We start from the raw sequence: 144179 nt of genomic DNA on the forward strand, positions 1-144179 counted from the left end.
GTCCTGAGAGCACCAACTCGGGCAGGAAAATGATATTTTGTATGATGTTGGATTTATGACCTATATGGGCAAAGATTTGTAACATCACAAAACTGACTGGAAGTTGTAGAAACTTGGCTGGATTCTGAACAGCAAAGCCCAGGCAGGTGATTTTGGGCCAGACCGCCAAAGGGAAAACTGATCCACCTGTGTGCGGTTCAAAACAGGACAGGTGGCAACCATATTCGTGGTTTTAACTGGTTCTGCCTAGATCAAGCGGTTAATGACAATCTATATAAAGGCAAGCACTGCTGCACATTTTGCACTCCCCTAAGGGCTCTTACAGACGAGCGTTTGAAGCTGTGCTCCCCTGCATTCTGGTTTCATGCGTTCAGCCGCAGGGGAGCGCAGGAGTAGACGCATTCAGTTTTTTTCAATGGGGCTGTACTCAGGTGAATGTAGGTGTTGAACGCAGTAAAAATGCAGCATTTTGCGTCTAAACCTGCGTTCAGCGCCTACATGCGCCTGTGTGAGTACAGCCCATTGAAAAAAACTGAATGCATCTACTCCTGCGCTCCCCTGCGGTTGAACGCATTAAAACGGAACGCAGGGGAGCACAGCTTCAAACGCTCGTCTTTAAGATTTACACCCCATGAGTTATATTTGCAGTAAATGTTATACATTAGTGAATAAGATTTAAGACATTAGAGACTGAAGCAGCCGTATTATCTGTAAGCACTTGATGTATTTCACAGTCTAGAGCACTAAATGTCCTTCCCTCAGTACAGCACTCTCAGCACTGATTTCTATATATAGCACATTCTATTAGCAAGACCTGAGCTAACAATACTTTCTCGGCTCTGCCTCGTGTCATTTTACACATTTTATTTTATGCACAAGGAAATTATGGCTATTTGCAGTAAATGTATTCTTCTAATGAGTCAGCCTCTCACCATTCCAATGAAATGGAAATTGTAGCTGGACTATTATTTGCCGCATAATAAATAGAACACATGACTATTTTAGGCATCAGAAGGAAACTACCATGTACCTTTCCGACACAGCCATAAATCATATAGCACAATTTTCTGACTGATTGATATTCTCTTTTCTTTAGGATGAATTGGTTTTATTTACAATGGTTTTCTCCCCCTTATTTTATATTTGTGTCTTTAAAGCAGCCTTAAGTTACATTTTAAGTCAAGTCATTACTAAGGGATAAAAGCCTCCTCCCTACATGCCAGCAAGCATAAAATCTGGGTTTCCTTTCAACCTCTGCTATTCACCATGTTAACTAACAACACAAAGCACAAGTACATCAAAGTGAGCACACAAAATATTAAAGCTACCCCTTGTGCAACAATCCTCCACCCTGCCTACCTACCTATGTACATACTTACCTACCTACATTATAGATTTGAAAGGTTACCCCAACAGTAGGGTTGCCACCTCACCCATTTAAAACTGAACACATGTGGAATTCACAGCCTGCATGGGTAATTAGCAATTCATTTAGATGCAGGATGCATGGCTGCACATAAGGGCTCTTACACATGGCCGTTTTTGCCTGTGCTCCCCTGCTTTGCGCTTTCTTCCGTTCAGCCGTAGGGGAGTGCATTTATGCGCTGAACGCAAGTGAAACGCAACATGCTGCATCCCAACTTGCGTTTGATACTTAAATGTATCTGTGTGAGTACAGCCCCCTTCAAAATAATTGAGTTAACGGAAGAAAGTGCAACGCAGGGGAGCACAGTCAAAAATGGCCGTGTGTAAGAGCCCTAAATCAGTTCAGTGTACAGCATGTATTTAAATGAATTGCTAATTAGCCGTGCAGGCTGTGGATTCCATATGTGTTCGGTTTTAAAGGGGTGAGGTGGCAACCCTACCCAACAGTTATCATCCTACTAAAGCAATATGAGACATCTTGCAATGGTCTAACATTTTTAAATTATAGTTCAATCTTTTTCTTTATGCTTTTAAATCTCAGAAAGGGGGAGTATGATTTTTTAGTTGCTATCATTAAGTTTACTTTCACTTACAACAGGGCTGTCCAACTGGATGCCCATGGGTCCCAGTCAGGGCCGGAACTAGGGGTAGGCAGAGTAGGCACGTGCCTAGGGCGCAAAGCTGAGGGGGCACCAGGCACGTACCTGCTCTGTCGCCTACCCCGTGTCCGGTCCCGTCTCTCCTCGACTGGCACTGGCATCTTCCGCATAAATGCGTTTCTGCGCATGCGCGCACACATTTCGCGCATGCGCACTGGAGCGCACTTTTGCGCATGCGCAGTAGAGCGCGCACAGAGCCGGCACCTTGGCCCGCCAGGCTGCCTAGGGCGCCTGGCCGGGTTGGCCCGGCTCTGGTCCAAGTTTACTCAGAGGCAGACTGCACCTGCTAGTTTCCTATAGATAATAAGGATAAAATAAATTACACATGGAAAACATGTAAAAAATGTACTATAGATGCAAGAGAATTTACCCATGAACCTACATACAGTCTTCTTGCTGTTATCTTATATTACTTTACATATTACTAGATCATTTTGGCTTCATTTTATTACACTGTAATCAGACATAAGGATAACGGGCAGACTTGTGCAGCGCTAGAAAACTGCTTAAAGCTTCCAACTGCAGTTGCAGGAACAAAGCCCATATGCACCTGCCAGCAATAGAGGACTGAGGAAATGTTTTATTAAGGCTCTTACACATAAGTGTTTCTGGCTTTGTTCCCCTGAGGTCAGTTTTAATGCGATTGACCGCAAGGGAGCGTAGCATAAACCTGTTCTATTCTTTTCAATGAGCCCATACTCACACAGGCACTTGTAAGCACAGAATGCAGGTGGATCACAACTTGCAATATATTGCCGTAAGAATATAACCCTGGGGTTGTCAGACTGCTGCTTCCTGCATGCTTTAACTTTTATTAAAGTATTCTGTGATTGTAGTAAAGCAACACCCACAGTGTAACGTGTGGTTGAGCAGTGCAGTGCAGCAGAGTTTATTGACCCTTTAATGTTTGTGTCTCTGCTACACATGCTCTATTTTTCATAAACTTTGGACACCTGCATTTACCCTGTGAACAAAGAAATCATCTACTAACTCCAGTGATTCTAACTAGTTTATCATTTAAACTTAAATACATTCTCCAAAAATGCTGCTTATAAAGAAAGGGGGGAAATCATAGTTTGCCCTGATTCAAACTCACAGCTCAGGCTATTTATGTTTTCCCCTTAGCACTATGCCAACTGGCTTTTGGGCAACATGCTCTCCATATGCCCATTTAACTTTTATCTGCTGACTAATGTGAGCATGTTTGTGTCCTGGACACCAGTGTGTGGGTGGCATGGAACCTGAATGCAATGTAATCAAGGTGCAGTGAATTCAGCCAATGAATTACGTAGCACAAAGCCCTGCTTAAAGGAATTGTTCAGTGTAAAAATAAAATCTGGGTAAATAGATAGGCTGTGCAAAATAAAAAATGTTTCTAATATAGTTAGTTAGCCAAAAATGTAATGTATAAAGGCTGGAGTGAGTGGATGTATAACAAGTCAGTCAGAGCACTACTTTTCAGCTCTCTTGGTTTACACTGACTGGTTACCCTGGTTACCAGGCAGTAACCAATCAGAGACTTGAGGGGGGGCCACATGGGTCAATTCTTTTGCTCTTGAATCTGAGCTGAATGCTGAGGATCAATTACAAACTCACTGAACAGAAATGTACCATGTGGCCCCCCTTCAAGTCGCTGACTAACTCAGAGTTATAGAGCTGAAAAGCAGGAAGTTGGATACTGGCTGTTTTATTTGACATCTGTTCACTCCAGCCTTTATACATTACATTTTTGGCTAACTAACTATATTAGAAACATTTTTTATTTTGCACAGCCTATCTATTTACACAGTTTTTATTTCCACACTGAACTATTCCTTTAAGCTATTCCAGTCAAGGGCACACATACTACTTCCTTTTCATTACTTATTATTATTGTTATTTACTGTATGTAGTGTCATTCTCTCCTGCAGTGCTTTACAGAGTAAGGGAATTCAAATACAAAGCATATACAGACAAACATAATAGAATAGATGCAGTTGCATTCTCATATTGTCTGGATACAGCAGGGAAAGGTCCTGCTTATGAGAGCTTGCAATCAAAAGAATACAGTGGGGGGGGGTTGGACTTTGGTGCTTTATGATAATGGGAAAGTGAACAGTCATCTAGTTTAGATAACAGGAAGATGGTATTGTTTTAAAGAACTATATATGTTAGTCTGCAAAAATGTGTCTGTGCACACATAATTTGTCTATCCATTCTGGTTGGACTGGGACTGATTAAGGGTAGAACTCCATGGGCGATATCGGCGCAAATAGCTGGCGTAAAGTCGGATGCAACGGAAATAAGGTAAGCAACAGGAACGTCTGCATCCGAAAGTCGTGTCGCGTCATTTCCATCTCTTACCTTATGGTGCACTCAAAAAAACAAGATCACTGCCTGGGTGCTGGTTAAAACATAGATAAATATCCAATACAACCAAAACCAACTCACAGAAAAAAAAGTATTTTTATTTACTTCAAATTTTCAGCTTCCTCAGGAAGTGCATATACACACATAATAACCCTTAATATAGCCCAAAGAGGCGCAAAATGCAAACTGGTGATGTTATTGAGAGGTGTGCATATCATAAGTGACATATGCTACATCATTAGATCAACGTCCTACGTGAAAAAGTGTCTACAATCTGAGAGAATGACGCCTCTCATATATATATATATATATTTTTTTTTAATTTTTAATTTTTTTTTAATTTTTTTTTTTTTAAAGGCCAGTTAACCACAGGAAATATCATGTAGGATCTACTATAGTGTTTCTTTTTTTTACCATGAACAATTTGCTCAGCTTTGCTGCACCCTAGTGGTACATAATAAATTTACTTTGCTATATCTATTTCTAAGAAACCAACCCTGCACTTTTACTGGCTAACGATAAAGAAATGTTGCAACTTTTGGAGAGCTATGGTCTGTTCTTCAGCTTGACAAAATGAAACGGAAAGTACTTGAAGCACACAAACACACAATTGTACAGTCAAGGGAGCTATATACAGTATTAAACTTTCTAATAAATGAAGTTCTATTAAATTAGCAAACCAGCATTGTTGAACTGTTCAGCTGCTATATTCTGCTTAGAAACAATCTTGTCCTGTCACTGTCTCATCCTGTCAATCAGCTTCTCACCATATACAGTAGCAGCTCTCCCTCCCAGATAGATGTTCAACAAAATCATAATCCCTGGCATGTTGTGACCAGGAGTGTTTCTGCCATGAAGCAAGGTGAGCACCTTCCCTCAGGCGGCAGCTCCCCAGAAGTTACCAGGGTTGGCAAAAAGCCACTCCTGGTAACTTCAAAAGCCGGATTTCTGGTTATGAAACCGGACCCCCGTCAGCGATCTTAGTGTAATCCTGATGGACAGGGGGGGGGGCAGCATTGCGAATGCCGCCTCAGGGGCGTTACACCCTGAAACATGCCTGGTTGTGACAATAATGAATTATAATAATACATTTTAGATATTCTTATATTCCTTCACTCCATCTACAATCAGTGTAGACAACTTTTCTCTATACAATATTACATGGCTGTACCCATCTTCTTAACCATTACTTTTGAATACTTGACAATCTGCACTATAGTATGGCATATAATACTGGAACTTTCAATAACCGACACAGTTTCCCCAAAATGTCCCAGATGTACAAGTATGAAAACTGCTGGATTCCATACCAAGATTGTGACTGAAACCCTGCAGTGCCGAATATATATATAGACAGAGCATAACAGATCTCAGTTTAGATAATCTTGGTCACATTTAATGAAATATGTGAAAAGGCATCCAGATATAGTCTCTCTTTTTCACAGTAGTTAAAGTGTAAAGCACTGTATAAACAAACCCCCCCCCCCTGCCCCTAGCTGCAGCCTTTCTTAAGCTTTGAAAGATGGAGCAGTTCATTGTACAGTGGATTGGTAAATCTTCCTTGTACAAATCAGGAGGTAGAATGCCTTAACTTGATAATATTTTATGGCATTGCTGGGGTTTGTAATTCAGCATGTAGTTCAGTGTGGGTATTAAGTGTAATAGTGTTTAGATCAACTTTGACCTTCAGGCTGAATGTACACAGGTCTGTGTAAATGGAAAGGGAAAGGCTGAATAAAAGCTAATTAGATATAATGTCATTGTGCCCCACCAGGGTCGGACTGGGGGTCCTGGGCCCATCAGGGCTGCTGTCCAGGGCCTCCCCTGCTGCGCAGGTGATGCAGCATGTGCACTATATTTTGCCGCGGCCGCTGGCAAAAGGGAGATAGCGGCAGAGAGAATTTTGCAAATCTGGGTGCGGATCTGGGCCCACAAGAGCTGGGGGCCCAGCAAGGTTTTTTTCCGGTGTCCCGCTGGTCCAGTCTGAACTTGTGCCCAACTGATACACATGAATGTTAATTACATTAATTAATTAATTAGTGATGACATTTTTGGCATCTCATCTAAAAGTATAAAGAGCCTTGGAAAATTTCACAAAATTTCACTGAATGCTTTAGAGTCACTGGACATGTAAAATTACATTGTGGTTACTTTGCTTTAGGTGTGCAATAACATCTACATATGCCCACCTTGTTAGAGGAGCTCCTTTTTACTATACTACAACTGTTCTTCATAAAAAAAAAAGACTTCCATGTTGCCAATTTCTTCCAAACATGGTGGCAGCTTCTCTGGCAATATTGTTCATTCTAGATCTTGTCTAAATCAGGTGCAACAGAAATTCTAGTGTGGATTCACAAAAATGTTGCTGGTGGTGAAACTACGAATTTCGCATCAAAATTGTGCTGGGTGAAAAAGGTTTGTTCCTAAATACAATATAAGCTCAATGGCTAAATGTTTGTTGACACCTGCCTGTTCAACATCTCCTTCCCAAACTAAGGTTATTAATATGAATTCAATACTCCTGTGGCTGCTTTAACAGCCTCCACTCTTCTGGGAAGGCTTTGCTTCCACAAGAGCATTATTGATTTGGCTGGGCACTGATCAGGCCTGGCTCACAGTCAGGGTTCCCATTCATCCTGCAGGTTAAGTGTTTAGTGGAGTTGAGGTCAGGGCCAATCCAGTCTAAACCAACCCAAAGTAAGAAGCATGAATGAGCACTTATGTTGTTCCAAACATTTTCTACGCTTTATAAACTCTTCATGCCCCCAGCTCAGTAAACTGAACAGCAAATGAAGTACCACAGGCTGGTGCATTTGTTGAAGAAGAGGAGCACTGACCCAGGGTAGGAACTTAGTGACTACAATCAATGAGGTTGGGGGGCATGGAGTTGACTAGCAACTTGGCACCCCAGTGATTCCAACTGTCCTTCTCCTTCAAGGTTTGCTTTCAATAGAACCAGGGACTCTAAAACTGGCTCAATTTCAGGTCGGGTTTTTTCACCTTGCTCTGGGTCATCTTGAAGCTAGACAGCATTCAAAAAGTTGAAATACATAATCATTGAATAACTTTTCTATATTAAGTATTATGCAACGAAAGGGTCAGTATACACTGCTGATCATCAAGAGTACAAATTAGAAGGACAAAAAAATCCTATACTATGAAAAACAGTCAATTACAAATTGTGTCGGCAAAGCAATGTATTCATCACCCTAAAAATAATTTTATAATGAATATCCTTTTAAAGTAATCTAAAGGGTAAGCCCCCTATAATAGTTAGAATCTTAAAGAATGCCCTATTCTTAGCAACTTTCAGTTGATCTTAATTTTTTTTCCCGTATATAGTTTTTGAACTATCGGCTATTTTCTTCTGCCTTTTTCCAGCTTTCAAAAAGTTTTTTCTGAAAAAGCTTGAAAATTTACCAAACTCAAATGGGCTTAATCTGAGTCTCACAAGGTCAATTAAAAAATTTGGAAAAACTCAATTTGAAAAAAGAAAAAATGCATATATTTTCTCTAGGACTTTTACATGAATATGCCAGATTTTAAATGTCATTTTTTTTCATTAGGGGATTTTAGCTCAAAAAACTATACAAATTCAAACTGCCCCTGGGTGCAAAATAGATGAATCAAGATTAATCCAGGCTTATGATTTTATTGTTACACTGGTACAAGCATGTACATTATCCATTCCTAATAATGATGTGAATTCTGTATATTGCATAACCATGCAGGAGACACGGTACAGTATTTATCTCCCAACCAATTCCCAGTTACATCTGAGGGGCCCCTTCTATTCTTTTTTTGGTTCCACTTCATTTTGAATCTGCCTTTACAATTCTAAACATTAAAGTCCCACAATTTCAACTGCAGGGGGCGCTGTGTAGCAGGAGATGCACCAAACCTTAGAAATGTGTTGTACAATCTAAAACCCAAAATTCTTTGGTATTTAAAATGAAGCAATGTCTGTAAAATGAAATACATGCCTCTCATTGTCATACAGCAGTATCTGAGATATAGAATAACAAGGAAGCCTTGTCATCCCCAATTCAGGATTTAATTATCCTATGGGACTGCCTATAATCAGCAAAATGGGGGCAAACTTTATTACAACAAATACAAATTTCTTGTTAATTGTAACCATATACAAGGTTAAAAAACTTAAAGTTATAGTTCTTATAAAGACTCACATAACTTTGCTGAATATGATTTATTTGTACCAAAGTATATGCATTTCCATATACATGTATAGCCATTATTTACTGTATGGTGATAGACTGAATTTTTTTAATTTCCTGCCAGATTATCATATTATATTTTTGCTTTTAACCTTATTATAAGTGTCCATTCCATGTTGAAGAGACAAACTACAGATAAAAAAAAACAATGGAATTGGGCTTTATTTTGTCTGTTGGCGGCAATGCTGTATTGATTGTTTAGAAGATCTAACCAAACATGTGGCTCCAGATTCATTAACCCCTCAATATCCTGAGGAGTGTTGTGATCAATATCACCATTAATGATGCATGTCGGATACCGCCATTACTTCCTGAAGTAACTCTGCAGCGCATATGTTTCCCCAGAGACTCGTCACATGTTAGTAGCTGGGAAAGCATTGACCTAACAGGAACATTAACACCAAAAGAATGAAAGTGTTTTACAGTAATGAAAATTGAATGTACTGTTGCTCTGCACAGGCAAAGCTGTGTGTTTGCTTCAGGAGCACTACTATAGTTTATAGAAATAAACTGCTGTGTAGCCATGGGGGCAGCCATTCAAAGGAGAAAAGGATCAGGTTACACAGCAGATTGCACATAAGCTATGTAGAATGCAATGGTGTTCTACAGAGCCTGTTATCTGCTAGTTAAAGAGATCCTGTCATCTGAAAACATTTTTTTTTCAAAACGCATCAGTTAATAGTGCTACTCCAGCAGAATTCTGCACTGAAATCCATTTCTCAAAAGAGCAAACAGATTTTTTTATATTCAGTTTTGAAATCTGACATGGGGCTAGACATTTTGTCAATTTCCCAGCTGACCCAGTCATGTGACTTGTGCCTGTACTTTAGGAGAGAAATGCTTTCTGGCAGGCTGCTGTTTTTCCTTCTCAATGTAACTGAATGACTATGAAGATTTTCATTCATCCAGGTCATGGTATATCTAGTATAGGTAAATCTAAAAACAACTGGACTTGCTGAGTAATCAATGAAGACGTTTCACTACTCATCCGAGCAGCTTCTTCAGTTCAACTGACTGGAGTGGGAAGTTCTCAGCATATAAACTCTTCCACTTATCCAATCACAATGGCATTTTTAATTTTGAAATCTGACATGGGGCTAGACATATTGTCAATTTCCCAGCTGCCCCAAGTCATGTGACTTGTGCTCTGATAAACTCCAATCACTCTTTAGGGCTAGGCCACACAGGAAGATTTCAGGGAGATTGGTCGCCTGGCGACTAATCGCCACGTCTAATCTCCCTGAATGGCTTGCTAGTATCTTGCACCCGCTAGCACTAAAGTCACCTGCGCCTATTCACACGCGGTGATACGTTTTTCAAAGTCGCTCGAAACGAAAAATCTGTTTGCTCTTTTGAGAAATGGATTTCAGTGCAGAATTCTGCTGGAGTAGCACTATTATCTGATTCATTTTGAAAAATAAAAATTCCCATGACAGTATCCCTTTAACCTTTATTTTTTGTTGTTACTGTTCCTTTGCAAAGAATATAGGGATCATGTACTACAGGTATGGGACCTGTTATCCAGAATGCTTGGGACATGGGTTTTTTTGGATAAGGGATCTTTCTGTAATTTGGATCTACTGAAGTCTACTAAAAATCATGTACACATTAAATAAACACAATAGGCTGGGTTTACTTCCAATAAAGATTGATTGTATCTTAGTTTGGATCAAGTACAAGGTATTGTTTTATTATAACAGAGAAAAAGGAAATCAATTTTAATAATTTGGATTATTTGGATAAAATGGAGTCTATGAGGGACAACCTTTTTCAAATTCAGAGTTTTGAGGATAACGTGTTTCTGGATAATGGATCCTATACCTGTACAGACTAGGGAGAAGAAGCGTAGAGCACTTTAGGGTGCAACAGCACATGCCTTAGGGGCCGATTCACTATGGGTCGAATATCGAGGGTTAATTATGCCTCGATATTCGACTAGGAATTGAAATCCTTCGACTTTGAATATCGAAGTCGAAGGATTTAGCGAAAATAGTTCGATCGAACGATCGAAGGATTATTTCTTCGATAGAACGATTAAATCCTTCGAATCGAACGATTCAAAGGATTTAAATCCAACGATCGAAGGAATATCCTTCGATCAAAAAAAGTTAGCCAAGCCGATGGGGACCTTCCCCATAGGTTAACATTGACTTCCATAGCTTTTAGATGGCGAACTAGGGGGTCGAAGTATTTTTTAAAGAGACAGTACTTCGACTATCGAATGGTCGAATAGTCAAACAATTTTTAGTTCGAATCCTTCGATTCATAGTCGTAGTCGAAGGTCGAAGTAGCCCATTCGATGGTCGAAGTAGCCCAAAAAAACCTTCGAAAATCGAAGTTTTTTAACTTCGAATCCTTCACTCGAAGTTAGTGAATCGGCCCCTGGCCAGTGTTCATTCAACAAGCACTTTTCCTCCAGTCTGGCTGAAGTCTGTACCTTGAGCTGGATGAAAAAAATCTGGCAGGAGGTGCAGACCACAGCCTTAGGGAGGAACTCCATGGTGCGGCTCGAGCCGACGCGTCGTCTTGCGCCAAAATGCATGCGACGTGTCGGATGTCCTAAAGATGCAGGAAGTGAAGGAGAAATCGCAAGTAAGAACTACATTTATCCGACTGTTGGATGAAAACGCAGAACCCTGATGCAAGCTGCTCCCTCCACCATACGTTAGGGGGTGGGGGGTACCTATGTGCTTGCCCACCCTTCTTAAATACAGCACTGCCAAACACAGACAGCTTTGTATTGAAGGGGGCGAGTGCTGGTCTAATGATTTCTTTTGGAGCTCAAAAAATGGGTTATTGCATCTGTTTTTGCACTTTCTATACTATGACCTCTTATATCATTTTCTATTATTTTTAAAACCCTTACATATATACAGTTTACCTTAATAGCCCATCTGAAAAAAGGCATCAGAATTGGTGTTATGGAGAGGATGGAATTAGGTTGAAAGAAGTGCTTTAAAGATCACATAGCATTTGCATACTGTATGTCTTTGTCCCAAAATGAGACTGGTGTTACCGCAGAGGAGATATACTGAGGCTCTATTCTAGATTGACCTTCTCTATCGTCTATTAGCTTTATTATGCATGATAACTAGTAGTTATTATTTGCCTGTATAAATGTGGCAGTCTCATAAATAAGCCCATCTACTGAGTCACTGAACTGTAGCCGTCCTCCCAGGTTTTAACATTTAAAGTCAAGCACTGACATATTTTATTGCTTCTTGAATTGAAAGGTTTTATTCCAGCCAAAATAATATACAACTAAAAAGGTACCATTATTGTTTCATAGCATTTTTATAAAAAATGTCAGGCCTGCCAAAAATTTGAAAGAATAAAAGACATAAAATGTGCCCAAGGTTACAAGAATTGAAGTAGTAATGAATATAAGAAATCAGAGAAGGGAAGACAATTCACATTTATATGGCTGATCCACAGGCAGGACACAGTACATCATCCTGCTGAGTAAGGAATTTCTCTCCAACGAGTGATTTGGAGCATTTCGCGCAGGTGAAACAATCGTGGTGCCACTGACGGTCCTCAAAAGAGATGTACTTGGCTCCACCTTGCCCTAAACAGAAATAGATGTGCTGGTTACTTTAGTAGACAAACAGGATACATCTATTAAATGAGAACTAAACACAAAAAATAGGGATACACCGAATTCAGGATTTAGTTCTGAATTTGGCCAGGATTCTTCCTTTTTTAGCAGGATTCAGCCTGGTCAAAACAGAATCCATTAAAACCATGTGATTTTTCGTTATACGATTTGAAGTTGTGACTTCTTTTTTCACTCGTGTGGCTCTTTATAGTCTTTCCTGCCCTTTTTGCATAGGTCAGTTAGGGCTAATATTCCGCCAAATGCTTAGAAATACTATATTTTATATACTGAACATACTGCACCAGCCTGAAAGGTCAGCATCTTAATAACAATAATGATCCAGGCCTCCAAAGTTGTGCACATAAGCTACCGTTTTGGATTTTGTTAGGAGTGTCAGTGACACTGCACATGCTCAGTGTGCCCTGGGCCACCGATGGGAAGCTAATCTTGGGGGTCTTTGCAAATCATCAAACAGAAATTACATTTGCCTGTCATAGAACCTGCTGCTACAGGGATAACAAAATGCCTAGGGTGGCGTCAGACCAAAATACGACATTGTATATATACTGTATATTATATATTTTGCATATACTGTACAGTATATTGTATGTTGATCCCTTTGCAGAAAAGATGATGGGGAGCTACTCAACCTCTTTAACAAAAAAAGTTGATATTGTGCTTATTATAAAACTAAACCTCGTTTACTATCCAAGTACAGTAATTTGGATTAACAGTTTCTATTGGTGGTAGAGATTAGTAAATATAGAAGCACGTTGCAATTTTGTAATCATGCCAAACAATTAGCAAAATATTTCCTGCTATAACTAACTTGTTGCTTCAGATACCGCAAATTTTTTTAAGATTTGATTTATTTGCAATGCAAATGCAGCAATTATCAATTCACTGGTTTTTAAGGGATTTGCTTGATTTGAATATGCATTTGTATGAATTAGTTTCCTTATATTTGCTTTTACTTGCTCTGCAAGAGAATATGCTAGACACATCTTCAAAGGGATTTCTGCTTCCCATCATTCTCTGTTGTCTTAGCTCTCACTACAGAGGCTTATATAGAATCTGGGACTGTTTTAAGTTTTCTTGACCATATCCATAAACCACTTTCAGCTGTGTGTCATTTCAAAGTTTGTCTGGAAGTATGAAATATGAGTAGAATACTAGCTCCCAGTATACCCAACAACTTTTAAGTGAAGCAACACTATGCTGGATGATTACTTAAAGGGATTCTGTCATGATTTTTATGGTGTCGTTTTTATTTCTAAATGACACTGTTTACACTGCAAATAATTCACTCTACAAATAAAATGTCATTCCTGAACCAACAAGTGTATTTTTTTTAGTTGTAATATTGTGTAGGCAGCCATCTCAGGTAATTTTGCCTGCTCATGTGTTTTCATTCAGGCTCTTGTTTCTCCTACTCAATGTAACTGAATGTGTCCGAGTGGGACCTGGATTTTTACTGTTAAGTAATATATCTACTAAGGAGCTGTTATCTTGTTTTAGGGAGCTGCTATCTGGTTACCTTCCCATTGCTTTGCTGATGGACTGCTGGGGGGGAAGGGGAGGGGGGTGATATCACTCCAACTTGCAGTACAGCATTAAACAGTGACTGAAGTTTATCAGAGCACAAGTCACATGACTGGGGGCAGATGGGAAACTGACTCTGTCTAGCCCGATGTCAGATTTCAAAATTAAGTTTACATTTGTTTTTTTGCTCTTTTAAAAAACGGATTTAAGGTCAATCAACACTGCTAATAAACCATGTTTACTTAATTGCTACTGGACTACAAATCACATCATATTTTCCATAATATCAACACTTAAAAGGGAACTAAACCCAACTGTTAAGCTCTCCTACTGTGACCAACAATTCTCTATGGAAGTTTATGCAAAACAATTCACCAGAGAATTCTACTGACCAAAACCTCAATCATAGATGCAAGAGAATTCACCTGAGAGAATGTGGACTGTCTGCACTATGTCAGGCATCTTGCTGTTATATATTATATAGAGATTAGTATGTTAATTTTGTCATTATTATATTACAAAGTAATAAGACATGGAATAAACTGAAAACTTCAGTTCAGTGCTAGGAAAATGTACTTAAAGCTTCCAACTATAATTGCCATGGGCCCTGGAGAGCTGGGAAAAAGTTTTATTGTTCAGTATTGCTTTAAAAATATAACCCTGATGTCACTGGACATTTTTTCCCAGACATTTGAGGGGCATGCCACATTTGTTTTTGGGTGGGCTCATGTCTAGGGCATAAGAGGATCTTTTCCTTGGACATGCTTCCTTGGACATGTGTTATAATAAGTGGCCACTTCAAGCATTTGCACCAACATCTCTTTTAATGACGTCTATACTACTTATATATTCAAATTGACCTAAGCGTGAGAGTTGTTTCGCTAGGCAGAAATGAACGCTATTGAAAATTCATTATAAAAAGGCTCGCACTGCAGAAGTAACGCTAGTGAAAATTAGCTGAGATGCAATGCATTTTAGTGAATTAGCATAGTGGTAACTAATTTGTGCCTGGTGAAGTGGCGCGAAGTGTGGCGAAGTGGTCGCTGGTGAAAATTTGCCCTTTAGCAATTTGCCCCTAAAAGTTAACATAAAGGTGAGCCACCCCTTTAAATATAAACAGAGCAGACTCTTACTAAAGGATCTGTTAGATCAAATTGATCAGTTGCAATAATCCAGGCCTGATAATATTTTAGAGAATATTGGCAGTTATAGTGCAAGAATGTAGAACAACACTCTTATAGTGTAATGTACAATCTAAGTGAAATTGGTCAAAGTAGGGTTCTGGTTCACTTACCAGTAATAGGCTTTGCACAAGCTGCACATTTTTTAGCATACAGATTGTCGAAGCAGTCCACACAATATGGAGAGTCATCTTTAGAAGTCGATTTCTCTCCAACCAGATTTTTCTCGCAGCTCGTGCATACAAAGCACTCTCTGTGCCACTGTTGCTCTTGGAAAGAAATCCCACCTTTGGTGATTGCCTAAGTTAAAACAAAAATGTTTTATTTGCAACACTGAATTTTAGTTCATGACTACAATTTCTGTGCCGTACAGAGAGAGTTGCAATGATTTAAGTGTCTCTTTGAATACATGCAATAAAATAGGATCATGTACTTTTAAATCTCCGTCTTTCTCATCGCTGTTGAAAGAATTGTAAATTATTTTGAATCCTGTACTTCAAAGAACAGCTGCTCTTTTAGTTTGTATTGATGAATAGAGCCTTAGAATAGAAACTTACATAGTGTGTTTAAAATGGTCAGCTGTACTACCCTGGTGACTTCACAACAGCTCATAGTAATCTAAAATGTGACAAAAAAATCAATCTTCTCGCTCAACCTTGAGAATTTGTTAAAGTATGCTGGGATGTGTTGTCCAGTCACAGCCAAGTAAGGTGTCGGTGAACACTGCAGTGCAGCAGGGTTTAGATTCCCGTAGTAGGACAAAGATTCACACTATATTAAAGGATTAGAATTAAAATATATTTTTATGTCTTTATACCTTTCTACAAGACTTGCACTGGTTAGCAAATTGTTTTTCATAACATGGCATGCAATATATCTTGGACTCCTTGGGAACAAATGGCTTATTTCCTACTGGCTCTCTACAACTTTGGCAAACAAAACAGGTTTCATGCCAGTTACTTCCATTATACTCCATTTTCCGTGATCCTACAAAGGAGAAAGAGAATGTATTTGAGTACTAAACAGACAAAAAACTACTCCTATTGCATATCAGTGAATTATAGTCATTGTAAGTCACACATACCACTTTGCATATACTGTATTAAGCTAATAGTAAAACCTTAGACTACTTTAGAGCTTCATGTTTATTTTATATGCCTACAACAGAAAATGTCAAACATTATTTCTATTTTAATACAAAATTAAGTATCTATCCTTAACGGAGACATAGGATAAGTAAAAAAAACATTAATATTGTGGGCAATAATGAATAATATATAGTGCTCATTTTACTTTGGGCTAAACATTAATACAGGTATGGGACCTGTTATCCAGAATGCTCAGGACCTCACGTTTTCTGGATAATGGATCTATCTGTAATTTGGATCTATACACCTTAAGTCTACTAGAAAATCAGGTATACATTAAATAAAACCAATAGACTGGTTTGGCTTCCAATAAGGATTAAATATATCTTAGATTGGATGAAGTACAAGGTACTGTTTTATTATTACTAAGAAAAAGGAAATTATTTTTAAAAATTTGGTTTATTAGTATATAATGGAGTCTATGGGAACGGCCTTTCCATAATTCGGCACTTTCTAGATAATGGGTTTCCAGATAACGGCTATTGTTCTTTAAAGGGGTTGTTCACCTTTGAGATAACTTTTAATGTGATGTACAGAGTGATATTCTGAGACAATTTGCAATTTGTATTTATTTTTTATTATTTGTGGTTTTTGAGCTATTTAGCTTTTTATTCAGCAGCTCTTCAATTTGCATATTAACTAATCTGGTAACTAGGATCCAAATTACCCTAGCAACCACGCATTGATTTAAATAAAAAAAAAGACGACTATGAATAGGAGAGGGCATGAATAAAAGGATCAGTAATAACAAGTAACAATAACAATACATTTGTAGCTTTACAGAGCATTTGTTTTGTAGAAGGGAGTCAGCAACGCCCATTTGAAAGCTGCAAAGAGTAAGGAGAATAAGGCAAATAACTATAAAACTATAAATAATAAATAATGAAATTGAAAAGTTGCTTAGAATTGGCCCTTCTATAACATATTAAAAGTTACCTGAAACCACCCCTTTAAAAATTACCCCTTTAGTGGAGCTCCCTATAGATCTTTGTCTATGTTTCAAATGAGGGGTAGGCGTGTCCTAATGGTGCCTGCCAGAAGCATAGTAGGAAGGGGACAGCCAATCTAAGCCCTGTAGACAGGATTCAGTTCCCTATCAAGTCAACCTAGCTGCTGATTGGTTCCTATCCTACAATGAAGTGTGCGGAGTGCCTGGGAAAGAAGGCAGCAGGAAGTGGAACAGATGGGCAGGATTATGAGGGTTTTGAGTGATACATTCTTGTTTTTCATACAATAATTAATATTTAATTTAATATTTAACAATATTACAAAGAAAGAGAAAAAGAAAGAGAAAGAATTTTCTATAGAGACAAGGGCACATCAAGAAACACATACTTCAGAAAGTGAAGAATCCGTGGTTACAAAGACTGCATTTTCAGAACAATTCATAAGCATGAATTCATTCATACAGATTTAAAACTAACATTTATGCCTTCAACAGGATTCATTCAATATAAAATAATAATGCCAGTATGAGATTCATCTGCATCTGCAATATTTTCAAACCACAGCTCATAAGGTTACAAATATTTATTAAATAGATACGTTTAGTTAAATGGAATAATTTATAAATATACCGTATTTTACTATTTCTCTTTGTACCTGATTTATGTAACAATAAATGCCAAGATAAAAAAAAAATTAATTTGAACATACAGTGATAGTCTTTGTAAAACACGATATACATCAGCCCTGCGTGAGGAAAATAATGAGGTGAATTAATTCAATTAATTCAAACAAAACTCTAATTTGTACATCTGCTTGGGAAAAAAATAGCAAGTCATTACTACATAGCCTCCCATTAAAAAAATTGATTATATATTAATTATAATTCAATGTGACTAACGAAAATCCCTAATTTAGCAAATTAATTAACTCTTACCAGGCATTATGGTAGCTCTGCAGCCAAAACACTTTGAGGAGTATTCAGTAGAGTAACACTCAATGCACAGTAAGAGCTCATCTTTGGCAGCAAAGGGTTTCTCCACCAGGGAATGGTCACACTTGTCGCACCTGAAACATGTTTCATGCCAATGGCTGTCTTTATATGCAAGGTCCTTCAAAGAAAACATGTAATTTGTCTTTAATCACAAATATTAACTGTTCCATGACTTTGTAATATTTCTCTAAAAGTTAAAAAACACCAAGAAATTGTGATAAAACAGTTACAGATAAGTATAATGCTAAAGGTATATTTTCTCTGCGTTATGCAATTTACTACACACTAACCTTATTGGGCATGGGGGTTGATACCCATATAAATTATCCAAATTGTAGTCTAAATTAATTCTCAGTATAGTGTAACATATGGTTATATGCACTCCAGACTAGAGTGGACTTTTACAGAGAAAGTGCTTGCTTGTGTGATCTAAAAAAAATGCACATAGTATGGGGCAGCCTAGTAATCTTTCAGTAAGTCTTAAGCTGTAACTAGTAGTCCACACTCCATTAGGCTACCCGTTGGGGTATCAGCTATTCTCATTTTAAAAACAATGGCTTGCGAAATGGGTCTTCATTTAACACAGTCTAATTTGTTTCAGGATAATGGAACGAGGTTATATAATCTTAAGCAATGTAAAGCTCAGTGTACACATATGACATTTAGGGGGTTATTTGTCAAAGGTCCAATTTCAAATTTATGCAAATCTTTTTATACTCTAATAAATTCGAATGTACTCACAACTCGAATTGGAAGTTATTTATGAAAAAAACTCGAACGTCTAATATTCAATCTTATAGTCCCTGACCTGAAAATTCTAATAAAAATTCTAATCGAATTTTCTTCCGAAAAAAACTCGAATGTCCGGAAGGCAATAACAAATTCAAATGGTTCAACAGACCTCTGCCATTGACTTAAATAAACTCGACAGGTTTTAGGTGGCGAATATTCAAATTAGAACTGTTTCCAAGGTTGAGGTGTGTTAAATCTCTCATTCGAATTTCAAGTTGGTGCTTTTAAATTCGAATTTTGTGAGTTTTGACACAAACAAATTCGAAAAATTAAAATCAAATTGGAATTTACCATTCGAACCTTAATAAATCTGCCCCTTGGTGAGGTCATGATTAGGACACCATTTAAATGATCAGATTTAGTAGCCTTTCCAAACCCATCAGTAGAGGACCAAATCAGTTGGCAAATAGAACCCTTGTCCTACAACTCGCCCTGGCCAGATATCAGTCAGGTAGGATGTTGGTTTGGCCCCATGTAGGCCAATAAACTGTCAATCCAGTTCTGGTGAGACAAGAAATTATATTGGTCTGTGTAGCAGTGTAACAGGAGTAGATACTGATTTGCTAAAAGTACTTTAGTAAAAGTAGGCACCACCTTTCTAAAGTTTATTGCATGGCTCTTTAGTATGACAAAGAGTAAATACTAAATGAAAACAGTGAAAAATATCATGGATAGCAAACCTGTAGTTGAGACACAGGCACAATGCAAAATTGATTTATTTTAACTGGTTTTGAGTTATTCATCCTGGATCTTCAAGTAAAGGTCCATAAAGAAATCAGAAATTGAAACACGGTCTATTTTGTGATGTGACATTTACCTTAGAATTACATTCAATAATCTTTTTGCATCGTTCACAGGGGTTTGCAAAAAGACTGTCGAAGCATTTAACACAATATGGACTGTCATCCTTTATAGTATATTTCTTTCCGTACAAGGTCTCTTTGCAGTGGAAGCAGTCAAATATTTCGTTTTCCATATTAGAAGCTCAACTGAAAAAAAAAACATATTGGTTATTAAGCAAATTAACTTATTCTCTCCACACAGTAAGAATAAAGTATTCAGTCGTCCCTTTTACCATTCTAATTTGCATGGGTAAACACAAGACTGACTTAATACTGACTCTCTGTAGGCTATAATGGAAGTCATAATTGCACAAATGGTGGCCCAACCATTGAATAGAAAAGGTGTTCAAAATTTGCAGGCCTGGGGTTGTGACTTACCCTGAAGTCTCAGCAATCATAGATTTTCTTTTAGGGATATTGGTAAATAGTTGGCGGTTCATTGCATGTCCTTTCATTGGAACAAAGAGGTAAAAAAAGACACATGTCCATTGCATTTAGCCTCGCCCCCAACAGCTACTTGATTTAGAGCAAGGCAAAAAAGCATCTCCAATTTATCTCAAGGGAAAAAATGTCCTCCTCACTCCCAAGAGGGCAATCAAACCAGTCCCTGGATCAACATTGTACTAGAGTTAACTGTGGTAAATTTCTCACTTTCCAAAAAAGGCATCCAACCCATTTTTGAAACTATCTGTGTCCATCACTACAACAATCGGAGATAGAATTCCATATCTTCACAGTCCTCATTACAAAATAACCCTTTCTGCATCTCAAATGGGGGCAGGGTGCCCAAGGGGGGATCCTGAGGCCGCAGCCCCAGAGGGCCCCATGCCCCCCAGTCCAACCCTATTTTTAAATAACAACCATTTTTGTTCTGTGTTTTAGTTGAAAATCTCCTGCATCTACCTCCATACTGAAGTAATGTTTTAGGGTGCTAAAGGTTGTTTTCCTGAAATTTGTTCATGTTGATTGTTTTTTCAATCAATGTCTGGGTAATTAAAATCCCCTATATACTGTATATGACTTGCCCTAATCTTGCAACCCTTTCTATTTCCAACATGAGCTGCTCCTCTTTCTCTTCACTTACACAAGCAGGTATGTAGCATTCTCCTACCATTTATTTGCTTTTAGTCTTTTAAACTTCAACCCATGATGCTTCTGTCCTCTCATTCTCCTCCACAACATCTTTCTTAATACTGGGTTTCAAATCATGCTCAACATACAGGCATCCCCCGATGCCTTTACCATTTTCATTATCCCTTTCAAAACAAGGCATAGTCCTTTTACATTTACTGCATTGTCATGTGACTCAGTCATCTATGCTTCCAATGACACCATACAGAAAAACCTCAATTTTACATCCCCTGATTTTCCTCCATTTTATAATGCATTTCAGTTGGTGCCATTCCCTGATTTTAAATTTTGTTTTACACCAACATTTTGTCCTGATGTTTCCAAAAATGGATGCATGTCTCTGTGAATGTTATTATTAATGATATTAAGTGGTTTAAAATACTAACCAGATGACACAGGATTGGACTGGGCTGGTGGGAAACCAGGTGATTACACACACTTGGGGGTGCATAACTTTTGGCAAAATCTCCTCTAATCTTCTAGCCTTCCTTTCCCCCAAACATCTGAACTATCATTATTAAGGTACAGCCCATCCCTAGCAAAGAGCCTGTAGATCAGTGGTCCCCGACCAGTAACTCGTGAGCAACATGTTGCTCTCCAACCCCTTGGATGTTGCTCTCAGTGGCCTCAAAGCAGGAGTTTATTTTTGAATTCCAGGCTTGGAGGCAAGTTTTGGTTGCATAAAAACCAGATGTACTGCCAAACAGATACTCAATGTAGGTTGAATATCCACATAGGGGTTACCAAATGACCAATCACAACACTTATTTGGCATCCCAAGCACATTTTTTCATGCAAGTGTTGCTCCCCAACTCCTTTTACTTCTGAATGTTGCTCACAGCTTCAAAAGGTTGGGGATCCTTGCTGTAGATGATGATTTACCCACAGTTGTAAAACGCAAGTCACACCGGAGTTCCATGACCTTCTTTTAGATACAGTTCATGGAACTCCTTTACAACAAGAACACCAATGATGTGATATGTCCATTTTTGCTGGATTAATCATAATGCATTAATAAGCATGTATATCCTCATTCATAATAACTGGCAAGTAGATTTTCAATATTTGAGATGATTTATCTTACAACTGAGAAATGAAAGTCAAATAAAACTCCTGTTCATCAGATGAATGATTTATACATACCCAGCCTAAATGATTTATTTTGACTTCAGGAGCATTTATTTCTCTTTCCTGATGGATTTCTACATTATTAACACTATGCTATTTTGTTGCCATTTTTTGTCCAGGTAACATATCCCTCAAATTGTGGATCTGATCCAAGTAAAATCTGCAGATACTTTGATTTTCACTAATTATTCACAAATGTTTCCCATACAATTATCTGCTAGAGTAAATCTCTTCAAAATCTCCCGAAAAAATACCTTTTTCCTGATCCATTAGAATCTCAAAGCATTTTCAAGTAATTACATGGGAGGCCAGCACATAAAAGGCCAGATTCAATTCACTGAAAAAAGCTTATCTGAATTCAATTCCAGATTTTCCCATAGTGCCAGATGCAATTCAGTGAGAAAAACGTATCATGCTGTTTATCACAGGAAAACTCTATTGAAGTTTAGACCTAGAGCTGGATTAGCAGAAAACAAACAAAACCAACTCAAACAAATAAACAATGAAAAGTAGTAGTGCTTGCTAAATCATACTATTTCTACTCTAAAAATGTCTCGGTCTTGTATAATGCCATGTGTCCTATACAGGACAGAAGAAAAGAGTATCACAATAATAAAAATAATACAATAACTGAGTAGATTTAAGGCTGCTCCCTAAAATTACTATATAAATATTATTTGGATCCAATATTTAAAGATCTCTCAGTACCAAATGACAAAAATAAACAATACTTTATACACTCAGGACTAAATATTTGAAACTTAAATGATATTTCCAGAGATTAATAAAAATAAGAGGTGATGTATCTGCAGGAAGCACACTATCATCACTGTTAATAAAAATTAGCCTCAAGCACAAAGCATTTGGCAAATTCTCACAATAAATTGGTTGGGTCACAAACAGTAAAGGTAATCACACAATAATTGACCTGACACCTATCCTTCTGTTTGGCTAGTGCGCTAGTCAGTTCTCAGGGATGACCAAATACCATTGCTACATTTACTTGGCTTGTTGGCATGAATGACCAGATTAAACAGGAATTGTGAAAAAGTTGTGTGTTTTCTCCCTTTCTCACCATCTCATCTTCCTTCCACCCACTGAGAAGGTGTGCCAGCAGATTATATTGTATTTTTTAAGAGATGCTCCAGTCTGCACCAAGCAGTGGATCTTTTTAGTTGGCACAAGGGGCAGGCTGCAGCTAGAACAGGGCAAGAAGTGTTGCAAATTAGCACTACAGTGCCAGTCTTGCATCCTTTAGTGCTCCTGCACTTATCTGGGCCTGAATAAATTACTCCTAGGGGGTTATTTATCAAAATCTGAATTTTTCAGATTTTTTTAAATAAAAAGTCAGAACAAACTAGAATTCATGATTTGACCTTATTTATTAATAAAAAAAAGCAAAATTTAATTAGATCAGGGTAAAACTACATAATAATTGAGCAAAAAACAGAATCGTACAATTTTTTTGAAAGTTTTTCCCGCTAAATTTTTTCCGAATTTTCCCAAAATGCCCAAGTTTTTCAGATATTTGCCTGAAAAGCCTGAAAAATTCAGATTTTTGGCCTAATTCCAGTGTAGACCACAGAAACTTCCAAATAGGATCGGGACCTCTACCATTGACATATACAACCTCGGCAGGTCTGAGATGGTGGATTTTCAGACTTTTTGCAGTATCGGACTTTAATAAACCCTGAAAAATTTGAGTTTTGCACAAAACCTGACCAGACTTTACTAATCAACTGTCCCAAAAATCTTGCCACTCAGTAGATTAGTTAAAAGGACTGAAACCCCAAGGCACCAGGACAGAGTGGAGGCAAAATGGGGCACAAGACTGAAAAGGAGGTACTGGTGTGACAACCTTAAAATGTTTAGCTGTTCATTTTAATTATATAATACCACAATCTCACAGGAGCAGGTCAGACCTATAACTGTGCTGTCCGTTCTGTTTTATGTCAATAAATAAATCAATCTGGGTTGCCCTCAAGTGGGATTACTAACTAATTACTCATTTTGCTTCTCTGCTACATCTTGGCAAATGAGGAATTGTTTAAATCGTGATTGAGTTGTCTTCTCTGCCAGGAATGTCTACATCTCAGAACTGTTATTTGCAGAACCCATGATATTACTACAGTCCCCTAGAGGGAGGCCTGAATTAGCTGACAGGAAGCAGGACAGTACAGTGTTAGAGGACAGTTAGTGTCACCAGGGATGTAACTACAGAGGAAGCAGACCCTGCGGCTGCAGGGGGCCCAAGAGATACAGATACAGATAATATGCAATTTCTTTTTTTGTATTAATATGCAATTTCATTAAATATTTGTTAAACAGGACAACCTCTAGATATTTTGGGGGCCCTAAAATTAATTTGCTATGGGGCCTAGCCTAGTAACATCTAGTTACGCCACTGAGTGTCACACACGTTCTTCCAAAACCCAGAACAAGGGCCAAGGTTCCTGGCATGGCTCGTGTGTCTGCCTATAATAGCTGCCTTTCGCTTCGGTAGGAGTCTTCCGTTAGTCAAATGCTGCTAGGTCTTAAAATGAAAGAACCAGGGCAAAGGTTCTGGACAGGCAAGAGAACCAGAGAGTACAACGGGATGAAACAGAGAGTAGTCAAAGGACAGGCCAAGGTCAATAACCAAGACAGCAGCGAGAAACCAAATCAATATGCAAAAAAGTAGTCAAGATCACATGTTAATTTTGACCAATTAAATGTTTGCATTCTTAGAGGCTGATAACTGTGTGGGGTTACATATAGAACTGAAAGTTAATACTATATTTGCTGGTATTACTGCACAGATTGTACAATCAGCAATCGCTTCATAGATAGTTCAGATAGTTTCATCGATTTGATGATGTTACCCATGCATAGTATTTGCAACATTCACTCATAATTTTCACTTAATAGGTGAACTAGTCCAAAGGGCTAAATAAATGATCATAGTGGTAGATTACTCTAGGAATATCCTCTTCCTGAGCCTAACCACTTCAAACCATTTGCTGACTGGGATGACACCACACTAACCTTCCTGATCTGCTCACTGGAGCCTCTGGCTGTTTTACTAAATACTGATACTTTCTCTCATTCCTGAGTGCACTATAACAGATATGTCATCACATTAACTCCTCTTACTTAGGTTTACCTCCACCTCAGGCTCTCCAGCAATGGCCACCCCCCCCCCCAGCTTGTGTGGTCCAACAAGACCAAGTATATGGTAACTTCAGTATTTAAATAGTAAGGACAGCTAATACCCCTGGCCAACTACAGAATTCACAGGGAACTCTAACATGGAAAGGGAACCAGTTACCCCTTCCAACTTTGAAGCCTCAAGTAAAATAAACATAAATAAAGTAAGTTTACTGCACAGATCACAGTACAGGTATGGGACCTGTTATCCAAAATGTTGGGGCCTGGCGTGTTCTGGATAACAGCTCTTTCCATTATTTGTATCTTCATCATTTAGGTCTTACCCTGAAGACACACTATAAAGTTAGTACAGGTATGGGACCTGTTATCCAGAATGCTCGGGACCTGGGGTTTTCCAAATAATGGATCTTTCTGTAGTTTGGATCTTCATACCTTAAGTCTACTAGAAAATCATATAAACATTAAATAAACCAAATAGGCTTCCAATATCGATTAATTATATCTTAATTTGGATTAATTATAAAGTACTGTTTCACTATTGAAAAGAAAGGAAATCATTTTTAAAAATTTAGATTATATGGATAAAATGGAGTCAATGGGAGACAGACTTTCCGTAATTTGGAACTTTCTGGACAACGGGTTTCCGGAAAACCTCTACTCCTATTTGGGCAGGTTTCTCTGTAACAATAGTACACTGCAGTTAGCTCTTATGGGAGACCAACAGAGAAGATTATTTATTTCAGTTTTAAGGTTATTAAAACATCCTTCATGCCATCCATTGCTCTTTGATGAGTTTTGCCCAGCTCATCTGAAGTGATGAATTTTTCGTAGAAGACGACGGCTACGCAGCTAACCCCTCTGGGATGGCAAGAAGAACTTGCTTAATATGAGTTTCTGAAAAAGTCAATTACATTTAATGTCCTACAGCAACTGAGTTCAATGAGTTTTACCAAATGAAATCTGATGTGATGGATTCTTGAATTAACTGAGGAATTTTCAAATATAAATGCAAAGCTTATTTGCTGAACAGAAGGAAGCAAACATAGAGCTAATGCTTTATAAACAATAAAAAAAATCCAAAATGGTAAGACATTGGTATAAAGAAAGGGACTTGTATACTTATTATGATAACAAGTTTAGTAAATCCGACCTATTGCATTTCATATCTACTCATATCTACTGTATGTGTATATATACAGTTTATGCACTGTATATGTGCTTGCCACAAATTAGAAAACTGTAAAACAAAACAAAGATGTGATGGGTCATTTACAACAGGAAGTAAAAGTGTGGATGCACATGTTGGGAGGATTGCTGCAAGATATTTAATGTACCTCCACATTTTGCATTCTCTTCTGATGATTTTGCATAAGTGTGCCTACTGAATCTAGGAAAGCCTGGAGCTCTCTCTAATCTGAATGGTATCCTTCAGTGACCTGTATCAATAGGTGCACCACATTTGTTTGCTATAGCCACACTCCATAAATTCTATTATCCCTGCAAAATGTTCCCCACAAATTGCACCTGAAATGGGAACACATGCATATGCAACTGTATTCATTTTGATGCATAACGCAAGTTCTGTATACAGTGCCTGATCAGAAAATACCCCTTCTGATGTGTTGCTATGGGTAAATAATAAATAAATGTATGTTATTAGCTTATTTCAGGACTGCCTATAAAGGAATGTTTTTTGTCCTGGATCTATCTCTTTGGGGAATGTACATTGAAATCTAAAGGGGCAGAGAGCAGCATATTTTTAGTATATTCTTAGCGATCATTGTTGAAGAAGTTATTCCTTTCAGCAGATTCACAGAATGGATGAAACAGCAATGCACATTATGTTAGTACTCTAAAAATACATGGCAATAATATAATAATATAATAATAATAATACCTCTTTTCGTTTATGTGGAATCATTTCTACTTCTGAAGTAGTGACAATTTCTCTGCACGGTGAGTGAATGCACAGAGCAGCTACATCGCACATTTTGATTAGGTGGACAAATCAGTGATAGGGCCAAGCATTTTACTTGGTCTGCTTTTAATTCACATAATTTACATTTTTATACACAGACATAGTTGTGCATCTTAAATGCATAGGTTGATAGCTGTCATTTCTGCCCAGCAGCCTGCTGATATATGTGAAATATGTGCATTCAATCTTGGGTTCTTTATTTATTCTCTAAGTGAGGCAGTAATCTGCTTATTGGCCATGTTACCAAAATAAACAGTTGCAGGCAATACTTTTATCTAGCATGCGCCACAAATAGCTTGTGGGGGAAAAAAAGCATGCGGTACTGCTATCTAAAGCACAAATGAAATTCAGCTTCCATAGTAAAATTGCTTTTGAAGTGCTGGAAACTCATTTTACATTAGAGGATGCTTTTCAAATAGATTTTTTTCCAGCCGCACTTGGGGCAGAACTGCCTTCCCATATGCTTGACCATAGACATATTTAAAGTTTTGATAAATATTATCATTGTAGGTTTTAATATTTTTTTATGCTTCAGAATAAACAGAAAATATACAAGCAAATGCTTCTTATTGGAGGATTATTTTAATGCAGCAACTGCAAACTGGGGAAAAGTTTTATTGAGCAATATTTCTTCAAAATATTGCTTAAAAAAAGTTTCTGGCCTACATCTACCAGTATGGCTAAAATGGAACCTAACCCCAACCAAGCTGTACTACTGTGCCCCTTAGTTCTCTACAGAAGTTGAAGAAAAGTCAAATTACCCATGGAAAACAATTCACCCATGAGAATTCTACTGATCAAGAACTTAATTATAGATGCAAAAGAATTCACCAATGAGAATGCTCATTACCTGCACCATTTAATTCTTCTTGGAATGCTTGGAATTACATTTGTACAAAAAAGCTTCCAGGCTGTGGTTAATCAACACACCTTTTTTATACATGTTTTGTATAAAATGTCAATATACTGTTATTTTGCAGTCTACTCCATTATCTTGTGACGGATAACAATAAAATATGTCTCTAATATCCACAGTCACAGAAGGATTTGTAGTTTGAATCGTGTTCAGTTTATGGGTTAACTAAATGACAAAGTACTGTCAATAATTATGTGTGTAGTAATGCTATGCTTCCTACTAAGAGATCATTAAAATGCCCATCAATGCAATCAGCGACTCACATTTGCATATTTGCTTGTTATCAGATTTGTTAAAGACATCATAGATAACAATCTGATAACATGATTTAATGAACAGAAAATATCTATACATATACAGATATATTTTTCATATATACATTCCTCTGTTCTGTGCATTCTATGATACTATTATGTATGTCAATATACTGTTATTTTATATTCTATACTCTTTTACTTCTTTTTCCACCATATTCTCTCTTTATATATCTTTTTATATAAGGACAAATGGTTTTAAATATATTGCAATATCTAACCTCCTAAAGGACTTTAGGGGTAATGTTTCTTTAAATTTTTGGTTCTGTTTTTTTCCCCATTTTTCTGATTGGTTGTTTTGTGTTTATATGCTCACATCCTTGGGGGTGCGAAACGCGTAGGGTATATGGAGATGCTGATATATTTTTAACTTTTCTACAAATAAAAATGTATTTTGCCTTCCCTATGCTCCCTGTGTGTGCCATACTCTGCCTTCCTTATGCTCCCTGTGTGTGTGTCCTGCTCTGCCTGTCCTATGCTCCCTTTGTGCCATACTCTTCCTACCCTATGCTACCTGTGTGCATGCCATACTCTGCCTGCCCTACACTACCTGTGGGATGTGAGCCTGGTAGGGTTTATTCTGGGGGTTTGTTAGCATTTGGAAATTGTTATTAGGGGGCCCCTAAGGTGTTTAATTATGCACTGAGTGTTGCTGTGTTATCCACAGGGGAGGAGGAGGCATATTGATTTAAGGGTATGTTTTCATATGACTTAAATTTGCACATACTGTATAACCCCGGATTCTACATTTTCCCGCATTTTACATTTTTTTTTTGCAGTCCCGTTTGTATGTGCATTTGTATGGGGTCTATTCCCGTTATTTTCATCTCGGTTTCCCAGATTTTACATTGGTAAATGAGCCCTGTCCCTTGCCAAATTTTATTTGCAAAATACCTGTTATTTTCATTGTTCATACTTCCTTGTAAAGTTTCTAGTGCATGCAGCCACATGTGTGTCCTGGCACGCTCATGGGAGGTGCTGTGCTGGAGGAGCAGAAGCGACCGGGACACAAGAACACTACTAGGAACGGGAAGCAGCTGCTTGCTTGAAGAAGGAGGGGATGAGAGAGTTTTCCCGGGGTTTAGGTTTTTCTTCACGGTCCCTTGAAAGCTGTAAATTCGGGGTTCTACTGTATGAGTGATGAGTGATATCCCTGCAGTGAGCACCAACCTTTTTTTTCTTGGTGTTCTACCACCAATGTGGACATGGTCTTAAATGTTCTTGCGGTAACATGGGTGTGGTTTAAAAACAGGGAGTGGTCAATAGTGGTTTCCATTATCGTCCCTCCACCACGTAGACCAGAAAAATTCCAGCCCTCGGTACCACAGAATTTGGACAGTACTGGTATATACAATAGACACTATACATTACATTAACCTCAGACAAGGAAATATTAATGAAATTAGCAATCAAGCAACTCTTGTCTCACATCCTTAAGTGGGATGCCCAGTGCTTCATATTCTAGGCCATAGTAATACGCTTTACCTATGTACTTTTAAGACTCTGCTCACTAACATGTATCTCCCTGGTGCTACATGTTATCTTATATATATATATATATATATATATATATATATATATATATATATATATATATATATATATATATATATATATATATATATATATATATATATATATATATATATATCTTATATATATTAACATTCTAAGAGCACCACAAAGGGAGGATATGTCTGACAACTAAATTGCACTAGGAGCACACATTGCATGTCTCATTGCATTTCTCTTCATAGTGATCTTTTCACAATAACTTTAGTTAGTCTGTTAACATTAGTATAAATTATACAGAAAGAAAAGTAATAATTAGTCTAGCTGATTAAGAAGATTATTAAACTGAAAAAACTGCAAAAAGCCAAAATATAGGAGATTTCAAATTATTAATATAGGGTATCTTTAATAAATAGGGATTTTCCCAGGATAGAAGGGCCCATTATCAGCTGTCTACCCAACTGTAAAGCTGCCCTACTGTGTCTTCTAGTTCTTTATAGAAGCTGATGAAAAACAATTCACCATTCACCAATGAGTGTTCTACTGACCGAAAATGTACTTATAAATGCAGAGAATTCACCAATAAACATGTCAATTACATGCAGGCATCTTGCCGTTATCTTACATAGAGTGATCATTAATTATGTAATTTTGCCTTTATTACACTGTAATCAGACACGGGTATAGAGAAAAGACTTGTCCAGTGCTTAAAGCTTCCAGCTCCAATTTTAGGAACATAGAACATGGAGACAGATCAGGTGGGATTCTTATTGGAGGATTATTTTGAATTTAAATGCATTCACTTGCCCTGGAGAGCTGGGGAAAAGTTTTATTGAGAAATATTGCTTTAAGAATACAACCCTATACATACTTTGAAAATATGTTAGAACTACATTTATCTAACTGCTTAATGTAAAAAAATAGTTAACAATGTACAAAGACTAATTTTTCACTTCTACACTTCTACATTTTATTCAGACATCTGCTAAGTAAAACTATTAAAATCAAGAGTGCTCTGGTGTTCTCATCTAAATCACCCAGAGGAATACTGTCTGAATCGTTAGTCTCATAGATGCAAGATGTTCCTTCTCTGGAGGTCACTCTGAAGGTCTCCCAAGAGAGAGAACTATGCAGTGGAACCTTGTGATACAAAGCAGATGCTTTACTTATTTTCTGGCATTTGCTGTTAGAACACCTAATTTTGGGGTTATATAATTTCAAAGGAAAATGTGTTTAATTGTAAAGCAGGGGTGGTTATTTTTCTTAGGGATACTTTCAGAGTGAACAAATAATAGCTAACTCAATTTAAATAATACATACATTATTTAAATTGAGTTAGCTATTATTTGTTCACTCTGAAAGTATCCCTAAGAAAAATAACCACCCCTGCTTTACAATTAAACACATTTTCCTTTGAAATTATATAACCCCAAAATTAGGTGTTCTAACAGCAAATGCCAGAAAATAAGTAAAGCATCTGCTTTGTATCACAAGGGTTAAATATGTGTAGTTTGATAGCTTAAACCCAGTGGTTCCCAAACTATAGGGCTATCCCCCCTGGAGAAAGAACTTTGACTGGGGGCCACAGCTTGGACACCAATTAATCTGCACTAGGAGACTGGTGATGGTAAGGGTGCGCTAATACTATGCCAGTGCTATGGAAACACATTGACTGACATAATGTCAGTGAATCAAGGATGCTGCTTTAGATACAGAATTACAGTGTGTTATTTTATTTCCTGTATATTTACCTGTTTCATGGCTCTGTATCCTGAACTCTGCCTGCCTTGACCCACGCTGGACTAGCTGCTTTACCTATTTTCTACTGTTTGTAACTATATTAAGAGCAGACCCTGTCTTGTCCTGTTCCCCAGTATACATTTCCTCCTTAGTCCTCGTTAACCTGTCCTTGTTTCCACTGACCCTTAAAGTAAGATAAGGTTCTTTTGAAATATACTTTACTTCACTCATTAACTCCCTTTCTAAAAAACCAGCACAACTTTTCTCCACCTTTAACACTCCTTTCCCCTTCTCCACCCCCTCCGTGCACATCTGTCTCTGCTCAAGATATTGCTGAGCACTTCAAAAACAAAACTGACACTATCAGAAGGGACATTACACTACTCAACCCCCCCATGACTTCCACCACCCTCCCTCCACACTCCCCAGTCTCTCCTGTGCTCCTTCACCCCTGTCACTGATGAGGAAGTCTCAAAGCTTCTGGCCTCTTCTCACCTTACCACCTGCCCGCTTGATCCAATTCCCTCAAAACTTCTCTGCAATACCAATCCTTGTCTAATCAAAGCCATATATATATATATATATACATATATATATATAAAGACTTTCATTGGCAGAACTAATAATGATAAGAAAAACATTACTGTATTATCACAGTCACCCTAAAGAACTCTCTGTGAGCAGGGTGGGAAATCAGAAAAATAGGGGTAATTATACAGCTGATATAACGTTCTGTGCCAAACAGTTGTGTCCATTGCACAAATGCACAACTCATAGCCAGGTTCACACCATTTTTGTATCTGCCCAAGGAAAAGTTATCGGAGAAATACTGAACCTTTAAAATACATGTTAACTGCACTAAAATGACATTTACACTTCCCAACATTGAAATAATACTCCACCCTCATAAATATTACGATTCCATCTCCCCCTCTCCTCAAAATGCCATGATTCTCCTGTTCTATTTGCATTCAAATTTATCTAGTGTATGTAAAACAGCTGAAATCTTGAAATATTGGTGATGTGCCTCCTTGTGGGCACAATCAGGATTAGATCTCTACAGTCATCAGATTTTGTGAGTGAATGCTCAAAAAGGTATTTCAAAGTAAAGCCCACGCATTGCCAGTGCAGTAATCTGATCCAATAATGCCCACTGACCTGCAAATTGCAGGAACCAACAGGTTAACTGTATATTAAAGGGGTTGTTCACCTTTAAATTTACTTTAAGGGCCAGATTTATCAAGGGTCGAATTTCAAATTTAAAAAACTTTGAAATTCGAATTAAAAAAGACCAACCGAAATTTATTTAAATTAGATTTTGATGTGAGTTGGGTGGGTCAGTGGTAAGAAATTCAAGAACTTTCATTTAGAATGCTGGCACCAATTCAAGTATGAGTATTTGAGTTATATCTAATTGTTTCTTCCAGCTTCATCAGTCAATCTAAGTGCCAATTAGTATCACGAGGTGCCTAACATAATGGTTCACCTCACAAAATGCTCTAAGTTTTTGGTCTGTGTCGGCTGCAGAGGAAATGATCCTTCTACTGAACAATATGAACACGGTTCAATGTCATACAGTAATTTTGTTTTGACATTTGTACAAGTTTTCCTTTCATTTTGAATGTTAAAGGAGTGAAAAGGCCCAGTTGGAATATCAGATTATACCATGTCTATGTGCAATTATTGGTAGCTTGAGTTTCTTCAAAGATGACAAAACTTCTGATCTGACTTTAATATGGCAACTGTGCAACTAACAGGAAATATTGTAAACTATCAAAGTAATAAAAATGACAAGTGCAATACCAAACAGACCATATTTTGTTTCAAGAATCAGCAGAATCTTACTAAACTGATTAAAGTGTTTTAACTGACCATGAATCAAAATAATTGTGACTTTAAATATAAACACATTATGCCAACACCACAAAATATAATAAAATCTGATCTGACATTTCTTTGTTTCACAATTCTGTCAGCTTTTTCCCTAATCCTCTTAGAAGTCAACAGTTTGTAAGGTAAATATTAAAGGACTGCATTTGATGCTGTATTTTCAGCAACCTCTGCTCATTAGTGTTGCTTTTCCACCAACAGGTCGGTCAGCAGTACCTTGAAAGTCAGAGACGAGGACCGAAAGGTTTTTGTAGTCGTGAATGTCGCTACAGACTTGATATTATTTCCAGCTCTTTTGGCTTTGGACACAAACCAAGATGATTTTTTTTTTGGCAAAAACATGCACATTTCTTTAGTAAGTCAGTTCCATGTAAATTAGCATATTGCAGGCTGGGTTGAATTCCCATAAGAGAAGAAGCCAGCCTATTTTGTGGCTTCTGTTCACTCTGGAAAGTATGCAGCATAAAAAGCAATGCTAAGTCAGTCATTTATTCGCACCTCTTCAGCAGTGTGGTTCAGCAAATTCTTTAACACAGACCCCTTTTGTTTTTGACTCAGAACTCTTATAAATATATAGTTTTACTGATATTCCAGGGTGAGGTTTGCTAATAAATTCGGAAAAAAAACCACTAACTCTAGAGTTATGGGACCTGTTATCCAAATGCTCCGGACCTAGGGTTTTACGGATAACGAATGTTTATAATTTGGATCATCGTACCTTAAAAAAAAGATGTTCTCTAGATGGTCAAAAACCATCAGAGATTTACTTTCCCCAAGCCTTGTTCAAAGTAATGAATCCAAAAATGGCTCTTGGCTAACCATAGTGGGCATGTACAAATGTGGTGCCTCGAGATGCATTACATGTAACTATTTGAATACGACTCCAACTTTTCTTTTTCTTCCACATCAGGTAAAACTTATGACATAAAACAATACAATAATTGTAATTCTAAGAATGTCATATATCTTTTTACCTTTAAAAAATGTTTTCAGCAATATGTCGGCCAAACTAGCCGCACTAGAATTAGAGAACATTTACTTGGTATTAAAAATATAAACAGTACAACCACTGTAGCCAGACATTTACACACTGCTTAGACAGATGTTTAAACTTTTTTTGAGTAAATGGCATAGAAAAAGTTTCCTCACATATTAAAGGAGGAAAAACTATAGATCCACTTTTAAAACAGGAATCTAAATGGATTTTCTATCTGGGTACTAGACAACCATTAGGAATGAATCTTGATGATAAGGTTTCCTGTTTCGTATAATTATAATTGTTTATAACATTAAAGTTGCCACCTATACACTCTGTTATCTTGACTATGATTTATTTGTACAAAAATATTTCTCAAATGTGAAAACTTCTTTTAAAAATCTTTTAGAATTTGTACCTCTGTGTATAACCTTGGATAGTCTAACTTCATTTACATCGAATTCTGTGATTGGCTGTCCTAAACTTTCATTTGATTGGTTCAATTTCAGCCTATGATTAAGTGCCCACATGGTATGAAACGCGTAAGGCTTCATCATTTGAGATGTTTTTAGCTAGATAAAATATACTTTTTTGCATAAAGCATTGGAGTGAAGTCCGGTTTGTGCCAGTCCTACAATTAATATCTAATCTTCATACCTTAAGTCTACTAGAAAATCATGTAAACATTCCTGTAAATAAAGCCAATAATCTGGCTTTGCTTTCAATAAGGATTAATTATATCTTAGTTTAGATCAAGTACAATGTACGGTTTTATTATTACAGAGAAAAAGGAAATCATTTTTAAAAATTTGGATTATTTGATTATAATGGAAACATATCTCCTAATTCAATTCCAGATATTTCCACTGATTATATTTATGTTGTGTAGACACATTTTTGTTAATTGATATATATATATTTTAACCCAGTTAACTTTTATGGTATAGAAAACTCTAGACTAGAAGAATGGAATACTAGTAAAGCAACCCTGTCAGAGTTACCTCTCCCTTCTACATAAAGTACAATATTTTGAAGCACACTGTCCCCATAGACTTGAGAAAGTGTGAATCAGACTAATTTTATGGCAATATAATACAGATAAGCTAGATCTATGTTTCATAAATAAATATACTTTTTTATTATGATGAATGGTAAACAATTAAGCGATGCCTCTCTAATAATCTGCTAATCTGATAATGGCAATTCAGTGCTATAGCCTCTACACTCTCAGGAGTCTAGCAGAACTTTTTTTAGTTGAATCTCCCCTTAGATGTCAGATTTACCATGATTTAGCTGCAGATCTGGGATGTTGTTATGCATGAAATTTTAAATCACAGGAGAGCATAACAGCAAACAGTCTGGTATGTCATTAACCTGGTATCCAATGGCAAGGTGGGTGGTTAGTGAAATGTCTCATAAACCTATAACTAATCCAATTGTGGAATTAGAAACCTTGATTCTAACCATCATGCAGCTTTGAAATTAATAGACACACACAGTGCTGCACCCTTTTCTCAGCCTCTGAGTTGCCGTTTTTTGGACCCATGGTGCCAAAATGGCTGGGGTGATAACACCCACAAATACTTCTAGAAACTGTTTAGAGATGTTATAAAAAGAGCAGAATTATTATTATAATTATGCAAAGAGATATTACACATATATTTTATCCATTTATCTGAGACTTACCTTTCCAGACATTCACCCAGACATCTCCCGATCCTCTTCCTGTCTGTTGAATACCAGTTCTTACAGCTTGTGAAAAGGTGTGTATTAAGACAATTGCAGTACAAACATCCCCTCCTGTGTTCACTGGTGCAGAAAGGAGTATTTATCACAAGGTGTACATAGAGGTTGCCACAGTTCACGCGGAGGAATGCTATAGCTCTCTGTTCCTTGTATAGGATTTTTATGGCCATTTTTTTTTATCAAAATGGGTTAAAATAGAATTCAACATTTGATAAATATACCCCTTTAAAAAAACACCAGTTAATACAAAGCTCTGCAGTTCCCCTTCTGTCAAACTGGGACAAACTCTATTCTCACCCTTTGATAAATACACCTTTATAAAAGATATATAAATTACAAGAAGTAATCTGGAAGGAAACTGCAAATATGTGAATAGCAAAGTACTATTTCACCCATAAGATGAAAATCTGCAACAACAAGCATGATTTGTCTTTTTTTTTAGTCTCTTGCATGTGCAGCAATGCAGAAAAATATGTGGGCTGGCTGCTGCAAAATAAATAGAGTTAAGTGAACACCTTTCTTCTATTTAGGCACCAGGTGCACTTGCATAATGGCTGAGACAAGCAAAGGAAAATATAGGGGAATTCATCAATGAAAACAAAGGGAACCGTTGCCTTCTTGCATACTTGCAAAGTTTGTTCTTGCAGTTCCAAACATGTAAATTAAGAGCAAGAAGTGTGTTTGTATGAAACAGTAATATATAGAGAAGTCCTATTTCGTTTCTTGCAATATTGTTTCCAGCTAGTGATTGTCGAATTTGTCCCGTTTCGACTTGCCGGAAAATTCGTGAATTCCAATTCAAATTATTTTGACGCGCCTCAATTTCAACGCTCGTGCCAATTTTTATATGTGTGCCTATTTTGTCGAAATGCATTAAAGTCAATGGGGCAAATTAACTAAGCAGCGAAAATGCGATATCAACGACTTCGCCGCACTTCGCCAGGGCGACGCTAATTCACTAAAATCCGAAATTGCGCTCAGGGAGGCGAACGGTAGCGAATTTCGTCATGCAAAGCGAAGTTATGCTAGCTATGCCAAATTTGCATACAGCGCCAAGTTAAAGTACAATGGACGTATATGTTGCAGCAAATACATTACACTACACAAGCCTTCATAAAATAAAATAGAGTTGTTATTTTGCCCTATACATGTGCCCACTGTATAGTTTAGGTGCCATATGTTAGGAAATGTAGGGGGGAAGGAGGGTAAATTTACGATCTTTTTCAGCCTATCACCCTTAAAAAAGGAAAAAACACCAGCGTTTTTTGGGACTTAGAAAAAATTTAAACTGTTTTTGAAGCAAGCCCTATCTACTCTATTGCACTTCGCCTGGTCTGAGGTGGTGAAGACAAGTCTGGCGCAAGAGGTAACGTTCAGTAAAATGTGCAAGTTAGTGAATTAGCGTAGTTAAATTGACCCTTCGCCAAAGTGCAACTTCGCCTGGCGTAAGGGTGCGAAGTAGTGCTAGAGTAGGTCCACTTCGCTGGCGAATTTGCGCTAATGTTAGGCGCTTCGCGCTTTAGTGAATTTTCTCCCCAGTTTCGCGAATTTGCGCTTGGCAAATTTATTCGCCCATCACTATTTCTAGCTGAATAAGCACTAAGGCCATTTATGGGATCTATAATATAACATAGGAGATGGATGGGATTCAAATTCTAGAGTTGAACTAAAACTTGTTACCAAGCAGCCTGCAGGAATGTGCTATTTACCACCTCCAACAATGTTGTGTTGCCCAGTACAAGATGGTAACCATCTCCAGCTGTTCTGTAGTGAACAATGATTAATAAGGGTATTGCTTTACTAGGCCCCATATAAGCATTATGGAGACTTGGGGTATTGTGTACCGTATATTATGCCTTTTCTATTTATTAATACCAAGGACTATGCAGTAAAGTCATCAAAAACATAATGACAATAGTTAAATTATATCTCTAAAGGGGTTGTAAACACAATAAAAAAATGTGTCTAATAAAAGATATAATTCTAAACAATTGATCAAAATACACATTTTAAAAAATGTTTTTTGTAAATGTAATTGCATAAGTAAGCAGTATTGTTTTCTCTCTTCTCTTTTCTTTTCCTTTTTTCTTTTCCTCTTTTCACTGCTGGTTCTGTCTCTTGGTAAAATGTTAGTCAGCCTTATTATATTACTTCTTTACTGTAGCTTCTGCTACATTGTTTCAGAAATCAGAGCCACCACGGCAAAGAATAAAACCAAATACTGATTTTATTAGAAGTTATATTTACAAATAACTTTAAAAGCACTAAAAATTGTAATTAACGTTAACTGGAGAGTTTCCTAGAATTATAATTTCTTTCCTTAGGCAACATTGTATAGTGGGGTTTACATCTCCATTAGAATAGTTTAAACATTGCCTGTTGTGACTACTGCTGATATAATATTCCATCCCCCCAAAAGAATTGCTTCTTATAAACTGTAAGAAGTCAATAGCCCAGAGTGTTTAAAAAGCATAATGGGAATTCTAACACAAATCATTGGTAACAAAGGTGAAAAAAAATAAGCTGTGTTTTCAAATCTTGCAGATCCTTACCATAAAGTAACTGATCTATGATTAGTTCAGCCTCACGCAGCTTTATTGCCTCCCATTTTCTGCTGCCCTGAAGTACACAGCACAGCTCACCAACAGGAACACAGGATTTATATGTGCTGTTCTTTTTATGCGATGTGGATTAAAGTGATACTAAAGCTAGAATGATTTCCTGGCCACCTAGCACTACATTAGCATATTATAGTTTAATAACTAGATGCAGCAGAAAGAAGCAGGGACCAGAGGAAACATTTAAACTCAGAGAGGATTTTCTCTGGCTATTTTTTCTCTCTCTGGGCTATTTTTAGCTATAGCATGAAAAAACATACCAAAGTTTCCACATTTCCTGCTGTAAAGCAAATTTGAATTGTCTCGATGATTTAGTTAAAAAAATAACAAGGCCAAATTTAGTTCTGTCACATAATAAGCCCTACGACTTTTGAGAATTAATCTTTTGTTGCTTTTTGTTTCAAAGCCAACTTCAGATGTATAGAGCTGCTTTTAACTTTCTAAGCTTATGTTTGAATTCATAGTAATGTGACTGTTTCTGGGGATCAGTTTATATATCAGAATTCAACATATTTCATTAGTGTTTAAAGAAGAACTATATGTTCTGGAGGAAAGCTTAATTCGCGCATAACATATCCTAATACGTAATAGTAAATATTGTTCTTACCAATTAAAATAAATGGCGATGGTGTGTGTAATTTTACGCCATGTGAACATCAGGTTTCACACTGTTATTTTACATTGCGGAGAAATTCTGTATCAGAAGCGTCCAGCATCTCTGACCTGCATCAGAAATTGAGCATAAAGTTACACGGGGGGGGGGCATATTTATCAAAATCCACATCTTTCTGAGTAATGTAATTAAAAAAGTCAGACCAAACTAGAATCCACGATTGGAGCTTATTTATTATTAAAAAGTCAAAACATAATCGGATCAGGGACAAACCCAAAAAAAACTGAGTGAAAATCAGAATCATTCATTTTTTTTCAGAATTACTCGAGTTTTTTGGGCTTTTTTTCTGAAAAGCCAGAATTTTTTGGATTTTTGCCCAAAAAGTCTGACATAGTCAGACTTTTGGGCTATTTCCAGTGCAGACCACAGAAAGTTCTAAATAGGATCGCGACCTCTCCCAGACATATATAAAACCTTGGTAGGCCTGAGATGCTGGATTTTCGGTTTGGACTTTTTCCATCTAATATATTTTTCCATATAATAACTCTCGAAAATTTGAGATTTTTTTTCCCACTAAAATTCTAACTTTATATTACATAAAACTAGAATATTTTGAGTGTTTGTTATTCGGACTGTAATAAATAACCCTCTAAAACGTATGCAATTTGCGCAACTTTCACACAAACTGCCGTGACTTGCTTAGGATCTAAATGTAACCTGCATAGAATATATCTAACTTGCCTATCAAGCAAAGAAGCTTCAAGGAACAGTAACACCAGAAAAATTACCTTTTAAAGGGATAGGCAAACTCCACTGAGCTCCGATGAATTTAAAAAACGTATGATAAATTACACTGACCCCCCCAATAAATTGACTGAAATTTAATTAATTGTTTTTACTATTTATATAAACTACCACTAACTAATAATCGGGCCCCATAGAAAGTTCTTTGGGCACCATAGAAAGATCATTGGTCCCCCTGTGACTTATGCAAAAACTTACATTATTTAAAGAAACTTATGTAACATGGGTATCAAGCAACAGCAGACAGAGCAGTATGATTTGTAGGTTGTAAAATTTGGCCAAACTTCACTGCAAAATACACTGATTGTAAATTAGCACATTCATTAATGGAACTATTTATATGAACTACTTATTATAAAGTAACATCAGCTATTTATTGTGTCTCCTACATGAACATGCTAGCTGTGGAATGACTGGTTATTAGGCCCCTATAAATTCCACAGGGCCACCTATAGTTCCTGGGTCCCAGTAGTTGCAGACCCAGTTCTCCCCTGTAGTTTTACCCCTGTTTTTCAGTATAATGGGAGGGCTGGCAACACTTGTTTTAAGTTTTATAGGGGACCCTTAAACACATATGTTTTTTTTTAACTTGAGAAGGGGGCTGGCTGCCAATTTTGCACATTTATATGTGGGCTGCTATGATTTTTTTTTTGCCAGGGCTGCTTTTTACTCCCAGCCTGGCCCTGACCTCATGTCATATTGACCTTAGACAAGTGAACAAATCTTGAATCTTCAAATCTTGAAGGTTTCGGGGCCTCTTCTATGAACTCTGATCTTCAGTTCTTTCCATAGATATTCAATTGGATTCAAGTTGGTTGATTGACTGGCCTGTTCTAGCAGCTTTATTTTCTTTCTCTGAAACCAATTGATAGTTTCCTTGGCTGTATGTTTGGGATCATTGTCTTGCTGAAATGTCCACACTTGTTTCATCTTCAGCATTCTGGTAGATGGCAGCAGAATCTTAACAATGTCCAGGTACATTTCTCCATATATCCTTTCTTCAATTATATGCAGTCTGGCATTACCATTTGCTGAAACAGCCCCACACTATGATATTCCCACCTCCAAACTTCACTGTTAGTATGGTGTTTTTGGGGTGATGTGCAGTGCCATTTCTCCTCCAAACATGATGTGTGCAATTACATCCAAAGAGTTCAGTGAGCAGAATATATTCTCCCAAAATTTTGGCTTGTCCAAATGTTGTGCAGCAAACTTTAAACGAGTTTCAACATGCTTTTTATTTAGCAGTGGAGTCTTGTGTGGTGAGCGTGTATAGAGGCTATGTTAGTGAAGTGCATTACTTATTGTTTTCTTTGAATCAACTGTACCTGCTAATTCAAGGTCTTTCTGAAGCTCTCCGTGAGTGACCCTTGGCTCTTGGACAACTCTTCTGATTATTCTTTTGACTCCTCTGTGAGAAATATTGTGAGGAGCACTTGGTCGTGGCCGGTTTATGGTGAAATTATGTTCTTTCCACTTCCGGATTATGGCCCCAAACGTGCTCACTGGAACATTCAGAAGCTTAGAAATATGCCCGTTGCCAATACCATCAATATGTTTTGCAACAATAAAGTTGCAATGATCTTGAGAGAGCTCTTTGCTTTTACCCATCATGAGATGCTTCTTGTGTGACACCTGGATAAACTTCTATCAATTAGGACTAAACCACCTGATATTTATAAGCATTGATAGGGGACAGGATTGCTTTCTAAATACTGACTGATTTCAGCAGGTTTCCTATATATCCTTGCCTTTTTGCACCTCCTTTTCATCATGTGTTCAATACTTATTTCCTTGTGTCATTTCACTTTATTACACATAACTTAATTTATAGATTTATTTGTTTTGAGTTTTTTGTATGTGTGGATTACTTGGTTTTGGCCCCGACCGATTGGTGTTCAGTGGAAACTTACCTTTTAAATTTGGCAGTCGGTCTTCTTCCTCCTAGGTTACAGCAGCTTCATTCTCCTCTGCAGCTTCTTCTTCAGCTCCTCAGGGGCTTCCACTTCAGCTCCCGTTCAGCTTCTGCTCTCTTTCGGCTTGGGCTCCTGTTCCCCTTCAGTTCCATTTGACTTCTGCTCAGGCTCATGTTCACTTCACCTTTCACAGCCCATTTAACCAAAAATGGAGTGGATGATTGCCAGTCCGGGCCTGCATGGAGCGAACATCTAAACTCCTTGCAGATACTTTTGAGGTTGGAACTTAACCAAGACCTCAGCACTGCAAGGCAGCATCATACTGAAAGTTAAAGAAAACTGAAATGCCTCTTTATCTAGATCCAGTAATTAAATCATTGTGTGTACAGAACATGCCTTATATGTATGTATGTATATATGTATGTATGTATGTATGTATGTATGAGTATATACAGTAGTACTGATCTTATGCAGTGCTTTGAAGGGGTTATCTACTATGCCTTGAGATTCTGTATAAAAATAAACGAAACTTTGCATATAAACTAGGTACAGTACACTGTATTTTTAACTCTGTTTCCATCTAATGAAACATTCTGTTGATATAATCTAATTATATTTTGAAAGCATCTGAAGATTACTGATAGCTAGGTGAGGAATGGTAACACTCTGAGAAAGGAAAGCTGGCTTTAATAATGAAAAAAGCCATAACAAATGCTAAGTCCACTTTTTGCAAATTAAATTCCCTCTGCAAATCCTTGCAAATAAACAGTTATACATATTATGCAAGATATTAAAAAGCACTGATATAAACACTTCTCTGGAGATACAGAGTTGATAGGCTGTTTTAATTAGATATGTATATACAATGCAGTTAAAGTAGTTACTCCTAAAATAGGACAGAGTTAAGGTAACTCACTGTAGCGACTAGAAAGTAGACGCATTACCCAGCAAACTGTTGACCAAAGAATCAAACAGCGTGTGTAACCATGGACACACTTTTGTCCAAGGCAAGGATGTCCCTAATTAAGTCATTTCTGCAACTAGTTGGTGGCTGAGCATATTATGTTATGAAAAGGTTGTTTTGTAGTAGACTATAAAACACTGTGCAGGCTTAAAATTGACACTTATCTCCAAAAAAAATTCCTATGTTTATACTTCCATGTGTGCCTTGATTTCCATAATAAAATATTATGGAAGATGTATGTGTCCTCCCACACTCCCATAATAAAAACTTGAACCATACTCCATTCACTTTACCAAAGATTTTTGCAAACAAAATATGGTAACAAACCACAAACAGTGACATTCAGGCCTCTATTCACCCAGTTACCCAGCTACTGATGAAGTGCTGACTGCTAGTTAATTATCCCTCACACGCCATAAACATACTGCTACATTAATTAGGTCATGTGTGTGGCTATCATAGGGAATAAGATGTCTCAAAAGGCGTACTTGTAAAAATTTATACTGCATATTATTATTATAATTATTCTGTATTTATATAGTGTCAATATATTCAGCAGTACTGCACAGGGATTATACATCATTTACATCAGTCACTGCCCTGCGAAGCTTACCATCTAAGATTCCTATCACATTCACTAGGGTCAATTTTATCAGTTACCAATTAATCTGTCTGTATATTTGTGGAGTGTGGGAGCAAAACGGAGTACAGGGAGTCCTCGAGTTACATATACCCGACTTACATACAACTCACACTTACAAGCGGAGGCTTTTACAGTAACTATTACGGTTTGCTTGGCTTTTATTAGAATTTAGCTGTTATAAACCACCTAACCCAATCCCCTCAGGTGTGTGTTGTCCGTTTCAGAGCACAGAAAGGTAAACTATTTTAAAACAAACATCTGTCCAAGTTACATTTAATAAGTAAATGTATATGTTTCAACTTACAGTACATACAAATTCAACTTAAGAGCAAACCTACAGACCCTATCTTGTACTTAACCCTGGAACTGCCTGTACATGGGGCAAACACACACTGACACAGGGTGAACATACAACTCACAGATAGTGCCCGTGCATCTGCATTAAGAAAATAAAGGATGATAGTATTAAACCATAATAGCATTGCCTGGTAAGAGTTATTTAAAGAGTTGTTTTCAGTATTCCAAAGAATTCATTTTGGTTGGACTAATACTTTGCTGGCTGGATGTGAGTGCTGATAACTATAGTTTAGCAAGATCAGAGTTTGTTTTCCTTAAAAATCATGTTTTAAAGATCTGCAACTTAAAATATTAGTATGTGTGCACTGCTATGCTTCATTCCCACATGCACAAAATAATTTAGTTGTGCCTGCTGGGGTTTATTATAATTCTTGCCTTTTTTTTCAGACAGTTGCAGTTGTCAAGGAACAGTGTGGATAGTAAAAAACACCTCATTTGACAATGAAAAATCCTCTTAAAATGACGACTTTATCAAAAGAAAGGCAATATTAAAACTAAAGAAATTCTTGCAATAACAGTAGCCCTTTACAGGACAGATACTATAAAAATAGCTTTATGTGGTAATATGCCCCTTTTCGGGGTGGATACATAATAAACAAAAAAATACTATGGGATACATTTGTACAGACAAATACAAGAGGTCCTCTGCACTCAACCCATTAGAGGACCTCTTGTATTTGTCTATATGTATTTTGTGGTCACAGCCTCATTGCACCCCTGCCTAATTTTAAAAATTAGTGGTGAGCACAACTTTCCCTTGTTTGTTATAGTTATACATTTGTACAGGACATCACACAATTATTTTATTACTGGACTCTACATTTCTACATACTGTAAGCAATTCTTCCACTCCTATGTGTACCATTGTGTTACTTTAAAAGGGATTAAACATTTAAAATGAAGTTACTTACATTTGCTTATCTTTTCAGAGCTGGATCACTAGCTGCCGACCTCTCACATACTGAAGTCTGAGAGCAGCAGACTGGTTTCCAGAGTTCTTGAATTTGGGGGCTTGTCAGCTTTTGGCTTTGGGAAAGGGCTGTCTCTCCTCGCGTTGCAATAACGGATGTTTATGTTCAGGTTCTAAATGTGCAAATTAAGGAAAGCAGCATAGATTAAATAAGGAATGTAGAGTTCAGATTGCTTCCTTTTAAATCATGGCCAGGGCCCAAAGGGCTAACTTGAAGGAATTTTAGTGGCTGAAGCAATGCCTGGAATGTGAAGCTGATGGTGTGCAGTTGTAACCAACATATCAAGCCAGGAATATTGTCCTAATTCACTGACATTGGCAACACACTACAATGCAGTATTCATTTATGAGAGTGACAAATGAGATGTCTAATTACAAAGACAAGGAGATATTTATGAGAGTGACAAGGCTGAGAAAATGTCTTTTATGATCAGATGTGATACTTCTTTTTCCCCTCTCACAATAGTTACATAGTTACATAGTTAAATTGGTTTGAAAAAAGACAAAGTTCATCAAGTTCAACCCCTCCAAATGAAAACCCAGCATCCATACACACAACCCTGCCTACTTTGACATAAATTCTATATACCCATATAACTAACTATAGAGCTTAGTATCACAATAGCTTTTGATATTATGTCTGTCCAAAAAATCATCCAAGTCATTCTTAAAGGCATTAACTGAATCAGCCATCATAACATCACCCGGCAGTGCATTCCACAACCTCACTGTCCTGACTGTGAAGAACCCCCTACTTTGCTTCAAATGAAAGTTCTTTTCTTCTAGTCTAAGGGGGTGGCCTCTGGTACGGTGATCCACTTTATGGGTAAAAAGGTCCCCTGCTATTTGTCTATAATGTCCTCTAATGTACTTGTAAAGTGTAATCATGTGCAAGCGCCTTTTTTCCAGAGAAAATAACCCCAACCTTTACAGTCTACCCTCATAATTTAAGTCTTCCGTCCCTCTAACCAATTTAGTTGCACGTCTCTGCACTCTCTCCAGCTCATTTATATCCCTCTAAAGGACTGGAGTCCAAAACTGCACTGCATACTCCAGATGAGGCCTCACCTGGGACCTATAAAAAATATGTTTAGATACAGACTTCTTATTATAAAGGTTTTCAAAGTCATTTAGTAATGCCTGGGGGAGTGATGCAAATCATGCTCCTACTCTAATAACCAAGAAAGTGTAGGTCCTTGGACTCCAGAATCAATACAGTGATGTCTGGTCTCAACAGTGCTCCATTCACATAACATACATGAGCCCACTAATGTTTTCTAGGCTTTGGCTTGCAACTTCTATCATACATTAATTACTCTTCTTCACCAATGCTTGCCTAATGGAAATATTAAAAAGCAGGTTTACCATTGAAGGAGAAGGAAAGGCAATTTATACTTAGAGGGTGCCAAGTGTTAAGCCCCCCAAGTTAGAGTCCTGCAGCGGTTTGGGTACCCGCGTGTTACCAGAAAAAACCTGCGGTACCCTGCAGGTTGCGTATTGAAGTTTCCGGGTGCGGGTATAAACACGGGTCGGCGATTCTGCAGGTTTCCGGGTAGGGCTGCGGGTCTTCTCAATAGCAATTTTTACTCCTTTTTTCTGATCACCTACTTCCGATGATGTCACGTCCGGTTTCCAATGACAGCACTTCCTGTTTTACTCCTTTTTTTCTGATCAAGCCTACTTCCAATGATGTCACTTACAGTTTACAATGACAGCACTTCCTGATTCTTGATGGTAAGCGGGTCACGGGTCCGGATAAGGTACTCGCGGGTCGGGTCCAATCGGGTAAGAATGCGGGTTGTGGGTCCGGGTTGCGGATTGCAGGTGTCGGGTTCCAAAAAATGGACCCGTGCAGGACTCTACCCCAAGTGATTGTATTTACTTACCTGACTGGTAAGGCTGGTACACCTATCAGCAAAAAACTGCACCAGCCCGGGGGTTTTTTCCTGCAAGCACCACAGAGTGATGTTCTTCCTGCTTCTTCTTTCAGTTTGCGACTGTGCATGTGTCATAGCACAAAAAGCTGAACTCTAATGAAAAAGATGACTATTTCCTTCTGCTGCGCATGTGTCTTCCCCAGGAAATTTCTGCCGATAGCAGCACCAGCCCAGGGTGTCAGGTAAGTAAATACAACCACTTGGAGGTGCCTAACTTTTGGTATCCCCATGTATAAATTGCCTTTACTTCTTCTTTAAATATATTTAGAAATAATAAATAAAAATTATAATGCCTATTCTATGGCAACTTTTTAGCTGGTCTTTTTTATGGTTTTAAAGCATTAGCTTTGTATTGGGACTCTCTCAGATTGACCCTGGTAACCAGTATCTGTAGGGCTACAGTTTGACTTTTGTTACTTTTTATTTCTTATACTGTATTTCTGCAGAGGCCTACATGTAATCAAAGTTCTAAATTCTAACTTCAAAACTGATTGCAGTCTGATTGCAAGGTTACATTATATATGAATGCCAAACTGGTATAAAGGTATAAAACAAAAAGTTATAAGCTACAATAGCCACAAACAATGAAGACCATTTCGAAAGTGTCTTAGAATATGACTGTTTACATTATAGTAAAAGTAAATTTTAAAATGAACTACTTTTTTAAGGGTTGAATGTATGTAGAAAATTGGTATACTTACTGCTGGAATTGTATTTTCCATTGTAAATGTGTAAAAATAAAAACTGGGTAAATAGATAGGCTGTGCAAAATAAAAAATGTTTCTAATATAGTTAGGCAAAAATCATCATCATTTATTTATATAGTGCTGACAAGTTACGCAGTGCTTTACCTTAGTTATAACAAATGGAATAAATGGAGGATAACAAACAAGGGTTCCAGAGTACAATAGGATTAGAGGGCCCTACAAATTAGAGTTTACAAACTAAAGGTAAGGGTACAATTGAGACATTAGGATTTTAGAAACAATTTTGTGATTTATGACACAGCAATGATTGATTAATTATGGTACATTGAATAAGCTTCTTTAAACAGGTGGGTTTTTAAGGAGTTCTTGAAAGTTTGGAAAAAAGGAGAAAGTCTGACAGCTCGAGGCTGAGCGTTCCAGAGAAAAGCAGAAGCCCGAGAGAAGTCTTGTAGACGAGAATGGGCAGAAGTGATGAGAGGAGAAGCGAAGCGAAGATCAGAAGCAGAGCGAAGGTTTCGTGAAAGAGTATATTTGGAGATCAGAGATGAAATATAGGGCAGGGCTTCATTATTAAGGGCCTTGAATGTGTGTGTTAGTAATTTGAATTTGATTCTAGAGGAGATATGGGAGCAGCTGATGTTGAGCGGTGCGATAGATGAATGAGTCTAACAACCAATTGGAGTTGTGAAAGGTGACTTGTTGGAGTACCTGCGAGGATTAGGTTGCAGTAATCAAGGCGGGAGATGATGAGCGACTGAATCAGTGTTTTAGTTGATTCTGAACTGAGATATGGTCGTATTTGTGCAATGTTGCGCAGTTGAATACAACAAGATTTTGCAAGTGTTTGAATGTGTGCTGAAAAATACAGATGTGAGTCTAAGATAACTCCTAGGCAGCGTGCCTGTGTTAAAAGCCAATCACTGATTGGTTGCTATGGGTTACTTCCCATGGACAAATTTGCCCAGAGTTGATAAATGAGCCCCAGTGAGCTTTATTACTATGTTGCATATGTAGTACAGGTATGGGACCTGTTATCCAGAATGCTCGGGACCTGGATAACAGGTCCCATACCTGTACTACATATGCAAAAATGTAATGTATAAAGGCTGGAGTGACTGGATGTGTAACATAATAGCCAGAACACTACTTCCTGCTTTTCAGCTCTCTTGGTTTACACTGACTATTTACCCTGGTTACCAGGCAGAGACTTGAGGGGGGTCACATGGGTCATATCTGTTGTTTTTGAATCTGAGCTGAATGCCGAGGATCAATTGAAAATTCACTGAACAGATATGTACCATGTGGTTCAAGGCTCTGACTAACTCAGAGTTATAGAGCTGAAAAGCAGGAAGTAGTGTTCTGGATATTATGTTAGACATCCACTCACTCCAGCCTTTATACATTACATTTTTGGCTAACTAACTATATTAGTAACATTTTTTATTTTGCACAGGTTATCTTTTAACTTGTTTATATTTTCACCCTGAACTGTTCCTTTAAAGGAGAACAAAACCCCCCCCCCTAAGCTTCCAGGCATTGCTCCCTCCCCTCTCCCACCCAGGGATGTGCTTTAGTGTAAAAAAAAAACCCTTTGAAAAATTCTCAGCCTTAAATGTAGAGAAGCACAGCGGAGCTCCTGGTCGCCATCTTGCAGATCTACGAGTAGCCTTCGGGTCTCGCCGGTTTGTGCATACGCAGTTGAAGCCGATTCCTGAATTGACCCAACTGAGAATGTGCCAGCCGGCTTTGTGACGGTGAAGAGACCCAAAGACTACACGAAGATCCAGAAGGTAGCGACCATAAGCTCCACTGCATTTAAGGGTCTGCACTTGTGCCTGCACTTTAGGAGAGAAATGCTTTCTGGCAGGCTGCTGTTTTTCCTTCTTAATGTAACTAAATGTGTCTCAGTGAGATATGGGTTTTTACTATTGAGTGTTGTTCTTAGATCTACCAGGCAGCTGTTATCTTGTGTTAGGGAACAGTTATCTGGTTACCTTCCCATTGTTCTTTTGTTTGGCTGCTGGGGGGAAAAGGGAGGGGGGGGGTGATATTACTCTAAGTTGCAGTACAGCAGTAAAGAGTGATTGAAGTTTATCAGAGCACAAGTCACATGACTTGGGGCAGCTGGGAAATTGACAATATGTCTAGACCCATGTCAGATTTCAAAATTGAATATAAAAAAATCTGTTTGCACTTTTGAAAAATGGATTTCAGTGCAGAATTCTGCTGGAGCAGCACTATTAACTGATTCATTTTGCAAAAAACATGTCAGTATCCCTTTAATGACCTCCAATGACCTTTCTAGCATAAATAATGAACAGATGGATAGATCCTGAAAGATTTAGTTTTTTCCAGGCACATGGTTAAATATCTCTGAAGAGCTAGTTCTTCCTCTTGATCCTTTGGTTCAGGAAATAAAGTGGGCAGATTAATCTCTGCATCAAACTCCAGGAAGATGGTATTTTAGGCACAAAAGAAGGTTCTCAGGCAAACTTTATCTTGCAGAAAAACCGTAAAGCTCAGAAGCTCTCTCCAATTCTACTAGCTGAAGTTATAGCAGTTAAGAAGATGGTTTTAAAAGTAAGCACTGTAAGGGAAACTTCTCCCAGTGGCTCAAATGGTGTATAACATGGTTTATTAAGGACTAATTTAAGGTCCCATGGAGGAAAAAAGGATTTAATATTTGGTCTCAACCTGGATATGGCTCCTAAGAATCTTCAAGGCTTAGTAAAATATAGTACAACCGCTCTGGCCATAAGATCAAACAGTCAGACATACAAAATAGAGGGAATTGACCAATGCACATTCCCTGGAACCCTGTTTCATTTGTAATGTAGTACCTGTGCATGTGCATACATTTTCAAAAATAGATGTTTTTAGTTACAAGGTTCTGATCATAAAACTGTCAATGGCTTAACAAGAGTTGATCTCTCTTCTATAAGGGTAGGACTATGTGAACGATTCCGGCGTGCTGCGACAAAACGCATGTGACAAAACTAAGGTAAGAGATAGAATTGTCGCATAGTGACTGTCAGATGCAGAAGCAGCGTGCATTCTGTCGCAGAGCGTTCATGTAGTCTTACCCTAAAAGCAAACCTTGCCATAGGTGTCTGTTGAAATATATAAACCCTCAGTCAATTTCTTCTCCAAAAAAGTTTTTACATTTACTGGTTTGAAATTTGGGAATTGCCTTACTCTGTACATGGTTTGTTTTTTTAACTGAATCAGTCTAAATAAGCACATAACTATTATCAAAAACATTAAGGGGTTTATTTACTAAAACTCGACTTTTTGACCAAACTCCCAAATCTGAATCCCATTAATTTACCATTAATGTTTCTCAAGAAATATGTGAGAGAAATTGCAACAAAAATGAGCATCAATTTGAATTGTACGATTGTTTTCAAATTGAAGCTCCGAAAATGACTTATTGCAGTTGTCGCCCCGAAGAATAGCACAAACAGGCAGAAACTATAGAGAACCCTGAAGGTAAAAAACATGTTCCAATTGTTAAAGGGACCATCTGCCACTGACTTCTATATGATTTTAGGTTTTAGCTGAGGCATTTTCAGATTCTAATTTTTAGCAGTTGTGGAGCATAATGAATCTAAAAAACATCTAAAAAAACATTTTAGGCTTCATAAATACGTCCAAAAGTATTTTGCAATGTACAATAATAGGTGCTTTTCCTGAAAAAAAATCGCAGCAATTTAATGATTTGGAACCAGACCATTAGTTAGGATGGACAAATCATCAGACCGGTGGTCAGTTGGGTTGAGGTCAGGGTCCTAGCAGGCCATTCAAGTTCTTCTACTTCCATGTCAGCTACTTTTTATTACTCAACTTTCTATTCAGACCCTGTGCTATTCATATTCCATAGTCTCTTATTCAAATCAGTGCATGGTTGCTAGGGTCATTTAGACCCAAGCAACCAGACTGCTGAAATTGCAAACTGGAGAGCTGTTGAATAAAAAGTTAAATAACTCAGAAATAGTAGAAAAAATATACAAAGGAAAAAACCATTTAAAATAATGGTGTATATTTAGAAAAATAATAGAACACCTACACACTAATTCTACAGGGTCAAAAACATTTTTTTATATTACAAAAATGAAAATCATACTCTAGCTAAAGATATCCTCTTTGCAACACTTGATTAAAGAAGGGTCAGATCGAGCTGTAGCTTCAGGCTCATCTCATAAATAGGCCCAGATGATTTGACCATGTCAAGTCTGGCTTCTGCTAGTCTTGCTGTCTAGCAGCAATTAATATCATTTTAAGTAAAAACAAAGTCAGTATTTTAATCATTCTAATTTGGAGCTCCAGGGCCCTGGTTCTCTGCAAGGAACCAAGGAAGAAAAAAAAAATTAAAGCAAAGGGTTTTTTTTAATCATGGGTAGATGTTACTGAGCTAGATAGAGCAAAGCAGTAAGCTATAAATAGAAGGATACTACAAAGAAATAAAACAGTAAAGGGGATTTCTGATTAGTATATTTGGGGGCTATGTAGAAATAGGCATGAGCCCACGCACCAATTACCAATTTTCTTTCGTACTTCTAACTGTGCTTCATGCAGATGAATCTAAACTGCTGCATATGAAATGCGGATTACTAGACAATGGCATCCATTTTCATTTCATTCATATCATTAGTCAGGATGATCTTCTTTAGAAACTCTTTTTAGGATGGCATCATGCTTTAATATGCTGGCTATGTAGAAATGCAAGATTGTAAGCAAGACATTATTTACCAGGCATGGAAAATGATATTAAAGGAAAACTATACTCCCAAAAATGAATACTTAAGCAACAGATAGTTTACATCATATTTGGGGGCAGATTTATCAAGGGTCGAATTTCGAACTAGAAAAAACTTCGAAATTCGACCATCGAATAGAATCCTCTGACATTTGAATTCGAAGGATTTCATACATTGTACGATCGTATTCCGATCGTACTCCAATTGTACTTTGAATCGAACGGTTCAAAGGATTTTTTGGGAAATCGTTCGAACTGTTCGATTTGAAGTAAGAGGTCCCCCATAGGCTAAACAGCAATTCAGCAGGTTTTTTAAAGATACAGTACTTCGATTATCAAATGGTTGAATAGTCAAACGATTTTTACTTTGAATCGAAGTCGAAGTCATAGTATCCTATTCGATGGTCGAAGTATCCAAAAAATTACTTTGAATTTTCAATTTTTTCACTTCGATCCTTGATAAATCTGCCCCTTAGTGTCATATTAGGAGAATCTCACCAAACTAGTATATATATAAGCTGTTTTATGCAATATATTTTTATAGAGACCTCATTGTTTGGGGGTTATTGTTTTCCTTTAAGAACAATATTAAAGGGATACTGTCATGGGAAAAAACATTTTTTTCAAAATGAGTCAGTTAATAGTGCTGCTCCAGCAGAATTCTGCACTGAAATCCATTTCTCAAAAGAGCAAACATATTTTTTTATATTAAATTTTGAAATCTGACATGGGGCTAGACATATTGTCAATTTCCCAGCTGCCCCAAGTCATGAGACTTGTGTTCTGATAAACTTCAATCACTCTTTGCTTCTGTACTGTAAATTGGAGTGATATCACCCCCTCCCTTTTCTCCCCCAGCAGCCAAACAACAGAACATTCTCTACATGGTTGCCGGCTGCTCTACAGGGAAACAAACAAAGCTGCTCGAGGTCTGGGAAATAAGGTTGGGGGGGGGAGTAAGGTGGGGGTGGAGGCTGGGGGGCTCCCCCTGCTGTTTGAAAGTATGATCCTTTCCCTGCAGAGCAGTTAGGGGCCGTCTGAAGTTTCCTATTCACAGCAGTCAAAGCAAGTAAATGAAGGGGGAATTTCACTGCATACAGTCAGGTTTCTTATATAAATGGTAGACATTTTATAATTAAAGTATATATGAGATAGGTGTCTTTTACATTAAAGAAAGTAAAAATGGGATTTTAGTTTTTGCCTTTACATTCACTTTAGAAAAAATTGAATTTACCATTCGACCCTTAATAATTCTGTCCCTTTAATAGCAGGAGCAAAATGTAATGTTGAAACATTATGCTAGAATTCTAGAAACATGATGCACTGTGTTGAAAAAAAAAACTGAATTGCATTTTACATAAGCCTCCACTAGTAAATGACATTCAGGTTGTTGTTTTCATGAGGTATTCCATGTACTGTATATATAATTGTTAATATTTTCAAAACTATTTCTGCATGATTTACTGTCAGGGACAGAAATGCTAGCTGCATAAATGTGGGCAAGTTTGCACAGGTTCATGCTATCAGTTGAGCCACAGTTTTCTTGTGCAGTATGCAAAGGCACAAGAGAACCTAGTAATTTACATTGACTAGTACTGCATAAGCATGTGCAATGTTTCTGGGTTATAAAAATCATGCACATTTGACATCATATCCATTTTGTCATGGCATTATGTTAGAAATGTGAAAAAATGGTTCCTTGTTGCATTAAACACATCACGCATTGCACATGGGTAGTTTCTCTGTTAGTAGACTAGTAGGGAAATAGCACACATGGAAATCTATAGACATTTTTTCAAGAAATATGCAGGAGGAATTGTCTCAATTTTTTTTTTTTGCGTTATAGATCATGGACATTGTGGTGCTTCTGCAGCAAATCATTTTGGGGTGGGTGTTGCTCACTTATCCCCAGTTACTGGACCCACAGTCTCAGTCCCATTCCCTATGTTTGTTTGTAGAATATAAAACTACTGTTAGGTCCATAAATATTTGGACAGAGACAACTGTTTTCTAATTTTGGTTCTGTACATTACCACAATGAATTTTAAATGAGACAACTCAGACACAGTTGAACTGCAGACTTTCAGCTTTAATTCAGTGGGTTGAACAAAAAGATTGCATAAAAATTTGAGGAACTAAAGTCTTTTTTAACACAATCACTGACAATGACAGCCTGAAGTCTTGAACTCATGCACATCGCCAGATTTTGTGTTTCCTCCTTTCTAATGCTCTGCCACGCTTTTACTGCAGCGGCTTTCACTTGTTGTTTGTTTGTCTTCAGCAATTTAAATAAATGCTCAATTGGGTTCAGATCAGTTGACTGACTTGGTCATTCAAGAATATTCCGCTTCTTTGCTTTAATAAACTCCTGGGTTGCTTTGGCTGTATGTTTTGGGTCATTGTCCATCTGTATTATGAAATTCCTCATAAATTCCATCAATTTGACTGTATTTAGCTGCATTTGAGAAGACAGTGTCTCAGAACACCTCAGAATTCATTCGGCTGCTTCTGTCCTGTGTCACATCACGGATAAACACGAGTGTCCCAGTGCCAATGGCAGCCATGCATGCCCAAGCCATCACACTGCCTCCTCCATGTTTTATAGATGATGTGGTATGCTTTGGATTATGAGCTTTTCCATGCCTTCTCCATACTTTTTTCTTGTCATCATTCTGGTAGAGTTTGATCTTGGTTTCATCTGTCCAAAGAATGTTTTTCCCGAACTTTGGTGACTTTTTTAGATGTTTTTTCAGAAAAGTCCAATCTAGCCTTTCTATTCTTGAGGCTTATGAGTGACTTGCACCTTGCAGTGCACCCTCTGTATTTACTTTCATGCAGTCTACGCTTTATGGTAGACTTGGATATCGATATGTCTACCTCCTGGAGAGTGTCATTCACTTGTTTGGTTGTTGTGAAGTGGTTTCTCTTCACCATGGAAATGATTCTGTGATCATCCACCACTGTGGACATCCAGGTCTTTTTGCGTTGCTGAGTTCACCAGTGCTTTCTTTCTTTCTCAGGATGTACCAAACTGTAGATGTTGCCACTCCTAATATTGTAGCAATTTCTTGGATATGTTTTGTCTGTTTTTGCAGCTTAAAGATGGCTTGTTTCACCTGCATGGAGAGCTCCTTTGACTGCATGTTGTTTGTTCACAGCAAAATCTTCCACATACAAGCACCCCACCCTTACTCAACTCTAGGGCTTTTATCTGCTTCATTGATAATGACATAACAAAGGAATTGCCCACACCTGCCCATGAAATAGCTTTTGAGTCAATTGTCCAATTACTTTTGAGCCCCTGAAATGTAAAAAAAGGCTTTAGTTCCTCACATTTTTAAGCAATCTTTTTGTTCAACCCACTAAATTAAAGCTGAAAGTCTGCAGTTCAAACGCATCTGAGTTGTTTTATTTAAAATTCCTTGTGATAAAGTACACAACCAAAATTTGAAAAAAGTTGTCCATGTCACGGACCTAACTGTATAGCCGACATGTATTCTCAGCCTTTAAAAGAGCACCTGTATGGCAAAAATTTATCCCCAACCGAATGTGTTGGCTAATACAGCCTGCATTCTGGTTGGGTATAAAAGTAGTGCGGCCATGTCAGTCATGACCAAATACACTCCTGACATCATGCACATAGTGTGCAAGTTGTGGCACTTGCTCATTATGCGCATGCATGTGCCCCAACATGGCCGCTCGTACTGCGTGCTCCCTTCCAGTGCGGGTGGCCTAGCACTGGCAGGGAGCATTAAAAAAAAAATACTGCTACCCGCAACCAGAGTGCTGGCTCTATTAGCACACATCTTTGGTTGGGGATGGCATTTTTTGCCCAACAGGTGCCCTATAAAGCTAAAAGCATTATTACTCTATATGGAGCATTATAAATGCAGTTTGGTCTTTTCTCTGCATGATGATACTGAAGATATTTTTATATTTATGCAACTGAACAAAATAATACACAGCAAGTTAATCTTGTTGTGCCCTGGGAACTCTATAGAACATCAGTGGTGATTTACTTTTAATATTACAGACATATATTTTCCCATGAATGCTTTCAAGCTAAATACAAATCTAGCAGCTTGTTTTCGTTTATATGAGAACATCTGAAAATGTCCAGTGGGCTGAAGGGTAAGGCAACATGTACAAATACCCATAGTAAGCATTTTTTAAAGAAAATATTTTCATTTTTCTATTTGCTTACATTACAAATTGTTTCAATGTTGTGTTCAGGTCACTTAAAAAATATACAAACATCTGTAACAAGTTTTTCATTGAACCAGGATATTCTTACAAAACCGTTGTTAAAGAAACACGCTGTAAAAGGTGGCCGGCTTAACTGAAACATAAAGCCTGACTGATACACTGTTGGTTAGGTCAGGGACAAGGTGGACTTTATTCTAACCCATTTTTTACTGGGATAGGTTCCAAAAGGAAGGTCCCTATTAATAAACCGCTTGAAAATCAGCAAAAGGAATGGGCACCTTAAAGGAGAAGGAAAGCTATGAAGTCATTTAATTGCCAATAGATTAGCTGCAATCATGAAAGCTAGAATGCTTTATTTATTCTGTAGAATATTTTACCATACCTGAGTAAAAAGCTCTAGAAGCTCTCTGTTTGTTTAGGATAGCAGCTGCAGTATATGCTTGGTGTGACATCACTTCCTGCCCGAGTCTCTCCCTGCTCTGGGCTCAGATTACAGCAGAGAAGGGAGGGGAGCAAACTGAGCATGCTCACGCCCGGGGCAAGGAGGTTTAAGCTGACGGCAGGAAGTCTAATACAGTCCATGTGTACACAATAAAAGGAAAGAAATGCAGTGTTTCTTTTCACAGAGGACACAGAGCAGCATTACTTTGAGGGTTTACTGGTATATTTAGGTGGACCTTTCTGAAATGGCTTATTTAGTTTTAACCTTTCCTTCTCCTTTAAGTGCTATAATTCAGTTTTCAGAATAAGTATTTCCTATGACTTAATACTGGAACTCTTATTTATATCATTATAAATGCATAATGTTTACTCTCTCTCTCTCTCTCTCTCTGAGCAGCTTGTATTTTAGCAGCATTTCATATACAAGAAATGCTAGGTTGGCATTGGAAACATTTTTTTTTTTATAGGTTTAAGAACTCTCACCATCTGCATAAGGAAATATAGCAAAGCATGGTAGTTTTAGGCTAGCTTCCAGGGAAGAAAATCATCAAAACATTCTTTTCATTTTTTTTCATTTTTGTCCCACATTAGTGTTTTTTACTGGGGGTATTGTATTATATTACTGTGTGTCCAACTTTTCTTCAAGAAAGCCCTGCTTTATGGCAGATATTTTAGCTATTTTACAGAACAACTAAAAATGACATATTTTATATAATGCACTTAGTGCACCAGCCTAAAGTTTCAGTTTCTCAATAACAACAATGATCCAGGACTTCAAACTTGTCACAGGGGGTCACCATCTTGGAAAGTGTCTGTGACACTCACATGCTCAGTGGGCTCTGAGCAGCTGTTGAGAAGCTAAGCTTAGGGGTCGTCACAAATTATCAAGCAGAAAATGAGGTTGGCCTGTAATATAAACTGATGCTACAGGGCTGATTATTAAATTTGGATGCTAGTTGCACTGGAATCTGTACTGCCATGTAGTAATTAAATGTATTAATTACTTATCAGCCTTATATTGTGACATTTCTATTCTATGTATACTGTATATTCTGAGAGGGTCCCTAAGCCCAGTAAGTGACAGCAGCACAGAGCATATACAGTGAATCAGCAGAAAAGAAGATGGGGAGCTACTGGGGCATCTTTGGAGAAACCGATCTTTACTGCTAAAGGGCTGTGGTAGCCTTGGGCTGATAAAGAAACCCAAAACATAATTTACAACATTTCTAGCCTACTTCTTTAGTTAAGCTTTAATTCCTATTTAAGAAGAAACACATTCAAACCTGAAAATGATGCAAACGCACCCTTGATAATGGGGGCCCTATAAGATATTAGAACCCCAAGGGAAAGTGCCAACAGCTCTGAGGTGTTAGTAAACGTTTGCTATCAGTAGTTTGCCGCCCTATTTTTATCTTGAAGCTAAATACTTTGGAACAAGTATCTGGGATCCCTCTTATTTTGTAGTTGCTGTGTCTTCAAAAAAACCTTTATTACATTTCAACCATGGCACTGCAAGAACAATGAATTCATTTCTGCTGCATTGCAACTACAATGGTTAAGTAATGAAAAGTTGCTATGTAGTCTCAATTTAAAGATGAATGTTAAAATTCCGTTTTTTATTTAGTTCTGGGATGTATTAATAATATTAAATTAACTTGAACATGAGTGTGTTAACCAGACATAAACAGGTCATTCATCATTCATGGATGTTTTTCTAGATCGGAGAACTATATCATTAATTACAGGAGACAGGTCTTGAAGTTCCTTTCTAATATTATCAGTTCCCTTTTGTGTCCACATCTTCTTCATCCTTCTGCTTGGTATTGCCTACTAGTTGTCTTACAACAAGAGTCTGGTAGTTAACAAGAAGCTTGTGTTGATCCTAAAAAAGGAAAACAAAATTTATAATGTAACAAGCTGCCTACAAAACCCCATGGAAACAACATACTGTATATCTATATCACCTATTGACTTGGCCATCAGCTTCAGTGTTGCTCAACTCTTTGATTCTAATTCTGAGATATATTAACTGGTATGAGGTGTAAGTGAATAAAATGAAAAGGTGCCTAAAACAAGCTGTAGTTTGTCCTGACAATATTATTTAACATAGGTAACAACAATTTTGTCTTATGGAAAGATTCACAAATGTGCAAGGAAAACCCCCACCATGTGCACGTTTCATCCTTGCAGGACCAAATTTACAGGGATGGAGACCAAGAAAAATAGTGTGGGTCTTTGTGATTTGCTGACAACATTCTCACAGCAAAAACTCCTACTCTTCTAAAGAGTAAAGATGAAAGCATCCATTGTGATCTCAAAGGATAACCTTTTTCTTTTGAAAGATCATCTAGAGACAAGTATTCAGAATTCTTTTTCAGTATTGAAGAATTAAAAAATCCTGGATAGGCTATACAAGTGCCTAGATCTGTTTTAAAACAGGATTTGAATTGCCTGCAAAGTATAAACTAAGCTAAGCACCCCTTATAGCCATATTTTGCAAGTCAAATACAATTGAAACTCATGACCTTGAACCTATGTAAACTGAGGGGTACGTTTATTAAAGATCAAACTTGCTGTTGCTAAACAGTTCAAATTCATTTTCTATGGGTGTAAGTACTAGTGCAGCTCAGCAGAAGAGAACACTAAGAGCAATTTGAATTCTTGAAGGAGAAGAAAAGGGTTTTCCTTCCTTTTTCCTTGGGGGTGCCAAAAGTTAGCCACCCCAAGTGATTACATATACTTACCTGAAACCCTGGGCCATGCACCCATTAGGAGAAAACTGCACCGGCCCAGGATTCTTCCAGCGACCACCACCACATATCATTTCTACCAGTTCTACCAGTTCAGTGAAGTAAATCTAAAAAAAGGAAGCTAATGTTAATTAAATTTGTACTACTGTCTAAATAGGGATATGTCCCCCCCAAGCAGTATAGTGATTTATAAAGTACAGTATATTATCACTGCAATGGAACAGCATTCTATTTGCTAATGATACATTCTTGTGCATATTTCCCACTGTTTATTTAGGATTCATTTGCTCAATTCTCAGGCTAACAAATAGCTTTGTATGTCAGTTAAATCAAGCACAAGATTTATTTGTTCTGTAAAAAAACAATACCTTTCTTTCTTCTTATTACCCTTTTTCACTAAGATTCCACATGCATCTGCAGCTGCGTCCAGATATGATGAGAATTCTTCGATACTCTACAAGATGTACAAAACCACATGTCGTAAATGAAAACATAAAGGTTATAATTTCATTAATTCCAAAGAAATAAAAGAAACTATGCTGACATTTACAGAGAATGCAATGCAAGGATAGGCTATTGTGCAGACGTGCTTGCATACTGCCAGTACCATCTTCACTATGGAAATTGCTTATAGAAATAATTTTACTCCTGTGCTTCCAAAAATGTAAAACTGCTAAAAATGTTGATGATCAAATGTATATTTATAGTAACGTGATCTTTCCCAGAATAACTCACTCTCAATTGAACTAAACAGAGTGCTTTATGAAATTAATACATTCTATATTAGCTGTGCATCTTACCTTTCCAGATAAACATAGTTACATAGTTAAATTGGGTTGAAAAAAGACAAAGTCCATCAAGTTCAACCCCTCCAAATGAAAACCCAGCATCCATACACACACCCCTCCCTACTTTTACATAAATTCTATATACCCATACCTATACTAACTATAGAGCTTAGTATCACAATAGCCTTGATATTATGTCTGTCCAAGAAATCATCCAAGCCATTCTTAAAGGCATTAACTGAATCAGCCATCACAACATCACCTGGCAGTGCATTCCACAACCTCACTGTCCTGACTGTGAAGAACCACCTACGTTGCTTCAAATGAAAGTTCTTTTCTTCTAGTCTAAAGGGGTGGCCCCTGGTACGGTGATCCTTTTTATGGGTAAAAAGGTCCCCTGCTATTTGTCTATAATGTCCTCTAATGTACTTGTAAAGTGTAATCATGTTCCCTCGCAAGTGCCTTTTTTCCAGAGAAAACAACCCCAACCTTGACAGTCTACCCTCATAATTTAAGTCTTCCATCCCTCTAACCAATTTAGTTGCACGTCTCTGCACTCTCTCCAGCTCATTTATATCCCTCTTAAGGACTGGAGTCCAAAACTGCACTGCATACTCCAGATGAGGCATTACCAGGGACCTATAAAGAGGCATAATTATGTTTTCATCCCTTGAGTTAATGCCCTTTTTTATGCAAGACAGAACTTTATTTGCTTTAGTAGCCACAGAATGACACTGCCCAGAATTAGACAACGTGTTATTGGGGAATAACAGGAGGCTCGCAGAGCAACCACTGGCAGGGGCTAGTGGAGTGGGGGGAGGAGAAGGGGCAGTGGAGGCTAATGAGGGAGGACGGTTTGTGACAGTCAAGAGGGGAAGTAGGGGACAGAAGAGTAGGGGGGCTGGTCCACAGTTTGTCCAAAACAGCAAATTCGCCGTTTTGGCTGAAGATGCTGGGGAGGAAAACTCCGAACTGGCGTGTATGGAGCAGGCTGACTCTCGGAGCACCCCCGGAGGCAGTGGCTCTAATACGGGTGGTGGGGGGAGTGCAAGGAAGGAAAGGCAGGTTCTAGTTATAGGGGATTCAATTATTATAAAGGTGGATAGGGTAATCTGTCGCAAGGCCCCTACATGCCGAACAGTCTGCTGCTTGCCTGGTGCTAGGGTTCGGCATGTGGTGGAACGAGTGGACAGATTATTGGGTGGGGCTGGGGAAGACCCAGCGGTCTTGGTACACATAGGTACCAATGACAAAGTTAGAGGAGGTGGTGAAGTCCTCAAAAATGATTTTAAAAAACTCGGTGCAAAGCTGAGGGCAAGGACTTCCAAGGTAATTTTCTCAGAGATATTACCTGAGCCACGAGCAACACTAAGGAGACAGCGGGAGCGTAGGGAGATTAATGCGTGGCTGAAAGATTGGTGTAGGGAGGAGGGTTTTGGGTTTTTGGAGAATTGGCCTGATTTTTCAGTCGGCTACAGGCTCTTTGCTAGGGATGGGCTGCACCTCAATGATGATGGGGCAGCTGTTTTGGGAGAGAAGATGGCTAGAGGGTTGGAGGAGATTTTAAACTAGGTGTGGGGGGGAGGGTTCAGTAAAAGATTCAGTGGTAGACAGGTTAGATGAGATAGTGGGCAAAGAAAGGGAAAATGGGGGAGGAGATTTGGCTGGGGATATTGTTAAGGATAGGGAGGACCACATGTCATATGTTCAATATGGTACCAGTATTAAATGTATGTTTACAAATGCAAAAAGTCTGACTGGTAAAATGGGAGAGCTGGAGCTGCTGGTGTTGGAAGGAAAATATGATGTGGTTGGTGTGGCCGAAACATGGCTGAATGAGTCGCATGACTGGGCAGTAAATATCAGTGGCTATACTTTGTTTAGGGGCAATAGAAAAGGAGGAGGGGTATGTCTGTATGTTAGGCAGGATTTAAAAGCTCATATAAAAGAGGAGGTTATGTTAGAAAATGAGGGGCAGAAGTCGTATGGGTGGAGTTCTTCACCAATTTTAAAGAATCCAGCAAATTAATTGTAGGAGTATGCTATAGACCCCCTAATGTAAGTGAGGAGGAAGAGACAAAGCTCCTAATGCAAATAGAAAAGGCTGCTAGTTTAGGTAAAGTAATGATAATGGGGGATTTTAATTACCCAGATATTGACTGGAGCAACGGTACTGCTAGATCAGTTAATGGGAACAAGTTTATAAACTTATTGCACGACAATTTTTTAGCACAGGTTGTTGAGGAGCCTACCAGAAAAAAATGCTATTCTTGATTTAGTGATCTCAAATGACCCAGAACTTATAGCAAATGTGCAAGTCATTGAACCCCTGGGTAATAGTGACCATAATGTTATATCTTTTAATGTCTGGTGCAAAAAACAAAAATATACTGTGGCAACAAAAACCATGAATTTTGGAAAAGCTAATTTTAGTGCCTTGAGGGCTGCCCTACAGAGCATTGATTGGGGCATTAGGTTTTCAGCTAAAAACACAGAACAGAAATGGTTGTCCTTTAAAATTATATTAAATCATTATTGTTCTCAATTTATTCCCTTAAGGACTAAACGTAGAAGCTCTAAGTATCATCCTGTGTGGCTTAATACAGAAGTAAAGAAGTTAATGGGAAAGAAGAGAAAGGCATTTAAAAACTACAAATCTGTAGGGACAGAAGCTGCATTTAATGAATATAAACACTGTAATAAATGTTGTAAATCAGCAATCTGGAAGGCTAAGAAAAGAAATGAAGAGTTAATTGCGGTGGAGGTGAAAACTAACCCTAAAAAGTTTTTTAAATATATTAATAGTAAAAAGATGCAGGTTGAGAGTGTTGCTCCACTAAATAATGGTACCAGTATGGTTGTAACAGATACAGATAAGGCAAATGTGTTAAATCAGTTCTTTTCTTCAGTGTATACAATAGAGGAGTCTGGGTTCACAGGCTCACTTAATAACTGCACGAATGGTTCAGCTCAATCTAGTCAGTGGCTGACTCAGGATATGATTCAAAAAGCTTTAATACAAATTAATGTAAACAAGGCTCCAGGGCCTGATGGCATACACCCCCGGGTTCTAAGAGAGCTTAGTTCAGTTTTAGACCAGCCCTTATTTCTGATTTTCTCTGGTATGGTGCCTATGGATTGGAGAAAAGCTGATGTTATTTCAATATTTAAAAAGGGATTACGATCTCAGCCTGGAAATTATAGGCCAGTAAACTTGACATCTGTGGTGGGCAAATTATTTGAAGGCTTGTTAAGGGATCACATTCAAAATTTTGTCCTAATGAATGGCATTATGAGCAACAATCAGCATGGCTTTATGAAGGATAGGTCATGTCAGACGAATTTGATTGCATTTTATGATGTGGTAAGTAAGATTCTGGATAGTGGGGGGGCAGTAGATGTGATCTATTTGGATTTTGCCAAAGCGTTTGATACTGTGCCCCACAAACGACTGCTTTCTAAACTAAGGTCTGTTGGGCTTAATGAAGTCGTTTGCACGTGGATAGGAAACTGGCTACAGGATCGGGTACAGAGGGTGGTTGTTAATGGGACATTCTCTACTTGGAGTAAGGTCCTTAGTGGGGTCCCCCAGGGCTCAGTATTGGGTCCACTTTTATTTAATTTGTTCATTAATGACTTAGGGGAGGGTGTTGTAAGTAATGTATCAGTGTTTGCAGATGACACAAAATTATCCAGCCCAATTAATTCCATCCAGGATGTGGCATCCTTGCAACACGATCTTGACAAACTGGCAATCTGGGCAGCTAAGTGGCAAATGAGATTCAATGTTGATAAATGTAAAGTCATGCACCTGGGATGTAAAAATATCCAAGCCACTTATACCCTTAATGGGACTGCACTAGGCAAATCCATTATGGAAAAGGACCTTGGAGTCCTTGTAGATGATAAACTTGGCTGTAGCAAGCAATGCCAGTCAGCAGCATCAAGGGCAAATAAGGTCTTGAGCTGTATTAAAAGGGGCATAGAGTCAAGGGAGGAGGGGGTCATTCTTCCACTGTATAGAGCACTTGTAAGGCCCCATCTAGAATATGCCGTACAGCTTTGGTCTCCATCACTCAAACAGGACATTATTGTATTAGAGAGGGTACAGAGAAGGGCAACTAAGCTGGTAAAAGGTATTGAAAATCTTAGCTATGAGGAAAGACTGGCCAAATTGGGGATGTTCACGCTGGAGAAGAGGCGCTTAAGGGGTGATATGATGACTATGTATAAATATATAAGGGGATCATATAATAATCTCTCTAATGCTTTATTTACCAGTAGGTCTTTCCAGCTGACACGAGGTCACCCATTCCGATTAGAAGAAAAGAGGTTCCGCCTAAATATTCGGAGGGGGTTTTTTACAGTGAGAGCTGTGAAGATGTGGAATTCTCTCCCTGAATCAGTTGTACAGCCTGATACATTAGATAGCTTTAAGAAGGGGTTGGATAGCTTTTTAGCAAGTGAGGGAATACAGGGTTATGGGAAATAGCTCATAGTCCAAGTTGATCCAGGGACTAGTCCGATTGCCATTTTGGAGTCAGGAAGGAATTTTCCCCCTCTAAGGCAAATTGGAGAGGCTTCAGATGGGGTTTTTTTTGCCTTCCTCTGGATCAACTGGCAAATAGGTAGTTAATAAAAAAAAAAAAAAAAAAAAGGTTGAACTCGATGGACATGTGACTTTTTTTCAACCTTACTTACTATGTTACTATGTTATCTACAAAGACCCCTAGATCCTTCTCATTTAAGGAAACTCCCAACACACTGCCATTTAGTGTATAACTTGCATTTATATTATTTTTGCCAAAGTGCATAACCTTGCATTTATCAACATTGAACCTCATTTTCCAGTTTGCTGCCCAGTTTCCCAATTTAGACAAATCACTCTGCAAAGTGGCAGCATCCTGCATGAAACCTATAGTTCTGCACAATTTAGTATCATCTGCAAAAATAGAAACAGTACTTTCAATGCCCACCTCCAGGTCATTAATAAACAAGTTGAAAAGCAAGGAACCTAGTACAGAGCCCTGCGGTACTCCACTAACAACACTGGTCCAATTAGAAAATGTTCCATTTACCACCACTCTTTGTAGTCTATCTTTTAGCCAGTTCTCTATCCAGGTACAAATATATGGGGTGCCATTTATCCCAAATACATTCTGTATACAAAACTATCCCTAATACACAGAATGAATGTCTCTCATGTTATATAAGAATTTGTGACCATACACAGAGAAAAAAAATATACAAAAGACTTATTTCTATTAAAGAATGAAAACAAAATCTGGTTAGTGCACAAAAGCATGTCATTATATCACAAACTCCATTCTGTACAGTTTAACAAGCAATCTGTCTCACAAATGTATAACCTCCATGTAACGGACACACTTATGTGCAGAGTTACTTACAGAATGAATTATGTAAAAAAAAAGTTGGACATAATATATAATAGTGTAACTAACTAGTGCTTGTCAAGCTAGATTTGAATGACAAAATAGATATCTGCGACAGAAAGCAAGATTTGATAGCACAGGATTCATTCTTTCCACAAAATGACAGTTTTGTTTCACAAAACAGATAAAATAACCATTCTGTGAAGCAACACTGTCAGTCACATTCCTGAACCAATAAGAACAAAGCTTATTGCCATATACAAACAAGATGAGAAGTTGCCACCTCTGCTCCACATGGCTAAGGCAAAGTATCTGACCTGCTATAGAGGGCGCCCTCTAATGTCCCCTGTGCTGCATAGTAAAAAACATGAACAAACCTTTCCTAAAAGAGCAGCTGTTAAACACTACAGGTTCATAAATGGAAGTTTTTACAAATGGCTGAGAAATATAATGCTGCACTTATAATGATTGTAGAAAAAGAAAAGTATGCAAAACATAAATATGATCATTTTAGGTGATATGGCTATTCTTATTGTAACCTGCTTGTTAGGCCATTTTAGTTAAGGGCATTCCTGCTGTTTTGCCATTATCTTATGACTCACTCCTGTTCCTCTTCCTGTCTAAGCTGAGAGCAATAATGAGACAGGCCACACCCACCTGCCATCTTCTATTAAATGTACCAGAAGTTACTGTGCTTCTCTGGCTGCTTTGCCTGACTCTCAGAGACAGTTATACATTTTGTATATGATAGTTAGACTCCAATGTCTCCTCCTAGCTGTAATCTTGCACCAATTAGCTTGTAGTAGTCTCTTAATAATGTGCTTAGCTATAGTACAACTACTACATAATAGCTTTATCCAGAGACTTGGGACTGATCATGTGCACACATACCTCCCAACTGTCCCTTTTTCAGAGGGACAGTCCCTCTTACGACAGCTCAACCTGAGGTCCCTCATTTGTACTGGAAAGTCCCTCTTTTCTCTGCACTGAACAGCCAGAAAAAGAAACAAAAGTTCTAACTTACAAGAAGTCATCTGTAGTATGGGTACTTCAATGTGGTAAACAAATTACTCACCACGTAAGGGAAGTGGCCCAGGTGCACTGCCATGAGCCCTCAGCATAGGGGGCGGACAAATCGAAATGTAAAAAGGAGCAGGCACTCAATGAACGCAGATTTCCAGCAGGCACCAATTCAAAGTGTAAAGATCATTATTGTGTCCAAAATTTCTAACTTAATTGGCTTTTGGCAGAGAGGCCAGTACAGCTAACAGGTGCAACTAAGATACTTTGTAACAATTTTGAGATAAGAAAATAAGTAATTTTAACAGTTTAGATAAGGAGAAATATTTTCAAACTTTTATAACCTGCCAAACTTTGTAAAATGAATGGGGTGTGGCCACAAAAATGGGTGTGGTCAAAAAAAAATTGCCGCGCTACATGACAACATTTTTTTTGTCCCTCTCTTTACTTCCAAAATGTTGGGAGGTATGACCACGCATTCTGTATAGTATGATGTGTAGGTTATATGAGCAGCCACTCCTGAGTACTGTGTGTAAACAAAAGGGGGTCATTTAGGCAGGGGCAATTTTAGGGGATCATAATCTATTTATATAGTAGCAACAAGCTATACAATGCTTTATATTTATTTATAACAAAAGACTCTAATTATGCCGTCCCCTTACCTGCCCAGTGCTTAACCCTTTCACATCATAGTGGGTCGAGGGGGGCACAACACTAGAGCAGAGAGCACAACTGCGCCCATGTCACATGCATGTCCAGGGCCGCCAGCAGGTGGGGAAAAGTGTTCCGGGCCTGAAGGGGGGCCCAGAAGTGCTGCATTTTTCAAAGATCCGGGTCCCCTTTACGAGCGCCCGAGCCGTGCGGCCAGTGCCGAAAAGACGAAGCTGAAGTCCCGAAGTGGTGAAAAGACCCGAATTCACAAAAGGAGGTGAAGTTGAAGTCCTGAAGCCTTTTGTTTACACACAGTACTCAGGAGCAGGGCCGGACTGGGAGTAAAGAGCAGCCCTGGCAAAAAATCAAAGCAGCCCACAAAGAAATGCACGCTGGTCTTTTATTTACACACAAGCATATTTTATAGATAGATAGATATATACACACACATATATATATATATATATATATATATATATATATATATATATATATATATATATATATATATATATAATTTTTTTTATATATTATAAGTCATAAACAAATACAAAAGGAGTACATTTTAGTTTCTGGGCTTGCACTAAAGGAGAACTAATAATGCAACCTATAAGATACATACCAATGGGCATTTAAATTTATGTTTGCTTATCATTTACAGTAGGGGGTACATTATCCCTTATAATACATGAGTGATACTCAGAGTTCCCTGTATAACTCAGCCTGCAGCAGTTCTAGAGTTGCCAACTGACATACCACAGGGACTCCAGTGCATGTCTCTGCTTCTCTCCTGCTAACTGTTGCTGTAACCCTGCCTTTGTACTGTATCTCTCTCTTCCTTGTTCCATTAGCCCCCAACATTTCATGGAACATAGTGGCCACCAACTATTTCATACTATGACAGCCCACTGTCACAAGAAATACAGAAAGAAAAGGAAAGAGGATGGATCCTTTCTGCTTTATTTTTATTTTTTTCAAATTCTCACTCATAACCCTTCACCATTTAGCTTTTCTTTATTCCAGCTTTCTCTCCTTTCATTTCTCTCCTTTCATTTCTCTCCTTTCATTCTCTCCTTTATTCTGCTTCCCCATGTTCACTCCTATAAATTTTGCCCCTTTATTTTTTATTAAATCAGCCTCTCCTCCTTTTACTCCTTTTTTTTTTCAATTGTTTTGTTTGCACATTGCAAAACAAAAAAATGGATAATTGCATTTTACTGTGGCAAGGAGCATTACATTCACCGCTTCAGGCTCAGCACAGGCAGGCCAGCAGTCAGCAGAAACAATATTATCCACACCTGTCCATAGCCTCAGTAACTACTGGGCAGACGTGGACCTGCTGACTGCTGCTCTACAATAGTGTGTGTGCTGCAGCCTGTCTATACTTACTGAGCTGATGCGGGCGGAACAGAGAGGGGACTGAGAGGCCCTGTGCGTCCAGCTTACACTCGTGCACGGCAGCGGCAGCAGAGAGCAGAGAGGAGTGGGAGGGGCAGAGCCATAGTGGGAGCTAGTACGGAGGAGCTGGGTCCTAGAGCCCACCGGATGCTGTGAAAGGTGAGATATCACTCAGGAGCGGCCCAATTAAACAAAATATAATGCGGCCCCTCGGGCATTTGCCCGAACAGTTACATTGTCAGTCCGGGCCTGCTCAGGAGTGGCTGCTCATATAACCTACACATCATACTATACACAATGTGTGTTGCACATGATCAGTCCCAAGTCTCTGGCTAAATCTATTATGTAGTAGTTGAACTATAGCTAAGAACATTATTAAGAGACTACTACAAGCTAATTGGTGCAAGAGAGTCAGGCAAAGCAGCCAGACAAGCACAGTAACTTCTGGTACATTTAATAGAAGATGGCAGGTGGGTGTGGCCTGTCCCATTATTGCTCTCAGCATAGACAGGAAGAGGAACAGGAGTCAGTCATAAGATAATGGCAAAACTGCAGGAATGCCCTTAACCAAAATGGCCACACAAGCAGGTTACTACAATAAGAATAGCCATATCACCTACAATTATCATATTTATATAAGTTTTGCATACTTTTCTTTCTCTACAATCATTATAAGTGCAGCATTGTATTTCTCAGGCATTTGTAAAAACTTCCATTTATGAACCTGTAGTGTTTAACAGCAGCTCTTTTAGGAAAGGTTTGTTCATGTTTATTACTATGCAGCACAGGGGACATTAGAGGGAGCCCTCTATAGCAGGTCAGATACTTTGCCTTAGCCATGTGGAGCAGAGCTGGCCACGTCTCATCTTGTTTGTATATGGCAATAAGCTTTGTTCTTATTGGTTCAGGAATGTGACTGACAGTGTTGCTTCACAGAATGGTTATTTTATCTGTTTTGTGAAACAAAACTGTCATTTTGTGGAAAGAATGAATCCTGTACTATAAAATCTTGCTTTCTGTCACAGATATCTATTTTGTCAGTCAAATCTAGCTTGGCAAGCACTAGTTAGTTACACTATTATATATTATGTCCAACTTTGTTTTTACATAATTCATTCTGTAAGTAACTTTGCACATAAGTGTGTCCGTTACATGGAGGTTATACATTTGTGAGACAGATTGCTTGTTAAACTGTACAGAATGGAGTTTGTGATAAAATGACATCCTTTTGTGCACTAACCAGATTTTGTTTTCATTCTTTAATAGAAATAAGTCTTTTGTATATTTTTTTATCTGTGTATGGTCAGAAATACTTATATAACATGAGAGACATTCATTCTGTGTATTAGGGATAGTTTTGTATACAGAATGTATTTGGGACAAACGGCACCCCATAGTGTTGCTTCACAGAATGGTTATTTTATCTGTTTTGTGAAACAAAACTGTCATTTTGTGGAAAGAATGAATCCTGTACTATAAAATCTTGCTTTCTGTCACAGATATCTATTTTATCAGTCAAATCTAGCTTGACAAGCACTAGTTAGTTACACTATTATATATTATGTCCAACTTTGTTTTTACATAATTCATTCTGTAAGTAACTTTGCACATAAGTGTGTCCGTTACATGGAGGTTATACATTTGTGAGACAGATTGCTTGTTAAACTGTACAGAATGCAGTTTGTGATAAAATGACATCCTTTTGTGCACTAACCAGATTTTGTTTTCATTCTTTAATAGAAATAAGTCTTTTGTATATTTTTTTATCTGTGTATGGTCAGAAATACTTATATAACATGAGAGACATTCATTCTGTGTATTAGGGATAGTTTTGTATACAGAATGTATTTGGGACAAACGGCACCCCATACAAATACTATGTTCCAGGCCAACATTCCTTAATTTAACCAGTAATCTTTTGTGTGGCACTATGAAGTTTAGTTAAAGGCCTCCTCTTGGAGTTTGCTTAACATCCTTTTTCTAACCTAGAAAACAGTTGTAAATTAAAAATAAATAAATAAATAATATATATATATATATATATATATATATATATATATATATATATATATATATATATATATATATATATATATATATATATATATATATATATATATATATATATATATATATATATATATATACACACACACACTGTATATACCGTATATCTCAAGCAAAACAGAGAGCTTTAGTAATGCAGTTAATATGATAACCGCTTCTTCTTTACTGTTACTAGACAGATCCAATTGTTAACATAATCCTGCAGAACAAGCCTCTCATTTGCACAGCCAGCAATATACACTTAGGAGTGGTTCACCTTTAATGTAACTTTTAGTATGTTATAGAATGCCCAATTCTAAGCAACTTCATCATTCATTATTTATTTTTTATAGGTTTATAATTATTTGCCTTTTTCTTCTGACTCTTTCAGAGTGGGCGTCGCTGACCCCTTCTAAAAAGCAAATGCTCTGTAAGGCTACGCATTTATTGTTATTGCTAATATTTATTACTTATCTTTCTATTCAGGCCCTCTCCTACTTATATTCCAGTCTCTTATTCAGATTGATGCATGGTTGCTCGTGTAATTTGGACCCTAGCAACCAGTTTGCTTAAAATTCAAATTGAAGAACTGCTGAATGAAAATCTAAATAACTTAAAACTACTAATAATAAAAAATGAAAACCAAGTACAAATATTACTAGAATATTACTATCTGCATCATGCTAAAAGTTATTTCAAATAATAATTTGAAAAAAGGCAGTTCACCTATCAATTAACATCTACACATACTTATGCCCTGCTTCTGCCTCCGGCAGCCTGTGTTTATAAGTGCCTACCATCTCTATCCATCTCCCTTCATGATGCAGAGATGGACTGGTGTATGCGTCTATAAATACAGGTGACTCACTGGGTTTGGCGTGGGTTAACCCACACATCACTATAGGACAACCCTTGCCAGAAGACTTCTTCATGATCATACTTTGGGAACTATTTATTATGCTGTGTAAAACAAAATTAGCCAAAAAAAAAAGAAAACAGTGTAAAAAGCTGTGTAAAATTAATGGTGGAGTTATCAAGGTATGTTTTATTTTATGCCATGAGAACATCAGATTTGCTGCCAAATTTTTACACTGCTTCAGACCTTTGTAAGTCAGTTCCAGTGGAAGTTGCTCAAAGATAAAGCGTGTAAAAAACTATACAATTTTTAGGCTGTTTTATACAATGCGTGAATTATTTTTACACCACATAATAAATCTGCCCCTAACTGTATAGAGCGAATGAATACTGAAAGAAATGACTTTGCTTTGATTATCATCATAGTAATATTAAATCAAAAAACTTCATACCTCACTAGTAATGGTGGTATAATCTTCCACTGCCATCATGAAATCAGCCACCAGGAAGTTAAAAATAATATTAGTAATGTCTGTGCATTTTGTCTTCAGCAGGTGTTTGCAAAGGTGGTTTTGAGTTTCATCTGTAAAACATACAATATTTTTCAGCTACTCCTCTAGGAATTGGTTGGGTATTTTCACGTAACAACCTTAAATTCATTCACCTGAAAAAGATTTGATCCCCTTTTCAAACAACCGAATGTTGTTGTACAGACTGTTAACTTCTTCTTGGAAGTCTCTCATGGTCTGTTTTCTACTGGCGCCTGATGTGGATGAAGTGGAGGACAAGAAAACCAACCGTGCCACCTCCTGGTAGCTCTTGGTAAGGGGCCTACACAAAAAAAACATACCATTACTTATCTTTTCAAATGCTTTGCTAGTTCTTGGTTCTGTGACTATACACCTGTTTTGGCAAGCCTCCCTCAAGAGAATTCCTCCATACTTCAAATTCAAAATGATAACATTAGATGACATCACAAATACCAGAAAAGGGAATAGCACCAACATGCATAATACATCTTAAAAATTATACATGTTTTGGAGGGCCACCTTCCACAGACCCATTTTATCAAAGTAATAAACATTTTAAAAAATGATTTCCTTTTTTTCTCTGTAATAATAAAACAGTACCTTTTTCTTGATCCAAACTAAGATACAGTGTTGGACTGGTCCACAGGGATACCAGGAAAACTCCCGGTGGGCCCAGGTGTCAGTGGACCCTCTTTGCTTCTAAGTATTTGGCCTATATCACAGTCATTCCCTATTTATTTATGAAACAAAAGAGGCTAAATAATGGAAGATTAAAGTATAGTAAGTAGATATAAAAGACTAGGAGAATAAAAAGGTTGAGTGAGGAGAGGAGGAATAATAATTTGGTCTAAGGTTTTCTAGTGGGTCCCTGGCATCTCAGTCCAACACTTCTAAGATATAATTAAAGAGATACTGACACGTTCCTATAAAAATCATAGGAACATGTCCGTATTAAAGAGGTGCTGCATTCAAAATATTTACCCCAAAAGTCCTCTCAAAGCTGCCCCCAGCCAGGCGAACACTTGTGAAGCCGTCTTTCCGACACTGCTAATGGTCCTTCTGCAGTTGTTTCAGTCACAATGGGCTGGGGATCCTTCCATAGGCTAAAGTCCTGTTTCATTTGTAATTAGCCTATTAGCATGCAGCACCTCTTTGATACAGACACGTTTCTATGATTTTTATAGGAATGTGTCAGTATTGCTTTAATCCATATTATAAATATATAATCCTTTATTTAATGTTTAAATGATTTTATAGCAGACTTAAGGTATGGAGATCCAAGTTATGGAAAGATCCCTTATCTGGAAACCTTTGGTTACGAGCATTTTGGATTATAGGTCCCATACCCAAAATAGTTGCATATCATATCAAATCATATAGGAGAATGCAAGAACCTTGCACTCAAAGCACTTTGTTATACAAACAAAACAGGATAGTAAATTAAGACAAAAGTTAAATTATGAAAAAGTGACCCTTAGAAAAGTGCAACTGTCTCATCTCTCCTGCGTAAACGCCACTAAATTCAAAGGAACTGTATATTTTAATATATTAAAGGAGAAGTAAAGTCTTTACCAATTGGGGGTGCCAAATGTTAGGCACCCCCAAGTTAATGTATTTACTTACCTGAAACCCCGGGCCGGTGCTCTAATCAGCAGAAAACTGCACCGGCCCAGGGTTATTCCAGTAAGCACCACGGATAACTCCTTTTCTGGCTTCTTCTTTCTTCTCGTGGCTGTGCATGCGCATTAGAGTGAAAAGTCAAACTTTAACTAAAAAGTCGGCTTTTTCATTCGACTGCGCATGCGCCTGCCCCGGGAAAGAAAGAAGAAGCAGGAATAGAAGTGCTCAGTGGTGCTCACTGGAATAACCCTGTGCCGGTGCAGATTTCTGCTGATAGGAGCACCGGCCCAGGGTTTCCGGTAAGTAAATATATTCACTTGGGATGCCTAACATTTGGCACCACCAAGTGGTAAACGACTTTCCTTCTCCTTTAATGAAACTGATGCTGTATTTAAATTAAATATAATAATAAATTCAAGGTACAAAGAACCAGGCAAATTTAATTCTTAAAGGTGAGAGAAATAACTGTCTGGAATAAACAAACTGAGTTAGGGAATGTTGTTGGTAGTTTACCATGTATATGGTAGGCTGAGCAGGCTAGAAGGTTTGTAACATGTTCCCACGTCCAACCACCATTAACCCTAACAACACAACTCTTACTTCAGCCCTATACACAGATTATTGTCTGCACGCGGCAGTAACCAATATCACCAAGACCCATACTCCCAGTGTCACCACCCTCTGTATCAGTTCTCCTCCTAAAACCCAAATGCACTGGGGAACTCCTAGCCCAGCCTTAACAGAGGACTCCAACAGCCTTACTGGCTTCATTCAGCAGTGTCCCTTCTATTCAAAAGGAGAATTTTATTTTAGGCTGCAGTTTTTGAATTGAAGATTTAAAAGAAATTGGCATTTGGTGGCCATGCTGAAACTACCTTATTAGATTTTCAGATAGTTCAACGATCAATCCCTCTAGGTAGTCTGGTGCATGTTTGCGTAAAACACCTTGAATTTCCTCAAGAGACATAAATGTAAATTCTCTTTCTTTTGGTTTACCTAAAGAGGTTACCGTATATACTCGAGTATAAGCCGAGTTTTTCAGCCCCCAAAATATGCTGAAAAACTCTACCTTGACTTATACTCGGGTCAAGCGCAAAAACGGTCGCCGGCGCCTAAGAATATTCGCCGGCGCCTAAGAATATTCGCCAGCGCCTTGGAATAGTAGCCGGCGCCTAAGAATAGTCATCCAAAAACGAGATTGAAACTTACCAGAAGCTGCTGCATTTCTCACTCTCGGCTTATACTCGAGTCAATAAGCTTTCCCAGTTTTTGGAGGTAAAATTAGGTACCTCGGCTTATACTCGGGACGGCTTATACTCGAGTATATACGGTAAATAAAACATAATTAAATAATTTATTTCTTAAGAGTTTGCCCTTAACCACTACATATTGGTGTGATTTTATTTTTCAATAAATAAAAAGAAATAATGTAGTGGCAAATATGTTGTGCTTGGTAACAAGGCCCCCGAAAAAAACCCATAAAAGAAAAGCAGGAAAACCCTGTGCGAAAGTCACAAGATAAAAAAACTTTTAAAGCAGAATGGATTGTGTTAACAAAAGAAATGTCTAAACTTGCTGGTCAAGGTCTCGTTCATCTCCTTTTAGTATGTATTGTGATTGTGGTTAATCTATTTACCTGAGCATGAGGTTTGTGATTCATTGTCGTCTTCATCCTTTCTTGATTTTTTTTTAGACTTTTTTATTTTTATTTCTCTCGCATTACCCCCACCTCCTCCTCTAGTGCTTCCACTGCCCTCTGGTGGTGACAATGGCATTCGTATGAAATACAACAGCCAGCAACCAACCATGAATCTGTATACATGCTGTATACAGCAGCTTGCAAGTATATTCACATCAATTTCTCAATTTACTGAATAACCAATCCTACACTGACATTTTGTTCTCCATGACATTTTTATTTTAAAGCATTTTATTTTCAAAGACATCTTTCGAAAACGACTCAAATATTCAGTCTCCAGAACTATTCAATCCCTACATTACTATTTTGTACCAATAACAGCTTTAAATATTTTGAGGTAAGTATCAGCTTTGGATACAATTCAGGAATGTATCTTGCCCATCCTTCCAGGAAGCCTGGTGGGACCCACAGGCCCAGATCCCTCTCTCAAGAATTGTGTGGCATGCCCCGATGGCTTCCACACGATTAGTAAATTATAGTCAGGCCCATAAATCTTTGGACAGAGACAATTTTTTTCTAATTTTGGTTCTGTACATTACCACAATGAATTTTAAATGATACAACTCACATGCAGTTGAACTGCAGACTTTCAGCTTGAACAAAAGGATTGGAACTAAAGCCTTTTTTTAACACAATCCATAATAAAAAGTTCAGATCTATCCTAATATATTACAGTTGTTTTGTATACCATCCATTCTTCTATGTTAATGTGATGCCCAGGTTCTAGGGGTGATTACTTATGCAAATAACAATAGCTAGTTTTATTAACTTTTATGACATAAGAACACATTTTCCTTCTTCGAAGAAGCTTGCCCTGTTGATCAAATGGTAAAAACACGAAATAATCCATTTTAATGCAAAGTAATAACACAACAAAACATGAAGGATGAAGTGGATAACTTATGCAAAGCACTGTAAACAGATAATACACTTGCAAGATATAATGCTGGCCAAGATAATCCACAGGAGATTGCTTTCCTACAGCTAGATTCACTTGCACAGAGAGTGGAATGCTTTCATTTTAGCATAGAATTACATTAAATTATATAATGTTACAAGGGTCTATTTTAAGATTACCATTAAATATAAATGCTTGATGAAAGCAAATGATCCTATATCAGAGACACTTATTTTAATTGCGGAGTTGATTGAAGCAATCTCATGCCGAAATTATGCACACCTCACGTAGACAGAATTCCCTGGTACTGTCAGACTACATTTGCTCTGGAAGTGGCTAGTTTATCTTCAGCATTCTATTTAGGTCTTGCCAACAGACTTGAAGCAGACGGAAAGTAGAAATATGTTCTTATTTGCATCTATGAATGTTGAACCTCTAGGATAATATGGCCCATACATAAATATTAAGCAAACAATACCAATTATTTATAAATATTCATAAAATCCATTTTAAAAACCCTTAAAAAAGACATGACCAAATTGTCAAATGAACACATAGGGGCAGATTTAGTAAAATGCAAGATCAGGGATCACCACCAAAAAAAAAAAATCACCCGATTTCTATTCATTCCGTTTGAATTTTAAGAAGTATATTTATCAAATGGTAAACTCTTAACTTAGTTGGTGGCATGAATGGAGCCAAATGTGTATGTTCAGCTCAACTGTTAATATAAATATTCAGGCTGAAAATTATGCACCAACATGAACAGAGTACAGTAACACAAACTATACTGATGAACTTGGAACATTCATTCATAAAGTAATGTATTTTGTTACATATCAGTAAAAAATGCTGACCTGTTGCTTTCTTCCTTCTTTCATCCTTTTTGTCTTTTTTGTTTAAAGCTTCATTTTCTAAAACGGCTGCTTGCTTAAGATCCTCTTCTGTCACTAGGAAAACAGCTACAGCTGAATACATTTTTAGATTTTTTTTTCCTTGGGTTTCAGTGCTACAAATAGTCACAAGTCTAAAAGTAAAGGCACACGGGGAGATTAGTCACCCCAACGACAAATCGCCTCTTCCTCAGGGCAACAATCTCCCGAACCGCCTTCCCCTACCTTCCTGCCAGCTATAATGAAAAATGGCCAGCGGTATGGCACTCGATGTGCTTCGTTTTCCGAAGCTGCCTCACGAGGAAACTTCTGGCGACTTCGGAAAATGAAGCGTTGCAAGAGCCATCCAGCTGGTGATTTCTCATTATAGCCGACGGGAAGGTAGGGAAAGGCAGTTCAGGGAGATTTTCGCCCAGAAGAAGAGGCGATTAGTCGCCGGGCGACTAAATCTCCCCGAATCTCCCCTTACCATTAAGGTAATGTAACAATTACTTTCCAAGAAAGATTGTTTGTTTCAATACACAAGTCCAAGTCTTCCTTTCCCACCATACACACATCGAATATCATATGAAAATTAGTTTTGTATGATATTATCTGTGCGTCTATGGTCACCATAAAAGTTTTTTGGGAGTTTCAGTGGCTGCTATTTGCAAAGCAACATTTCTCGGTGTATAAGCTACAATAACATTTAGGAAGTCTGTACATATCTGTTGCAACATTAGTACTGTATCCCAGCATAACTACCATTCCATTCAAATGCAAATAAAAGTAAATTTTCAAATCGAAGCGACTGCTTCTCACAAGAATAACAGAAATTATTTTCTGACACATACTACAAATTCGTTCTTTTTAAAAGTGTTACATTTCTGAACCAAATATAATTACAACGTTACATACTTGTCTGCCAATTATTTTGTGCAAATAAAAGAGAAAAATGAAATACAGTATTCAGACTTAGCAGTTACATGTAAAGGTGTCAATACTAAGGTTGATACTATGTGGCAATAGAGCCCATATAGTTCTTCAGTCTGAGTACAGAACCAAAATGATAAGCTTTTCCGATCAATATCTGATAAGGTTTGATCAAATTTTAAACAAAGTTTTGTCACACCATATATTTAAACTGCCAAGAGTGTAGAAGTTCTTGCCTTCTTGTGGTCAAGTCTGTCACTCCTGTAGATTAAACCATGCAGCATCAAAATTCATCAAGGAAACGTCAACGATTCCAGAATAGTGACTTCATCTAGAGCGATGTGGTACACATGTATTGGACCTTCATAGGTTTGTGTTGTTGTTTTCTAATTAAATTTACTATTCTGGAATCCATGAAGTTCTTCTGGTAAATTGTGTTGCTGTTTCAGTCAGATTTCAATCAGGTCATAAGGAAGTCTCTGAGCTACACATCAACCTGTAGATGTAGTTCATTGCAAGGGTGGCCTTTTGCAGCATCCATGTACCCTTTTAATTTGACTAAAGTTTAGCTTTTATTTTAATATAATTGAAATCTCCATCCAAAAACTTTTTTTTTTCTAATGGAAGAAAATGTAATTGTAAGCAAGTTTCCAATACACATTAATTCAAATTTTTCAATGGTATCAAGCTGGCTTTTCGTGTTCTCTGGACTGCTGGTTTTGACTGTTAACACAAGGCTGTGATTCACTGACCTACAGGAGCACTGATTTCTGCTACAATGTTTGAAAAAACAAGTTCAGAGAGCAGAAAGGGATAAATAAATACTGCTTTCAACACATTTAGGCTAATGGCAAATGTTGCAATATCTCTGCTGACTGCAGAGACCCTTACATATTTAATGGATTTAAAGTTATTTGCAAGGCTACTGGCTCAGGTGCAAACACTTGGAGAGAAAATACAGTCTGCTCCAAACTGCCCTATGGATGTAAGAATTGAAAGGAATAGCTTTCGCCAATCCACCTGGATTTTGGGCAGAAAACACAAACTAAAAACTTTGCAGCCAAAATCTACCCTGAGACCCTGACAGGCAGCTGCTTGTGCTTACTTCCAGGAGTTGGTATGGAGCAGATCAGCTGCTTGTCCCCAACTGTGTGCATTTGTGCCATTATGTGCCTCAAAAATAACTAAATTCACTGGGGCTCGTTTATCAACACTGGGCAAATTTGCCTATGGGCTGTTAGCTATAGCAACCAATCAGTGATTAGCTTTTTAAAGCCAGCTGCAAGAGAACAATGAATGCAGCAATCTGATTGGTTGCTATAGGTAACAGCCCATGGGCAAATTTGCCCAATGTTGATAAATGAGCCCCATTGATTTTAAAAAAATAACATACTGGAAAGCAAACATTTTCATAATTGTGGGTTACACTAATACTGAATAATTAAGACTATTAATACAGTAAACAAGCTATAATTACTCTGCCTTAAAGTAACAAAGAAATTTAACAAACAAAGACAGCTTACCTTTTCAGCTTTGTGGTGCATAAGGTTGTTAAATAAATTAGAGCATTCAATGATTAATTTTTCACTGACTCCAAACACTCGGGCAGAAGAAGTATTGTTCAGTGTTCTGATCACTTGCTGAAGCAGAATTGCAGCATCTTCTAAAGAAATGCAACTTGGTAGCAAAGGCTAGAATGAGATTGGTGAGAAAATGACTAAACTGCGATTCAAATGAAAATGGCTAAAATATTGACTCATAATGTCAACCTGGTCTAACAATAGTACATGCTTGCAACATATACTGAATTACACAACCAATCAGTGTCAGACTGGAAGGTCTAGGGCTCATCGGGGCTGCCACCTCAAGGTCCTCCACATTCTGACAAAGCAATCCCCCTACCCCCTTCAAATGATTTGTTTGGGGCCATGATTGGGGGAGGCCAGTGGGGAGCACATTTAGACACAGATGAACAGTGGGTCTGGGTCAGCTGGGCCCACCGGCCCAGTCGGACCCTGCAACCAATCCATCTCCTTTAGTAGATTTGATAAACAAATGCAAAATAAATGATCTAGTTTCAGTCTTATTTAGAATTGAAAAATAATTAAATTAAATAAAATACTTCTAGAGCAAATAAGTTCAAGAGGCACATAATTGCGCTGTTTAGTACTTATTCAGAAAACAAAGATTACAGCGCCACTGGGCACAAGGCAGTTTTGCCCTTTCTGGAATCCCAAGCCTGGACAGTGAATCAAATTCTGGCATAAAGAGAGAAATAATAAAGTTGCCAATAAACTATTGATAACATATATTAATTACGTATCTGCATTGTGGAAATACTGAGAGAATACAAATAAAGGAAGAAATATAAAAGTATTTTACTCTACTGCCCATGCACGAATAGCAATCAGTGCAAGTACCTGTATATGTAAATAAATAAAATATATAATATAATATGCACAATTATTATATATACAGTATACTGTATAATATAAATATATAATAATGAATATTATATTTAATATAATTATACAATTACAGATTTCTCTATTAAGATCAAGTATTGTTTGTATATTTTATGCAGTTAAGGTTAAGCATTGTTTGTCTACACTCTGCTTACATTGTGGTCACAGTTATAATGCGGCATTAAGCAGATTCTGTAAAGGCCAGAAACGCGTTAAGATGTCAAGATGAGTAGAAATCGTTAAACAGGGTAGAAACATGCATGTTTGCTTTGGGGTGCGCCATATGTTTCCAGCATGGACATAACACGCCCACAGTTTGGTTTAGGCTATGAAAGAGTTAATTTGCATGTCTAATAAATTCAAAATCAAGCATAAGGTTGCAGCATTAAGTTATGCTTTAGGCTGCTAGTGTAAGCATTCTAGTCCCAAAGTAAAGCTGGCCATAGATGTTGAGATTTTTAAAAGATCAGATCCTGATCGTGAGACCACGATCTTCTCAGAACGATTGTACGATCGTACGAATTTACCATCAACTAAAAAGACCAATTTCCCAGGAAAACAAAGGGGAGCTGCCTGCTTGGCCCTGCAAACAGAGATAGATTGCACTGGGACCGACAAAGATTTTTTGACCTGGCCAATCAATTTCCTGACAGATGTCGGCCGAAAAATCGTAAGATGTACGATCGTTCGAATCCCACTAACCACACGATAATTTCGAAGGATCGGTCGGGCTTCCCTAAAATCGGTCGTTCGGCAAGAAGAATTGTCGCGTCTATGGGGAGCTTTACACAATGTAATGCAGTATTTCAGTACATCTGCTGATTGTATAAAAACATATAAATAAACGTAGAGTTTACCCTACATAAATTCCTGCAGCAAGATAAACCCTTCTGATTTACTTCAGAGACTAAACTCCAAAACTGTAAACGCTGCCCCCCCCCTTAAAGGGATGTTTTCACCTTTGCGGTAACTTTTACTATGTTACAGAATGTCCAATTCCTAGCAACTTTGCAACTGGTCTTCATTATTTATATTTTATAGTTTTTCAGTTATTTGACTTTTTCTTCTGACTTTCCAGCTTTCAAATGGGGGTCACTGACCCCATCTAAAAAACAAACATTCCGTAAGGCTATAAATTCATTATTGCTACTTTTTATTACTCGTCTTTCTATTCAGGCCTCTCCTATTCATATTCCAGTCTCTTATTCAAATCAGTGCATGGTTGCTAGGGTAATTTGGCTCAGTACATTTGTTTTTTTTCTACATAAAACAAGGAATTCCCATCTGTGAAAGAGGTTACTTTCAGATCAATAAGCAAAGTAAGTGTTTCACTTGACCTCTGAGATCTCAAGTTTACTAAGGATGCACAGAATACAGGATTGAGTTTGAGATTTGTGAGAGATTCTGCTTTTTTTCCCAGTGGGATTCCACTGAATCAAGTTCCTGGGTGAACTGAATTGTAATCCTTACAATCATGTGATTTTTTTTGTCATATGAACATTGATTTGCATCTGTAAATTATGGTTCAGATTCAGTTCGAGATTCCTCTGAATCCATCATAAAAGATTCAATTCATCCCTAAATTATATTGCTATCATAGGAGGATGTTAAAAAGAGGAAGAAGAAAACAGCTAACACTCAAAAAAGAAAAAAACACTTGTCTTATGTCTATACCCTTAATAATACATAGGAAAAAAACTGAGGATTTATTTCTTATTTTAGGGAAAGTAGGGTAATGTGGATACATAGGATGTATAGGATTTATGGGCAAAAACAGAAAAGTTAATTTTTGATTTAGAATGATAAATAGTCAAAATGCACAGGAGGAAGGAAACTAATGCCTAGGAAACCAAAACACAAATATGCCAAGAAAAAAACAATGCAAAGAATAAGAGAAAGCAAGCCCTTTTTATAGTAGGTTGGCATAATACTCGTGTATACGAGGGCTGCATACAGAAAGAACAAATGCTTGAAAAAAGCCTTTAGAAAATGAAAAGGGTTACGAAATCAAATGAGAACAGACATTAGAGAGGAACTATCTGTTTTCAGCATCTGTTTGTCTTTATTCTGTCTTCTTGCAGGAGTTGGGTGTCAGATACATTTTCTAGGCAAAAGGAGCCCCGCTATAAGATATATTGGATCTGTCAATTATTATCGGAGACCCACCTCCTGAAAGAAGAGGAAAATGGGGGGGGTGTACACTCATGAAGATTTTAATAAAGGATCAGCATGCACAGGTTGACCATCAGGGCTGCCCTAGATCCGAAACCCAAAAAAGGAGTTAAACAGGACATTTCCAAACAGCCGGTGACGCAACATTGGCTACATGCTGAACATACAGCTTCATCCTTTAAATGCATGCCCATTGACTGTGTTTCAGATTCACCAAGAGGTGGCAATATTGACCGAATATTACTCCAAAGAGAGGCATTTTGGACATACGAATTGAACTGTGTGGCACCCAAGGGCCTGAATAGTTCGTTATCCTTGAATTGTTTCCTGTAAATGAACTATGTTTGAATTGCAGGATGATACAGTATCAGGATGCTCAAAATGAGAGAGCTACAATGCTATTAAACTTTTGACCAACGATTGATGTTGAGCAGTTGGGATCTTATAATTTTTTGATATGTGGATCGGCAGAGACTCCTATATCTTGTTGGGTAACTGTAGAACCATAAGTGGCTTATTTAGAAATTGTATATTTGACAGATAAGCCAGGTTGTACAACATTGGGGGCCCCCAGACAGGAAGATAACTAGAATAATGGGTCCACTTAGTCGATATGGCGCAAGCGTTTATTCCTTATAGATTTGTTTTTTATATATGGATATGTTTTTAACAACACTGTGATGTACTAAATGTTGAATCTGGACTATTTATACACTATTTATGTTTTAATTGCATTTTTAACAGAATCTGCACATGATGCTTTTACAAAATATTTGATGTACTTGTTTTAATATATAAGATGCACTGTCACTTTAAAGCAGTGGACACTTTGCACTAATTGAATGCACCTAATTTATGCAACAGTCACTTAGTGGGGATGATGTAATTTCCCTTTGATTGCTTGATGGGTATAAATTTTGTTTGTGATATATGGATGGTTGCCTTGAGAAAGGTCCCTGTGTGTACCGAAACGTCACGTTGGCTATTTTCATGCTAACTTCAATACACTAATACTTATTTGCAGTTAACTCGGTGTTGCCCAAAAAAGGGAAAGTTGTGCTCACCACTATTTTTTAAAACCATTAGGCGGGGATGCAATGAGGCTGTGACCACAAAATACATATAGACAAATACAAGAGTCCTCTGCACTCAGCCCATTATTAAAACCATTAGGTGGGGGTGCAATGAGGCTGTGACCACAAAATACATATAGACATATACAAGATATTTAAGCTGGCCAACTACGTCAAAGTCATCCCATATCTGGCCAGTCCTATGCTTAGTTTTCATCTGATTCATTTAAGAATTCTATTGCTTCATTATACATTTTAACCCCGCCTAATGGTTTTAAAAAATAGTGGTGAGCACAACTTTCCCTTGTTTGTTATAGTTTATACAGGAGCAGTGACCAGCTCCATGTTGTAGCTCCCACCCTTCCCAGCTATAGTCAGGTGATCCCACTGATGTCTAATAAAAGGGCAGCCAAGTTTGGGAGTTTTACTTTGAAAGCAGCAAGTAAGTTGCAGGTAAAACTTAGTCCCTTTTGTAAAATGTATAATGAAGCAATAGAATTCTTAAATGAATCAGATAAAATTAAGCATAGGACTGGCCAGATATGGGATGACTTTGACGTAGTTGGCCATCTTAAATATATTGCTATATATGGACAAACAATCCCTGTTTTGTTTAAAGGGTAAGGCATTTTTCAGGAGCAGTATGCACAAAATGTCTCTGTCTTAAATATATTGATAATGGGCTGAGTGCAGAGGACTCTTGTATTTGTCTATATATATATATATATATATATATATATATATATATATATATATATATATATATATATATATATATATATATATATATATATATATTTATATATATTTATTTATTTATATACCAAAGTTATTAACTTTTTACATTGTTTTGACATGATTTAAAACCTATTTTCCACTTGTGATTATAAAGCTTGCTGGACAAAAACTCTCTAACTGTAGAATGCTATAAATATAATAAATATTACTAGGCAAAAATAAAGAGAAGTATCTGTGTACTGTGCTGCATTCTCGAAATCACCTTAATGCAGCAGAAACAGAATTCACAAAGAACCTCTTGTCTTGAGAAAGTGGAGAGAAGTGTTACCTAGGTAACCATTTTGCTTAAAAAAAGCGTCTATCCAGTTGCTCTGTGTTCGGGCATAGATGTCAGGAATGAAGACTGCCTTATCCTGTCTCCCACCAACCACTGTGCCCTTTAAACGTCCACAATTAACAAGCTCTTCCAACAGAGCTGCAACAAAGAAGGAAAGTGACATACATTTTAAAAAAGTAACAACTAAAAAAGAAGTATTTAAGGTATGCATTGTGAGGCTTCCCCACATGGGGAGTTGAAATGCATCAAGTTTCTCTCAAAACACAAACTATTGTGTGCCAAACAATATAAGAATATATGTAGGATTCATCCAACGCATCAGCCAGCATCTTGCAATTGCAGGTTAACTGACTGAACTTGTGTCCCAGATACTAAAATGTTCAAAGTGTGAAATCTGCTACAGCTTAATTTTGTTTACAGAATAAAATGGCATCATTCAGTGACATTTAAAGGAGAAGGAAAGCTATGGAGGCAGTTTATTACCAATAGATTAGCTGCAATAGTGCAAGCTAGAATGCTATATTTATTCTGTAGAATGCTTTATCATACCTGAGTAAAAAGCTCTAGAAGCTCTCTGTTTAGGTTAGCAGCTGAAGTATTAGCTTGGTGTGACGGGGGGGGGGGGGAAGGAGCAAACTGAGCATGCTCATGCCCGGGGCAAGGAGGTTTAAGCTGAAGCCAGGAAGTCTGATACAGAAGCCCATGTGTACACAATAGAAGGAAAGAAATAAAGTATTTTTATTCTGACAGAGGACACTGAGCAGCACTACTTTGAGGGTTTACTGATATATTTAGGTGGACCTTTCTGATAAGGCTTACTTAGTTTTAACCTATAAAAATCATAGGAACGTGTCAGTATCAAGTAAATACTGCACACAGAATAATTCTCCCCAAAGCCGCCCCAGCCCCGCGATTCTGTGTGCAGATCTTCTGCGTTGCTTCAGTGACTCTGGGCTGGGGGCGGAGCGATCCTACCATAGGCTGAATTCCTGTTTTCATTCGTAATCAGTAGGGATGCACCGAATCCAGGATTCGGCCTTTCTCAGCAGGATTCGGATTCGGCCGAATCCTTCTGTCTGGCCGAACCGAATCCGAATCCTATTTTGCAAATGCAAATTAGGGGTGGGGAGGGAAATCGCGTGACTTTTTGTCACAAAACAAGGAAGTAAAAAATGTTTCCCCTTCCCACACCTAATTTGCATATGCAAATTAGGGTTCAGATTTGGTTCGGTATTCGGCTGAATCTTTCACAAAGGATTCGGGGGTTCGGCTGAGTGGATTCGGTGCATTCGGTGCATCCCTAGTAATCAGCCTATAGAAGGATCGCACCACCCCCAGCCCATCGTCACTGAAACAGTTTAGAAGATCATTTAGCAGTGTCGGAGGGTCAGGTGAACGCAGGTTTGCGGGGGCGGCTTTGTGGGGGCATTGCGGGGAACTATTTACTTCATACTGAAACGTTCCTATGATTTTTATAGGAACATGTCAGTATCGCTTTAATCAAAACAGTTGATAAATCTGCAATCCTCTGCACTGGCAAGAGCGCAATACAATGCATAATAAAACATACAAGCAAGTTAGGAGGGCACAAATGGAGTCATGATCCAAAATGAAATAGATAATAAGATGAAAAATAAATACCATACAAAGGCACATTTATTAGCCCTGGCACATACAATACCCCATTCTTAGGCAATGCCCCTGGCACAATTCCACCCTACTTGATCTTAATCAAAAGACATGGATGCTATATTTTGATATTGATGCCATTTTAAAATAATTTCTATTTAATTGTTTAGGCTAATCTGGATTTTGTTATAGAGTAGTCTGGGTTTGATTCCAGTATCAACTTTGTGCATTTTTATTATTAGAAAATATGCATTGTGCAGTTTTCTTGCACTAAACAAGGCAAAAATCTGAAATTGAGAGTGATGTCATATTACTTCATACTTCGTTTAAGAACAATCAAAACAAATCTGCAATACTCTAAAAAGCCCTTTGTATAAACAAACCCCTCCCTTCCCGCAGCTTGTTAGGCTTTCAGATAAAAAGAAACTCATTACAGAGGGGACTTTTCAGCAGGCTGCTGATTTGCTTTCAGTGTTTTTGTACAAAACATAAAGTAGAATGTGACTTTACTTTTGATTAAATTTTTTGTCACAAGAGCCAATTTACAGAGAGTTTTGTCTTTTTCTTCCATACTTCTTCCTATTACAGATAGAGTTGTAGTATTTTTGGTCAAGTGATCTCTGAAGCAGCACAGAGACCATCACAAAATGGTGGTTCAAGGCAAGAGATGTAAAAGGGCAATATTTACTTGTATTTATGTATTTTTGCTGAGTAAAAAGCAATATAGGTGCAAGTTTTTTTTTTTTTTTAAATACTGCATGCTTGCTGAAGAACATATAAGAAAACCTATGATTTATGTAACAGATATACTCACAATATAGATATTCCTGAAAGCCATATGTGGAAATCATATTGCTTACAGGTGTTGGTCTAAAAAGACAAAAAGAAATGAAAAATAAAATACTCAACACACAAGTACAAATATAAATTAAATCTGCCCTCTTATGGTTTGAGATCTAAATGAGCAGGCTGGTACATACAGGCCAACAAGATTAAAAATATGAGATTTTTTAAAACGCATACAAACAAGATCACATCACAAACAATAAACTACAAAATATCTCCTTAGATACAGTGTTTAGAGATGTCATCAATTATAAACTGTGCTTAATGATATCAATTGTGTCACATGGCTCACTGAAACATGTATACAATACAATTATAGTAAAATATAAAGTTATTAGAAGTCATCTTGGTGTTCTGTAACCTTTATGTATTAGAGGAGTCGTGTGCGACATAGAACTGGAGCAGGTGACTGCTACTATACCTATTTTTTAGGTTTAAAATATTTTCTTAATACAATACAAAAATTGTAATGCTCTAACTGAATTGACAGCGATTCATGCAATTTCCTATGAGACTGAACTACATAAAATTCTTGCAAGCCTAAAAGAAAGAACCGCTATACATTCATACATATATTGATACATACATTTGTTTTTTTCATATGGAAATATGAGCTAAATTTGACCCCCTTTTTTGCCTTATGTCCTCAAGCTTTAATGACATTTCAATAATTTGACATCTCCCCTGTACTACAACTTTCTTACTGGTAGCTTTGAGAGAGACTCATTTTTACCTCTCTGAGGGATACTTGATATCACTCCAACTTGTAGTGCAGCAGTAACGAGTGACTGAAGTTTATCAGAGCACAAGTCACATGACTGGGGGCACCTGGGAGCCCCATGTCAGATTTCAAAATTAAAAAAAATCTGTTTGCTCATTTGAAAAATGGATTTACAGGAGAATTCAACTGTTTTACAAAAAAAAACCCTACCCCCCCGCCCCACGTGGATCCCTCTCCCTTCTCCCCCCCAGCCTAGCTGCGCCTCTGGGAAATGCCCCATACTTTATACTTACCCCTCGGAGCAGATTCAGGCATTCAGGAGTTCACCGCAGCCATCTTCCGGGTCTTCGGTAAGCTGAGTGGGAGACCGGCGAAGCATCGCATGCAATGTTGGAGCAATTTGCCGGTTTGCGACAACTGCACATGTGCTGAAATGGACGGAAATTGCAGAAGCACCGGAAGAAGATGCGAAGACCCGGAACATGGCTGCGGTGAACTCTGATGCCTGAATCTAGGCTGGGGGGGGAAGGAGGGGTCTACGTAGGGTGGGGGGTAGGGGTTTTTAGGGAAAACGGTTGAATTCTCCTTTAAGTGCGGAAGTCTACTGGTAAGGAACTCTTACCTTGTGATTGCTGTGATTGCAGACCCCTTATCCGTGCCCGATGTTGTGCTACAAAGGCCTCTGTATAGAATACACCCCTGTTACTTTCATCAATCTTTCCCTGAATTATCCTGCCAAGCCGCAAGTTCAAAGACTGTGGGTAAAAAACATACAGAGCTCAGTATGGTTGAATCATTTCTTATATGACAGATTCTTATGCTGTTTCTTCCGCTGTGTTGTGATACGTAGTGATAAAGATGAAGTGCCACTTATACCATGGAATAAATCACAACATGGCAGAAGAAGAGCATCATAGGCAAAACAGTCATCTGGTTACAGAAAAAGGAAACAGCTTTAAACTAAACATAGGCCAAAGGTCAGAGGCAACAGAAAATTTAAAGTTTGATGATGAAGGGGCCTGGGTGCTCTGAAAGCTTGCAATTTTTACTTATTCAGTTAGCCAAATAAAGGTATCACCAAACTTTACATTTTCTGATTCTTTTCAATGGTTAACATGGTACAACATCTTAAAACTATGAAGGTAACAGAAAAACAGAGAAAGAAAAGGGAAGCCCGAAGAAAATACAAGGGGGGAATTCACAAAAATGTTGATAAAGGAAAATGTTGTAAAAAAAAATGTCACATGTGCACTAACTTATTCACTGACTAATTTTCTGTAATTTTTCCGCTTCTACTGACAATTTTAAAAAAAATGTTAAAATAAACTATCACATTGATTTCCAAATTTAAATTCATAATGTATATATTTTCATCACACACAGAAGATCCCATTAATTTCCATATGTTTAATGGCCTTCCCTTATTTCAATAACAGAGTTTATATTTACCAGAAACATTGCATTTCAGTAAATGTTATGATATGAAATGGATTTGATCCCATATAGCAGTTTTAAATAAAATAATGATAATAATAAAATTCATAAAATATGCTGCTGGATTAATCTTTTATCCCCTATTTCAGGAAATCTCCGGGAAGGTCGTATGTTTTGCAGAGTTCTGATATGGTGACTTGGCCTGCTGCCTGCAGTTTATCATTAACATCTTCTGTTATTTGGTCCAGATAGTAGCTAATAACAGAAAATACATGCTCCTATATAAAACAGCGTACATACAGGACAAAATATCAAAACTCTTAAATTCATATGGAGTATGACACCATAATTTATGAGAAATAACTGGCCCACTATATGTCATATGCTGGAGATCACTAGTCTAATTGATTAAAAAAAATATGTGTTTTTAGGAATTTTCAAGGCCCATTAAAATAAGATGGGCAGGGGGACAGCAAGGATTATATTATACCATAAAAATAACATTGAATAATTAAAAGAGATGAAATTCATTCACTCATAGCTCTGGACTCAAATTACAGGAGGGAGGGAGCAAACTGAGCATGCTCAAGCCCTAGCCCTGGACGTTTAAGTATAAATAGGAAGTCTGATGCAGAAGCCCATGTGTACACAAGGAAAGTAATGCAGGGTTTCCTTTGACAGAGGACTCAGGCCAAGTTTGGGAGTTTTACTTTGAAAGCAGCTAGTAAGTTGCAGGTAAAACTTAGTCCCTTTGTAAAATGTATAATGAAGCAATAGAATTCTTAATGAATCAGATGAAAATGAAGCGTAGGACTGGCCAGATATGGGATGACTTTGACGTAGTTGGCCAGCTTAAATATATTGCAATATATGGACAAACAATCCCTGTGTTGTTTAAAGGGTAAGGCATTTTTTAGTAGCAGTATGCACAAAATGTCTCTGTCTTAAATATATTGATAATGGGTTGAGTGCAGAGGACTCTTGTAGTTGACTATATGTATTTTGTGGTCACACCCTCATTGCACCCCTGCCTAATGGTTTTAAAAAATAGTGGTGAGCACAACTTTCCCTTGTTTGTTATAGTTATACAGGAGCAGTGACCAGCTCCATGTTGTAGCTCCCACCCTTCCCAGCTATAGTCAGGTGATCCCACTGGTGTCTAATAAAAGGGCAGCCAAGTTTGGGAGTTTTACTTTGAAAGCAGCTAGTAAGTTGCAGGTAAAACTTAGTCCCTTTGTAAAATGTATAATTAAGCAATTGAATTCTTAATGAATCAGATGAAAATGAAGCGTAGGACTGGCCAGATATGGGACGACTTTGACGTAGTTGGCCAGCTTAAATATATTGCAATATATGGACAAACAATCCCTGTGTTGTTTAAAGGGTAAGGCATTTTTTAGTAGCAGTATGCACAAAATGTCTCTGTCTTAAATAAATTGATAATGGGTTGAGTGCAGAGGACTCTTGTAGTTGACTATATATATATATATATATATATATATATATATATATATATATATATATATATATATATATATATATATATATATATATATATATATATACACATACATATGCATACATATATACACACACACCATGACCTACTGGCAGTCCCGGATTTGTGGAAAAGCAACCTAGGCCCGGGCCTAGGGCGGCAGGAATTTAGGGGGGTGGCATGCTGCCCGACCACACCCACATTGGTTCATAAACACTGGGGATGCGCTGGAGATACAATAATTTTTTAAATTTCCTGTGCACCAATCCCCATTGCTCCAGTCCAGATGATGAAAATTTGCACGAATAAAGGGGAGGGGACAGGGGCGACGAACGCCAGTGGGCCTAGGGGCGCAAGCTATTTAAATCCAGCCCTGCCTACTGAATCAAGCAAAATTACATCAAGCTACAGAGATGACTCCAGCTGGTCTTAAAATGTCTAATTAGTAATTTATAGTAACTTAATCTGTATTTCATTTAGTTTTAGGAAACATTAAAGGAGAAGGAAAAACATCTGTATAATGGGCTGAGTATTGTCCTAGTCACTGTTTCTCTCCTTAAGCACAAGCTTTATTTTTTGGGTTAATATCAACTCAGTTACCTCTGCCTAATGTTGGTACCTTTTCTAATAGCTTGTGGCTGACTTTTTCACTCCAGGCAACATCCCTTTCCTGTAGCACTGGATTCTGCATACAGTCTTGGATGAATAGTTAAGATTGGGCAGCAACATGGTTTGTTAATAATTGCCAGCTCATACACTTGCCTGTGGTGGGGACGTGGGGTGGCTATTTAAAGGAAGTTGTCTGACATCAAACAAATTGCAAATATTCAAACGTATTAAGGAGCAGTTTGTGGGCTATCACAGTACCATGGGGCAGAGGAGTAAGTTTTAGATAATGTCTATTCACATTGCCCAATGTTCATAAGTATTGATAATCCTTACCATTCATTGAGCTTTAATTTATAATCCATATGTGTGTGTGTTATGAAGCAAACAAATTAAATTTTCACTTTCACTAAACATATTCATCCTAAAGAAACAATATATATAAAAATATAAATTCTATTTATGGTCTTGGAAATATAAAAATAGATTATGGCTGCTGTAAAGTATTTTAGATTAACTACTTGCAGTTTGCTTGGCATCATTAAATATAAAGCATGACAGCATTAAAATTGAGAACACAAAATAAAAAAGCTTAACAGTTACTCTTCTCATAAAAAAGATAACCCAGAATTGGCACTCCTTTTTGTAGGCACTATTATGAGGGTTTGGATATAGAGCAATTGAATATTCTTACACATGCAAGGTTTGCAATTAGCAAGCTGTTGGAGAAAATATTCATCTTTAATAAGAACAAAAATGAAATGCTTCACTTGAGAGGCCTAGCAAAATTCCGGTCCTAAACCTGATACAAACTCTTTAGGAAAACTTGAAGACTACAGTCTACAAAACAGAACTGTATTCAAGGGTTTGGATTGTGTTTGGTAATTGGCCAAAACATTTGTGGAAGATTTAGCGAAATCCCAAATTTATGACAACACATTTGTATATTAGTCATCAAAAGTATGTCAAGATAAAAAAGAAATGGGTAAAAACATATAAAACATTACTAATAATGTTTATTTTTATGCAAAGGAAAAGAAGGAAAGTATCCCCTTTCAATCAAAAAAAAACACCCAGGGTAGATCTTAAATTCCTACTGACTCCCAGTTTCTATTTGGTTGACTAGAAAAAGAAAAAAAAGAAAAAGGTTAATATATGTCCCCTTTGTCTTTCAGTATTGAACTTGACCCTTCAATCCCGTAGCTCTGTCTATATTTATTTCCCACTGAGTAAATAATCCTACAAAGTGAAAGTGCTTAAATTACATGAATTAATTAGTTAACCTCAGTTAAGGCTTTTAAAAATGGATTTATATTTATAAAGTGATTTTGTGCTTAAATAAAGTTTGGCTAAAAACTCAAATTAATTTTCAATCAATTGCTGTATATAATTTATAATTTCTAATTCATTGCCAGTTCATATTATGTTTGTGATTATTAGATTATTGAAAATCAATTGCAATTCCAATATTGAGTGCTGAAGTGCCAAAAAGATTATAATGAATTATCTATTAAATCAATTATAATAAAAGAAACGAATAGCTCTGATTTTGTGAGGAAGTAAGAAAGGGAAAATAAAGATAGGTGGAGAAGTCCCGTGTAACCTATCTGATCATTTGGCTAACTGTGGGACCCCACAAAGAGAGAGAAGTCAGTGCTTCTGGGACTGTGGTCTCAAAATTAACCTTGTCTGGCTATGATGAAGAGCTACCTTTCTAAAAACCACAAATCCCAGGGCACTTATAGTGAAAACAAATGAATAGGGATGTAGCGAACGTCGGAAAAAAAGTTCGCGAACATATTCGCGAACTTGTGTCAAAAATGCGAACGGTTCGCGAACTTCGCGAACCCCATAGACTTCAATGGGAAGGCGAATTTTAAAAGCTAAAAAAGACATTTCTGGCCAGAAAAATGATTTTAAAGTTGTTTAAAGGGTGCAACGACCTGGACAGTGGCATGCCAGAGGGGGATCAAGGGCAAAAATGTATCTGAAAAATACATTGTTGACACAGCGCTGCGTTTTGTGCTGTAAAGGGCAGAAATCACACTACATTTCTAAACCTGTGTAATAAACTGCTTTAAAACGTCCGGCGTCTACATACCAATCAAGTCGTGTAAAGGTTACAGCCTGTTCACACGCAAAGACGAAACGCGGCGCTTACTGCAACGCAAAAAAACGCAAAGAGCTTTAATGAATGATACCGTCAAGTGAGCAAATAATAGTTGTTAATTACTAGTTGAGCTTGTCACCTCCAGGATGTTCGTCCTGTTGGTGGCAATATTTCTGTAGTGGTGTGTTTAGCAGTCACCGTGCTTGTGCGCACGTGCACGGTCAGGCAGAGGTAATTCAATGTACAGTGAAGTGAACCAAAAAACACTGATTCTGCAGTGTGGGCCCAGTTTTGGTCTACTTTATTGATCACCTGCGGTGACCATAAAGATGCGATTTTGCCACTGTTGCAGAACCCTGAAAAATTAGGCATGTGTACTTTCCTGAAAAATTATGTTTTTTTTGTCGCAGCCACTGAAGCACAGAGGCCAGAAAAAATATGGCATATGAATGCTAAAAATATAAAAAAAATTTGTCGCAGCCACTGAAGCACAGAGGCCAGAAAAAATATGCCATATGAATGCTAAAAATATAATTTTTTTTTGTCGCAGCCACTGAAGCACAGAGGCCAGAAAAAATATGCCATATGAATGCTAAAAATATAATTTTTTTTTGTCGCAGCCACTGAAGCACAGAGGCCAGAAAAAATATGCCATATGAATGCTAAAAATATAATTTTTTTTTGTCGCAGCCACTGAAGCACAGAGGCCAGAAAAAATATGCCATATAAATGCTGAAAATATGAATTTTTTTTGTCGCAGCCACTGAAGCACAGAGGCCAGAAAAAATATGCCATATAAATGCTAAAAATAGTCATTTTTTTTGTCGCAGCCACTGAAACACAGAGGCCAGAAAAAATATGCCAAATAAATGCTGAAAATAGTCATTTTTTTGGTCGCAGCCACTGAAGCACAGAGGCCAGAAAAAATATGCCATATAAATGCTGAAAATAGTCATTTTTTTTGTCGCAGCCACTGAAGCACAGAGGCCAGAAAAAATATGCCATATAAATGCTGAAAATATTCATTTTTTTTTGTCGCAGCCACTGCAGCACAGAGGTCAGAAAAAATATGCCATATAAATGCTGAAAATATAAAAAAATTTTGTCGCAGCCACTGAAGCACAGAGGCCAGAAAAAATATGCCATATAAATGCTGAAAATATTCATTTTATTTTGTCGCAGCCACTGAAGCACAGAGGCCAGAAAAAATATGCCATATAAATGCTGAAAATATGAATTTTTTTGGTTGCAGCCACTGAAGCACAGAGGCCAGAAAAACTCAGGATTTACCTGGATTCAAATGAAACCAGTAGGGTTTGCACCCTAGTTTGTAACGGTGGTGGAGGGAGGAGGACGCTAAAGGACAGCTGTGTGTGGAGTCATGAGGCGTGCAGAGAAGGACAGCTGCATGGGGAGTCAGAACAAGTCTTCCGGCGTGCAGTAACCCTCCGAGATCCACGCCTCGTTCATTTTAATAAAGGTCAGGTAATCCACACTTTTGTGACCTAGGCGAGTTCTCTTCTCAGTTACAATCCCTCCTGCTGCACTGAAGGTTCTTTCTGAGAGGACACTTGAGGCGGGGCAAGACAAGAGGTTCATGGCAAATTGTGACAGCTCTGGCCACAGGTCAAGCCTGCGCACCCAGTAGTCCAGGGGTTCATCGCTCCTCAGAGTGTCGATATCTGCAGTTAATGCCAGGTAGTCCGCTACCTGCCGGTCGAGGCGTTCTTTGAGGGTGGATCCAGAAGGGTTCTGCCGCTGCCTTGGACTGAAAAACATTTGCATGTCTGACGTTACAGAGTGGCCAAAGTGCTTTGTCCTTGCAGGTGCGCTCGTGGCAGGATTACTGGCACCTCTGCCCCTGGAATGTTGATGAGTTCCTGAAGTGACATCACCCTTAAAAGCATTGTACAACATGTTTTGCAGGCTGGTTTGTAAATGCAGCATCCTTTCGGACTTGTGGTACGTTGGTAACATTTCTGCCACTTTATGCTTGTACCGAGGGTCTAGTAGCGTTGCGACCCAGTACAGGTCCTTCTCCTTAAGCCTCTTGATACAGGGGTCCTTCAACAGGCATGACAGCATGAAAGACCCCATTCTCACAAGGTTGGATGCAGAGGTATCCATCTCCGCTTCCTCGTTATCAAGGACTACATCATCCACGGTCTCCTCCCCCCAGCCACGTACAAGACCAGGGGTCCCCAAAAGGTCACCACAAGCCCCCTGGGAAGCCTGCTCCTGTTGGTCCTCCTCCTCCACAAAGCCACCTTCCTCCTCTGACTCCACTTCTGACACCTCTCCCTGCGTTGCAGCAGGTGCCTGGGCTCGTTCTGGTGATTCCGACCAGAAATCGTGCGCTTCCTGCTCCTCGTCATGCTGGTCTACAGCCTCATCTGTCACTCGTCGCACGGCACGCTCCAGGAAGAAAGCAAAGGGTATTAGGTCGCTGATGGTGCCTTCGGTGCGACTGACCATGTTTGTAACCTCTTCAAAAGGGCGCATGAGCCTGCAGGCATCGCGCATAAGCACCCAGTAACGTGGGAAAAAAATCCCTAGCTCTGCAGATCCAGTCCTACCACCCAGTTCAAACAGGTATTCATTGACGGCTCTTTGTTGTTGCAGCAGACGTTCCAACATGAGGAGCGTTGAATTCCAGCGAGTCTGGCTGTCGCAAATTAAACGCCTGACTGGCATGTTGTACCGCTGCTGAATGTCAGCAAGGCATGCCATGGCTGTGTAGGAACGTCTGAAATGGGCCGACACCTTCCTGGACTGCCTGAGAACGTCCTGGAATCCTGGGTACTTCGAGACAAAACGTTGGACTATTAAATTCAGAACATGTGCCATGCAGGGCACATGTGTTAAATTGCCCAGTCTCAGTGCTGCCAACAGATTGCTTCCGTTGTCACACACCACTTTTCCGATCTTCAGTTGGTGTGGGGTCAGCCACCGATCGGCCTGTGACTGCAGAGATGACAGGAGTACAGATCCGGTATGGTTTCTGCTTTCCAGGCACGTCATCCCCAAGACAGCATGACAACGGCGTACCTGGCACGTCGAATAGCCTAGGGGGAGCTGGGGGTGCACAGGTGTGGAGGAGGAGGACCCAGCAGCAGAGGAGGAAGAAGAGGAAGAAGACGAGGTAGAGAGCGAAGGAGGAGTAGAGGTGGTGGCAGAACCGCGTGCAATCCGTGGCGGTGACACCAACTCCACTGTTGTTGTTGAGCCACACATTCCCTGCTTCCCAGCCATTACCAAGTTCACCCAGTGGGCAGTGTAGGTGACATACCTGCCCTGACCATGCTTGGAGGACCATGTGTCAGTAGTCATATGGACCTTTGGCCCAACACTAAGTGACAGAGATGCGGTGACTTGGCTCTGCACATGGTGGTACAGGTGTGGTATTCCCTTTTTTGAAAAAAAATTGCGGCTGGGTACCTTCCACTGCGGTGTCCCAATTGCTACAAATTTGCGGAAGGCCTCAGAGTCCACCAGCTGGTATGGTAAAAGCTGGCGGGCTAAGAGTGCAGACAAGCCAGCTGTCAGACGCCGGGCAAGGGGGTCACTCGCAGACATTGGCTTCTTACGCTCAAACATGGCCCTCACAGAAACTTGGCTGGGGGCAGATGACTGGGAATGGGAACTGGTGGTCAAGGTGGAAGGCGGAGTGGAGGGTGGTTCAGACGGGTCAAGGACAGCAGAGGTAGAGCAGTAAGATGCTGGACCAGAAGGAGGGTGGCTTTTAGTTTGTCTGTTGCCTTTGAGGTGTTTCTCCCAAAGTGCTTTGTGCTTGCCGTTCATGTGCCTTCGCATAGAAGTTGTACCTATGTGGCTGTTGGGCTTCCCAAGACTCAGTTTCTGACTGCACTCATTGCAAATTACAACGCTTTTGTCAGAGGCACACACATTAAAAAAATCCCAAACTGCTGACCTTTTTGAAGCTGGCAATCTGGCGGTAACAGTAGAAGTTGGCGGCGTTGGCGGCAATGGCGGGTTCGTTGGCCGGCTGACCACAGGTGCCGATACATGTTGTTGCCCTACTGTTCCCTGCGAGCTGTCCTCCCTGCTTCTTCTAAGTCTTATTCTCCTCCTGCCTCTCTGACTCTCCGTCTCTCCATCTGAACTATCCTCCTCTTGCTCTCTTCTACTGGGCACCCACAAAACATCAATCTCCTCATCATCATTCTCCTCAGATGCATCAATTTCTTCTAACAGCTCACAGAAGGAAGCAGCAGCGGGGACCTCCTCATCACTCATTATGTCCATCTCTGTTGTGTTCTCTGCCAGAATTAAATCTGGTGTAACGTCCTCATCTCCTTCATCTTCTTCTGCCAATAATGGTTGCGCATCACTCAGTTCAAGAAACTCATGTGAAAATAACTCCTCTGACTCCAGTGAAGAAGGGGCGCCGGTGGTGGAGGAAGTGTTACGTGGGGTGCCCATAGCAGTGGAGGATGAGGATGTTGTGGTAAAGTTAGAAACGGTAGAGGATGGGGTGTGCTGTGTAAGCCAGTCAACTACCTCTTCAGCATTTTGGGAGTTCAGGGTCATTGCCTTTTTAAAACTGGGCAATTTCCTAGGGCCACAGGATAGCATAGCAGCACGGCCCCTAGTGCCTCTGCGTGGCGGCCTGCCTTTGCCTGGCATTATTTTTAAAACAACAACAACAACTCAGGTGGTGTTTCTGGAGACGGTATTATTATTGATATTTAGACAGATTGTGAAAAAGCTCACACAGCTAGATGGCAGTTGTTTGAAAATGAAGAACACACTGGGCAAACAAATTGAAACAATGCCTGCAAGGTCAACGTATACACTACTACAGCAGTGGATACGGAATATATTATTGCTGCTTGAAAAACGTCACTCAGGTGGTGGTTCTGGAGACGGTATTATTATTGATATTTAGACAGAATGTGAAAAAGCTCACACAGCTAGATGGCAGTTGTTTGAAGAACACACTGGGCAAACAAATTGAAACAATGCCTGCAAGGTCAACGTATACACTACTACAGCAGTGGATACGGAATATATTATTGCTGCTTGAAAAACGTCACTCGGGTGGTGGTTCTGGAGACGGTATTATTATTGATATTTAGACAGAATGTGAAAAAGCTCACACAGCTAGATGGCAGTTGTTTGAAGAACACACTGGGCAAACAATGCCTACAAGGTCAACGTATACACTACTACAGCAGTGGATACAGAATATATTATTGCTGCTTGAAAAACGTCACTCGGGTGGTGGTTCTGGAGACGGTATTATTATTGATATTTAGACAGAATGTGAAAAAGCTCACACAGCTAGATGGCAGTTGTTTGAAGAACACACTGGGCAAACAATGCCTACAAGGTCAACGTATACACTACTACAGCAGTGGATACGGAATATATTATTGCTGCTTGAAAAACGTCACTCGGGTGGTGGTTCTGGAGACGGTATTATTATTGATATTTAGACAGAATGTGAAAAAGCTCACACAGCTAGATGGCAGTTGTTTGAAGAACACACTGGGCAAATAATGCCTGCAAGTGCACTACTATTGGTGCACTACTATGAAGAACAGCAAACAGCACTGGACACGTTAAAGAACAGTAAGATAAGTAAAATAAAAAAATATATGTATATGTATATTAAAAAAAAAAATTACTCGGGTTGGTGCTGCTGAACTACTAGGAGCAGCACAGTAGCACACCAGTCCCACTCCCCAACACAGCTAGACTAATAGCACTGGGCTCTTATAGTAGCAAAGTAAAAAAACAAAAAAGAAAATAAAAGCAGTCCTTACAAGGACTATTGGGTTATTACAGCAGTCAGCAGATGAGATCAGAAGAGATCAGTGCCCACAGCAGCTACATACAGAGCACTGCAGTAGAAGGTAGATTACTATCCAGCAAAGCTACCTAACCTAAAATGTCCCTCAAATCCCTGCAGAGTTCTGTCCCTCCAATACAGAGCAGTATCAAGTAGATTACTAGCCAGCAAACTTACTATCAACTGTCCCTCAAATCACTAACAGCTCTCTCCCTACACTAGCTCTTCCAAGCACACACAGGCAGAATGAAAAAACGCTGCAGGGCTTCAGTTTATATATGGAAGGGGAGTAGTCCAGGGGGTGTGGGGGTGGTCCAGGAGGGAGAGCTTCCTGATTGGCTGCCATGTATCTGCTGGTCTGGGGTGAGAGGTCAAAAAAAAGCGCCAGCTAAGGCGAACCCAAAATGGCGAACGTCGCGCGACGTTCGCGAACATTCGGCGAGCGCGAACAGTCGATGTTCGCGCGAACAAGTTTGCCGGCGAACAGTCCGCGACATCCCTACAAATGAAGAGAATGCAGATAAGAATCTCCTTAGTCAGAGCTAAAAAGAAGGAGCGCCAAGGTCACTATCCAAGAAAACTGCTTAAAAGGAACCCCCCTAAGGTTTTACCCAAAAATGGTATCAACCGTCTGTATAAAAAAATAACAAGCCGACGCGTGTTTCGCATAGCCTTTGAAAAAGCAGTTTGCGAAACGCTATCAAAAGCATAGTTTGTACTTTAATTGGTTAAAGCATAATTGCATCATAATACTAAAATAATTTTGTCTCTAGGCAGAAAGTTTGTTCTTGGCCAGTCTGTGCAGAAAGTTTGTCCTCGGCCAGAGTTAACTTTTAAGCCACTTTTATTTCTTAATAACCCTTGACTTAATTTCTTAATAACCATTAATATCTCAATTTCCCTTGCTGCTAGCTCTGATTATTGGTTCAGCAATTTAGCGGTTACTTTAGCACTTAGCTACATTGTATGGAAGAATCAAATAGAAGCTATATTCTATAAGTTTGCATTATATTGAGGGTATGTAAGGCAATAGAGGTGATCGGCACTTAGGGGAACACAGGTACAGATAGTAGGCCTCGACAAGTAGAATGACACAGGTAACAAGTATTGAACATGCTTACTGAAATTTATATAATACTTATTAGAAAAGCAGCTTCGGTTGAGTGCATTACTTTAAAACAACTGTACCTGTTAGATCAAGGAAGCTCTCAACGAGTGATCCTTGGCTCTTGGACAACTCTTCTGATTATTCTTTTGACTGCTCTGTCTGAAATCTTACGAGGAGCACTTGGTCATGGCTAGTTTAGGGTGAAATGATGTTTTTTCCACTTCCAGATTATGGCTCCAACAGTGCTCTCTGGATTATTCAGAATCTTAGAAATACGTCTGTAACCTATGCCATCAGTATTTTTTGCAACAATAAGGGAGCTTAAGGGAGCTCTTTGCTTAACCCATCAAAAGATGCTTCTTGTGTGATACCTTGGTAATGAGAACCCCTACAGGCTAACAATTTAACCAAATTAAATTAATTAGCACTTATAGAGGGCAGGATTGCTTTCTAAATATTGACAGATTTCAGCAGGTTTCTTGGCTTTCCATGCATTTTTGCGCCTCTTTCTTCTTTGTTCAATAATTATTTCCCTGTGTCATTTCACACTACTACACATAATTTAATTTATGGATTTATTTGTTTTGAGTTCTTTGTATATGTGGATTACTTGGGTGTTACCGACATGTGTCAATAGCCCCATTACAAATATATTTACTGAGAAAAATGTTTAGGTTTCCAATACTTTTTTTCACTGCAGTAATATATTTTAAACAGTAATTAGCACTATGCTATTCTGACAACTTACCCATTCACAAGCTGCCCAAGTACCAGCTGGATATCTTTATCTGATTTAATAAGATCATTGGCCCTGCTTTCAATATGTGTCAAATCAACATTGATTACCTATAAATCAGGGCACATTATTAGATACCATTTCCATGACTAAAATTGCATAAAATAAAATACATTATAAGAGAAAGTTTTTTTTAACTAAAACCCACACTGAGTAAATGTAAGGTAGACAGTAAAGGGTGCAATATGTAAGTTTGGTATATCATTGTTATATGATATCAATGTGGTGAAACCCACACCTATCTTTTCCTGGAAAGGGAATTTAACCGATAAGAAAGGTGAAATTAACAATGTGCAGTAGACAGGAAGGTGGGAGAGCTGCCAAAAGATAACTGCTGGGAGGTGAAGATGTGGAGGAAAGAATTATATGTACAGAAAAGCATTGCTTTGGTTTGTAATGGTTGTAATAGTTTAATGCATTTGTAATATATTCAGCATGGGAAGAAGGTGATAAAGAATATTGATAACTTACCAGTTGCATAGAAAGTTGCTGTTAGACATGTTTCCTAATTGATCTGGTATGACTGCTCCTTATAGAGATTCTAAAGTTATGGTGATTATGATCAATTATAGTTAATCAATCATGTTTTGCATTTTTCTATAAGTTCAGGTCACCACAACACATTTAAAGCATATCCTAGTAAAGTCCTGTATCGGGTCAGGTACCCATGGAATACCCATGGAATACCCATGGTTGGGTTTCTGGCAAAAAGTCGCTGATTCCTTGGCCATGCAGGTAGTCCGCGGGTAACCCAACTGAGTACCCAACAAAGGTGGGGGCTTGATCCCTTCTTTGTGGTTCTGCCAGGTTTTTTTCAGTTTTTGCAAAGATTTGACTCCGAAGTGATGTCACTTCCGGTTTTGCATGTCTCCCGGGTCGGAAGATTAGTTGGCCTAGGGTTGAGTAGCGGGAACATGCGGGTTAAACTGCGGGTACAGGTCCGGTACGGGTATCAAAAAATGGACCCGCACAGGACTCTATATCCTAGTAACTGGAAAGTAATTCCAATAATTCAGATTGCAAAACTCTATATTACAATTTAATCAAGCGGTAACATTAAATTTACTTACTATTTACTTTGCTTTTATTACTTTCTAATGTCTTCATAAATTAGTATGCACTAGTTCTTCACTCACCAAACTTTACTCGCTTTTACTAGCTTTATTAGCACCACCCAGAGTCCTACAGTAAGCAAATTAATACCTTTCAAGGACGGTATTCCCTTGAAAGAAATACAAGCTTAGTTAAAAAATTTAAATAAATACAAATATTAATAAATTTGGACAACAGTCTGAAAAAAAACGTACCTGCTGAAGTAGAACTATGTTGACCCGACCTTTAAAACAAAAAAATGTATAAAATGAATTTAAGAAAACAAAAGTATTTGATGGAAATAAACTTTACCAGAAAAGATGCAAATGTATTAAAATGAGAAGGGAGAAAATATACACACCTCCTCGAATATGTAGCTCATCCTTTATCTCTTTAGTAATCTGCGAGGGTGTAACATATTCCTTTCCATCAAGAGTGTGCACTACATCCAGTTGTTTTTCAGCAATCAATTTGGCAACAATTTCTATGCAGTTACGTTCCGATAACCTACATTTACAGGAATTAAATATTTGAGCTATTAAAAATTCTACAGTTCACAGAAAGTCTACAGAAAACTATCTTTTTTCCCAATAAAAATTGCTTTTGGTTTTCAAATGGTTTGATTAATATAATGTTTTTTTACACAATCATACCAGATTCCAAAGATTGAAGGAAAGCATGTGCTATTTTCCAATATCCCATATGCTGACAATGCACCCCCTCCTTCTTCTTGATCCACTCTGAAGGGATGAATTGTGGTACTTGTGGTATCTCTGATGAATCTTGGTACTTGTGTTACCTCTGCTTACAACAGTGGGAGATACACCAATTCTCTGGAAAGCAGACTTCAAGTTCCAGAATCCATCACTTCACAATAAAACAATGTGAGGGAGGGGTTGCATTAAAGTGAGAGCTGGAGGGGGGGAGTTCAGAAAGGATTTATGCATATTTTTATATAAGCCATAAACCCAAAACTGAATGAGCTCATAACAAAATAGGAGGTTTATATTCTCTTGAAAAGATACTTGCAGCTGTAGTAAAGTCTATTGAAACAACTGATATGTATGATACAACTTTTTCTTGTAATGCCCCGGGTCACAGATCAATTTAATAAATCCTGCATGCTCTGTTTACATCAAGCTATTTGCACTGGAGTTTAAAGGGGTAGTTCACCTTCAGATTAACTTTTAAAATGTTATAGAAAGGCCTAGTTGTAGCAGATTTTCAATTGGTCTTTTTTTAATAGTTTTTTGAATGATTACCTTTCCTCATCTGCCTCCTTGTAACTCTAAAATGGTGTAACTGACTGCTACATTTTATTATTTATCTTCCAATTTAACTTTCCCTACTATTCACATTACATCTTTCATTGAAGCCACTACCTGGTTGCTAGTGAAAACTGGACCCTGGTAACTAGATAGCCCCTGAAATTCCAAACTAGAGAGCTGCTGACCAAAACGATAAATAATTCAACAACTTGAAATTAAAACCAATGTCAAATCGGTTAAAACCAATAGCACTGTCTAAATCATACTTAAAGTTAAAATTTGTCTCCTTTAAACATACGATTTGCTAGCCCAAACACCTAAACAAAACCGTGCCTACCTTTTTTAATGTTTGATTGGAGTATAATATTGGTCAGACAAAATTACACTCCAATCCCCCCTAGTAGCAGGAGGACTAAAGTAGCACTGGTTTGCACTATTCTGATGACAAATACTCTAACATCTGTAATAAGATTTAGCTGGCCTTCTTTACAGTGCCTCGTAAACAGGTCCGGACTGGCAATCTGTGGGTTCTGGCAAATGCCAGAGGGGCTGCTATAAGTAGGGTTGCTACCCGGCCGTTAAAAGACCTGCCAAGGCCAGGGGCCGGTATTACAAATTTACCGGCAATGTAGCTGCCGGTAAATTTGTAATACTCCTAACAAAACCCCTCGGCCGCCCCCAACCCGCTCAAAATATACCTTTTTTTTCTGTCTTCAGGCCAATTGCGCGTTTAGGCCCGCCCCTTACACATGACATGCCCCTTTTTACATCACAGCCCGACCATTTGCTCCCGCCCCCACCACCAGCCGGTAATCATTGTTTTAAAAGGTGGCAACCCTAGCTATAAGGTGTAACAGAAAGTCAGTATTTAGTGGGCTGATTGGGCCTCTGTGTACCTGAAATGCCAGGGCTTAATTAAAATAATTATTGAGACCCTACATATGTCTGCTGCTTATTCATCAAAACCTGCACACTCTAATGTAGTCTACCTGTGTGTGCTTGGCTCGGAGGAGTTGTATTCTTTACAGTGACAGCAGCCAGTGACCCCATTTCTGTTCTGCACGTATGTAAGATACCCTATTACCTCTGCACTGTGTGTCACTCAGCTGAGCCCGCTGAAAATCAGCAGCCAGCCGCCAAATCTCTTCCCAATCAGCGGACATGTTGGTGGTGGAAAACTGAAGCTGTCTCTACTGCCACACGTCAGCTCTCTTGCTACGGCGAGCAAAAATTCGCTCAAGCGTGTTCACGCTAAGTAATCAAGCCTCACAGCGAGCCACCTTATTATTATCAGAATATTAAAGTAGTTGACCACACCAGCTACATTTTTGGGAGCTTTACAAAAACATAAAATTGATGCCCTGTTGAATGCATTTTAAGGAAATGACGAGAGAACAAAATGTTGCTATTTGTTGGTTTCATAAGTGTGTAGGGATGTGAAAATCTTAGACACCCTTACACTTTACAGAAAGGCACATCCCTAGTAATATGGACACCTCAGTGGGTCCTTATGGGGACCTTGTGCTTATGTAACCCCTGCAGTTCACACAGTGTACACCAGATGGCACTTTGCCAGAGTATAAAAGGTTTAGAAACCATGTGCTCTGGGTCCATTGCTTTAGCCCAACCAAGCAGGCTGGAAGGGAATGGGTAGTGTCGACCCTAGGCGCCTTGGCCCTAGTAATTAGACAGTTATACTCGTTTATAGATCACTCTAGGAGTGAAAGAGAGGTTATTTAGTTGAGCAGCTCAAGGCTCTGCCGAGGAGATTAGAGGGATTAAGATCCCAGGGTATTACTGACCCAGAGTAAGGAACCAAGTGTTGAGATAGGGATGTCAGGAGTTCCCCTAGTCTGCCACTGGAAGATATCCTGAAAACTGGGCAATACCCATCACATGCTGTCAACTTACTCTCTGCTGTATATTCCCTAGCCTGTGGGGATTCAGCCTATATGTACTGTGAGTAAATGCTTCCTTTATGCTGCTGTGTATGTTCTATACTCCATTGTGGATCAATGTGCTAAATGATCTATGTGCTATTGTTCAATAAATACTGTTCTTTGTTCAACTGTTAAAGAACTACTGGCGCCCATCATTGTGCTATCACACAAGGTTACAGTTACACTACACCCTTGCCTCCACACCGTTGCGAGGGCTTTACCCCTGAGAAAGAGAGCTCATCAGTGGTCTCAGCCCACCAAGGAAAGTAGCTTAAACTGCCCTAGCACAAGTCAGTTTACTATAGGGTTGCCACCTTTTATAATTTTTTTTACCGGCTGCTGGGGGGCGTGGCGTCAAAAGGGGCGGACGTGATGTCAAAAGGGGCGGGTGTGATGTCAAAAGGGGCAGGGCTACTCGACGGAGACCCGCGGACGCTAGAAGAGGCAAAGAAAAAGGTAAATTGCAGGGGATTGGGGGCAGGCCGAGGGCCCCTTTTGATCGTATTACAAATTTACCGGCAGCTACATTGACGGTAAATTTGTAATACCGGCCCCGGCCTTGGCAGGTATTTTACCGGCTAGGCCAGTAAAATACCGGCCGGGTGGCAACCCTAGTTTACTATAGCGCTACAAGTGTATCATTGATTTATTAGAAATGATCAACAACGGATTTTAGGATTATTTGGCCAAATTCCCAGTTTTACCCCTATTTGAAAGGAAAGTACTACATCTAACGGTATCCCGTCTTGTGGAACGTTCGGCCATATTTGAAGTTGGCAATATTTGGAGAGCTTGAAATTGCGTTTAATACGGTGAACGAAGACCTAGGATAAGTATTGTATCTAGCTAGCTGGTGGATTGTTTACTATTTATGATTCATTCCCTGTGCTGCAGCGGGAGGTAAACGTTACAAATGACGTCAGCTAGACGTTCAGACAAAGCACACAATGTCAGACATCCAGCCCATGTGACTCACAGTATATAACCCCGCCTCTCTAAGGAGATGCTTATACGAATCCGCTAGAATTTATCGATGGCTGCGGCGGTGGTGTTTGTGCTTTTCGTTGCGGCTGCCGCATCGGCATCTCGAGCAACGCTCCTTGGTGGGCCGGTTCCCGCGAGTGAGAATGAACAAGGAGTGCAGAAAGCGCTGAGTTTCGCCATGCAAGAATATAATAAACAAAGCAACGACATGTTCCTCAGCACCATCACCAAGGTTAACGGAGTAACCAAACAGGTCTGTAGATCTGGGGGGCGATATGGACTAGGGAACTAAATTGGGGTATTGTATTTGTTGCAAGTAGAATTGCTATAGCAAAATCAATCGTGTGGGTGATTTGATGAATTGCAACTCTCTGACAAGCAGGGAATGTTTATTTACTAGCAATGAGCGAATGTGCACTAGCGCAGCCAATTGCGTCTTTGCTTTTGCGTTATTTCCTATCAGACCAACCTGATTACCGATTGGTTGCTATGGGATACAGCCCAGTGATGGATGAGCCGTACTGTGCAAAGTGGTGCTGCTACATTGTGAAAAAATTCACCTGAGGGTTCCAACAAATTGCCCTCTCCACTGTTTTTTATTTGAAAGGGTCATTTGTTGTCTTTTATAAAATCGGTTTTTATAAAGCCATAAGATTTGGCAATCTATTCTAGTCTGATAAAGATTCTGTCACCTGCCAAGAGGCTTCAGGTGGTTCCTTGGGGGGGGGGATATATAAACATAATACACAAAATGAATATCTTCTAAATGATATCCTTGTAAACGGTGAGTTCTGATGTCATGTCTTTTACAGGACTCCCTGATATTTGTGTTATAATAAATAAAGTACCCCCTATTGCATAATATGAGGATATTAGAAGTTACCTTTGGCCTCGTGTTTTTATATGGTCATGAAGCTCCTTGGTAACTTATAATATCCTTATATTTTACAAGAGGGGGTACTTTATTCACTATATATAGTAGTAAGATCGGTGGCACTCCGCTTCTCGACTTAACCCAGTTGCACGGTTAAAGTTTCGCATATATTTCCAGAATGAACCAGCAACACAGGGATATTTTTCAAAATAAAAAAAGTGTATTTAGTGAAGCATGTTTCGGTCCCTACTGGGACCTATCATCAGATAATAAAAATATCTATATGCATATAGAGATAGAGAGAGAGAGAGAGATATATATATATATATATGTGTATGTATGTGTATATATATATATATATATGTATTGAACAAGGTTTGAGGCACTCACAGGGTTTTAGTGAAAAAAGAAAAAATATGTTTTATTTTTAAGCTTCAACGTTTCAATCCCCCATAGGGATCTTCATCAGGAGCAAAAACAAACATGTTTTCTCCTGACGAAGATCCCTGTGGAGGATCGAAACATTGAGGCTTAATAATAAAACATTTTTTTGTTTTTTTCACTAAAACCCTGTGAGTGCCGCATCCAGTAATATCTTAATAATTTATAATTATTTAAGTTCTCTGTCAAAAGATACATTTTAGTTTGAAGAGCATTCAATGGGGGAGATGTTGGGAAAGGGCAAATATATTCATGTTGCTTTGTCTAGTAATGGCAGGATGATTGGTTCAGGATTCTTGCCAGAGGGTCTTGTGTCTGCATGTTACAACCACTTTGGAAAGCTAATGAGCTCCGTAGTCCTGAGATTTTACAAAATGGGGGATTGTCCTAACTGCAGAACCCTTGCTGCCCTTGCCTACCATTCCCCTCTGCAGCAAAAGTTAAATGCAAATAGTCTTGATCATTTCTGCTTCCTTCATATACCTACCTGCTTTTACTTATCGTAATTCCACCTCTCCTCAAGTGTTTTAAAATGTCATTTTTTTTTGTCCCAGTGTTGTAACTATGGGCCCAGATTTAAAAAATCATACCATCAACAACTACCCACATTTAGCAAAAATGTATTCTTCAGTTTGTGAAAGTAATCATTCTTCCAAAAACAACCTCCTTTATGCAATTTTTTTTTTAAAGCTCTGTTTTTAATTACTTTAATAATGTTTACTATATTACCTCTTATTTAATAACTAAATGTACAACTATCTGTATATTAAATCAAAAATTGTAATTGCAGTAAAAGCATTAGAAGTAGTCATGGTCTGCTTATACTGCCTATTTGATCCAATTTTCTTGTATTAACTGTTCATACAGCTCGTGGCTGGTACACTCTACAAAATAGATGCTGTTGTAAGCCGGACTGAGTGCAAAAAGGCAGCTGTTGATGTTCAGAATTGTCCTCTCCATACTGACCAGAAGTTTATCAAGGTATTCAACATTCCATTAAAATAAAAAAAATAAAAAATTAAATTAAAGATCATCAGTTGTAATTGGTGATGTAATGTGGCACATGGTTTACTGAAAGTTGTATATTTAAAAAAAAAATAAAAAATAGCCCCGTTGTAAAACATGAGATACTTTATATGGTTATGGAACGCCTTGGTGACTTACGGTGTCCTTATATTGTGCAATACAGGAGGGATATGTTCTTCCCTATATATTGAATTTCTGGGTTTAATTAATGTTTTTGTAATCACAATTTGCCCAGCATGTGGAGTACAACACTTTCTAGTGCAGGTGGGTTCGTGAGCTACTTCTTTAATGCCTGCTTAAACATGATTCTTTGAATATGTCCCATAATACAATCTATCCTCTTATTTACAATGATGATCTGTTTAGTCTGCATACTGTAAGTCAGGGGTAGCTCTAAAATGTCCTGATTTTTAAAGTGAAAAATGTAAACATTTTTTATACTGTGTTCCTTTTTTTTTTTTTATGTAGATCTAATTTTAATTATGTCTTGCAGAGTATGAGCTGTAAATTTGAGGTGTTAAATGTTCCTTGGAAAAGAGAAAATAAACTGCGAAAGAAAGAGTGCGTCTAATTCAAGATCTTCCATATCATTATTTTAACCACTAATCCAGTTATATAGCAATAATAACCTTGCTTTGAGTTTTAACATAACTTGAACAAAAATGAAAGTTTTAAAAGCTTACATTAACAAGAATTTTAACTGATGTTTTATTTGTAATTTCTGTTTTGCATACAATTCAAAATCCAAATAAAAAAATTGGTACCTATGGAAGTTGTTTATTATTGTTCTCTGAAATCTCTGACGTGTGTGGGTAAAAATATATTTAAAAAAATTATCTTATGGCATACACTCTCACACTGTGGGGCTTGTGAAAACCTTTACTCAAAGATGACCCTTTGTCGGGTAATGGCAGGATAGCACTGCCCTGCACCCAACTTCTCTAATAGATATTGCTGGGGATGCTGTTAGATATTTCTCGGTCCATTATTATGAATTGCTGGGACAATTGTTGGAAATGCTGCACATAGTTTTGCAATAGTGGGTGATCTTGCAAGTGGGCATGATTTTATAATTGCCATGCTATTGTTCTACCTTTTTGTATTGAACCTTTTTCCTTCAGTTAAATCTTTGCTGTCCTTATTTCAGTTCTACCATGTTTATCCTGTAATCATGCATTCCATTTGTAGATATCCGGAATTTAGATTTCTTTCAGTTTAGCCACCTACAAAAGTTCAGACAACTCTACAAGTTTACTCCAGCTCACTCATCAACTACCTTTGTCTAATTCAAAGCATAAATGCAATTAATGTCTAATTCAAAGCATAAATGCAATAATATTTAATATGAATAGTTCATTATATGTGAGTTCCAGTTAATTATTTCTTGAAGCGTGCATATCCCTTAAGGATAGCTGATGTCTCATGGTATTACAATATTTTAATGTTTACTGTAATACAGTATTCCCATTATGATATAATAATTTTGTTTTCACATTCCATAATGATATGTAGTGTCCAATTCTGAAAGAGATGTAGGGAAAGAATATAATTTCATGATAATGGGACCTTTATATTAAGATGCTGTCTTTGGTGCAGTAAATATGCTCAAACACAAAGAAATGTGGAATTTGTTTCTTTATAAAAGATAAACCTGCTCAGAAATTCCAAATCGCTTTGTTGAATGTAAGTTCATTGTTGCTATTAAATTGGAAGCAAGCCTATGCAACTTAATGTGCCATAAGGTGGCACAGAGATTAAACTGCCTGCAGTGTTGGGTAAATGCCGGTCTTAGATTTTCAATCAGTCATGTGACAGAAATTACATCATTAAGCTCCAATTATAGCAGATGACACCACTAAGCACCATTTATATAGTGAATAAGTACCCCCTCTTGTAAAATATAAGGATATTATAAGTTACCGAGGAGTTTCATGACCATATACTTTTATACAGGTCATGGAACTCCGAGGTAACTTCTAATATCCTCATATTTTGCAACTGGGGGTACTTTATTTATTATAATACACAAGTTTCAGTGAGTCATTTGACGGAAATGCATCAGAACTCACCGTTTATAAAGATATAATTTACAAGATATTCATGGCTTTTGTGTATTATATAGTAAATAAAGTACCCCTTATTTTATACCCCTCGGTTACAGAGGAGTTCCAGGACCATATAAAAGCACGAGGCCGAAGGCAGGTCATGGAACGCCGAGGTGACTTCTCGCAAGGGGTCCTTTATTATAATACACAATTCTTTATGCACAAGTGGACGAATTTTCGCATGTGAAGAACTCGCCAGACTTTGTCAGGTGCTAATTCGCTACCACTAAACAAATTCACTAAAATGCGTAGCTGTGTCTCGGCAGCCGAACACTAGCGAATTTTGTCAGCACGAGCATTTCATAGCGAATGTTGGTTAACGTTTTTTTCTGCCTAGTGAAACTTTGTTAATGCACTTACTCTTAGGTCAATTTTAAAAGAGCAGTTACATATTTGTCATAAATATGCCTTTATTAATGATGTTGGTGAAATTGCTTGAAGTGGCCACTTATTACAAATGCCAAAGGAAGCATAATAAAGGCAAAAGGGACCCTCTAATGCCAACCCTAAAACAAATGTGGCATGCCCCTCAAATGGTTTAAAAAGAATGTTAAAACAAAAAAAATTAAGTCACAACTTTAACTACAATCCCACTTTAAAATATGAAAAAACGCTAGCCTTATCATTTTTATAACTTTTCGGCATACAGAATAAGATGTTGCTGACCTTAGATTGAGGAGAAAGTAGCTTCATCTTATCAGTTTGCCAGGTCTACGTTGGCAAAGGAAACTGTGGCGAAAGAGAACTTGATGGAAAATTCGCACTTTAGTGAATTTGCTGAGTAATGATAGTTCTGAGGGAAAATGTGCGAAAGGGCGTGAAACTTCCTTAGCGATGTACTCTTTTTGCTAGCGAATTGTCCTCTGTGCCTTTTAGTAAACTGGTGATCTCCCTGAGGATTGGATTTCTGGCAAATTTTGCTAGCGACGGACACTTTGCTCTTTAGTAAATATGCCCCTTTGCAATTGGTGTTAAAAGTATTAAAGGGACTGTAATGATGTCCCACTGCACAATACTTCTTTATAGGAAAACTTTGCACATGGAAAACAATTCACCAATGAGAATTCTACTGAATTTAATTATAGATGCAAAAGAATTCTCCAGTGAGAACGCCGATTACCTGCCCTTTACCAGGCATCTTGCTGTTTTTTTTTACATACGGAGATATTTTTAATTCATTATGTAACACTGTGATTAGACATGGGTATAAAGGACAATCCGTTCTAAGAAAACTGTGCTTAAAGGAGAATTCAACCCTAAAGTTAAAAAAACCCTACCCCCCCCTACATAGACCCCCCACCCTCCTACCCCCAGCCTAAGTGTTACCCCAGGCAAATGCCCCTAACATTTTACTTACCCCTTGGTGCAGATTCAGGCATCGGAGTTCACGGGTGCTATCTTCTTCTCTTCGGAATGAGGCCCGGCATGGAGCAATTTTGTGTTACGCAACAACTGGGCATGCACCGAAACTCATGAAAATTGCCAAATCGCCGGCCTCACGAAGATTACCGAAGAGAATGAAGATGGCGCCCGTGAACTCCAATGTCTGAATCTGCACCGAGGGGTAAGTAAAACGTAAGGGGCATTTGCTGGAGGAGGAGAAAGGGGGGTCTATGCATGGTAGGGGGAATAGGGATTTTTTTAACTTTAGGGTTGAATTCTCCTTTAATGCTTCTAACTCTAAATGCAAGAATAAAAATTTACACAAAGTCCTGAGGGAAGTTGACGGAAATTTGATAATATGTTGAAGTATTATGTGATTTGTTGTCCAGCAAAAACCAGGTAAATTGTAAGAGTGGTTGAGCAGAGCACTGCAGTACAGCATGCCGTGGGACATGCCATCAAAATCGGGCCAGTCCTGCAGGAATTGTAATTGACAGTTGGGAGGCATGCTATATGTCACCTTTTACTATTTACAGTATGTTGGATTATGATCGGATTTGTAGTGCCAATTTAAGGTATGGCTGAACAACAACTTTATCATTCATTTAAAAGACAGATCCAATATAAAATCAGCTTGCATCTGTGACTGTGGCCTTTTAAAAATTAAAGTAAATTGTTTCCCTGCTGTGTTATTATTATCATAGGATTATTATGCAGAGATGAAGGCTTTTTATTATGACAATTGCATTTCTTTATGGGATTACTTTTATTAAACAAATTAAAATGTTACTTTGTGCTTTTTGTTGCTACTGCAGATTATGATTTGTTGTGAAGATTAAGGGACAGATTAATCTGAGAGGAATTATGTTAAAATACTGATATTTTAATATTGCAGGCATTTTATGTGTGACAAAATTAGTCATAAAATTGGTATAACCCTTTAGAAATCTCGAGTGCAGGAAAAGGACATGAACATTCCATGCCAATGTTGCTGGACTCTAACTCTCAAGAGACTTTCTAGAATTGAAGCATTGTGGCAGCTGTAGGCCAGGATCATCAGCAATGGCTATGTTAATTAACACTCTAAAATAAAATATATTCCAAGCTCCCCAGGGACTAGGGTGGCCACTAGCAGGGCTTTATTGAATTCACTTGCAGCAAGTTGCACGTCAGAGTGTAAGAAATCTACATAGAAACTGGTCAGTTTTAGGCAGAGATGTTGACTCCCAGGAGATTGCCTCCTGGGGGATCGTTGTGGCGCAGGCAGCTGAAAATCATCCTTGTTGTCTGGAAATTATCTAGCAAAATCTATCTACCTCTGCGTTGCTCTATTGTGTAGCATATACAAGGACCATGGCAAAAATGTTGTGTTCATGTAGTGTTTATGGAAGTCGGGGCAAGACATATAATTTGATAGTGGCCCTGCCACTTTTATTAAAGATACATTTCATTTTACAGTGCATGTACTGTACAATCATCTGATACATCCGGTAATCAATACTTTGTTGTTTGTTCTTTATCCAATCAGATTTAATTTCAGAATTTCAGTGTGACCGATGAAAAATGCCAACAAAATACCTTTTACTTGCCCTTGCCTGCCTTGGTAGTTTTGAAACAGAGTCTCTTGCTAATAAACCAAGTAATGAAATATTTTAATGCATACAATGAACTTTGTATTTCCAAAGATCTGTGAACCTAAGTATGTCATTCGTGATTAAGCCACAATATATGTTAAGTGTTTGCACAAGGTTGCCTTGTCCAAATATAGTGCTTTACATCATGCTGCTAATGTTTTGTAATTATCTTCATCAATGCTGTCTCTTAACTTTGTAAGTATGTACAGCCGTGGCTTTTTTAATGTGTAATGCTATTGCATCCTAACTTACAGTATATTAATCATCATGAATTCCCTATTGTTGAAATCCCTTTCAATGCACAAATGTAGATTTTGTTTGTGATTTACAATTACCTTACACGCTGTGATGTGAATTTAATGAAGGTATGAGTATTTAGATGTGTTTCAACCTCTTCTGTACTGTCTTCTCATTGGTGACCATTGATTTGATCTCAAAGGATTGTGGAACTTTTGCTATATACTGTAGTTCTTACTATCCACAACATGCAAGGCAATGTGTAAACTGGAGTCTTGGCTGGGGGGAGTGCTGGCATTTGCTACATTCTTGGCATTGTTTTCAAGTCAAAACCAACAAGACAGACATTGCTGACATCAACCGATGTACATTTAAAATAACTTTTATACAAGGTTCAAGCATTAATCTGTTTAAAGGGAACCCCTATTTGACAAGTGTAGTGTTTCCTAAATAGTACACTCCAGGGTTCCATGGTACACTTTCACTGATAATCAACATTTTGGTGGAAGATTTGTGTGCCCTTTCATGACCTTGTAATTAATGCATATAAACAGTACTTCCTACACATTTTCCCTGAAACTAGCTCTATTATGAGATTCGAAGTCTATCTGCTTTCCAGGGAATCTGTGCACCACCCACCATGGAAAACAGAGGGACTTCAAATACAATGCCAGTCTGGGAATATGGTTGAGCAAATCTGGTGGAGAAAATGCCTGCTATGCAATGGACTTAGTTAAATAAACTCTCCACAAATTACATTTTAAATTAAAGGAACAATAATACCAACAAATGAAAGTCTTAAAGTAATGAAAACATAATCTACTATTGTGCTGCACTGGAAAAACTGGCGTGTTTGCTTCAGAAAAACAACTATAGTTTATATAAACAAGCTACTGTATAGCCATTGGGGCAGCCATTCAAAGCTGAAAAAGGAGAAAAGGCACCAGATACCCAGCAGATAATAGATAAGCTCTGTAGTATACAATGTGCCACACAAAAGGTTACTGGTTAAATTAAGGAGTGTTGGCCTGTAACATAGTATTTGTACCTGGATAGAGAACTGGCTAAAAAATAGACTACAAAGAGTGGTGGTAAATGGAACATTTTCTAATTGGACCAGTGTTGTTAGTTGAGTACCGCAGGGCTCTGTACTAGGTCCCTTGCTTTTCAACTTGTTTATTATTATTGGAGGTGGGCATTGAAAGTACTGTTTCTATTTTTGCAGATGATACTAAATTGTGCAGAACTATAGGTTCCATGCAGGATGCTGCCACTTTGCAGAGTGATTTGTCTAAATTGGAAAATGAGGTTCAATGTTGATAAATGCAAGGTTATGCACTTTGGCAAAAATAATATAAATGCAAGTTATACAATAAATGGCAGTGTGTTGGGAGTTTCCTTAAATGAGAAGGATCTAGGGGTTTTTGTAGATAATACGTTGTCTAATTCTGGGAAGTGTCATTCTGTGGCTACTAAAGCAAATAAAGCTCTGTCTTGCATAAAAAAGGGCATTAACTCAAGGCATGAAAACATAATTATGCCTCTTTATAGGTCCCTGGTAAGGCCTCATCTGGAGTATGCAGTGCAGTTTTGGACTCCAGTCCTTAAGAGGGACATAAATGAGCTGGAGAGAGTGCAGAGACATGCAACTAAATTGGTTAGAGGGATGGAAGACTTAAATTATGAGGGTAGACTGTCAAGGTTGGGGAAAAAAGGCGCTTGCGAGGGGACATGATTACACTTTACAAGTACATTAGAGGACATTATAGACTAATAGCAGGGGACCTTTTTACCCATAAAGTGGATCACCGTACCAGAGGCCACCCCTTTAGACTAGAAGAAAAGAACTTTCATTTGAAGCAACGTAGGGGGTTCTTCACAGTCAGGACTGTGAGGTTGTGGAATGCACTGCCGGGTGATGATGTGATGGCTTATTCGGTTAATCCCTTTAAGAATGGCTTGGATGTTTTTTTGGACAGACATAATATCAAAGGCTATTGTGATATTAAGCTCTATAGTTAGTATAGATATGGGTATATAGAATTTATGTAAAAGTAGGGAGGGGTGTGTGTATGGATGCCGGGTTTTCATTTGGAGGGGATGAACTTGATGGACTGTCTTTTTTTCAACCCAATTTAACTATGTAACTTATCTGTTATCTACTGTGTATCCTGTGCTTGAATGGCTGCCCCCATGGCTACACAGCAACTTGTTTATATAAACTATAGTTTCTGAAGCAATCGCACCAGTTTTACCAATGCAGGGCATCAATACATTATTTTGTCATTCCATTAAAATACTTTCTTTTTTTGATGTTACTGTTCCTTTAATATTTTTTTTGTTCAAAATAGGCTGCAGCCATAAATTATTTCACATACTTTAAGGTCTATTCTGTGCATCACTCTTGCTTTTTTTAATTTAAATGTTTACAGCACATTCTACAATATAAATGAGCAGAGACGTTCCAACAATTCTTTACGTTGTGTTCAATCTTGTTTTTGGTTATATTTAACAAGAGAAAGATACTCATACAGTATGAGTGAATTGAATTGTGCATAAGAATTTCATAAATCCCTGACATTTCTAAATTCCTGAAAGAAATATGTTTGAAAAGAATCAAAGATGATTATATTTCTGCGTAATATTGCTGCTGAATTGCATTGTTATTATTAGCAATACAGAATGTAATAGGAACACGTTTATAGAAGATAAAAGTGGGTATATTTCTCCCACGATGCTTTGTCAGCACTTTCACAATACCTGTTGCAGCTACTAAACTGTAAATAGCTTTTCAACACAATTCACTTTACAAAGACAACTTTATATACTGTAAGGGCAGGGAAAGGAGACAAGGGATGCACTTGATGTTGATTTGGGAAATTAAAACGTGTGTTGAGCGATAATGGATGTTTTGCCAAAAGCCGTCAAAGCGTTCACCTTGCATCACTCCGCTTGAAATTTTTTGAACAGAGTAAAAGGGCACAGATTTATTAACAGAATTTGTGATTGTATTACACTAATAGACAAACAGATGATGCCATTTAAGCAAAAGAAAGTGAAGCTATACACCCAGGCTCTTTTCTATGTCCCAAAATCCACTGCTTCTCTGGTATCAGTTAAGAAGGAAATTACAAATTTAATTTAAGAATTAAATCACTAGAACTTACAGCCATAACAATGCCTTTAGTCTAAGATGCCATCCTTTGCAAATATTAATGTTGATATTGATCCCTGTCATAAATAAAAACATTTTTTGCAGATATTATGATATGATTGTCACTTGGCATTCGCTCTGATAATCTTCTGCTATAGTAAATGCTTGTGGTGCTTGCTTTGCCTCCATTCATTATCCCTTTGTCCGTATAATATGTGATAGGAATGATCTGATTGCTTTTTCTGCACTCATAAGAATATACAGTATATGGGGTTTGGTCTCGTCAGGGTTCAAATAAGGGACCTTCACATACTGAGGTGGAAGCCTAAAATCAATTGACCAACTAATAATTGATATTGCACAATATATTGTTACTTTATTACATTATGGGGATTGGGCTAGTAAATTATCATTCATTTCTGAAACAGAATAAAGTTCAAGATCAATAAAGATAGTTTTTGTATAAAAATCTATACTACAATAGCTTTAGGAGATTTGTTGAATTTTGTACAGAGTTGGGAAATGCACTACAGTGAGACAGTAGAATGTAGACATTGTAAGTCACAGGCAATGTTGGCTGATTTAGTCTTTTGCCACCATCTACCCAATGCAGCCCCATATGGCCATCTCAAGAATTATTCCTACTTTCAATATCGCTCACTGTCAAGCTATGCCTGTTTTGCACCTGACACACTGTAAATATAAAAGCCCAAATTTCTAGTCTATAGTTAGCATAAAAATCCACCCTCTCCTTTACTTTAAATCTCCTGTGTGACTGGGTATGGGGAGTCACAAGAGGGTTGGAGCTGATGTGATTGGGCCCCTCCCAAAGATTATTCTTTTTGCTGGGTGTTCAACCAACCAAATGCTTTAACTGCTCACCTGGGTAGACTTGGGACAGCACAGGGTCATTTAAATAGCTTTCCCCATATTTATCATATTAGAAATGATACACACATTGCAACAGAGAAGTAAAATGTACTTTTTAAGCACACATACATATCATAATACTTCATTAACTACAAATTCTAAGTGAATCTCTGTGCGTACTTCCTTTGACAAAATGTTTATATAGTTTAATTACAAACAATTATGTTTTTTCTACATGCCTTGTATGCACATTGAACCACTTATCATTCACAGGTGGTACTGTAAACCAATGTTGAATAATAACATTTGTCACAGATCTCACAGTGCATAACAAAACCGCACCACACAGCATAAACTCTTGCCCGAAACACGATTTGTTATTGGTGATTTATTAGGGATTTGTTGAATCTTAGTGAGTACTGTATGAACAGAACAGTTGGCAAGTTTTGCAAACATCTTCACACCAAAATTTGAATCAAGTGGTTTAAGCAACTGGTTATGTTCTTGCATTCTACACAGGCATGGAATCTGTTATTCAGAATGCTTTGGACCTGGGGATTTTCTGTCATTTTGATCAGCATACCATAAATGGGTTGAGTTGTACTTAGAATTAAGAACTAAGCTAAGTTTGCATCAATTACTTAAAGTGATACTGACGCTAAAAAACTACTTTTCAAAATATGAATGTACATTAAACGTTGCCTATAGGACATGTTGATAATTTTTTGCTTTATCTAAATTATTGTTAGTTGAGGTTTCTAAACCTGACTGTCCCATCTCAGCCTGTCAGTTAAAGTTTCTAATTGACTCCTGCTGCACAAATATGGCAGCCCCCTCATACAGGAACATGGGGCATCAGACAGGTAAAGTAAAAGTACTGTGCAAATACTTTATGGCAAAAATTATAAGTTGCTTTCAAAGGCAATATTAAAGGCAATATTATGATAGATGCAGGAGAAAATTTTATCTCAATATTTTCTGAAAAAAACCAAATCTGCACGGGTTTTTTGGACTTATTTATTAAAAATTTTGTTTGTGGGAAAAATCGTGAAAAATTTGATTTCCACAATTTTTTTCGGATCTTTCATCCGATTTGAATGATTTTTTCAGATTTTTCACCCGAAATTTGCCCGAAAATTTCAGGGTATTGCCAAAAGCCCAGCGCAAAAAATCATTGGGACTTCTCCCATTGACTTATATGCAACCTTGACAGGTCTGGGATGCCGGATTTTCAAATTCGGACTTTTCCCATCCTCAGGGTTAAATAAATTCAGAAAAATGTGTGATTTTTTTTAAAAGTCCGATTTTATAAAAACACACATTTTTTTAGTAAATAACACCCTTAGGGGCCCATTCATTAAGTTCGAGTGAAGGAATAGAAGAAAAAAAACTTTGAATTTCGAAGTATTTTTTTTTTTCGACCAGCGAATGGGCTACTTTGACCTTCGACTTCGAAACGAACGATTCGCACTAAAAATCGTTCGACTATTCGACCATTCGATAGTCGAAGTACTGTCTCTTTAAGAAAAAACTTCGACCCCCTAGTTCGCCACCTAAAAGCTACCGAACTCAATGTTAGCCTATGGAGAAGGTCCCCATAGGCTTGCCTAACTTTTTATGGTCGAAGGATAATCCTTCGATCGTTGGATTAAAATCCTTCGATCGAACGATTATTCCTTCGATCGAACAATCGATTATTCCTACAATCAAAGTATTTGCAGAAAATCCTTCGATATTCGAAGTCGAAGGATTTTCATTCTCCAGTCGAATATCGAGGGTTAATTAACCCTCGATATTCGACCCTTGATGCATCTGCCCCTTAATGTTCAACTGGCAATTAATGTTTCAACTAATGCCTTATTGATACCATACAATATAACTGCTCCCCAAGTAACTTGGAATGAAAGGATCCTGTGAGCAGTGCTAAAAACTATAATGCAAAAACTACAACATACAAATGCATATGATTAAATTACACATTCATGTCTAATTGTATAGCAGCACATTGCCATAAAAACTCCAACGTCTCTGGAACTTCAGGAAGCCAGAGTTAAATGCAGCATGTTATTCATCACAGGAATAAGTGTTCTAACTTTATACTAGCTTCAACGTACCATTTCAAATGACATTGTATGTCTAGACCATTAAATTCAATGAGGGAATTGTTAAATGTTGCATCTCCGAAAAATTATGCTGCTGACAATCTGCGATTGCTTTACTTCTCAGCGAACTCATCAACTTTGAATAGACTGCGAGTGCAATTTGAAACCAATTTCCACTCGTAGTTATAGACTGCCATAAACATTTCTGTTCATGTCTTTCTCATTATATGTCAGAACAAGGCTATAAAGGGTAGATTGAATAAGAAAAACTTTATTGATATATATTTTTCATTTTGAATACATGATACTTTTTTAAGTGGGATAGATGCCCTGTGGCACTACATTACTTTTCTCATTCTGTACTATAAGGAACAAATGTACACAAGCAAAATTAGCTGAACAAAATTAGCTTTTTTTTGTCGTTAATATTCTAAAACTTAAACTTAACACTCCCTAAATTGTTATATATGTTACCAGCATAATTTTAGGCAATCTATATTAGAGGAGTGGAAATAATAGGGTTCTGTGTATATTTTGTGCTCATGCATAGGTAAATATTACTGCAGTGCTGTATACATGGGGATTGTTGCAGTTCTTAGTGTTCTGAAACATCTTGCAGGAACCTGTGACAGTTCATTAAACAAGAAAAGCAGTGTTCAAATGGTGTAGCTTGCCCAATTTTTGCTCTTTGCACAATGCTTTATTGTAAATGATCCTTAGTGACTTATTAACTTATAATATCAAGTTTTACCCGCCAGTCACAATGGTTTTCCGTGACAAAAATGTGGAGACTAACTGATTTTTGGTCAGATATTGGGCAGGCAGGTCAGTTGGCAGACCGCATATATAGACCAATAAACTTCCGTGGCTTTCTTCAAAGACCAAGTCAGCAGCTTTTATCAGGCCTTGTATGGGCTTCCCTTTTATTGGGTCAGACATAAGTAAACTTAGTTGAATCAAAGCAAACAATGACACAGAACTTTTAAAATAGTAATTTATGAAAGCTGAATCTTTAATTTGACATAAAATAACACAATACAGTTCCATGAAATTTTGTGTTAAAAAAAGGGTTTATGAAAAGAAGGAATCTTTGCTCACTGGCTGTGTCCCTTTAATTAAGTATTTACATTTTGCTTACAGTTTGTGTTGTTATTAATTAACCAAGACTTTATTTAACTCATGAAGACATTGTTGAAAAAAAATACAATGTTTAATTTGTATTATAAATTATGTGATATTGCCTCAATTATCCCCATTTTATGCAAAGGGATAAAGATATTTTTTCTGGCCCTAAATAGTCTTACCAGAACTGTAACATTGTGAAGTTATGATGTTTTAATTATGAGTTAAATGGCTAACCAGCCATAATTATGTGTAATTGGTCCATTACCACAAGGGAACAGCAAGCATTAAATATACCACTTTCATTCGAGAGAAAAAAAATAGATATAAAGATCAAGACACTGTGAATGTGAAGTTGCACTTAACTGTACAATAAGTTATTTCTACTGTAAAACCCTGCATAGAGATTTATCAGTGTTATCTAAAGGATATGTTAGCAGTGACCCATTGATTTTACATAAAATCTTAGCTCAGCAAAAAATGTAATGAAAAAAGCCCCAGTTAAGATATTATAGCACATAAATTTAATGCACAAATTATATATATGTCGACATACAATGGAATTCAAATTCTAACCTAACAAAAAGGCTGGAGAGCATAATCTCTATATCTGGATCCAATGTCCAGTCACAGCTGCTGTGGCCACTGCTATGGAACCCACATTTTGTCAACACAAACATTCTTCCACGTAATAACAACATCATCTGTTCTGCGGGTCCAAGAATTAATTTAAATTTACATTTTCATTATTTGATTAAAATTGAGTCTCTAGGAAATGGCCTTCCTGTAATTCAGAGTTTTATGCTTAACAGGTTTCTGGATAACAGATACCACACCTGTAGATAATGTCCAGCTACTAAGAACAAGCTGATATGCCCATTTTAACTGATTACTTGCATGCAACGTGCAAGAGAGCTACTTCTGGAATTTTTTATACTGCTTGGCACCTACTATTCTACTAAATAAAAAGGCATATGGGACTAGAATGCAGAAATGAAGGTGTTATAAGGGTAATAAAAAACACATTATGGGGGCATATATTAATATAGTCCATCATTCAGTGTGCTTCAGTTTTTTCATGTTTTCCTTACTATAGTTTGTTATTATTGTAGAGGCATGGGGAAGAGGAAGGGTCAGTTGTATACTAAATGCTCAAGTAATTTAGATAAGATAAGATAATAAGAGGAAGCACAGAGATGGGATGGAAGTTATCAAGATTAAAGGGACCAAGAGAGTTCCCCCCCCCCCCAAAAAAAAAATAGGCTCTATGAGTCCATGTTTCACTTGGGGAGGAACATTTTCAGTCTATCAATCTAGATTAAATTCATGTGTTAAAGGGATACTGTCATGGGAAAACATGGTGCAGAGCAGAACAGGATGGAGAGGGCAAAGATCAGGACTGGACTAGGCAGGATGAAGAGGGCAACAGGAACAGACTAAATGGAGCAGGAGTAGAACAGGAACAGACTGGATGGGACAAGACGGTGCGGGCGTAGATCAGATCAAACTGGGGATAGAGTGTAGAAGGAGACTAGAGCAGGAGAGGACTGGAGAGCAGGATAGCAGGAGAGGACTGGAAAAGGCAGGGCAAGATGCATAACGAGATGAGGGGGTACAAGGTAGGGTCCGGAAGCAAGAATCAGGAACCGGCAAGGTCAGTCTGGGAAACAATGCTCTGGCAAGGTGTGTTTGGAGGGCTGACCTTAAATAGGGCAGAGTCAGCCCTGATTGGCTGATTGCAACTAATCAGGTGGCAGCTGGGCTGGGGCTGCAGAGGCCAAACAGACTGCAGCTGGGCTGGAGAGGCTAATCAGGCTGCAGCTGGGCTGGGGCTGCAGAGGCTAGGTAACATATAGCGAGCAACCCTACAGGCTGCTCACCTGGCCAAATGGTTAAGGCATTGAGCCAGAAACCTGGCTCAAATCCCAGCAATACCTGAAAGTTACATTAAATAGAAATAATAGCCTGCCAGAAAGTAGTTCCATCCTAAAGTGCACAAGTCACATGACTGGGGCAGCTGGGAAACTGACAATATGTCTAGCCCCATGTCAGATTTCACAATTGAATATAAAAAAAATCTGTTTGCCCTTTTGAGAAATGGATTTCAGTGCAGAATTCTGCTGGATCAGCACTATTAACTGATGCATTTTGCAAAGGATGCATGTTTTCCCATGACAGTAACCCTTAAAGGATTTCATGTTTAGATGGAATTAGGCTGAGAGGGCAGAGAGTATGCTGTGAGAAAAACAGAAGCCTTCAAACACACAAGAAACTGAAGAGTGTTATGGGAGGGAGGTGTCTGGCTGAATAAAGAAATTCAAATATGTACCCCCTACCCTGTCTCCAAGTCTAGGAAGGTGTAGCCCCCACAGGACATGGCAGCAGGTGAGGCAGTGTCTGTACAAGAAAGTCAGGTTCCAGTTATAGCAAATAAATTGAAGGAGTTGTTGATAAACAGGTCACGAATGATACTTAGGGGCAAATTCACTAAGACGTGAAGCGCCGAACGCTAGCGTTAATTCGCTAGCGTTTGGCATTTTCGCTACTGCGCAAATTCACGAACGCTGGCGTAGTTTCGCTAGTGTTACTTCGCAACGTTCTGCCAGGCGAATCTTCGCTAGCGACGAAACTACGCAAATTCACTAACTTGCGCAGTGTACTGAACGCTACCTTTTACGCTAGACTTCTTTCGCCACCTCAGACCTGGCGAAGCGCAATAGAGTAGATAGGGATTGTTTCAAAAAAAGTCAAAATTTTTTCTAAGTCCCAAAAACACTGGCGTGTTTTCTACATGATGGCTGATAGGCTGAAAAAGATCGAAAATTTTTTGGGGCTCCCCTTCCTCACCCCTACATTTCCTGACTCATGGCAACTTACCTAGACAGTGGGCACATGTGTAGGGCAAAATAAAATTTTTATTTGCTGATTTGAAGGTTTTCTAGGCATTTGTAGTGCAGATACGTGTTCCTCCATTGAAATTTGAATTTCGCGCCGTATTCAAATTAGCCTTCGCTAGCGTAACTTCGCTTTATATAGAGAATCAACGCTAGCGCAACTCCACAACCTTACGCTACCCCTGTGCGCAACTTCGGATTTTAGTGAATTTGTGGAGCCCTGGCGAAACTACGCCTGGCGAAGTACGGCGAAGTGCTGCGAAGTTGCGCCTGGCGCAACTTCGCACCTTAGTGAATTTGCCCCTCAGTTTGTTGCAGAATGTGTCGGCATTTTAGAAGGCACAAACAAAGGGTCTTTTTTTTTTTTTTATAACACATTAGTTCACAGGGCAATATTTCTTCCAAAAACTCCAGCATAAATCATCCCAGCACAATTCAATAACAGAGGCACAAACATTTGCCCCAGTTAGTAAATTGTACATAAATTAGCATGAGTTTTACAAGTAAGACTAGAGGTGAGGTATGTAAGGGTACGCTTCATTGCCCTTCAATTGCATTTAATTCAAGTGAAGGCATGACAGTGATTACATCCTTATCATGTGTGGTGTTTATTACTTTGCAAAAAAAAAATGCCTTTTTAAAGTTGGAGGAGTCTGCATTCATTTTAACCTACTAAAGATAAAATAAGAATTTTCCGAATTGAGGGTATACATTAATGGAAGTTTTTCTTTTTAAAACATAAATATTATTTTGCTGTAGGCACTCAAGAACTATAATTGTCAAAAAAAAACCAAAACAATATTGTCATTTGAATGTCTAGTAAATTAAAGATTGTCAGCCAAAATACTTTGGAAAACTGGAGGTCAACAATTTTAGCTGTCATCTTATTTTTAGCTGGTTATGGTGGAGTGTCTGGATTTAGAGGTGATATGAAAAATGCTAAAACCAGTGATTTAAACATTTTAGATTTTACTCAGCATGCCACCATGTTGCTAACATAATATGCTTGGAACTTTTACGTGCTGAATTGAAGCTTGTAAAGTATACATACTTAGAAAAAATAGAAATTCATCACATTTATGATACATATATTTTCTACATTTAACAATAAATGGGGTTGTTTACCTTCAAACACTCTTTCCATTTCAGTTGGTTCACCAGAAATAAAGACTTTTTGAAATTATTTTCTATTTGTGACCGCTTTTCTAATATTGAAGTGTAAAGTTTAATTTTTCACCTTCTAAAGCAGCTCTGGAGGTACAGTAGGAGGGGTTGTCGACTTGTTGAAATTTTTTTCTAGCAAAAAAACCTCATATTTTTCGTGATTTATTAAGTCTGAAGTACTCCATCTAAGACTTGCCAAGTTCATGTACAAATCAATGGCAGTTGTCCCATTTACAGTTGAAAGATGTCATGATCTTCGATGGGTTTTGATCAATAATCGAAAGATTTTGTGGTTTTCCGCATTATAATCCGAAAAATTTGCAGGTATGCATCGTCAAATGTGAATAATTCGTATGATTCAGATTTTTTTTACGTTTTTATCGAGTCTTTTCCCATATTAACCCCCTTAGTAATTAATGGCCAGATTTATCAAGGGTCGAATTGAAAATTCAAATTTTTAAATTCGAATTCCGAATTTATTTTAGTGTAAGTTGACAAGAGAATAGTCCAAATCTGATTTTAAAAAAATTGAATTAGAATTTTGAAATTTATCATGTACTGCCCCTTTAAGAATTGAAATTTGACTATTCGCCATCTAAAACCTGCTGAATTGGTGTTTTACCTTATGGGGGACCTCCTACAATCAATTTAGAGTAGTTTGGTGGACTTTTGAAAATCAATTTTTTTTTTTAAATAAACTTGAATCAAATTTGATCGAATTTGATTTGAGTTTGCCGGTTGATCCTATTCATCCGAACTTAAAAAAAAAAAAAAAAAGTAGAGAATTTTGATTGGTCGTTTTTCCCCCCCGAGTTTATGGGAGTTTAGTGGGAATTTTTATAAACTCCCATAAACTCTAAATTCGACCCTTGATAAATCGAATTTGATTTGAGTTTGCTGGTTCATCCTATTCATCCGAACTTAAAAAATAAAAAAAATTTAAAAAATTTGGATTGGTCGTTTCCCCCCCCGAGTTTATGGGAGTTTAATGGCAATTTTTACAAACTCCCATAAACTCTAAATTCGACCCTTGATAAATCTGCCCCTAAGGGGCCTATTTAATAAGGGTTGAAGTGAATTTTCGAATTCAAAAACGTAGAATTTCGAAAGTAATTTTTGGATACTTCGACCATCGAATAGGCAAAAATTTGATTTGAATTGAAAATACTTCACAAATTCGACCATTCAAAAATCGAAGTACTGTCTCTTAAAAAAACGTCGAATTCGCCACTTCGCCACCTTAAACCTGCTGAATTGCTGTTTAGCCTATGGGGGACCTCCTATAAACTTTCTGAGTGTTTGGCTAAGTTTTGAGCCGTATTTTATTGTAAAATCGTTCTAATCGTTCGATTCGAACGATTTAATCGGTCGTTAAACGATTTTTACTTAGTTTTCGATCGAAAAAAAATACTTCGACTAGTAAGTGTGCCCCTAAGTGTTGGAGAGTAATTCTGTGACATAACCATAGCAGTAATTCTGTATAATAAAATCACCACAAGTAACAGTATATAAAGTCAAATTGCACTAAAGGCTATAAAGATTAACTAAATTTTAAATCAAGTGGCAAACTCTTCTGTAAATACTTTTGCAAATATAAACTACTCCAATAGAGTAGACTCAGAGTAATGTAATCAGCTGTGCTGAATTGACTTAGTTTACTTCTTGATTGGTTGCCGTGGGTAACAAGACCAGAAGCAAACATTTGCAGTTTTTATAGCATTATGTCAATGTAAAATTGTGCCATAAAGACTGATACCTGAACATGGCTTGTAAAAACAGTACTTCACTTGTGAGGCTACATAAGACAAGTACTTTCCACTATGAGTAAAATAACTTGGAGTCAAGATTTCAAATGGGCTACAATCGATGTATGCTCCTTATATTCCTGCATCCCACATACTCAAGGACTAAAAGCTATATCCTTTCATTTAGATCGATATAGCAATTATCAAACTTCTTTAAAAAATTTCATACTGGAAGCAATTGAATTTTTAATGACTCATAATTTTTTTCTTTTTGACAAGCAATACTACCTACAGAAACAGGGCACTGCGATGGGAGCAAAATTCGCCCCATCATATGCTAATTTGTACATGGGATGGTGGGAATATATGTATATATACGGTGACTACAATCCGTTCAAGAAATCTATACATTTTTATGGACACTATATTGACGATTTGCTCATTATATGGAAAAGTGATATAACAACTTTTAATGAAATCATTGAATACATTAATTCTAACGATTTAAATCTAAGCTTTACACATGAATGCCAGGACACCAAGATTAATTTTCTAGATATAAGCCTGACAAGTGAAAGAAATAATGTCACCACCTCTCTATATCGAAAAGAATGCGCAGCCAACAGTTACGAGCCACGTCCTCACACCCTAAACATCTAATAAGAAATATACCAATAGGCCAATTCCTGCATCTTAGAAGACTATGCTCAAATTTTGACACCTTTGTGAAGGAGGCATGTAAACTAAGAGACAGGCTATTACAGAGGGGATATAACATCAGCCTGTTGATAGAAGCTTTTAAAAAAGCGCTCACGACTCCAATAAATTCTCTTCTTCACAAAGAAACATCCAAATTTCAAAAGAGTTTAAAAACACCTTTAAATATGGATAGACCTTTATGCATATTTACATATAGTCCACAATACCCTATGGTAAAAAGAATAATTGAAAAAAATATTCCCATTTTGAAAACAGATAACAAGCTTAATAATATTTTAAACTTCGGTTGTAAGTTTTTAACCAGAAAAAAAACCTTACTTTAAGTAACATACTATCCTCAACCATGATAAATACTCAAAAAGAATCACACTTTCCCTGTCTAATGTCAAAAGGAAATTTCATATGTGGCGAAAAGAGATGTGTAGTATGCCCATACCTGAAAAAAAGTGATACCTTTTCAGATAATATAAATATTAGAATACATAAAATTAAACATTATATCAACTGTAACACGAAAAATATAATTTATCTGATTACATGTACGAAATGTCGAAGTCAATACGTAGGAAAAACTTCACGCAAATTGAAAGAAAGAATTCGAGAACACATATCTGACATTAAAACCAAAAAATAAACTAATGTCTGAAAACATTTTCATTCATGCAGTTCTGGAGATCTGAATTTTTTCAGTATTCAAGGTATAGAAAAGGTAAATCTTAATTGTCGAGGAGGTGACTTATCTAAAATTCTATCTAGGAGAGAAGTTTACTGGATATTTTACTTAAAAACTAGAATACATTTCGGTATGAATTCTGAATTTGATGTAACATGTTATTACTCGTGAGAAACTGTCTATGATGTCCCCATTTTAGTCAATAATTCATTCGAATAAGGAAAAAGATGGATCCGTTCGAGTGCCAGTCAGCTCTGCTTCCTTTCGTAAAAACAGGCACTCACTATCTCAATTTTTACTCCATGTTTATACAAAAAGCAGGTCCAGCCAAATGACAAGGATGAAAATACATGTGACAAAGATAGGGTTGCCACTTGTCTGGATTTCACTAGGACATTGAAGTTAACGACATCAGCCAATTGCTGATTGCCATATCATCAGCCCCTCCACCGACATCATTAGCCCCTCCACCGATGTCAACGCCATGGCCCCCGCCTGCCCCAACACTACCCCCGCCTCCTAACATCACCGGCCGCCCCTATCATCATCTGCCCCTCCCCCTGCCCGGTTTCCCTGAACTGAAAAGGTGTCAATGCTAGACAAAAATCAAACACCAAAAAAAAAGCAATTCTGACTTGACAGTCAAGAAAGTTTTAAGGTCTGACACATTTATTAAAGATGACACTTATATTAATTTGTCAGACTGCTATGAGCACTAACATCCATCCTAATTCTCACTTCCCCATGCAAATCACGTGTGGGGAAAAATTATTTTAACTATTACTTTCCTGGCTGAAACAATAGTTGCAGTCCAGTAAATAGAATGTTAAGTCCAAAAGCACAAACATGCTTTTATTTATATATATATATATATATATATATATATATATATATATATATATATATATATATATATATATATATATATATATATATATATATATACACACACACATATTTACATACATATAGATACATATATGCTGGGTTTGCTCCCAATAAGGATTATATTAATTATATCTTAGTTTGGATCAAACACATAATATGGATTATTTTATTATAATGGAGTCTATGGGAGACGGCCTTTCCATAATTTAGAACTTTCTAGGTAATAGGTTTCCAGATAACTGATCCATACCTATATATATATATATATATATATATATATATATATATATATATATATATATATATATATATATATATATATATATATATATATATATATATATATATATATATATATATATATATATATATACAAGGATTGTTATGGTTCAAGGGATTCCTAAAGATGCTAAGTATATATGAAATATTCAAGATAGGGAACATCTGGGAGTAAATGCTCCCATTGGAAGTTTGTCAAGAAAAGCAAGTTGGAGAATACTGAATATGTTATGTGGTATCAAATGTATGAAAAGCAAAATAGGAAATACTATTAAAAATATGTTCAGCAACATATGCTCATTTACCAGTGCAAAATAAGCAATAAAAGAAATTCAATGAGGCTTTAAAATAGGGTGAAAGAGATACACAACAGAAGCAAGCATTCAGTATATTTAAAATAGAAACCAAATAGGCATTACCGCAACAGCAGTAAACCTGCACTACATTCATTTAATCTTCCCATCAAACAAATTCCAGTATACTTCTATATTAAAGCCTGTATAGGCTAGCTCACCCAGGCAGGCTCCGCATACACTTCCTCTTTATCATACACAGTCATCAATATTTAACCAAAAATGTTGTTCTTCTGTAATGGATCATTAATAAATAGTTTTCTTGCAATTCATTGTACACTGTACAGATATCCATGGTGTAGTGCTCTGTACTAGATGTTCCAGGAGAAACAGTAAGGTTATTGTAGAAAAAGTTAGAAAGAGAAGCTAATGCTATGCACAAGCCAAGTTTTGAAGTATTATGTAACAAAGAGGAACTTCATGATGTAAAGTGAAATGCAAGAAGACTATTGGATAATTAAATGTTTAAGTATGTAATAAAAGGCACAAAGTTTGCCCAGTTCCATAATCCACAGTAACCAAAGCGATATTTGCTTTTAAACATGTGACAAGTAAATGATACCTGCTCATTAGTTGCAAAAGGACCTGTAACAAACTTTGCACCCTTTATTACATTATTCCCTAATGTGCTTTATGTTATGAAACTAATAAGGGAAATAATCTGCTATTTAATTGGTTTAGAAAATGTTAGATTTTCAAATTTCCTATGCAACTGTTTTTTTAATTGTGAGAAAAATATACTACATTCATCTAAAGCCCACACGACAAAAGTAGGATTTTATTTTTTTCTAAGTGCCTGTGTACCTAACTAATTTTGCATGGGGCTTTGGGAATATGGGATATACCTGAAAATCTTAACAAAGCAGTTGTTAAGAATAATAATGAAAATCCAGAAAGAATTAAAAATACATTGCAAAGTTCAACTGATTGTATTAAAATGATTTATTTATAGAACCGATGAAGACAGAGAAATCAGTGCAGTCAGTATTATGTATATATAAATGATACATTAAACTATCCATGCAGGAAAGGGAATCAATAGGGGCATAAACATTGCAAAATAGCAGTGTTGTTCCACTCAAATGTTGCTGGACTACAAATTCCCAGGATTTGCTAGCATATTAGCAAGGGTTAAAATATGAAATGAGTTATAGTTTTGCAACCATTAGGTTCGATTCTCGAGGAAAAACAAGTCTGATTACAGTGTAATATTGGCAAGCAAAAATTCCATAGTAATGTCAATATGTTGGGTAAGCATGATGTTCCTACTCTGGAGAGCTAAATAGTTCAAAGGAGTTTGTTTTAATGCATCCTACTTAATAGTAATCTTTTTAAGGTGAGGTGGTAAAAATATCTCCCCCCTGGGAGGGGCCCTGATGTATTAGCCCCAGTGGGCCCAGACCCCCCCCCCAGTCCTACCCTGCTTGCCTGCAAATAAATGGTATGTTGTACATATCTTGGTTGTGTTAGGGTTGAGCATTACAATCTATTGATCAATGAAAATATAAGTATTACATCAATAAATAGCTTATTTGCGATTAAATTAAATCAATAATATCTCATCTATGATTAAGGGGCAAATTTATTAAGGGTCGAATTGAAAATTTGAATGTTTGATTTTTCTTATGGTCTAAACTGTCAAATTCGACTAGTGAATTATCCAAACTCGATTTGAATTTTTTTAAGAATTCGATTTTCGAGATTTATCAAACTCTGGCCCTTTAAGAATTCTAATTCGACTATTCGCTACCTAAAACCTGCCAAATTCATGTAAAAGTCAATGGGAGAGGTCCAGTGACCAATTTGAAGATGTTAGTAGCCTTCCTGACATTCCAGTTTTTTTTCGGAGAAAAAACTTAATTCACGTGAATTCAAATTTTCGACCTTTATTAAATGTGCCTCTAAATGACTGCTTAAAATAATTAGCAATATAGTGTTTTTTATATGTTGCGATGATAAAGCAAGTTTAATATAAAGTTAGGAATAAAGTAGAAAAGAGAAGTTGGGTAAAACTTCAAAGGTTTGTAGTTCAGTTAACCTGGAGACCCTAGAACCAGCTCGCTCAAATTGCGAACTGAAACCTGCTGGATAAAAAGCTAAATAACTCAAAAACCACACATATTGAAAATGAAATCCAACTGCAAGTTAGCTCAGAATATCTCTCTCTATATCATATTGAAACCTAATTTAAAGGTGAACAATTTATACTATGAGAATATCTCTTGAGTTATTCTGAAATGTAGACTGTAGTAACATTTAAATTTCATACTTTTTGCCCTGCAAACATCACAAGTGATTTCAAAAGAGCATTATGGTTCTCATAATTAACAGGAAATAGAGCACAGAGATAAAGCTGCATTTTCAACATACATTATATTACTAGTTATCTCCTAGAAAACAACTGGATCTTTGGTTAAATACTCTTCATAAAATATTAGACGGTTAAGTTTGCAGTAGGATCAATTAGAGATAATTGCCTTCAGACATAAGGATGGGAATACTGTGAAGCCATATGCAAATATTTCTAGACAAGGTGAAGAAATACTTTGCTTCCTCTAACCAGCAACTTTTAATCGTGGTTTCTAACAAAATGTTTTTCAGTTCTAGTTTGGTGCAGTCAGTAATGAATGATAGCAGGGAACAATACTCATGTCAGATTGCAGAGTAAGAGGAATTCATCCACAAGGCATTTGTTGATGTGCTTTGAAACAGAATGTGCTGTGCACTATTACTTTCATCATGTCCTTTCAGTCTGGATCCTTTCATTTTGTCTGTTTGGTAAAAAGGCTCTTTGTCAGCAGGAAAATCAGAGAGCAGTTAAATACAGAATAAAAGGTTATAATTTCACATTTGGTAAATTAGGGAAATATCAGGTTGTAGAGGTTTACGTGAGTCTGTCTTGAGATTGTCTCCTGTTCTAATAAATGGGAATAAATGTACAGTATTGCCTCATATAAAGTGGTAAAAATTTGTAATTTGTAATGTGCAGCCATTTGTAATTGTAGAAATGGAACACTGTGTTCTGTAATTCATCTAATTTGAAACAAAAATTGTTATCAGACATGCTGTAAGGGTATGGCTGACCCCAGCAACCAAGCAAACGGTTGACCGACACTTTACAGAATAAAAAGGAGAAAGTCTGATTAAAACCAGTAATACAAAACAAAGGACCAATCAGTGTCTTTCTATATCATATTAAATGTTCATTCCAAGATGAAATTCCACTTCCACTATTACTTGTTTTTTCTGGTAACATTGATACTAACTGTGAGGAAGCTTAAAGAAATGTATTATTATTATTTTACAATACAAGAAAGGTGACCTTTTCTTCTGAAAATAGATGTATTGTGCAGGTTCCCCTGTAAAACACAATACCAGTGGGAAGCAGAAGAGCGGCATACCAGCTGCTTTATGGACTGAAGACAAAACATGTTGTTTGAATGAAACATCTTCTGAAATGGCAGGACCTTAATAGGAAACATCTTTTCCTGCCTGGACTGGACACATTTTAGCTAATGAAATCCTATATAAAAGAGAGCTATTTTTCATAAGCAGCTGCTATTATACATTTTTATTCTGACCCTGCCCTTTTCTATTTAGAGCCCTTAGCCACTTTTTTGGTACAGGCATGGGATCTGTTATGCAGAATGCTCAGGAGTCTGAGTTTTCCAGATAGCAGATCTTTCCGTAATTTGGATCTTCATGCATTCTATATATTCTAAGTCTAGTAGACTAGGCTGGTGTTTCTTCCAATAAGGATTAATTATATCTTAGTTTGCATCAAGTACAAGCTACTGTTTTACTGTTCTACTGCAGCCAGTGCCACAATGTATCATGCACTGACCACAATTCTCCTACACAGAACATGCTGTTCACTCTCTAGGATCATAAGGTGGCAACTGTTAACCAAGAAAAGTTTGACACCAAAGCATGAAGAAGAGCTGCAAAGTAACAGCATTTTAGCTATTGCTGAAGCACTCAAGCAATATTACAAGACAAAGCCAGTTCAGATAAATGAAACAATTTATCAACTTATGACATTCTCTGAATTCCACCGTTCCAAAGCTTGTGAATTATTTCTCAAGTGATGTGACAAAATAATTAGCAAAAACTGTAGTTCACTTGCAAAACAACAGTTTTTTTATTAACCAATGTTAAATGCATTCCTCTTTACAGGAGTGTTTGCTTTGATCAAATATTTTGCAATATATGGACAAATATTTGTTTCTAAAATAAGGACTCATGTATTTTAATATTTTATAAAGCACAGTATTTTAATGTTTAAGCTATGTGAATATACTCTTAATGCACCCGTTCTTTATAATTTAAAAAAACACAACTTTCCCTTTTGCTATTAATACAGGAGTAGTGGCCAATGAGTTCTTGTATCTTTCATCATTCCCAACTTCTGTCCAGTGATTCCTACAGTGTCCATTAAAAATAACAGCTACTTTTTACTCTGTATAAATACCCAGTGAAATGTTGGAATCCTGTCAAATGAAAGTGAGTGTAAGACCGGCTAGACCTGGACTGATTTTGTTGTAGTTGACACCTGGCAGTGAATGTCTAAGGGGCATATTTACTTAGGGTCAAATATCTAGGAATTTTAATCCATCGTTTCGAAGAATTTTAATCCATCGATCGATGGGTAATCCATGGGTAAAGAATTTAGATAATTTATCACGTCATAGATAGATGCTGATGCTTGGTCTCCCTCCCATACTAAAAATACATCATCAATGAATCTCTTATATCATATTAATCGATCACCAAACCAAATGTTGTGTTTCTCATATTGATGCATATATACAGTACGTTTGCATAAGCTGGGGCCATTGAGGCACCCATTTCTGTCCCTTTCTGTAAATAAAATAGCTTTTCAAAGCAAAAGTAATTACATTTTAAAAATAGTTCTAAAAGTGATAATACAAATTGTATCGGAGGGCCACTGTACATACTGTTCTGTGTCAAAGATTCACCAACAGCCTCAATTCCTTCCACATGAGGAATGCTTGTATACAGGCTAGACACATCTGCAGTAGCTAAACATATATCCTTATCAGAGGGAAGCTTAATCTGTCTAATACATTCCAAAAAATGCACAATACACAATTCTTGAAGTGATCCTTAAAGGAGAATTCAACCCTGTATAAAAAAACCCGTACCCCCCACCGCAAGTAGACCCCTCCCCCAGGCTAACTGCCCCCCCCCCCGGGGAAATGCCCCATAGTTAATACTTATCCCTCGGCACAGATTCTGCCAGCGGAGTTCCATGCATCCCTTCCGGGTCCTCGGTAAGCTGACTGTCGGCGCATGCGCAGTTTGCCGGTTTGTGACAACTGCGCATGTGCCGAATTGGGCGAAAATTGCCGATCTCTCAGTCAGCTTACTGAGGACCCAGAAGATGGATGCGTGGAACTCCGATACCAGAATCTGCGCCGAGGGGTAAGTATAAAGTAAATGGGGCATTTCCCCGGGGGGGGGGTCTACCTTGGGTGGGGGGTATGTTTTTTTTTTATATAAGGCTGAATTCTCCTTTAAGATTTAATACTCTCACTAATTTAAATAATTCCACTTCAAATTGAAAGGGATCATAAGACACTGTAGGCACATATGATAATCCCTTACTTAAAAACATTTTTTCTTCTTGTGATAGAGTATGGGATGATAACTGTGTTACATGTTTATAAAGCCAAGCAAAATGTTTTTTGACAAAATTAAGTTGAAAAGTTATTTTCATTGCTTTCTATAGCTGAAACAGTAAAATGTTATTGCAATCCAATTATTTCAATGTCATATCAAGGGCTAAAACATCTACAGTCTAGAAAAATATTAATGATTCTTTCTCTTGTTTTTCCTCAAAAAAAAAAGAAGAAGAAAGTTCAGCTAGGAACAGTGACGAGATTTGAGTTATTTTCTTGCGCAAAAATCCTTTTATGAATAAGGTCAAATATAAAAAAAGCCTGCTGCAATTAACTAAGAATGAAACATTTCACTTAAGCATACATTTTTATTAATAAGTGAAGTTGGAGAAAAGCGGTGAAATCAGCAAACTTTGACAGTTACTTTATAAACTGGCTAATACTTAATAACTCCAAGTTGCCTTCTGATCATTACTGAGGCACCAAGCTGGTGCTGAACAAACAGCAGGTATATGCATATTGCTTTGCCCTGGGCAATTAAGGTTCTGTATAAAGCTAAAACTACTGGAAAATTGTCTATTAAAGGAGCAGTAACAACAAAAAATGAAAGTGTTTTAAAGGAAAGACAATATAAAGTACTGTTTCCCTGCACTTGGAAAACTGGTGTGTTAGCATCAGAAAAACAATAATAGTTTATATAAACAAGCTGCTTTGTAGCCATGGGGGCAGCCATTCAATCACAAGACACAGAGTAGATAACAGATAAGTTCTGAAGAATCCCATTGTATACTACAGAGCTTATCTGTTAGCTGCTGTGTATCCTGTGCCTTTTCTCCTTTTTCAGCTTGGCCGCCCCCATGGCTACACAGCAGCTTAAACTGTAAACTATAGTAGTGTTTATGAAACACCCCAGGTTTACCAATGCAGCACAAAAGGACATCATATTTTTATTACTTTAGGACTTTCATATTTAGTGTTACTGTTCCTTTAAGTTTGCCTGCAAGTCATGCATCGCTTTTTAGCTTTCTAGTCACGGCTTCTCATACAAAGTGCTGCTACTAGTAAATACATGTGAAGATGATGGCCATATATACCTATAAAAATATATCTATAAAAAAAGATTGATTTCAATTAATGTACATATTTTCCATTGCTGCCCTTTAAAGGAACAGAAACACCAAAAAAATGAAAGTTTTTTAAAGTAATGCAAATATAACATACTGTTGTGCTGCACTGTTAAAGCTGACGTGTTTGTTTCAGAAACTCTACAATAGTTTATATAAACAAACTGCTGTATAGCTATGGGGACAGCCATTCAAAGCTGAAAAAGTAGAAAAGACACAGGATACACATTAGATAAGCTCTGTAGTATACAATGGGATTCTTCAGAACTGTTATCCATAGTGTATCCTGTGCTTGAAGACTGCCTCCATGACTACATAGAAGGTTGTTTATATAAAATATAATTTCTGAAACAAACACACCAGTGCAGGGCAACACTACATTATATTGTCATTCATTTAAGACACTTTCAGTTTTTGGTGTTACTGTACCAGTTCAAGTCAACTGACTGATTGGCTGGGCATTTTTTCATCTTTATCTTCACATGTTTATATTGCCTTTAACCCCCCCCACTGGTGGTCTGCAGCCTCACACTACAGGTATAAGCCTATGACATAAACAGAAAGCACTGCATATAGGATCTTGCAAAGAACTAAACGGTAGTGAAAACACATTTGATGCCAGTCTTTTTCATTAAATCAACTCACTGAAAGTGTAATAAAATATTTACATAGTAAATATGGTATTTTGATCAGACTTGTTTGAATGTGTGTGTGGCAAATCTCACATCCCTGGAGTTTTTACAATCCATAAGCACAGCAGCACATTATTCATCACTACTAACAGTGTGTCTTGCTTAATAATATTGATGCAGGTGAGCTTGTAAAGTATTGAGGGAGGGAGATGTTAAACTGCTAGAGCTAAACAATCAAATTGGTTCCATCACAGTGTTTGTTTCAACTGTCACTAACAGAAGAGTGAATATGCACATCTTAATACTTTCATCTGTCCAGATTATGAATATGTAATCTATATAGTGCAGGTATGTCAACGGCTTGGTGTTGCAGGTGGAGAGAAAGTCCTCTTCTAGTTTTGCCATGAAGACTTTGGCTTATTGGGGTGCAAAGCATGTACCCAAACTGGTTCTCCTCCTCCTCTGCAGATATATTATTTGGCCGAATAGGAAGTAGTTGTGTAAACTCAATCAGTTGTATAACTGCATGCGATTGTAGGCCATGCTTATCTAGGAAAAGTTTGCAGGCAGCTATACCATCCTTGTGTGGACTGTTTGTATATAGTGATTCCATGTCCATTGTTGCCAAAATGATGCCCTATGGAAGTGGTCCTATGTATGAAAATTTGTCCAGCAGAATCTTGTAGATAGCTTGTTGTACCCCTTACAACCGGTTTCAAGATCTGCTTGACCCAGCCAGATATGCCCTCTGTCAGAGTGCTTATCCCAGGTACAATTGGTCGTCCAGGGTTAGCTTCCATAATTCCATAATTGGAGCCACATTGTACTTGAGACAATGCACCCAAGTAGGAATAGGTATAAGGGGTTAACTATTTGAATAGAAAAGTTTGTGCTTACAAAGAGAACTAATATTTACTATATCACATAATATTTACCATATCACATTGCAGAGGATATGGAAGAGAAGATCGGGAATGAAATTTAAAAAAAAAAAAAATAAGGCACAGCAGGATGCTAAAATGAGAAACAGGGCACAGGGTGTATTGTAAAAATGACATAAAATTACAAACAAGATAATATAGGTTGCATCATGTTTTTGAAAAAAAAAACCTAAACAGAGAGCCACAAATGCATTTATAGTGTCTCAACAGACAACTATATCAAAGGACTTGTTATTTATTATGACTTGTGTGAGAGTCACTCATATTCACTGAAAGGCAATTTTAGGAGCACATTTCCAATTCCTCTATGTTGACAGGTTAAAAATAGGCCTTTATCTAGAATAAATTGCACTTCCACTTGAAGTATAGTGGGGGGATTTTATGAAGTGCAGACCTGCTGCTTTAGCTAGTTCTATTATATTTTCGAGATTGCTAGCATTACATTATTTCTTGCATTAAATGCATGTAGTATAAAGCGCTATAATCATACTTCAACATGGAATTAAATATATGCTGTTTGACTTCTTAAATATATAAAATGTTGTCTGGCCAAATAGCTGACTGCAGGGTTTTTTTTAAGTGTCATTTCTTATGCTATGTGAAATGTATGAGCGGATAAAGAGGAATTATTATAATTTATCTATAAGGGGATTTCATGTTTTACTACAGGATTTTGAACGCAAAATGACTGATTTATAATATAAGAATGGCCATTAACTGTATTTATATACCTTTAGGCATTGTCATTATGACTTTGGATTAACATGTTCAAGTCTATATTTTCTGTCCACCAATGACATCTAGGGGCAGATTTATCAAGGTTCAATTTAAAATTTGAATTTTTAAATTTGAATTTTGAGTTTATTTTAATGTAATTCAACTAGGGAATAGTCCAAATTCAATTAGAGTTTAAAAAAAATGCAAAATTCCAATTTTGTAATTTATCATGTACTGTTCCTTCAATTCAGAAGAATTCAAATTTGGCTATTCGCCATCTAAAACCTGCCGAATTGGTTTTTTAGCCTATGGGGGACCTCCTACAATCAATTTGGAGTCGTTTGGTGGACTTTTTGGTGAAAAAAACTCAAATTTAATTTGATTTGAATTTGATTCGAGTTTGCGGGTCGGTCCTATTCACCCGAATTTAAAAAATTAAACATTTTAATAAATTGCCCGTTTTCTTTTCCGAATTTCGAGTTTATGGGAGTTTTCATAAATTCCCATGAACTCTAAATTCTACCCTTGATCAATTTGCACGCTATACTAGTTGTTTAGATTAATTCCAAAACAAAACTTGGAAATGACATGAGAAAATTATTTGGTATCTTGGTGTCTACTTAGTAATGGTGTTAATGGTGTGGCATTAGTTTTAATGGTGTTTCTTTAATTCTCTGCTCATCTTTTCATATTTGCTGTTTGTGCCTGGTTCTGTCATAGTTCTGTGTACTGTAAGTCATAGAATTCATGCAGAACTCAGGGGTAACAGATTTGTGGGTAATGACCTGGGACATATTTTTCTGACTTGGGGCCTCTAAATAACAAGTTCTGATGATGATTTGGTATTTGCTGAGCTTATCTCAGACTAGTTTCTTATAGTAACTGCTTCTTATAGTAACTTATGCTTCACCATATATATTAATGAATTCTTGCAACTCGGTATTATCTGAGTAAAATTGTTGAGTCCTACAGCAGAAAGAAGAAACTACTGGAAGGCTATTCTGAGTCTTTGTGGGTAAAACTTATACTTTCATGTATACTTCAATGCCACTTTTCCATTAGTATAAGGTACAACTGCTAACCGATTCTCCAAAGGTAATAAGATGTAATATGTTGCCTAGTACTTTTTAAGTAGCATTCCTAAAAATATACAAAAGTGCATTTATACATTATCGTGCCTGACATGCACCTGCAATTAGGTGTTAATTATAAAGCAGGTTAAGATACAGGACTTGCAAAGCTTTCCTGTGTCGGGCTGCCAAGTGTATACTGTATGTATAGCAGCCAAATGAATGTAGAGGTAATTTTTCAGAAACCTAAATTCCAGAAATCTTTAAATTATGGGAAGGTCATATTCCATACAGTCCATTTTAAGAAAATAACTGTATTTATCTTTAATTATTTATTTTATCTTTAATAATAAAACAGAAACTTATATTTGATGGTAGTTAAGATGCATACATTCATGTTGGTGAAAAAAGGTCCCTATTTGGTTTATTTAATTGTTACAGTTTTGTGTAGGTATGGTGATCCAAACTACAGAAAAAACTCAGATCCCAAGCATTCTGGATAATATTCTAAAATTCCTGGATTCCATACCTGTACAAATAATGACAGAATCACTTGACAAGTTATTTTTGGGAATTCTTTCTTTTAGTCAATCAGACACTTTTTCAAATCAAATCCAGGTTAGATGTAGTAAAGTTTATCTAGGCAAATGTCGGGTGCACAAAAAAACAAAAATGGTTGGCTATTTGTTTTTAACTTCTTTTATATTAATGACAAGCAACCAAGGTTTTTTTTTTCATTTCTTTTATTTATTTTTCATTTGTTGGATTTGAGGGAGAATTGAGGGGTGCAGTTTAATAACATTTTTGGGTCAAAATGAGGTTTTAGTGCTTTTGTGTACGCTGCAAATTTAGCATAAATTCCATTTGAATGTACAGGATTTGAACAATTACTAGATCATGGTGGAATTGGGCAGATGCATTTTGAACATGGGTAGAGTAATATTTAACAGTACTTCATTCTGATATTGATTTGGTTGGGCATTGTTTTGGGACAATACAGTAGCCAATTGGCTGCTGATTTAGTCAAGGGAGGTTGATTCTTGTTGAACAGCACTTGTTGAACAGCATAACCTATTCCAACAATAAGAGATTAAGTAGAAAAAAGCAAACATTTAAACATGTATAAACTTGGAAGTTGGAAGCAAATGTCTGCCTGTGTATGGGCAACATAACTATAACCAAAAAAAATGGTTATATCAATTACCTACTAGCGCCTTCTGTTTTGATTAATAAAGGACTGGGACTTTTTCCCTTTAATTCTCCAGTTGAGACATTTTGATAAATGGACATGGGCCTTTGCTAGTATTACATGCTTTACTATTGTTAACACAAATATGACAGTCTGCATACTAGATCAGGAATAAATCTTTGCATACCTTAACAGAAGAAAATCATGTATTTGTTTTGACAGAAATGTAATATATAGAGGAAAACAAGGTTAAAAGTAAAATGTCAAAATCAAATGTTATTAGAATGCATTTAAAAAGACAAAAATCAGTACATTTTAGAAGTGTTGATCTGTAATAGGCCCTTTAAAACTTGAAGTTGATAATGTTATATAATGTCAGAGATTACATCATAAGTTTTGTTTGATTCTGTAAGTGCTAGCTTTTAGTGTAATTCCTATTAATTATACTTGTGCCCCCCTGTTAAATGTACTCCTTTAAGCAGAAAAGCTTGTATTGTTTCCTGAAAAAAGTGCATTAAACTTTACAACCAATAATGTAGTAAGTCATCAGAAACTGCTTTTTCATTACTCTTTGGCTGAGGTTACCTCAACAGCACAACCATCATAGCTTTTCCTCCACCTTTGTCATGGTCTGTGTGGAGCTACACTGAGCAGATTTCGGAAGGGAAATCTGAAGTGCACGCAGAGAAAACCAAATTATCTGCTCCATGTGTGTCAAGTGCCAGCTACGGGGAGGCAGGATGGTAGGATAGCAATTAAAGCACAAAACTCAAATGTTTTCAAAACTTTTAAAATGTTTTATGGAAGATTTACTGCTTTTTTCACAATCATTTTTGTTTAAATCCATGATCAAGTGTTAGATAATAGAAAGGTCACCATCTAAAACAGGGGTCCCCAACTATTTTTACCCATAAGCCACATTCCTCTGTTAAAAGAGTTTGGGAGCAACAGAAGCATGAAAAAAAGTCCCTGGGGTGCTAAAGAATGACGGTGATTGGCTGTTTGGTAGCCCCTATGTCTACAGGCAGCTTAATGGAGGCTCTTTTTGGCACTATATATGGTTTTATGTAATTAATCCAGAAATTCAAAAATAGGCAGCAGTTGGTGAGCAACATGTTGGTTGGGGATCAGTGAGCTAAAATATGCCTAAAATAAGAAACAATTTTTCTCACACTTAAAGGAGAACGAACCCCCCTAATAATAAAACTTCCTACCCAATACCCTACATATTCCCCCCCTCCCTGCTTCTTCCCCCACATAGGTGATTACCCCTGAAACTGCCCCTAATTCATTACTCACGTATAGTTGCAGCGTAAGTGCAGTGGAGCTCATGGGTGCCATCTTCCAGATCTCCAGTCTTCTTTGGGTCATCTTCCTTCCCCTCAGCAATTTCTGGCACTTTTGGCGCATGTGCAGTTGCTATGAACCGGAAGACTGCTATAAACTGAGCATGCGCCAATATGGTGTTCACTTCCCACAGAAAACAGAAGAGCCAGAAGATGGTACCCTTGAGCTCCGTTGTGCTTACTCTGCACCTATATGTGAGTAAAGTATTAGGGGCACTTTCAGGGGTAATCACCTATGCATGGGGGAAGCGGGGGGGGGCTATGTAGGGTAGTGGTTAGGGTTTTTTTTAGGAGGGTTAGTTCTCCTTTAATCACACAAAATCAACAGCTATGATCTATTATTATTATTAGGATATATTGTGCAGGATGCTTGGGACCAGGGGTTTTCCCAGATCATTCCATAATTTGGATCTCTATAGGATCCAATAGGATTGTTTTACCATCAATATGGGTTAATCCAGCTAATTTACCATAGAGTACAATGCACATTGTATTATTACAGAGAAAAAGGAACTCATTTTACAACTGCTATTGTAGTTGCATTGGTAAATTAGACCTTTTATCTCTTTTTCCCCACAGTAAATGCCTCTAAATTCAATAGTATTCTGTTGCCCGCAAATCTACTAGTATACAATGTCTATAGTACCAT

At 37.6% G+C, this 144179-nt stretch overlaps 2 protein-coding genes and 1 pseudogene across 3 annotated transcripts; 1 reads left to right on the forward strand and 2 right to left on the reverse strand.

The window, feature by feature from the left end:
* Nucleotides 1-11882: 11882 nt before the first annotated feature.
* fhl5.S (four and a half LIM domains 5 S homeolog) lies at nucleotides 11883-45280 on the reverse strand. 2 transcript variants are annotated; one of them, XM_041564639.1, is made up of 6 exons: nucleotides 45015-45280; nucleotides 19686-19857; nucleotides 18020-18194; nucleotides 15807-15976; nucleotides 15103-15289; nucleotides 11883-12236 (listed from the first exon to the last, which is right to left on the reverse strand). In XM_041564639.1, exons 2-6 carry the CDS (start codon nucleotides 19842-19844, stop codon nucleotides 12085-12087), a joined length of 843 nt encoding a protein of 280 aa, XP_041420573.1. In that variant the 5' UTR covers nucleotides 19845-19857; nucleotides 45015-45280; the 3' UTR covers nucleotides 11883-12084. The 2 variants fall into 2 exon arrangements, with proteins under 2 accessions (XP_041420573.1, XP_018120912.1); XM_018265423.2 differs by lacking the exon at nucleotides 45015-45280 and adding an exon at nucleotides 36129-36339.
* A 13427-nt stretch (nucleotides 45281-58707) lies between these two features.
* Nucleotides 58708-105444, reverse strand: LOC108717430 (annotated as a pseudogene).
* Nucleotides 105445-107214: 1770 nt separating this feature from the next.
* On the forward strand, nucleotides 107215-110313 carry cst3.S (cystatin C S homeolog). Its single transcript, XM_018265424.2, has 3 exons — nucleotides 107215-107458; nucleotides 109388-109501; nucleotides 110040-110313. The coding sequence occupies exons 1-3, from the start codon at nucleotides 107255-107257 to the stop codon at nucleotides 110115-110117; spliced, it is 396 nt and encodes a 131-aa protein (XP_018120913.1). The 5' UTR covers nucleotides 107215-107254; the 3' UTR covers nucleotides 110118-110313.
* Nucleotides 110314-144179: the final 33866 nt, after the last annotated feature.

This window comes from Xenopus laevis, chromosome 5S (assembly GCF_017654675.1).
Source record: "Xenopus laevis strain J_2021 chromosome 5S, Xenopus_laevis_v10.1, whole genome shotgun sequence".
NCBI lineage: Eukaryota > Metazoa > Chordata > Amphibia > Anura > Pipidae > Xenopus > Xenopus laevis.

What these genes read in the sequence shown, in the direction of transcription:
- fhl5.S (XM_041564639.1), bottom strand. Translation starts at nt 19,844, where the DNA reads ATGGAAAACGAAATATTTGACTGCTTCCACTGCAAAGAGACCTTGTAC. An exon ending in TTATTGAATGTAATTCTAAG is followed by an intron (nt 18,195 to 19,685) that starts GTAAATGTCACA and finishes TTTTCTTTGAAG; the next exon opens with GACCTTGCATATAAAGACAG. An exon ending in CAGAGCTACCATAATGCCTG is followed by an intron (nt 15,977 to 18,019) that starts GTAAGAGTTAAT and finishes TCTCCTTTGTAG; the next exon opens with GATCACGGAAAATGGAGTAT.
- cst3.S (XM_018265424.2), top strand. Translation starts at nt 107,255, where the DNA reads ATGGCTGCGGCGGTGGTGTTTGTGCTTTTCGTTGCGGCTGCCGCATCG. An exon ending in TTAACGGAGTAACCAAACAG is followed by an intron (nt 107,459 to 109,387) that starts GTCTGTAGATCT and finishes CTGTTCATACAG; the next exon opens with CTCGTGGCTGGTACACTCTA. An exon ending in CTGACCAGAAGTTTATCAAG is followed by an intron (nt 109,502 to 110,039) that starts GTATTCAACATT and finishes TATGTCTTGCAG; the next exon opens with AGTATGAGCTGTAAATTTGA.